This window comes from Pituophis catenifer, unplaced genomic scaffold, assembly GCF_029215685.1.
Source record: "Pituophis catenifer annectens isolate HBS135680 unplaced genomic scaffold, rPitCat1.0.hap2 SCAF_10, whole genome shotgun sequence".
Lineage (NCBI taxonomy): Eukaryota > Metazoa > Chordata > Lepidosauria > Squamata > Colubridae > Pituophis > Pituophis catenifer.
The window spans coordinates 30,424,924-30,555,191 of NW_027256890.1; the positions used below are offsets into that span (position 1 = coordinate 30,424,924).

The 130,268-nt window shown below is 45.3% G+C and overlaps 6 protein-coding genes across 13 annotated transcripts; 4 read left to right on the forward strand and 2 right to left on the reverse strand.

The window, feature by feature from the left end:
* The first annotated feature begins 2,015 nt into the window (after positions 1 to 2,015).
* On the forward strand, positions 2,016 to 23,366 carry DEDD (death effector domain containing). Of its 7 annotated transcripts, none has more exons than XM_070950584.1 (6): positions 2,016 to 2,055; positions 5,887 to 6,179; positions 12,591 to 12,997; positions 16,771 to 16,878; positions 19,602 to 19,748; positions 21,723 to 23,366. In XM_070950584.1, exons 3-6 carry the CDS (start codon positions 12,634 to 12,636, stop codon positions 22,097 to 22,099), a joined length of 996 nt encoding a protein of 331 aa, XP_070806685.1. In that variant the 5' UTR covers positions 2,016 to 2,055; positions 5,887 to 6,179; positions 12,591 to 12,633; the 3' UTR covers positions 22,100 to 23,366. The 7 variants fall into 7 exon arrangements, with proteins under 7 accessions (XP_070806685.1, XP_070806679.1, XP_070806680.1 ...); XM_070950578.1 differs by lacking the exons at positions 2,016 to 2,055; positions 5,887 to 6,179 and adding exons at positions 2,134 to 2,249; positions 4,370 to 4,603; XM_070950582.1 differs by lacking the exon at positions 2,016 to 2,055 and adding an exon at positions 2,165 to 2,249.
* A 4,447-nt stretch (positions 23,367 to 27,813) lies between these two features.
* Positions 27,814 to 37,670, reverse strand: NIT1 (nitrilase 1). Of its 2 annotated transcripts, XM_070950276.1 has the most exons (7): positions 37,592 to 37,670; positions 36,851 to 36,940; positions 35,755 to 36,006; positions 34,696 to 34,799; positions 31,715 to 31,848; positions 29,934 to 30,059; positions 27,814 to 28,430 (listed from the first exon to the last, which is right to left on the reverse strand). In XM_070950276.1, coding segments are annotated over exons 1-7 (987 nt in total). In that variant the 5' UTR covers positions 37,594 to 37,670; the 3' UTR covers positions 27,814 to 28,151. The 2 variants fall into 2 exon arrangements, with proteins under 2 accessions (XP_070806377.1, XP_070806378.1); XM_070950277.1 differs by lacking the exon at positions 29,934 to 30,059.
* Positions 37,671 to 37,985: 315 nt separating this feature from the next.
* PFDN2 (prefoldin subunit 2) lies at positions 37,986 to 43,092 on the forward strand. The gene is made up of 4 exons (XM_070950547.1): positions 37,986 to 38,198; positions 40,626 to 40,714; positions 41,323 to 41,446; positions 42,749 to 43,092. Exons 1-4 carry the CDS (start codon positions 37,986 to 37,988, stop codon positions 42,926 to 42,928), a joined length of 606 nt encoding a protein of 201 aa, XP_070806648.1. The 3' UTR covers positions 42,929 to 43,092.
* Positions 43,093 to 45,016: 1,924 nt separating this feature from the next.
* KLHDC9 (kelch domain containing 9) lies at positions 45,017 to 51,629 on the reverse strand. Its single transcript, XM_070951131.1, has 4 exons — positions 51,121 to 51,629; positions 46,855 to 47,023; positions 45,701 to 45,899; positions 45,017 to 45,183 (listed from the first exon to the last, which is right to left on the reverse strand). Exons 1-4 carry the CDS (start codon positions 51,627 to 51,629, stop codon positions 45,017 to 45,019), a joined length of 1,044 nt encoding a protein of 347 aa, XP_070807232.1.
* Positions 51,630 to 59,158: 7,529 nt separating this feature from the next.
* LOC139321655 (V-type proton ATPase catalytic subunit A-like) lies at positions 59,159 to 75,788 on the forward strand. The gene is made up of 14 exons (XM_070950444.1): positions 59,159 to 59,240; positions 61,679 to 61,807; positions 62,629 to 62,843; positions 63,573 to 63,710; positions 64,732 to 64,883; positions 65,740 to 65,902; positions 67,477 to 67,585; positions 69,240 to 69,362; positions 70,784 to 70,898; positions 71,138 to 71,201; positions 72,564 to 72,767; positions 73,288 to 73,382; positions 74,967 to 75,138; positions 75,696 to 75,788. The coding sequence occupies exons 1-14, from the start codon at positions 59,159 to 59,161 to the stop codon at positions 75,786 to 75,788; spliced, it is 1,854 nt and encodes a 617-aa protein (XP_070806545.1).
* Positions 75,789 to 91,267: 15,479 nt separating this feature from the next.
* On the forward strand, positions 91,268 to 96,316 carry LOC139322191 (lens fiber membrane intrinsic protein-like). The gene is made up of 4 exons (XM_070951202.1): positions 91,268 to 91,442; positions 92,943 to 93,083; positions 94,561 to 94,695; positions 96,249 to 96,316. Exons 1-4 carry the CDS (start codon positions 91,268 to 91,270, stop codon positions 96,314 to 96,316), a joined length of 519 nt encoding a protein of 172 aa, XP_070807303.1.
* The last annotated feature ends 33,952 nt before the right edge of the window (positions 96,317 to 130,268 follow it).

The following is a 130,268-nucleotide window of genomic DNA, read 5'->3' on the forward strand; positions in this document are numbered from 1 at the left end:
TTGTTTCTCTGTGTCATATATACGCAATTTATTTTTTTATTTATCTATCTATCTTGTCATGTTTATGTGGTGTAATATTGGAGGTGGTAGCCCTTTAAGAGCTGTATGCAACGAAATTTCACTTTTAATATATGCCAATTAGTGTACATTCAAAGTGACAATAAAGTTATTCTGTTCTGTTCCCTTCCCTTATTCTAATTCTATTCCATTCCATATTTATTCTCTCTTCTCTTCTTTTCTCTGCCTTCTTCTGAATTGAATACATTGAATTCCAACTCTATTATTCTATTTTCTACTCTGAATCATAAACTCGGCACTGTTTTTCAAAACTTGCCCACTTTAAAATGGACTTCAGTTCCAAGCATGGTGGCTGGGAGATTCTTGGGGGTTGAAGTCCATACATCTTAAATATTGCTAAAGTTAGAAAAACATTGAGGTAGAGGCAAATGACAATAAAGTTTATTTATTTATTTATTTTATTTAAATGGGCTGTGTTGCTGTAATATGATAATCTGCAGATTATCTGCAGATTATTCATTAATCTGAGATTAATGAAAGTTTAGCATTTTCTGACACTGCATCTGCTAACCTTGTACCTGACACAGGTAAAGCTGGTATGTGAATGCAATCTTTGTTTTGATTTATGTTCACATTTCATTGGGAGCAAGCATGAACTAATTAGAATGTGAGAGTATATGGTTAATTGAACACCAACAGATGAGAATATTGGCAGCTCAGGGTTGAGCTGTGAGAACATTACTAGTGTTAGAAGGAAGTGGGCTTTACAAAGGGAGAGGAGGAGGACTGTGGGGTCCTTGATGCTCTCAGAGCTTGATGGTTTTCTTGCAGATATTTCATTACCCAACTAGATAACATGAATGCATACAGGACACCAGAATAAAAATGCGGTTGATTAGTTGGTGCTTTTCAGAAGGCTGTTGAACTCGGCCACTGAAATTTATTTTGCAGTGAATTTTCACTGGACAGAAGTATAAATTCCACACTCTAATTCTTTTTCGGTAGCCTTTAAATATGTCCAACTAAAGACACAGATGATCTTCATTAATCTTGTTACAGGGTTTTTCCCTCCTTTCAGTGGTTAATAGGTCAAGCCTGTGCTTAAAATGGATGAAGGAAGGAAAATGAAGAGGTCAAAGATCACTGCCGAGTGGGAAGGAGTCTAAACAGGAGTGTCCAAATTTGGCCATTTTAAGACTTGCGGACTTCAACTCCTAGAATTTCCCAGCCAGTTTTAAAGTCGCCATTGGGTATCCCTGTTCTAGAGGTTTATTTATATGCAATAGGCTGTATTTTAGTCTTGTAAGGACTTTGGAAATTTACTCTGAAGAGTGTGATATAAATTACTGCAAAAATGTTATTTTATTTAGAAGACACCACAAGACTCTTGAGTTATTTTAATGTTTTTGCATGCAACACCTTGTAAGTATTCCAATAAATTAATCAGCTACCATTAGTGGCACTCTTGCCCTTAAAGCCCCGCCCACTCCTGCAGAAAATAACGTCATCGGCCCCGCCCACTCCGGGAGATTCCAGGAACCCCGGAAGAGTTGCGGGGGCGAGGGGGAGGAGTGGCACGTGGCGCTTGGGCGGGGTTGCTTGTTTTGGGGCTGGTAGTCCAGGATGTTTATTTTACACTCTGTCCACGCCCAGAGGCACCTCTCCCAAAAACGAGGCGGCGCCTCTTGTTTCTTTCCTCCCTCTCCCCACCCACTCACGTGTGGGGGGGGCGACTCTCCCCTCTTGCCCACTTCTCGCCCAAGATGCCCGCCAAGGCATTCCAATAGCCGCGACGCCAAGCACCTGCCCTTTCCCAAGATGGTCGCGGCTCCGAGCTCCATTAGCCGCGCCCAGCGCCCTTCCTGAACATGGCCGCCGCGGCGTTCAATAGCAGCGACGCCCGCCCGTCCTCAACATGGCCGCCGCAGCGTTTAATAGCCGCGACGCCCAACATGGCGTCCACTCGGGCGGCGCCTCTCCGGTTCCAGTCACAAAGATGGCGCTTTCCGCCTCGCCGCGCCCACGGGTTGGAACGGGGTCGGTAGGTCAGGGAGGCCCGGATGTCGCCTCTCTCTCTCTCTCTCTCTCTCTCTCTCTCTCTGGGTAGGAGGCGCCGGTTGCCCGGATGTTCCTGTTGCTGCGGCGGCGGCGGCGCCCGTGGTCGGGTCGTCACCGGGGGGGCGCGGAGCGGCTGGGCCCAATATGGCTTCCCCGGCGGCCCTGAGGAGAAAGTGAGAGGGGGCGAGGCGGCCGAGGCCGGAAAATGGGAGGAGCCAGAGGCCTAATTGGGGAGGGGGCGTCCGAGGAAGGGAGGGGCCGGCCCCGCCCCGTGGCCCTGGGGCAGGCAGGCATTCCTCGGGGGGTGCGGGGAATCGGAGGAGAGGGCCGGACCCCCCCCCAGTGGCTTGAGCTGTTGCGGGTGGGGGGAGGGGGGCTGGAAAGGGTCTGGCACACTCCTAATTGGGAAGGGGGAGGTTCACCCTCCCCCATATTGAAGTTATTCCTTCCTGCAGGGCGGGGCGGTGCTTCTCCGGCTCTCCCCAGGGAGGGGCTGCGGGGTGGTGGTGGTGGTGGAGGAAAACCTCGGGGGGTCTTTGGGCTGGAGGGGAGGGGGCGTATTGCGGGGGGCGTGAGCTTCGCAGGCCTGCCTCTGAGCCCTCCAGGTGGGTCAGGCCAGACTGAATGGGGGAGGGGGGGAGAGGCTGCTGGGTCACGGTGGGCACAAGAGGCCTGGTCTCCACCAGCTGCTCTGCCTTGCCAGCCAGTCCTCTGGGCCCCCAAAGCCAGGAAATGGACTGAATGGGTGGCAGGACCGAATTTGGGGATTCTCAGAGGCGATTTGTTGCTGGGGGAGGGGAGGAAAGCTGGGAGAGGGAGGAAAATAATCACAATATTTTAACCCAGGGGTCTCCAACTTGGGGACTTCATTCCCAGAATTCCCCCATTCAAGCGATAGATAAGTCCTCGACTTAACAGCTACGGTTGAGCTCAACATTTCCATTGCTAAGCCAAACAAGGGTTAAAGTGAGTTTTACCCTGTTGTGTGACCTTCCTTGCCACAGTTGTTAAGTGAGAAACGTTGTTAATGTGAATCTGGCTTCCCCCTTGACTTTGCTGGTTAGAGGGTCGCAAAAGGGGATCGCGTGACCCCAGGACACTGCGACCGTCATAAGCATGTTGTCGAGCATCTGAATTTTAATCACGTGACCATGGGGGATACTCCAGTGGTCATTAAGTGTGAAAAACGGTCATAAGTCACTTTTTTCAGGGCCGTTGTAACTTTGGCCACTAAGTGAATGGTTGTAAATCGAGGACTTCCTCTGTGCTGGCTGGGGAATTCTGAGAATTGAAGTCCACAAGTCTTAAAAGTGGCCAAGGTTGGAAATGTCAGTTTTAGATCATCGATCTCTTAGCCGGTCAAACGGTAGATCAGCTGCCTTGATGAATGCAACCGGGCCCATCGTTTGCAGATCTAGTTTTCTTGGTTGGTTGGTTGGGAAAGGTTTGTTTCAGTGGGTTTCTGTTTTAAACCAATTGGAAATTGTTTCGGGTTTAAAGAAGAGTTCAGCATTTAGAGAGGCATCTTGTGGAAAGGGGAAATAGGGTTTTGTCAACACACAGCCTCTTGCACTGATGATGTTATCTAGTTGGGTCATGAAATGTCTGCAGCAAAGCAAGCAAGTTCAAGAATCCCACAGTCCTCCTCCTCCTCCCCTCTTCTAGCACTGATTGTGTTATTTAATTGGTTAATGTTAGTTGCGGCACCAAGGACTCCACAATTCTTCCTCCTCCCCCTCCTCCCGATAAACCCCCCCCCTCTTCACTGATGATGTTCCCTACTTGGGTCATTAAATGTCTGCAAGAAAACAACTAAGCTCAGAGAACAAGGACCCCCAAAGCTGCACAATTAAGGAGGCTCCTGTAAGCAGGAAAAGTTTTTGAATACCCTTTATGAAATATTCTTTACAGACTGATACATAAGCCAACCGCTACCATATTCTAAATACAGTAGCCTCAATTATCTTCATTCTTACCCTATGATCATCCCTTCAGCTACTTTTGAGTGACTGAAAAATTTAGCCTACATTCAGCCTGGGGAGAGGGACTCTCTTGCCTGTGGTCAGGGGAGAGGAAAGAAAGAATAGAATACCAAAGTAAAAGAATTGGAAGGGACCTCGGAGGTCTTCTAGTCTAACCCCCTGCTCAAGCAGGAGATCCATTCCAACTGTCCAATATCTTCTTAAAAACCTCCTGTGGTGGAGCTCCTGCAACTCCAGGAGGTAAGAAACTCAACTGAAGTTTGCAGATCAATTTGGGGGCTCTTATTCATACCATTTTTTCTTTTTTGCAGCATGAAAGAGAGAGTGAGGACACCTGTTTTGGCTGTGAGGCATGGACTGAAATATAACTCTAGGAGAAATCTTACACTATTAAGAGCCACATATGAAATCTCTTTGCCGGGGCAGGGACTATTCTCTTTAAAAAATGATTTAAAAATTTGTGTGTTCATACCTGATCCTTTGTGCCCTATCACTTATGCAAGACATGGCCAAGCAGGAATCTCAGAGAATAACAAAGACATAAGGTTAGTGTGCCATAGTTCTCATAAACTAAAGTATCTCAAGGGCTGCTATATAACACAAGAGGTCTTCAAACTTGGCAGCTTTAAGACTTGTGAACTTCAATTCCCAGAATTCTCCAGCCAGCTATGCTTTGCTGGACAATTCTGGGAGTCGAAGTCCCCAAGTCTTAAAGCTGCCAAGTTTGAAGACCTCTGATATAACATAACCAGTGATTCATTAACATAAATAGAGCACAATGCTTGCCTTTACCTTCCTGTTGACTGACCTGCCTTTTTAGGTTAGAGACGAATTGAGTTTTCAGGGCTGTGGAGAAGTTAAGTCTCTAACAGGAGATCTCTTTGAGAACTTTTGAGAGAGACTTTTAAAATGACACCTTGATCACCTTAACTGAAACATGTGGAATGCAGTTTGTGGCTTGCTTTTTAGCTTCTTGTGCATATTTGAAGAAAATGATTTGGGTTAAACGGGGGATTCTCGGTACTCTCTGAGCTTGGTTGTTTTCTTGCAGACGTTTCATGACCCAACTACCCTGTTTCCCCCCAAATAAGACATCCCCTGATAATAAGCCCAATCGGGCTTTTGAGTGCATGGCAATAAGGCCAAGTGCTTATTTCAGGGTTCAAAAAAATATAAGGCAGGCTCTTATTTTTGGGGAAACACGGTAGGTAGCTTCATCAATGCTGGAAAGGAGTGGGCAGGGGTGCTATTCAGCAGGTTCTGACAGGTTCTGGAGAACCGGTAGCGGAAATTTTGAGTAGTTCGGAGAACCGGCAAACACCACCTCTGGCTGGCCCCAGAGTGGGGTGGGAATGGGGATTTTGCAGTATCCTTCTCCTGCCACACCTACCAAGCCACGCCCACAGAAGCGGTAGTAAAAAAATTTGAATTCCACCACTGGGAGGGGGAGTTGTGGAGAGGAGGAGTAGGAGTAGGAAGAGGAGAACTGTGGGGTCCTTGGTGCTCCCTGAGCTTGTTTCTTTTCTTGAGGACATTTCATGATCCAACTAGGGAACTTCATCAGTATTAGAAGGGAGTGGGTTTACAGAGTGAAGGAGAAGGGGAGGAGGAAGGAGAAAGGGAGAAGAAGGGAGGAGAGTGGTGGGAGAATGAGGAGGACTGTGTGGTCCTTGATGCTCTCTGACCTTGGTTGTTTTCTTGCAGACGTTTCATGACCCAACTAGGTAACATCATCAGTGCTAGAAGGGAGTAGGGTTTGTGGGGTGGAGGAGGAAAAGGAAGATTGTGAGGTCCTTGCTGTTCTCTGATCTCGGTTGTTTTCTTGCAGGCGTTTCATGACCCAACTAGGTAACATCAGTGTTCAAAGGGAATGGGGTCTCATCTCTGTTTATATACAACTGGCAAGGCAAACGAGTGGAAACATCTGCCAGAAAGCAACTGACCTCAGGGAGCCCCTGCCTATTTGAAGACAGGCCTGTTTGGTGAAATGAGAGTTTTTGGACCCTTCCGTGAACTAGGGACATTGATTGGAAAAACCTCTGCGATTCATTGCAGGGAATTTTAAACTAGGCGTTTTCAAAGGCCAGCTCACCACACAGAAATATTGTGACTTTTTGGCATGTAAGTGTCCTTCCTGCAGTTCTCAGTATGGCCCTGCACGACCCACCTTTTTCTCAGGCGTACCGTAAACCTCGTTTCAAAGAATTGCGAAGATGCACGGTGTCAAAAGGGGAGCCTCCTCTTTGGTGTGCGAACATGTCGGATCCGTTGTCCTTTCTTGCCAGAGAAGTGAATCTGGAACGTTTGTTAAGAGTGGGTAGGAAGGCTGCTTGAAAAAGACTGAACTATTTTGAGTTTAGATATATTATCTCAGTAATCCTGCAGGCAGATTGGCATAATTACCTCTTGCTCGGAGTGAAGGGCCTTAAACTTTAAAGTGTAGGCCATTTATTTTTTAAAATGAAACCATAAAATGAAACCATTTCATAAAATGAAATACATACGTATTTGTTTGTGAAACAGATGGATTATTTGTATTCACCGGTGACTGTTTGGCACTGAAAAAAGTGACTTAGAACCATTTTTCACAGTTACGACGGTTGCAGCATTCCCGTGGTCACATGATCAAAATTCGGCCTCTTGGTGATTGGCTCATATTTATGATGGTTGCAGTCTTCCGGGGTCATGTGATCCCCTTTTGCGACCTCCTGACAAGGCAGATACATTTAACAACTGTGTGACTAACTTAACAACTGCAGTGAGAAAGGTCGTAAAATGGGGCAAAACTCACTTAAGAATCGTCTCGCTTAACAGATGTTTTGGGCTTAATTGTGGTTGTAAGTCGAGGACTACCTATATGTGCTCTTATCTCCTCTAGTAACCCTGTGAGATGCGTTGGTCTTTGAGAAGAGCAGCTGGTCCCAATCTGGATCTCCCCACACTCTTGAGTTCATTAATCACAATGTCACACTTTTGTGGTGGGGGAGGGGGAGAGGTGAGCACACACAGGATACTCCTGGCCCAGTGGTGAAATCCAATTTTTTTTACTACCGGTTCTGTGGCCGTGGCTTGGTGGGCGTGGCAGGGGAAGGATACTGCAAAATCTCTATTCCCACCCCACTCCAAGGGAAGGATATTGCAAAATCTCCATTCCCATCCCACTCTGGGGCCAGCCAGAGGTAGTATTTGCCGGTTCTCTGCTGCTTAAAATTTCCGCTACCAGTTCTCCAGAACCTGCTGGATTTCACCCCTGCTCTGGCCCGTTGAATTATTGTGCAGTGAGTTTTGTATTGTGATACTGTGGTGCCATTCATTGGCTCTAGTTTCTGCGTTTGTGAAAAATGGCTGCTGTTTTTGCTGGTGCAAATTACCTCCAAGGCTAGATTTTTTCAAGAGTGGGAGAATCTGAAAGAAATGTGGGGGGGGGGGGTGTTTTATTTATTTATCAAATTTAGATCCCGCCCATCTCACACTCGGGAGTGACTATGCCCATCATTCAGTCACTCACACCTTTGTTTGTGGTCGTGTTCCACTGTCGTGCCTTGACTAGGTGGCTCAGCGGCTAAGACATTGAGCTTGTCGATCAGAAGGGTTGGCAGTTTGGCGGTTCGAATCCCTAGTACAAGTCTCCTGCGTGAGCAGGGTTGGACTAGATGACCTCCAAGGTCCTTTACAACTCTGTTATTGTTACACTGTTACTGACACCTGCCCTGTATCACCTGGATCTGCTTCCCCCGCTGAGATCTGGAAGCCCCCGAAAGGGAAAGGGGTTTTACCCCCAGGTGCTGGGCCTGCATGTCAAGGTGGACCTAGCATGTCTGAGGTTTGTGTGGTGAATTTGTTGTGGCATGCCTTGGTCACTGTATTACAATTTTTTTTATTCTGGGGAGGTTTTGGGGTTTGTTTACAGTAGTTTTATTATATTGTTTCCTTGTTGATGGTTGTTAGCAATCCCTCTGGCCTTGCCTAAGGTAGCCCACAACTGACAACCATTGATGGGTTGAATCAACGCATCGTGCTAAGTGTAACATGGTTTGTTTTTAGTTCATTGGAATCAGCATGAATCTCTAGGTCTTGTGCAGGTCATCCTTGACTTACGACAATTTCCATTGCTAAGCGAAACGGTTGTTAAGTGGGTCTTGCCCCATTTTACGACCTTTCTTGCCACAGTTGTGAAGTGAATCGTCGCAGTTGTTAAGTTAGTCACATGGTTGCAAAGTGAATCTGGCTTCCCCACTGACTTTATTTGTCAGAGGATCATAAAAGTGAATCACATGACCACGGAACACCCCAACCGTCATAAATATGAACCAGTTATAAATATGAACCAGTTGCCAAGTGTCTGAATTTTGATCATGTGACCATGGGGATGCTGCAGTGGCCGTAAGTGTGAAAAATGGTCATAAGTTACCCCCCCCCCCCAGTGCTGTTGTAACTTCCAGGGGTCACTAAACTCATGGTTGAGAATTACCTGTAGTTGTTTCTTTACTCATTGCATTTTATCCTGCCTTTTCACTCATACATGGAGGTCTCCCCGAATTTTATTCCTCCACAGCAGTCCTGTGAGCTAGTTTGGGGTGACAACATGACTGTCCCAAAATCATTCTGTCATCTTCCATACTTTGGACCGGCCTGGATTTTGCTCCATGTCCGACTCTTCACAAACCCATCGTCTCCGTCCCAGTGTTCTCCACAGCCTTCTGAGTGTGTCCAAATTCACGTTCATTGCTTCAATGATGCTATCTAACCAGTCCTGGTCCCATGTCAGTGCAGTACTTCATTCCCACTAGTCAATTACGGTCAGGTGAAAATTGTGGATCGTTCATCAAACCATGATTAAACATGACATACCACGATGTGTGAATGCATATATGCATATATCTTTTTTTTTTTTAATTTGATTTATATGCCGCCCTTCTCTGGAGACTCAGGGCGGCTTACAGTGCGTTAAGCAATAGCCTTCATACTTTTGTATATTTTATACAAAGTCAGCTTATTGCCCCCACAAACTGGGTCCTCAATTTACCTATTTTAGAAAGGATGGAAGGCTGAGTCAACCTTGAGCCTGGTGAGATTCGAACTTACTTTAATTGCAGACAGCTGGTGTTAAATTACAGTGCTTAGTCCACAGAGCTATCCAGGCTCCCTAATCTAATCTAATGTATGTTGCTATTTACAAGCGGCTTTCTGAGATTCTGGAGAAGTTATAAGGAGTTGAACCTGGGACTTTCTTCGTGAAAAGCTCTGGACCAGTGAAGTTGAGAAATATGGGTGGTCCTCAACTTACAACAGTTCATTTAGTGACCATTTGAAGTTACAACAGCATTGAAAAAGGTGATTTACGACTGTTTTTCACACTTATGACCGTTGCAGCATCCCCAGGGTCATGTTATTTACATTTGGATGCTTGACAGCTGGTTCATATTTATGAAGGTTGCAGTGGCACAGTTTGTGTGTCATTTTGTGACCACCTAAGAAGCAAAGTCAATGGGGAATCTGTATCCACTTAACTGTGTTACTTAACAACTGCAGGGCTTCACTTAACAACTGTGGCAAGAAAAGTTGTAAAATGGGGCAAAACTCACTCAACAGATTTCTCAGAACATAAATTTTGGGTTCAGTTGTGGTTGTAAGACGAGGACTATTTCCTAATGCCTTTGCTGAACTTTGCAATTACTTGATACGGGATCAGACTGTCTTCCTTATTGACAATCTTACTGTTCTCGTCTCGTCTCTTTCCTTCTTTCCTAGTTTGGATCGTTCAGATATTCAGCACCCTTTTTTGCACAGGCAGTCCTTGACTTATGACAGTAATTGAGCCCACAATTATGATCATTGGTTGTTGAGCAGGTTACCACGTGAACGTGACTGATTTTGTGACTTTTCTTGTAATGGTTGTAAAGTGAATCCTGTGGTTGTTAAGTACAGCCATTGTTTGCTTTGGGGCATTTTTTTAAAATGGGAAACGGGAAATAAAAAACCGTTTTCGGCAAACCCCTAAATCATGGTCTTTGCAACCGCAGGACACGGCAGACAGCTTGTTGCCAAGCGCCCAAAATACAGTCACATGACCGCAGGACGAGGGGTGGGGGGGCAACCTTTGGAATTTCAAATTCGGGGCGAAAGTAACTTTTCCAAGGTCTGTCGTAACTTTGAACAGTTGCTAAACCACCGGTTGTAAATCAAGGACTTTTATTGGATTGAAGGCTTCTTGAATTGCAGGGGTTCCTGGGCTCAGTTCAGGTCTTCCTTTAAAGCAGAGGTCTTCAAACTTGGCAGCTTTAAAACTTGTGGACGAGTTGAAGTCCACAAGTCTTAAAGCTGCCAAGTTTGAAGACCTCTGCTTTAAACAATGCTGTTTGCAAATGGCTCTTATATGTGGTGACTTGTCTGGAAGACTGGAGAAGGACCTCCACACGGGCTGTGGGAACGCGACCTGGAGCATTTGCTGATACGGCCGTCACACGTGGGGAACTTATCAGCACAGGGTGCTGTTGGAATCTGCTCCCGGGGTCTCCTCCTTGAGCAAGGTCCCTCCCAGCTCTATTCTGATTCAAATGTGTGTGAAATGGTTGAACCAAGCAGGCAGGTCCCTGGCCCGGAATTCTTGCTTGTATTTTTTCAGTTTAAAAAAAAAAATATCAATTTTGAACAAAAATCTTTATTTTTCTGTTCCTGGCCTCTCTCCTTCCCTCCCCCTCCCCAAAAGTATTTTTAAACTTACTCCTTAAGTGCCTTTGGCACCAAAAGAGCCGTTCCTGTCCAAGAAATATTCTTCAGCATGTCAGTTGGGCCTTGATCCAAGAAAAATGGTAATAAAAGAGTCGTATTTTAATTGCATTCAAAAAACTTTCTAGGGTTGGCCTTTCCCTGCCTTCTCCTTACCAACTTAGAGCCTTGGAGGGTCTTTCTTCCTGCTTTCCCCAGAGTCCTAGAACCCCTGTCCCCAAATGAGGCCGGGGGACAGAAGACAGGAGGTAATTGTGGGGCCCTTGGTGCTCCCTGAGCTGGGCGGTTTTCGTGCAGACGTTTCATGACCCAACTAGATAACAACATCAGTGCTAGAAGGGAGAGGGGTTTGAGGAGGAGGCAGAGGACAACAACTCTGGGATCCTTGAGCCTTTGTTTCCTCGCACACATTTCATTGCCAAACTAGGCAACTTCAATAACGCTTAAACAGAGTGCCAACCTCCCCTCCCTTCTAGCATTGATAATGTTTACTAGTTGGGTCATGAAACGTCTGCAAGAAAATCACCAAGCTCAGAGAGCCCCAAGGACCCCTCAGTCCTCCTCTTCCTCCTCTCTGCAAACTCCGCTCCCTTCTAGCACTGATGGTTTAGGGGCCTCCAACCTTGGCAACTTTAAGACTTGTGGGCTTCACTCCCAGAGTTCCTCAGCCAGCTTTGCTTTGCTGCCTGAGGAATTCTGGGAGTTGAAGTCCACAGGTCTTAAAAGTTGCCAAGGTTGGAGACCTCTGCCCTAGTTGGGTCACAGAACATCTGGAAGAAAACCACCAAGCTCAGTTAGCCACCGAGGACTCCACAGTTTCAACCCCGAGCTACACATTATCCTCTTCTGGAGAGAACTCTGAATAGTTCACGGGCGTCCCTTGCTTCAGAGGAAGTGGAGGAAAATCCGCCAGTTGCACTCCATGCCAATTGGCTCCTGAGTGCAGCCTTTGACAGTGCCATCTGCCATCTGTGAAGGCTTTGCAAGGCTTTGTGATGGCATCAGGTATCAGGCCCACTTTGCTCCAGTTGTTCTTGTCCGTTGAAACGCTGGCTGGGTTGGATTGCCGTTGGTTCTGGCAACGAAGCTGTCCTTTTGGGGGGAGGGGTCTCTACAGGTCTGTTCAGATGTCTGCAAGGAAGCAACCATGCTCAGAGAGCCCCAAGGACCCCATCTTCCTCCTCCTCACAAACCCCACGCGCTTCTAGCACTGATTATATTACTTAGTTGTGCCATGAAACATCTGCAAGAAAACCACCAGGCTTAGAGAGCACCAAGGACCCCACAGCCCTCCTCCCCACTCTGTCTCTCTCTCTCTCTGTCTCTCACTGTTTGACTCTGTCTGTCTGTCTCTCTATCTCTCACTCCCCCTTTGTCTGTCTCTCTGTCTCTGTGTCTCTGTGTCTCTGTCTCTCTGCCTCTCTCTGTTTCTGTCTCTGTCTGTCTGTCTGTCTGTCTCTCTACAAACCCCCCTCCCTTCTAGTTCTGATGATATTACCTAGTTGGATCATGAAGCATCTGCAAGCTCAGAGAGCCCCAAGGACCCCACAGTCGTCCTCCTCCTCCTCTCTGCAAACCCCCCTCCCTTCTAGTTCTGATGATATTATCTGGTTGGGCCATGAAACATCTGCTTGGCTTACCAAGCTCAGAGGGCACCAAGGACCCCACAGATTAAGTCACTACTACGCAAAACAATTCAGGGCAGCCAGTTGGCTCTTCTTACCCCTGTTCAGCCCGAATTGCAGCCTAAGGTGCTACCAGGGGCCCGTGGCTCTGACCCGAACTTGCTTTCCTCTCTTCCAGTGCCCCAGGTGAAGGAAACCCGCCGTCCCCTCAGTTCCCCTGGATGCTGGGCGGCCGGGGCCGGTTCTCACAGTCGCTCAAGATGGCGACCTTGAAACGGAGCCACCAGCAAGCCTGGCCGGAGGAGGAGGGGGACCAGGAGCACGGCCTCTACAGCCTGCACCGCATGTTTGACATCGTGGGCACCCACCTGACTCACCGCGACGTCCGAGTGCTGTCTTTCCTCTTCGTGGATGTCATCGATGACTATGAACGGGGCATGATCCGCAGCGGGCGGGACTTCCTCCTGGCGCTGGAGCGTCAGGGCCGCTGCGACGAAACCAACTTCCGCCAGGTGCTGCAGCTGTTGCGGATCATCACCCGCCACGATCTGTTGCCCTACGTCACGTTGAAGAGGAGGAAGGCTGGTAGGTCGCCTCCCGCTTGGCTTTCTAAGGGTGGGTGTGCGTGTAGACCAGACATGTCGAACACAAGCCCCGCGGGCCAGATCCGGCCCGTGGTGTGTTTAGATCCGGTCCGCAAGCAGTCAAGTAGGAGGAAGTGATTGAGTAATTACCTCCTCTCTTCTTTGGGGGACTTCTCAGTGGCAGCAGCGCCAGGAGAGGATGAGCACTGGGAGCCACTCTAATGCATGGAGCCGTAACCTCAGGGGGGAGGGTTTGGGGGGGCAGGCATGGCTCAAGCGCCCTCCGCCTGAGAGCCAATGACTGGTGAGAGAAAGAAAGAGAAAGGACAGAAGGCGCTCAGGACGTGGGCTTCAGTTCTCGCCCCTCCCTGCCTTGCCGCCTTTCCCTCCTCCTCTTCTTTTGTCTCTGTGGCACTTTCTTTCAAGTAGCCGCTCGCCTTGCAGACTTTTCCCCAAAGATGAGAAGAAACGCAAGACGGGAGTCTGGCACATGGCAGGCCTGGGTCAAAGCTAATCAAGAAACCTGAGCTAATATAGCAATAGCAATAGCAATAGCAATAGCCCTTAGACTTATCTACTGCTTCACGGTGCTTTTACAGCCCTCTCACAGAGCAGAGATATTACATGGGTGTAACAAGGGATGTCTTTAACTCTGCTACTTTGCTTTAGACCAACTGAAGCTGCCAGAGGGTCCTCAAGGGCAGCCCCTCTCTTGCAATAGCAACAGCCCTTAGACTTACCTACCGCTTCACAGTTCTTTTACAGCCCTCTTTAAGCGGTTTAGAGTCAGCCTCTTGCCCCCAACAATCTGAGTCCTCATTTTACCCACCTTGGATGGAAGGATGGAAGGCTGAGTCAACCTGGAGCCTGGTGAGATTCGAACTGCCAAACTGCTGGCAGCCGGCAGTCAGCAGAAGTAGCCTGCAGTACTGCATTCTAACCACTGTGCCACCACGGCTCAATTACACGCAACTGGCCCTTTGAGGGCAACCATAATGCTGATGCGGCCCTCAGTGAAATCGAGTTTGACACCCCGGTGTTAAAAGCAGCTCTGTTCGTTTGTGGATGTCTGCAGGGAGTCCTCCATTTACGACTACAATTGGGAAGGGAAACAGGACGGCTCTTAAGTGAGTCGCTCACCTGATTTGGTGAACTATTTATTTATTTATTTATTTATTTATTTATTTATTTATTTATTTATTTATTTATTTAATTCAATTTGAATCCCGCCCTTTTCCTAGTGAACTCAGGGCAGTGCACAGCCAGAATTAAAACACATACCAATACAAAATTTAAAATTTTTAAAAGAATTATATGACTTTGGCCAAAATTTAAACATTCAAACTAAAACCCATTGACAATTTAAAAAGCTAAAAAAAGGGGGGGGGGTTCACGCAAGCCCTGCTTGATGGAAAAGAAAAGTTTTTAGGGCACGGCGAAAGACCCGGAGATCCGATATCCTTCGTATCTCCAGGGGCAAATCGTTCCAGAGGGCAGGTGCTGCCACAGAGAAGGTCCTCCCCCTGGGGGTCGCCAGCCGAAATTGCCTGGCTGACGGCACCCTGAGGAGTCCCTCTCTGTGGGAGCGTACTGGTCGGTGGGAGGCTATCGGCGGCAGAAGGCGGTCCTGCAAATACCCAGGTCCGATGCCATGGAGCACTTTAAAGGTGGTAACCAACACCTTGAAGTGCACTCGGAAGACCACTGGAAGCCAATGCAGCTCACGCAGGAGAGGTGTCAGATGGGAGCGCCCCCTCGCTCCCATAATCCCCCGTGCGGCCGCATTCTGCACCAGTTGGAGACTCCGGGTGCTCCTCAAGGGGAGCTCCATGTAGAGAGCATTACAATAGTCCAGGCGGGAAGTGACGAGTGCCTGAGTGAGTGTGCGTAAGGAGTCCCGATCCAGAAAGGGACGCAACTGGCGAATCAGACGAAGCTGATAAAAATCCCCCTGGTCACGGCTGTCACATGCTCTTCTAAAGACAGCCGTGAGTCCAGGAGGACACCCAAGTTGCAAGCCCTTTCCGTGGGGGCCAATGATTCGCCCCCAATAGTCAGCGATGGCACCTGCTGACTATATCGGGACGCCGGCAACCACAGCCACTCGGTCTTGGATGGGTTGAGTCTGAGCCTGTTCCTCCCCATCCAGACCCGTACGGCCTCCAGGCACCGGGACATCACTTCAAGGGCATCGTTGGGATGGCCTGGGGTGGAGATGTACAGCTGAGTATCGTCAGCGTACAGATGGAACTCCACCCCAAAGCCACGGATGATCTCACCCAGCGGCTTCACATAAATGTTGAACAGAAGGGGCGAGACAACCGACCCCTGCGGCATGGTTGTTAAGTGAGTGCCTGAAGCTGTTAGGTGACTCATGTGGTCATTAAGCGGATCTGCCTCTCCCCTTGGGCTTTGCTTGTCGGAAGCTGACTGGGAAGGTCAATCACATGACCTTTGAACTCTGTAACCGTCCTAAATACATGCTGGCTGCCAACTCCCCGTATTTTGATTATGTAACTATGAGGACGTTGCGACGGTCACAACGCAAGGACCAGTTGTAAGTAACTTTTTTCTGTGCCGTTATAAGTTTTGAATTACCACCATTGCTAAAGTAATAGTTGTAACTCGAGGGCTACCTGTGCAGCATTGACCAAGCTGGCTGGGGAATTCTGGGAGTTGAAGTCCAGAGAAGTTAAAGTGGCCCAGGTTGGGAACTGTTGCACTGAGCCATTCGTGGAGATTTCTTGCAGGTTTGCCAAGCAGACAAATGGCCGTGTGTAGCCACCCAAAAGGCGTCGGGCAACTTGTGCAGTGACGTTTTTGCGTTATTTCACTGTGTTAGACAACATACTCACCCATCTGATCCTTCAGCTGAATTCCATCCCACTGCTTTTAAGAAACTTCAAAAAAAAAATAATCCTGTGAAGTTTGGTCTATTGCAGGGGTCTCCAACCTTGGCCACTTTAAGACTTGTGGACTTCAACTCCCAGAGCTCCTCAGCCAGCAAAGCAGGGGTCTCAGACAAAGCTGGCTGAGGGACTCTGGGAGTTGAAGTCCACAAGTCTTAAAGTGGGCAAAGTCGGAGAGCCCTGATCTATTGCTTCATCCCAGGTTTATCTGCAGCCCTGGTTCTGCTTAATAGACATTTATTTACTCTGTTTTTGCAGTTTAAAGCTTGGATATAATGAAAAATTCTGCATCTGATTTTTTTTTTTTTTAAGAAGTGTAATTTAAAACTCACTTCTCTTCCTCTTCTGGGGTAGAAACTTCCTATTGGCATTCCAAGAAGGCATCCACATTAAAGCTTCTAGGTATACAGGTAGTCCTCGATTTACAATGGTTCATTTACTGACCAAAGTTGCAATGGCTCTGAAAAAAAGTGACTTATGACCATTTTTCACACTTAACAACCGTTGCAGCATCCTCCATGGTCACCTGAGTTACATTCAGATGCTCGGCAACTGGTTCACATTTATGACGGTTGCAGTGTCCCGGCCTCACGCTTTTGTGACCTTCTAACAAGCAAAGCCAATGGGGAAGCCCGACTTGCTTAACAACCAGCTTACCCACTTTATCGATTGCAGTGATTCACTTAACAACTTTGTCAAGGAAGGTTGTAAAATGGGGCAAAACTCACTTAAGGACTATCTCACTTAGCAATGGAAATGTTGGGCTCAATTGTCATAAGTGAAGGACTACCTGTGTTCAAATTATATTTTTATATTGTTGACAGTTTGTCTTTCACACGTTGTTTTTCCCTTTCTCCCTCTTCAGTATGTCCGGACCTTGTAGATAAATATCTCGAAGAGACTTCGATCCGCTATGTGACACCCCGAGCTCATAGCAATACGGAGCATGTCCCTCTGCACCAACACAAATCTGGTGAGATTTTCATACGTGTCCCCACCTTCCAAAGCTGCGTCTCCGGATGCTGAAATGTTTGTACGCTTTGGTTTGTACATCTTGGCTTAAAAGGTCACCTCTTGCAGTGGTGAGACCAGACTTGGTCATCACAATAAGAAAAAAAAAGATGTGGAGATTCTAAAAAGAGTGCAGAGAAGAGCAGCAAAGATGATTAGGGGGCTGGAGGCTAAAACAGATGAACAGCTGCAGCAGGGGTGAAATCCAGCAGGTTCTGGAGAACCGGTAGCGGAAATTTTGAGCAGTTCGGAGAACCGGCAAATGCCATCTCTGTCTGGCCCCAGAGTGGGGTAGGAATGGAGATTTTGCAGTATCCTTCCCCCAGGAGTGGGGAGGGAATGGGGGTTTTGCAATATCCTTCCCCTGCCACACCCACCAAGCCACGCCCACAGGACCGGTAGTAAAAAAAATGGATTTCACTACTGGGCTGCAGGAATTAGTTTTGGCCAATCTAGAGAAAAGAAGAGTTAGGGGTGACTTGATAGCAGCATTCCAGTACTTGAGGAGCTGCCACAAAGAAGAGAGGGTCAAGCTATTTTCCAAAGCACCAGAAGGCAGGACAAGAAGTAACGGATGGACACTAATCAAGGAGAGAAGCAACCTGGAATTAAGGAGAAACTTCCTAACGGAGGACAATTAACCAGTGGAACAGCTTGCCACCAGAAGTTGTGGATGCTCCAACACTGGAGGCTTTTTAGAAGACATTTGGACAACCACTTATCTGAAATGGTAGTATAGGTTCTCCTCTTCAAGCAAGGAGTTGGACTAGAAGACCTCCAAGGTCCCTTCCAACTCTTATTGTTATTGTCTATTGTCTTTAGTGCCCCTTTAAAAAAAAAATAGTGTCCAAGACACCTGGGCAGAAAAACCATTGCAATGGTATGTGAGAATGGCCCGGGAAGGCTCAGCTTGGAAAACCGGCATGTAAGGGTATTTCAGCCCATAGAATTAAGGGGGTGTGGGGATTGTTTTGGAAGAGACCTAACTTGGTTTTCCAAAGAGTAAAAGGAAAGGAAAAGAGGGCTTTTCAGTCTTGCAAAATTCTGTTAATATAATGCGGTGTTTCTTAACCTTAGCAACTTTAGGATAGGTGGACTTCAACTCCCAGAATTCCCCAGCCAGCAAAGCAAATTCTGGAAGTTGAAGTCCACCCACCTTAAAGTTGAACAAGGTTGAGAAACTTAGTGCTATACTCCTGAACTACACTGGACTACCTCACAGGGCTAACAGGAATGACTATACTATAAAGCCTGGCCCCAAGTCACCCAACCTCTTCAATGCCTTTGGGAGAACTAGAACTCATCCTCTCCCAGTCTGTCTCTCCTCTACAGTAGTGGCCAAAATTGTGGGAACCTTTTGGGAAAAGTGTATTTTCTAAAACTAGCTAAGAACACCACTTTTTTTGTAGTAGTGCCACAAAATTATATATCAATGAAAAGATAATTGAATCATGAATGTAATGCAATAACTTTTATGAAGGATTTTCTAATAGAATAGCAGTTACAATATAAAGAAGAAAAGTGAAATATGTAGAAAAAATGAGATATACAAAAATTATCACGTCAGTTAATCCTTAGTTGGGTAACCTTTAGTATGAATGACGGCCTTACAACGTCTTCCCATGGAGGGAACCAAGTCTTTGAGTTCTGCAGCTGTTACAATATGAAACCAAGATTGAATGATGGCTTCTATTAACTGGGTTTTATTGCTGGGTCGCTTCTGACTAACAAGTTTCTTTAGTAGGCTCCATAGATTTTCAATTGGGTTAAGAAGGTCTGGGCTATTCCCAGGCCATTCTAGCAGTGGAATAGGATTATCTTGAAACTCCAAAAAAAAAAAAAAAAGTGTTATTATCCATCAAACCTCAAAAATACACTTTTCCCAAAAGTTTTCCACAATTTTGGCCACTGCTGTATATCACCTTAACCGCTAAATCAGACAATCCAACTTAATTTCCGTGTCACCCAAAGCAAACCTCGCCTGGCTTTGAACTCTCTTACATTTGTTTTTGTTTGTTTTTTTAAATAAAGTTTTATTACACACATATTAAAACATTGGACACGGTGTAACCGTCCTGGCATTCTTTTTGCCATACATTCTAAAATGAAAAATAATTATCATATATACCTTATTACTTATATACAATTTCTGTTCAGTATTTACATATCTAAAGACATCCTCCTTCTATCTATATTAGTTATACATTTGTTTTATCCATTATCATTCTATTGTAGTTACATAACTTTAATTCTCCATTTTATGAATTCTAGTCAGTTCTTGTTTTTCGACCCTCTTTTCTGTTCCAACCATTGATACATTTTGTTCCATCTCTCATGGTATTCTGACTCGCCTTTATTTTTCAGTTCCAAGGTTAATCTATCCATTTCTGCACATGTCAAAAAAATTTTCATCACTTCATCTTCTAGAGGAGTTTCCTTATTTTTCCAATTTTGGGCAAAACTCATTCTTGCTACTGTTATAATATGTCTTATTAAGTAAGTTACCCCTTTATTGTATTTCCCATTTATGATTCCCAATAGGAATAGTTCTGGTTTATATTCTATTTCATCTCCAATTATTTCCACCAACCATAAATCAATCTTCCGCCAATACTCCTGTGCTTTTTTACATAACTATCATATGTGGTGGTTATGTAAGCTCTTTGACGTTTGTGTGTCCCACAGTGCCTCCCCACCACCCGTTGGTCTGCTGCTCCTCTTCGGGTCCCCAGATCTGCACCAAGAGGTCTGGCCGGGGAAGGGCGCTGCTCAGCAACCAGCGGAAAAGGAGGAAGTCCGTCACGCCGGATCCGAAGGACAAACAGACCTGTGGTGAGGTTCCCGACAACCACACTTTACGCGGGATCCTCAGGGCTGCACACCCATTTGCCACCACATCCATCAGCTTCCTCAAAATGGCGTAGAATCATGGGGCTGGAAGGGACCCTGGTGGTCTTCTAGTCCCAACCCCCTGCAGATGACAGAGCTCAGTATGGGGAAAGGCTAAACATGGCTGCCAACAGGTTGTTGCTACACCTCCCAGCATGTAGGAACCCAGCGTGAAGCAGGAGGAGCCCTTCTTCCCTCTCTCCCTTTCCAGGATTCTCTCTCTTAAAAAAAAAAGACTTTATTAAGTTTCAGCAAAAAAATAAAAGAGAAGAAAATAGCAAAAATGAGAGAGAGAGAAAAGAAAGGCAGGAAAGAAAGAAGGTTAGGAGTGCGAACAAGGAAAAGGAAGGACAACATAGGAGTGACTCCTGATTTTCTTCAGGTGAGGTTCAAATAGCCACTGTAGAAACCTGTTACTTTAAGGGGAACGATGGTACGCCAGTAGTTCCATAATCGTAAACACTTCTAATCGTCAACTCCTGAAATTAAAAGTTTTGTTTCTTTCTGTTTCAAATTTTAAAAAATGGTTTTTTCAAGTAAGATCAAAGCTAGAGAAAGTCTTTAATCAAAATTAAAGAGATTATCCGCCCAGACTAATTTGCTGAGAAGGGTGGCTCTAGAAATGCCAATTTTGCCATCTCTGCTAATTCCATTAACTTTACCATCCATTCTTCCATTGTGAGAATAAGTCCTTCTCTCCCTCCAACAGTTCTGAAAGCAAAATAAAATGCTGGAGAAAAGCACAGAGAAGATTTGATGGCTGGTGTTGTGTTCGTAGCATGGAGTACATACTAGACTAAATTAAAGTATTTTTCAGTAGAGAGCTAGTTTGGTCTAATGGTGAAGGTGCTGGCCTAAAAACAGGGAGATTGTAGTTCTGCTTTAGGCATGGCCCAGTCACTCTCTCTCAGCCCAACCCACCTCACAGGGTTGTTGTGCAGAAAATAGGAGGAAGGAACATGTTCACTGCCCTGAGTTATTTATAAAAACAATACCAGGTAATCCTCGACTTACGACCACAATGGAGCCCCAAATTTCCATTGCTAAATGTGACAGTTGTTAAGTGAGTTTTGCTCCAATTTATGACCTTTCTTGCCACAATTGTTAAATTGTTAAGTAAGTAACATGGTTATTAAGTGAATCTGGCTTCCCCATTGAGACTTGGCTTGCAAGAAGGTCGCAAAGGGGAATCACCTGACGCCGGGAGACACTGCAAACATCATAAATACAAGTCAGTTGCTAAGCATCCGAATTTTGATCACGTGATCATGGGGATGCTGCAAGTGTCGGGTGAAAAATGGCCATAAATCATTTTTTTCAGTGCTGTTGTAACTTTGAGCAGTCACTAAAGAAACCAGGGGTGGGCTTCAAAAATTTTTAGCAAGGGGTTCTCTGCCCAGTTGCTGGGTGGGCGTGGTCATGGTGGGTGTTGCCTAGTCAGCCTGCACCACGACCGGGGGGGGGGGGGGGTTGCCCTCCCGGGCTCCAGAGGCTTTCCTTGAGCCTCCAGGAGGGCGAAAACAGCCTCCCCAGGCTCCGGAGGCCCTCTGGAGGCCAGAAATAGGCCCATTTCCGGCCTTCCCGAACCTCCAGTAGGCCCGTTTTTCCCCTCCCCGAGCCCCTGCACGCACCCAGCACTTACCTGCATCCAAAATAGGCCATGGGACTCCTGGGAGGGGTGGGATGGGCGGGGCCAGCCAGGAGTGGCATTTGGGGGTTCTCCGAACTGCACAGAATCTTAGCTAAAGTTTCTCCCAAACCCCTGCAAACCCGCAGCAGCCCCACCCCTGAAACAAACTGTTGTAAATTGAGTCTAGAAATTAGGAGACTCTGAGTTCTAGTCCCACTTTAGGCTGTTCTTCCCAGCCCGGTTGCCACTTAACGCTCCCCCCGGTGTCTGCCCCCCCCCCCCCGCAGATATCCGCCTCCGAGTCCGGGCCGAATACTGCCAGCACGAGACGGCCCTGGAGGGCAACGTCTTCTCCAACAAGCAGGACCCCCTGGAGCGCCAGTTTGAACGTTTCAGCCAGGCCAACACGATCCTGAAGTCGCGGGATCTGGGCTCCATCATCTGTGACATCAAGTTCTCGGAGCTGACGTACCTGGACGCCTTCTGGCGCGACTACATCAACGGCTCCTTGCTGGAGGCCCTGAAGGGCGTCTTTATCACAGACTCGCTCAAGCAAGCCGTGGGCCACGAGGCCATTAAACTCCTGGTCAACGTGGACGAAGAGGATTACGAGGTGGGCCGGCAGAAACTCCTGAGGAACTTGATGCTGCAGACGGCCCCTTGAACCCCGGCGGTGGATAATTCGTTGTGGATTTTTTTCTCCTTTTTCTTCCTTCCCTGCCTTTCCTCAGGCTCTCGTTGGGAGGAATATTTTTCTTTCTTTCTTTTATTTTCCTTAAAAAAAAGAAGAGAGAGAGGGAGAGGGGGGGAATAATATCTCAGAGGAACGAAATCGGTCACGGATACTGAATAAGTCTTTTCCGTAGGAGGATACACTGTTTTTTCCCTTCTTCCCCCAGGGGGGAACTGGAAACGAGGAGCCGGAGAGGCCTGTCTCGCACCCCTGCCTCGAAGGAGCCCCCTTTTCCTGGGCTCGCTGAGCAATCGGGGGACCCCCGAAAGGTGCTCGGCGGTTCTTTTCTTATCGCCTGCCCTCTTGTGCTGTCCGACTTTTCTGTTGTTTCGGTATTGTTGCCATCGATTCGCTCGCCCGCCGTCGCCCCCTCCCAGTGGATCTCTACACGAAACCCCCGAAGGCAGGCCCTTAATTCCTCCCTTCCTATTAAAGAAGCTGTTCTCGTCATCAGGTCCCCGTTCCTGTCTCTCTGCGAGGGAAGGGGACGGAAAGGGAGGCCTTGGCTCATGGGGAGGGGAGGGGGCTCTGCCTCCCCATCCGTGGTCTTTTGTTTTCTAATTTCCACTCAGCTGCTTCCCCTCTGTAGCAATGGTTTTAAAGCAGGGGGGCTCCGATTTAATCACAGTTTGGCAAGGGGTAGGGCTGGGAACATGTTTCGATGGAGGGGGTCTCATGTGAAGCTCAGCCAAGGTAGGGCAAGCGATATGGGTCCAAAGACGAGGGTGAGCCACGGCTGCTGCTCTGAACCCCACTTCGGTGGGGTGGGAGATTTCCTTGTGGGTCAAATAGGACGGGGCTCTCCAACCTTGGCAGCTTTTAAGACGAGCGGACTTCAACTCCCAGGATTCCCCAACCTTAAAGTTGCCGCGGTTGGAGAGCCCTGAGATCGGGGACCCCCCCTCTGGCTAAGCAGCTCCTCCGAGACCCTCTCTTGGCTCTGCCCTCCATCCTGCCTGTGCCTTTTCCTCTCACTCTGCGGCCTCCAGAGATGAACGAGAAGGGCCTTCCCCCCTCAGCCAGGCAACCTCCGAGGACAGCTGCCCACCTGGGATGGAAAGGAAGACCTCTGCCAGCTAGAGAAGAAGAGGGGGCCGAGCTTAGGAGGGAGGAACACCCCTGTGAGGCCGGGTCCAACTTTTGTGGGATCCTGTTGGTTTAGCTCAGCGGTCTTCAACCTTGGTAACTTTTAAGACTTGTGGACTTCAATTTCCAGAATTCTAGGAGTTGAAGTCCACAAGTCTTAAAGTTACCAAGGTTGAAGATCCCTGGTTTAGCTGACCGGTCTGTTTCTCTGGGGGTTTCTCCCCCCACCCCATCTTGACTTCCCCACCAGTGGGGCAAAATCAAATAGCTCGGAAGACGCTTGGAGTGGGGACAGACATACACCAGCCCTTGCTTCCCATGGTGCTGAGCGCTGGTTACATCTAAATTTTCGCTTTGGGGAGACGGCCAGGTAGTCAGCTGTGGGGGTTACGTTTTTGGTAGCCCCACAGGCCTTGGCAAGGGGTCTCTTCTCCCCCCCACCCCCCAGGCCTGTCTCTCTTTTCCCTATCAGCTGCAGGGAGGCTGGGGATATGCTGGGGCTCCATCAGTCGGGAAAATAGAACAGCCTGGGAGGAAGGAATTGGTTCTTTGGTTCATGCTGGATTTCTTTCTATCGGGTGTTCACCCTTGCCGTGTGTCATTTCTGTTTGCCCCCCTTAAATCATGCGAAAGCTTTGGCAAGCAGCAGCCAAGCCCCCTACTTGCCTCCCTTTTCCCAGTAAGACCCTCTTGGCTGACTTCTTCAAGAGGGTGGAGGGGCCGCTTTTGACACCTTCTGGTTAGGGAAGGAACTGGGAGCCGCCCAGCAAGCGTCCAGTTTATCCAGCCATAAACTCAGGTGGCCCTCGAGCATTTCACGGGGAGGGAACGGACAGGGAAAAAGTGGGTTTCCCATCCTGCAGAGCAGAGAGAGAGGCCATTTAATTCACCCAGACGTTCAATCGCTTACGAGTTTGTGTTAACGATTTGCCTCTTGGCTTCTCTGCATTTGCCGGAAACGGCTTTTTTCACAAAGGTTTGTAACGGCGCTTCGGATTTGATTCGGAAGCGAAGGCCCCTCCTGCTTTGTGCGCAGAAGAGCCAAATGCGATGCCTTCGTGCGACCCAACCAAGCGGGCGCCTCTTGTTTCCAAAATTGCACAGTTGCCAACTCGTCTCAATTTTGCCCCCATTTTTTTCCCCTATAACAATCCGCTTCTTGTCCAAAGCGAGTCCAGGAAAAGTTATGACCCCTGACTCCATTGGCTGCATAAACTGGCGCCAAAACCTGGGAAAACAGAGCAAGTGATCCTTCGCTTGGCTTAAAATGGTCCAGTCGGACTTCGGAGGCTTTTTCTGTTTTCCTTCGGCTGCCTCGCGAAGTACACAAAAGTCTAATCATTGCAAATCCTTGTTGTTTCATGATAATCCTGGCACAAATTTGTGTAAAATCGGTGACTTATTATTATTATTTTTTTTAAGGAAATGCCAGTGTGACTGGGCATGTTCCCTAATGTACCTTTGGGTTTTTTTTTTTCCTGAAATGATGATGATGATGATAATAAAAAAAATCTTCTGCCTTTGTTCGGTGCAGCTGTTGGGGTTGGTGGCTCCCTGGAAGAGCGTGTGCCAACCAACCAAAGTTTTCTCAGAGTCCGTGTAAGTCAGTCGATGCCCTGGAAAAGATTTTTGACAAGAAGAAATAAGTGTTTCCTCCTCAAAGCATAGGTGGGTGAGCGGTCTCCAACCTTGACCACTTCATGACTTGTGGACTACAACTCCCAAAATTCCTCCCTCTGCAACTTTACAACTTATGGACTTCAACTTCCAGAATTCTGCGAGTTGAAGTCCATAAGTCGTAAAGTTGCAGAGTGAAGAATTCTGGGAGTTGTAGCAGGGGTGAAATCTAAAATTTGTTACTACAAATGTTCTGTGGGCGTGGCTTGGTAGGGAGGTAATGTGATGGTGGGCGTGGCCAACTTTTTTTTTTACTTTTAAAAGCAGTTTTTCTACAACCTCTTCGGCTGAAGAGGTTGTAGAAAAAATGCTTTTAAAAGCCTCTGGCGATCCCAGCTGAGCTGCGTGATCATCAGAGGCTTTTCTTTTACCTTTAAAAGTATTTTTTCGGCTGAAAAGGTTGTAGAAAAAATGCTTTTAAAAGTAAAAAAAACAGCCTCTGATGATTGTGCGGCTCAGCTGGGCATAGGGGTGGGGGGAGCACAGAGATTTTTGCTACCGGTTCTCCGAACCACCCGCCTCCATCGCTACTGGATCGGGCAATCTGGTCCGAACTGGGAGCATTTCACCGCTGAGTTGTAGTCCACAAGTCGTAAAGTCGCAGAGTGAAAAATTCTGGGAGTTGAAGTCCGTAAGTCGTAAAGTAGCAGAGTAAGGAATTCTGGGAGTTATTTATTTTATTTTATGCAATTTATATGCCGCCCTATCTCCGAGGACTCAGGGCAGCTCACAACGGTAAAATGCACAATTCCTCATAAAAGCCAGTATAAAATTAAAATCCCAATTTAAACTATTTAAAATTCATTAACCCCCCCCCCCCACATCAGTCCAGGCTGTGGAACAACCAGGTCTTCAACTCACGGCGGAACGAGCAAAGGTCAGGGGCCATCCGGAGCTCCAAAGGAAGCTGGTTCCAGAGGGTGGGTGCGCCCACAAAGTTCTTCCCCTGGGGGTCGCCAGCCGACACTGTCTGGCCGACGGCACCCTGAGGCCGTCTGGAAACGCACCGGGCTGCAGGGGGGCCGACAAATATCCCCGGCGTAGGCCATGCAGGGCTTTATAGGTAATAACCAGCACTTGAACCTCACCCAAAGGGCAACTGGTAACCAATGCAAGTCACGCAGGAGGGGTGTGTGTTGGGATGCTCCCATCACAACCCGCGCGACTGCATTCTGCACCAGCTGAAGCCTTCAAGTGGTTTTCAAGGGCAGCCCTAGGTAGAGAGCGTTGCAGTAGTCAAGATGGGAGGTGACCAGCACATGAGTAACAGTGCGTAGGGCATCTTGGTCCAAATAAGGGCGCAACTGGCGTACAAGGCGAACCTGGGCAAATGCCCACCTGGCCGCAGTCGTTACATGATCTTCCAGAGAACCGTGAATCCAGGACGACACCCAAGTTGCGAGCCATATCCATAGGGGGTAACACCTCACCCCCGATGGTCAACGATGGAAGATCTCGATCGGACCAAGATGCCGGTACCCACAGCCACTCAGTCTTGGCAGGGTTGAGTTCCTGGATGGGGAGCCTGTTCCTCCCCATCCAGCTCCGTACCGCTTCCAGGCAGTGGGACGTCATGTCGAGGGCATCACTGGGCTGGTTTGGGGTGGATATAAAAAGCTGGGTATCATCAGCATACTGATGATACCACACCCCAAAACCACGGATGATCTTCCCAAGCGGCTTCATATAGATGTTGAACAGGAGAGGTGAGAGGATCGACCCCTGGGGCACCCCACAAGTGAGGGGCCTCATAGCCGACCTCTGCCCCCCTGCCAACACCACTTGCGTACGGCCCGAGAGATAGGAGAACCACCGTAGAACAGTGCCTCCCACTCCCAAACCCTTGAGCCGTCGCAGCAAGATACCATGGTTGATGGTATCAAAAGCTGCCAACAGATCCAAGAGGACCAGAATAGAGGAGTATCCCGTCCCGAGCCCTCCAAAGATCATCCACCAGCACGACCAATGCCGTCTCCGTGCTGTATCCCGGCCTGAAACCCGATTGGTATGGATCGAGGTAGTCCAGGGCCAACGGGAGCTGCCGTGCCACCACGCTCTCAACAACCTTTGTAGTTGTAGTCCATAAGTCGTAAAGTTACAGAGTGAAGAATTCTAGGAGTTGTAGTCTTCAAGTCGGCAAGTTTGGAGACCCCTAGATTAGGCTATAGGCTATTAGACCCCTGGTACATCCTGAAATAACTTTATGGTCCTAACCTCTGTGTACAGGTAGTCCTCGACTTACGACCACAATTGGGACCAGGATTTCCACTGCTAAGCAAGGCGTCCATTGAGTTGCGTCCAATTTTATGACCACCTTTGCGTTATTTTGAGGGGACAGGACATTTTACACTGTTATACAAGCTGTAAACCCACTACTTTACATTGTAGACAAGTGTCATTTCTTCAGTGTTGTCACATGAAAAGATAATAGAAGAAAAAATAGAGAACATTAAGATGTACTTAAATACTTACAAAATGTGAGGGGGTGTACATATTGTATATGTATATGTACACCTGCACATCACAAAAAGTGAACATACTTTATTTGGGGGGTGACTCTGCCTAGAGTCCCTCTTTGAGGGAGATGGGGGGGTTCAAAAATGTGAAAAATAAATTTTAAAAAGTAAAAATACATACAAGCTGAATAGAAAATCCTGTTCTGGCAGAGAGAATGTTAACTTCTGAAGGTGATGTACCCCGACCTCTTTATTTTATCAAAACCAGCAGTCTCCCAACTTTAGAAACTTGAAGATCTGTGGACTTCAACTCCCAGAATTCAACTGTGTTGCCTGGGGAATTCTGGGACTTTAAGTCCACAAGTCTTAAAAGTTGCCAAGGTTGGACATCTCTGATCCAACAGAAATAAAAGAGTCTTGAGCTGCTTAGAAAATCTGGATTATTAAAGTGAAGAAAGGAAAGGCGTGTGGCTGAAATACAAATTTATATCAGGAATGGAGGCCCTCTCGAGGAAAAGTGACTGACTGGACCCCATGCCAGTCTGAACCCCAAATGTCTGAGTAGCCAAAACCAAACATCGGATGTTCCCAGGAGGGGGAATTATGTTGAAATGCCTCCCTCCCCATCTCAGAAGTTGTCTGCATTCTATTTCTCTTCTTCCCGTTTTCTCTTGGCCCCTCTGGACAGCAGCTACTGGAGGGCCAGAGCCCCTGCAGAGTCCAGCTGAAGCAGCCAAGCCCTCTCCGTGGGGCAGCTGAGCCCATCAAAGGGGCGCAAAGCCCCATTCAGCAGCTGCCTGGCCATAGAGGCGAGGCTGGCGGTGGGCAAAGATGGGCATCTCCTGGCGGAGGTGGTGCAGGTAGGCCAGGTCGATTTCGGCATAGCAGAGGCTGGGCCCCTCCTGGCACTGGGACACGATGCTGCCCCAAGGGTCCACCACCATGCTGTGGCCGAAGGAGGTGCGGCGTGGGTGGTGCTGGCCGGTCTGGGCCGCAGCCACCACATAGCACTGGGTCTCTACGGCACGGGCTCGCAGCAGGACCTGGGAAATAGAACAGAGTGAATCAGCTGGAAGGGACCTTGGAGGTTTTAATTAGATTAACAGAGTTGGAAGGGACCTTGGAGGTCGTCTAGTCCAATCCCCACCCAAGCAGGAGTCCCTACACCATTTGTGACAAATGGCAGTCTGGTCTCTTCTTGAAAGCTTCCGGTGATGGAGCTCCCACAACTTCCGAAGGCAACTTCTGCTCCATGGGTTGATTGTTCTCACTGTCAGGAAATTCCTTCTTATTTCCAGGTTGAATCTCTTCTTGTTCAGTTTCCATCCATTATTCCTTCTCTGGCCTTCGGGTGCTTTGGAGAATAGCTTGACCCCCCTTCCTCCTCTCTTCCATCATGTCTCCCCTGGTCCTTCTCTTCACTGGACTAGCCATACCCAGTTCCTGCAACCGTTCGTCTGTTTAAGCCTCCAGTCCCCTCATCATCCTGGTTGCCCTTCTCTACACTCTTTTTTATAGTGTGGTGACCAAAGCTGGATGCAGGATTCTAGATGGGGCCTTACTAAGGCTTTATAGAGTGGTAGTAGTACCTCAATACAAGGTCTTCTAGTACAAGCAAGAGAATCTATACATTTCAGATAAGTGACTGTTTGGATCTGTGATGGCGAACCTGTGGCACGCGGAGCCATATCTGTGGGCACGCAAGCGTTGCCCTAGCTCAGCTCCAGCGTGCCCAGTTGATTTTCGTGCCTTCCGGACCCACCAGAAGTCGGGAAACGAGCTGTTTCTGGCCTCCAGAAGGCCTCTGGGTGGGTGGGGAAGGCTGTTTTTGCCCTCCCCAAACTCCAAGAAAGCCTCTGGGACCTGGGGAGGGTGAAAAACGGGCCTACTGGGCCAGTGTGTGCCAAAAGCGGGGGGGGGGGGGCGCAGGGGGTCGCAGGCGCATGCATGGGGGGACGGGGCACGGGGGCAGGGGGTCGCATGCGCATGCATGGGGGGACGGGGCACTGCTTTTGGCACGTGACGGCAAAAAGGTTAACTCTCACTGGTCTAGATTCTTCTTAAAAATATCCAGCGATAGAGTGCTCACAATTTCTGGTGGCAAGCTGTTCCACTGATATAAGAAGGAAGAGAGGGAGAGAAGGAAGCTGTGAATGTAATACAGGCAGTCCTTGACATACGACCACAATTGAGCCCCAAATTTCTGTCATTAAGTGAAACATTCATTAAGTGAATGTCCCATTTGACAACCTTTCTTGACACAGTTATTAAGCAAACTATAGTTGTTAAGTTAGTAACACAATCATTAAGGCGTCCCCTATTGGCATTACTTGTCAGAAAGTCGCAAAAAAGGATCACATGACCCCGGGACATTGCGACCGCCATAAACATGGGTCACTTGCCAAGCGTCTTGAGTTTTGATCATGTGATCCTGGGGAGGCTGCAATGGTCGTAAGTCACTTTTTAAAGTGCTGTTGTAACTTCGAACGGCCACTAAGCGAATTGTTAAGTGGAGGGCCCCCTATAGCAAAGGCCGAGGGACTTACCTCCCAGTGGGCAGCGCCGGTTGTCACAGTGAAGGCTGATGGGTAGGTGAGGATCTCGGCCCCCGCCTGGGCCAGAGCCAGGGACATTTCTGGGAAACGGAGGTCGTAGCAGATGGCCAGCCCCACCTGCAAAGGGGGCAGAACCGGTGAGAAATGTCCAGAACTGAGGAGATGTTAAGTAGCACAGCTAGTCCTCGACTTAGGACCACAATTGGGATTGGAACCCCCGTCCCTAAGTGAATCAGGCCTGATTTTATGACCTTTTTCCCCATGGCCGTTAAGCAAATCCAACTTCCCCCATTGACTCTGCATGTCAGAAAGCCTCAAGGAAAGTTACGAATGGCAATCACAGGATGCGCCAAGCGCTGTAAATAACATGTTAGATACAGATTAATAGAGTTGGAAGGGACCATGTAGGTCATCTAGTCCAACCCCCCGCCTAAGCAGGAGACCCTACACCATTTCTGACAGATGGCAGTCCAGTTCCTTCTTGAAAGCTTCCAGGGATGAAGCTCCCACAACTTCTGAAGGCAACTTCTGTTCCATGGGTTGATTGTTCTGTCAGAAAATTCCTCCTTATTTCCAGGTTCAATCTCTCCTTGTTCCATCCATTCTTCCTTGTCTGGCCTTGGTATCTTGGAAAATAGCTTGACCACCTTCCTCCTCTCTGGGGCAGCCCCTCAAATACTGGAAGATGCTCTCCTGTCTTCCCTGGTCCTTCTCTTCACTAGATTAGACATAACTCAGTTCCTGCAACCGTTCATCGTATGTTTTAGGCTCCAGTCCCCTCATCATCCTGGTTGCTCTTCTCTGCACTCTTTCTAGAGTCTCTTCATCTTTTTCATAGTGTGGATGTGGTATTCTAGGTGTGGCCTTACTAATTAGTTGCCCAGGGTCTGAATTTTGTCCCGTGTTTTTTTATTTTTATTTATTGTTCACATTTTGGAACTGCCCATCTCCCTGAGAGAGGAAATCTGGATGGCGTGCCATCAAACATTAAAATATATAAGAGGATTTAAAAGTTAAAAATTTAGAAATAGTCAAGGATGATTAACCCCCATACAAGGAAATTATAGGTGGTCCTCAATTTACAATGGTTCATTTAGTGACCGTTTGAAATTACTAACAAAAAGTGACTGTGTTGAAATTTACAACCGTTGCAGAGTGGTGAAATTCAAACTTTTTTACTACCGGTTCTGTGGGCATGGCTTGGTGGGCATGGTGTGGCTTGATGGGAGTGGCAGGGGAAGGATTCTGCAAAATCTCCATTCCCACCCCACTCAGGGGCCAGCCAGATATGGTATTTGCCAGTTCTCCAAACTGCTCAAAATTTCCACAACTGGTTCTCCAGAACCTGTCAGAACCTGCTGGATTTCACCCCTGCCATTGCAGCATTCCCATAGTCACGTGATAGAAATTCTGGCAACTGTCTCGTATTTATGACGGACGCAGTGTCCCGGGAGGGTCACTGTGATCCCCTTTGGCGATCTTTCCGACGAGCAAAGTCAAGGGGGAAAGCCTGATTCACTTAACAGCAGTGTTACTAATTTAAGAACTTCACTTAAAAGCGATTCACTTAAAAGCTATGGCAAGAAAGGTCGTAAAATGAGGCAAAACTCACTTAATGAGCGATTGATTTAGTGACGGAAAATTTGGGCTCAATTGCGATCATGAGGACTTACCTGTACATGGAAATTCATTGTAAAGGTGAAAGGAGGGCTAGGTGCTCCTCAGCCCCCACCCCCCGGCGAGGCCGCAGAGCCCCGTTTCGAACCCCGTACCTTTCCAGCCGGGGTGGGCACAGGTGGCACTATCTCTGAGCCGGGGTTGGTGAAGGCGCTTTCTTTCAGAGAGACCCTCCCTTCCAGCTCCACATCAAACAGGTGGATCTTCCGATAAGTAGCCACAACACACCCTGAGACCAGCCTCGCCAAGGAGAAAGGAAGGATCCGGTGGATTAGGAGCAGATAAAGAGACTGGGAATAAAATCTACGAAATTACAACCTCATGTATGTAATATTCATGCCAGCTAAGAGGTGATCCTCGGCTTGTTTAATGACCCTTCAAACAACGTTGCTTAATGCATTGTAAGCCGCCCTGAGTCTCCGGAGAAGGGCGGCATATAAATCAAATAAAAAAAAAAAAAAGTACTAAAAAACCGTTTTCCCCACTTACGACTACACGCTGGTCAGGTGATCAAAATTCAAATGTTTGGCCACTGGCTCTTATTTATGACGGTTGCAATGTCCCGGGGTCATATGATCCCCTTTTGCAACCGTCTGACAAGCAAAGTCAATGGGGAAGCCAGATTCACTTAACAATCGGGTTAGTGATGTAACAACTGCATGATTCACTTAACTGTGGCAAAGAAGGTTGTAAAATGGGGGCAAAACTCATTTACCATATTTTTCATAGTATGAGATGCACTCCCCCCCCTAAAAGAGGGTGAAAATTTGGGCGCATCTTATATACTGAATGTAGCCCCACCCACCCGCCGGCCCCCACCCTTTGGCCTCTGCCTCCCAGCAATTTACCTCCTTGCAGCAAACAGCAAGTTTCAGCTTCGGCATAGCCTGATTAACACAAGCAACTGATTGTCGGTTGAATGGGCCTCCCGACCCTCAGCTGTTTCAGGCTGCAGGGATTGCCATTGCCTATTGCCGCGCGGGCCTCCACTGTTTGCTGCAAGGAGGCAAATTGCCGGGAGGCAGATTTTTTTTTCTTGTGCTAATCAGGCTGTGCTGAAAATGAAACTAAAGCAGCCTGTTTGCTGTTTCCTGCAAGGAGGCAAATTGCTGGGAGGCAGAGGCAGATTTTTTTTTCTTGTTTTCCTCCCCAAAAAAGGTAGGTGCGTCTTATAGTCCGGAGCGTCTTATACTTTGAAAAATACGGTAAGTGACTCTTAGCAATGAACATTTTGGGCTCAATTGTGGTCATGAGTCCAGGGCTCCCTGTATCACATCCTCTGACATTATGCTTTCAGAAAGTAATTACCAATGTCCAATTTTTTATTTTCAGGATATATTTTTTCCTGCCTGCCTATAATTTAAGACCTCCATTTTCCAACCTGGGATGAAGCTCATACCGGTAATGATTTATTGGGATCTTTCCATAAAATAATTTTCCATACTTCAGGAAAAAAAATTGTTAGAATGAATTAAAAGAATATCTTGCCAGTCATTTGGATGACCCAAGATCTGATATTATGAGAATAAAGGGTGACACCTCAGTTTATTTAATTTTCTTAACAGAACTACTAGGGATGATGAGATAGCATCTTCCAATATTTGTGGGGCTGTCATAGGGAAGAGGGAGTCAAATTATTCTCCAAAGCACCAGAAGCCAGAACGAGAAGCAATGGATGGAAACTCATCAAAGAGAGAAGCAACCTGGAATTAAGGAGAAACTTCCTAACAGTGAGAACAATTAACCACTAGAACAGAAGTTGCCTTCAGAAATCGTGGGTGCTCCATCACTGGAGGTTTTTGAAGAAGAGATTGGACAGCCACTTGTCTGAAATGGTATATGGTCTCCTGCTTGAGCAGGGGGTTGGAATAGAAGACTTCCATGGTCCCTTCCAACTCTCTTATTCTGTTAATACATGGCTTTCTATATTCGTGGAGTCCTTGGTGCTCTGTGAGCTTGGTTGTTTTCTTGTAGCACTGATGATGTTACCCAACTGGACCGTGAAACGTCTAGGAAAAAACAACCACGCTCAGAGACCACAAAAAAACAAAACCACCATGCTCAGAGACCACCAAGAACTCCACAGTTCTACCCTGACCTACAAATCTTCTCTTTTTCAGAAATATATTTCACAAACTCTTGCCTTTTCTGGTACGGTTTCTTTCTTACCTCTACACAGCCTTTCTTTCACCATGTAATTTCAGCAATGTACCTAAGATTCCAAGTTTAATTTAACCTTAGATTTATCCAAAGGCTTTTCTGTATGGCATACAGCTTTAAACAGCTGCTTTTCCTCGCCCTGAGTCCTAAACCAGTGTTTACAGATTACAATGTCTTTGTCCCACAAAAAAAACAACCACCTGTTGGTTGAACATAACAGTGTAAATTCAGCCATCCTGGGTGCTTTGTGTTGACTTAAGAAGTTGTGTAAACACAGCCACTGTACTTCATCAACAGGCTTTATATCTTAATTTGATGTGTGAAGTTGAATGTTTCCAACTATCACCACTGCAAAGTAGAATTTTTTAAGGAAACATGGACAATCCAGATACAGACACAGATTAACAGAGTTGGAAGGGACCTTGTAGGTCATCTAGTCCAACCCCCCGCCCAAGCAGGAGACCCTATACCATTTCTGACAGATGGCAGCCCAGTCTCTTCTTGAAAGCTTCCAGGGATGAAGCTCCCACAACTTCTGAAGGCAACTTCTGTTCCATGGGTTGGTTGATCTCACTGTCAGAAAATTTCTCCTTATTTCTAGGTTGAATCTCTCCTTCTTCAGTTTACATCCATTAAGTTTACATCCATTATTCCTTGTCTGGCCTTCAGGTGCCTTGGAGAATAGCTTGACCCCCTTCCTCCTCTCTGTGGCAGCCCCTCAAATATTGGAAGATGCTCTCCTGTCTCCCCTGGTTCTTCTCTTCACAAGACCAGCCATGCCCAGTTCCTGCAACCGTTCTTCGTATGTTTTAGTCCAATCTGACTCGGCACCTGTGTGACTGTACTCTCTTGGTGCAGGAATATTGGAGGAAGGGCGCAAAAATTTAAGGCACCTAATTTAAGGACATTTCGTTACCTTTGGGATCCACAAGAAGGTGGCAGTTGTAGATCCGTTGCGTGCTTTCCCAGTCTTTGCCCCTCTCGTGGAAACCTCCAAGGGACAGCCACACTGCACACTCCCTGTCCGGAGAGAAGCAAAGGTTTGTTTCCACCTGGGTGGGCCTGGCTGAGGTTCTCCTCCCCATTTGGTGGTACCTACAGAAGATGGAGCCGTTCTCTGCATCTACTACAAGAACGAAGATCTTTTATTTTATTTGTTCCGCCAGACCGGGCTATCAACATAATAATTTTAAATTGGGGTATTTTAAATTTTCGGGGTTTTAAACCGGGCCAAATCTATTTATTTTAATTTTTAATCATTGTTTTGTCTTGTGTTTTTAAATTGGCTGTACACCGCCCTGAGTCCTTCGGGAGAAGGGCGGTATAGAAATAAAATTATTATTATTATTATTATTATTATTATTATTATTATTATTATTATTATTATTATTATTTCTGAAAGAATCTTAGGCTAGGGTTTCTCAGAAACTTTAAGAGGTGTGGACCAACTCCCAGAATTCCCCAGCCATTCATACTGGGGCTGGGGAATTCTGGGAGCTGAAGTCTGCATGTTTTAAAGTTGCTAAAGTTGAGAAACTTCATCTTAAGAGATGAACGCATTTTTTAAAGATGTTTTATCTTGCCTTTATGATTTTTATAAATAACTCTAGAAGGCAAACACACCTAACAGACCTTCCTTCTTCTATTTTCCCTACAATAACAACCCAGTGAGTGGGTTTAGCTGAGAGAAAGTGAATGGCCTAAACCAGGTTTTTCACCCAACCAGGTTTCATGCCTAAAGCAGGACTAGAACTCACCATCTCCTGGCGATTGGCCCAAAGTCACCCAGCTGTCTTTCATGGCTAAGGCAGGACTTGAACTCACAACCTCCTGGTTTCTAGCCTGGTGCCTTAACCCTAGACCAAACTGATTTGTTCTGTGGCCATTTTTATTATTCATCTTAGCTGTATGTTGATAGGCCCCCATAAGGATCCAAATTCGTTGAGAAGCCATTCTGGCACCCTGCACGTCCCACCTGGCCAGGCTGACATAGCGCTGAAGATAATCCCCCTCCAAGGGCTCCGCCAAGCTGAGGGTCTCTTCCATGCAGCTGCCAATGAAGTCAAAGGCTTCCGGGAGGAAGACAACGCAAGCATCCCTCCGAGTTGCCTCTCGGACCAGCTGTGAACAAGTCGTCCAGTTGTGTTCTCGATCCGGCGTCGAAGTCACCTGGCAGACAGCAATGAGAGGCTTTGAGCCTCTGGAACCCGTTGACATGGCTGGGAATCTGGAGAGAAAATATGGAGAAAGGATCAGAGGAAATCTATGCAGAAATCATCAACCCCCGAGATGAGAAACAGAAAATTTACTTAGCGTTTAACTTCTCGGTTTAGGTTTAGATTTTTGGGTTGCTGGGGAAGAAAACGTTTGTTTTCTATCCCTGCATTAACCTGAAAGTGGAAGGTAACAACTGAGTTTTTTGAAAATCCCTACATTTCAACTAGATATAAAATGGCAGACCTCCTATTTTAAAATTATTAATCGGCATTCTTAACGCCCAGAGTGTTGAATAGCAATCAATAGACAGAAGATTGCATCCACAGCAAACGCCGAATCGCAAACTAGCGCACCATATTTTAGCCTACTGTGTTTTGTGTACTCAATATACTGGATGGATGGTTGATCTCTCTGTTATGCAAATCTCCAAAAATGGACTCAGTTGTGCAAACCATGGATTAACATGGTGCAAAATTCTAGGAGTAAACAGAACCCAATTCTGGGCCAGGATACCTACAGAGTTGCAATGAAAATAAACAAGGGAAGGCCACATACCAAGTTGTAAAAAGCACCAGAAATCAGTGTTTTTAATAGATTAACAGAGTTGGAAGGGACCTTGTAGGTCATCTAGTCCAACCTTACACCATTTCTGACAGATGGCAGTCCAGTCTCTTCTTGAAAGTTTCCGGTGATGAAGCTCCCGCAACTTCTGAAGGCAAAAGTTATCCTTCAGATATGGCTGAACTGTAATTCGCAGTTCAGAATGCTGGAGCTTCACATCAACTTTTTCCATTTTCCTACCCTGTCTTATTGCTCTGAGGGTGTGGTGCAAAAGCGGCCCTGAGGTGAGTTACCTGTGGCCAGTTCCCTGGCTCTGGATCCTTCTAAACTGTTTCCCAGCACCACACAGGATTTGCAAGGTCTTCTGGACAAGCCCTCTCAACCTGGAATAGTCAAAAGGATGAAAAGTCTTTTGTTTCTAAGCTTCCAAACCATGGAGGAGGTTCATGGCTTTAATAGAAGAGAATATTTGTAGCTCAGAGGTGAACAGTGAAGTCCTTGGTGATCTCTGAGCTTGCTTGATCTCTTTGGTACTTGGACAAATCAACAGTCACGTAGAGATAAACCATCTACCTGTATTTTATTGTCACCTCTTCTCCACCAGTCCCTGCCCTGCCACATCGATTAACTCTTTTCCTACACTGTGATTCATTGGCACCTTCATACGACTCTTTGAACCCAGCTGAAGAACTAATACTGTGTTTTTTCAAGCTTGGCCACTTGATGATGGGTGGACTGCCAACTCCCAGAATTCCTCAGCCAATAATGTTTTTAAGACGGGTGGACTTAAACTCCCAGAATTCTTTGCTGGCTGGGGAATCCTGGGAGTTGAAGTCCACCGCTCTTAAAGGGGCCAAGCCTGAAAAGCCTTGCATTTGCATTTGCATTTGCACAACTTGCTGCAACCGGGTTACTGACACCCCATGCCCAGACCCCGCCCCCCATGAAAATGAGCTAATTGGGGGGTGGGGCCCGTGCCTCCAACCTCCCAGCCAGCCTCCCTCCCTCCCAGCCCTGCAGCTGCAGCGCCCCACATTCCGCTCCTGCCTCCGGCCCACGCGCGCCCCGAGGAGCTTCCACGCCAGCGACAGGCAGCTGCATCCCGGAAGTCCACTGAGCCCCTAACAAAGATGGCGGCTCCGACGCTCAACAGCCCGCCCCATTTCCGCTTCCGCTTGCCTGATTTGAATAACGTTCGTCCTTTCGCCGTTTTTCCCTCGCGGGCCGGTCACGTGGTGGCGGCGAGCAGCCCCCTGAGAGGTGTCAGCCGCGCCCTTAACAAAGATGGACACCTCAGGATGTTACCAGGCTGAAATAAACCGCCCGAGCTCGACTTATGTTCACGTCCCCTTCACTCTCTGTGGCAGAACTTTGGTTTTCAATGTGGCTGCTGTTATATTTCCCGGAGAAAGAGGCGAGGAGGGGACGATGCCCGTCTCAAAGATGGCGGACGAAACGGCGCCAACGGCCGCTTCCGGTCCCCGTTCGAAGAACCCGGCAACCCGGAAGTCGTCTTTCTCCCAGCCCGGAGGGAGGAGGGCGAAGATGGCGGAGGAGAGCAAGAGCAAGAGCGGTCCGGCGGCGACTCCGGCGGGTCCTGCCGGCGGTGGCGGGGCGGCGAAGCCCTTGACTCCCGAGCAGGTACCGCGGGGGGCGGGCCGGGAGCGAGTCGAGCGGCGGGCTTCTGGGCATGTGCAGAGCGCCCCGCCGAGCAGAAGGATGCGGTTGCCACGGGCGACGGTGCCGCTTCTCTCCCCGGAGCATGTGCAGAGCGCCCTGAGCCCGTTTCCTCGGTCCCCACCAGGCCCATCACGAGGTTCTTAGGAGACCTTCCTCATTTCTTTTATTCCTTTTTCATTTTTACTTTTTATTCACTATTAATTTTCTGTAGCTGCCCCTCCCGGTCGGTGACTCTGGGCGGTTTAGGATTCGAATCCTGATCTGGGCCTGGAAGGTTCCTGAATCCACAGGGGGGAAGGGCGGGGGGAGAGTGTCATAGAAATACAGGTAGTCCTCGACTTACAACCATTCGCTTAGTGACCGTTCCAAGTTACAACGGCACTGAAAAAAGGGGCTTATGATCATTTTTCACACTTAACGGCCGTTGCAGCGCCCCCCTTCCCAGTGGTCAGGTGATCAAAATTTGGCCATTTGGCAACTGTCTCATATTTATGACGGTCTCCCCAGGTCACGTGATCCCCTTTTGTGACCACCTGACAAGCAAAGCCAATGGGGGGAGCCAGATTAGTTTAACAGCCGCCTGACTAACTTTAACAACGGCAACGATTCGCTTAAAAACTATGGCAAGGAAGGTGTTGAAATGGGGCCAAATTCACTTAACGACATGTCTCGCTTAGCAACATAAATGTTGGGCTCGTTTGTGGTCGTAAATTGAGGACTACCTGTATAAGAAAACTTGAGGGCAGAAAAGACCTAGTCATCTATTGAGTCTGCTCTTTGAGGGGTTTTTTGGTCTTACTTTTAATTTATTATCTTTAATTTAATTTAATTTTAAAATGTCGAATGGTGGACATGTGCTTATCCCAAGAACATTTAAACTCAGTAACTGATGACTGACCTGCTGCCTCCGCTGGAAGTTGGGGTCAATCAGAGGTAAAACAAAGCGTGCGAATGCAGACCTGGGTCTGGGCTCAATTTCACGTTCAGGAGGTGTGTTTCCCTCCTGAATTATACTGAGTTTGCAAGTGACTAGAGCTCAAATCTTTGCACAGACCTTGTTTCTGGCTGGTTTGAACTGATTCTTAGAGAATCCACATTCCACATGGAGAAGATGATGTTAATTCAAAGGAATAGAATAGAATTCAATTCAATTCAATTCAATTCTTTATTGGCCAAGTGTGATTGGACACACAAGGAATTTGTCTTGGTGCATACGTTCTCAGTGTACATAAAAGAAAAGATACATTTGTCAAGAATCATAAGGTACAACACTTAATGATAGTCATAGGGTACAAATAAGCAATCAGGAAACAATATGAATATAAATCGTAAGGATACAAGCAACAAAGTCATGCAATGCAGTCATAAGTGTCATTAAGAATCATTAATCAAAGACATTCCTAAAACATTACACAAAGACACTCCCCCCCTCCTACTCGCAACAGGGGCTTCTGATCAAAGTGGCCATACTAAGCCATCCAGATTCATTCTGGAAAGTGACACAGATGGCATATACATTTAATATGTGGTGGTTACCTTCCCTCCTGTCATCAGGAGGAAGGGAGGGTGGGAAGGGAGGGGAACAAGGGGGGAACAAACGGTCAGGTTGCTGTATACTTTTTTGATGGGAAATTGGGAGGGGGGAATTGACAGGTGACGAAAAACAGAAGGCAGGCAGGAGGCAATTGGACTTTCTTTTTTCTTTTGAAAACGTTTCACTTCTCATCCAGGAGGCTTCTTCAGCTCTGATAGGATAGTGGGGAATGGAAGGATTTATATTCCTTGCAAACCCTAAAAGGATGCAAAGGACCAGCTCTCTGCAAGGAATATAAACCCTTCCATTCCCCTCCATCCTAGTCAGAGCTGAAGAAGCTTCTTGGATAAGAAGCAAAACGTCTTCAAAGAAAAAACAAGAAAGTCCAGTTGCCTCCTGAAAAAAGCACCTTTGGGACAACCAGGACCTGGATGATGACTGAGAATCTCGACAGACATACACAGGCAGAAGTGATATTCAGCCGGTTTGTACTGGTTCAGGCAAACCGGTAGCGGAGATCGCGGGTGGGCCTGCCCACTCACTCGCCTCAACTCTATGCCGTCCTATTTAGGCACAGTTTTGAGGCCAGGCGCATGCGCGGAAGACACATGCATAAGCAAAGCACATGTGCATGCGTGTGGCAAACCGGTACCAACAAAATGTGAAACCCACCTCTGTACACAGGGATGGTTGTCACAAATCCTCAGTGCACTCCACTAGTTGAGGAAAGCAAAGATGGTGGCTGTTTACCATCTCAAATTTATTCACAAAAGACAGGATGGGGGGGGGGGGCTAGAAAGAAGAAATAAGAGGGGTTCTCCTTTATCAACGTAAGATGTCATTTTCCCTTCCAGGTGGTAGCAGGATTCAACCGCCTCCGCCAGGAGCAGAGAGGTCTGGCTTCAAAGGCGGCTGAGCTGGAGATGGAACTGAACGAGCACAAGTATGTCGTGGCCACAGATGGAAAGCGGGGACTCTTGGCAGAGAAAAAAGCCTGCTGTTTTTTCTGCTTTGATTGCAATTCCATTAGGGTAGCCCAGATCCACCTACTACAGGTAGTCCTTGACTTACGACTACAAATTGAGACCCAAATTTCTGTTGCTAAGCGTGACCATTAAGTGAGCTTTGCCCCATTTATGACCTTTCTTGCCCCGGCTGTTAAGTGAATCACTGCACTTGTTAGCTTAGCAACATGGTTGTTAAGTGAATTTGACTTCGAAATGAACCTTGCTTGTTGCAAAAGGGAAGCCCTTGACCTGTCATAAATATGAGTCAAAATTGCCCAGCGTCTCAATTTTGATCACTGACCAGGGGGATGCTGCAACGGTCATAAGTATGAAAAACAGTCAAGGCACTTTTTTCCAGTAACTTCAAATGGTCACTAAATGAACAGTTATAAGTCAAGGACTACCTGCGTTCAAAATATGACGCCACTGGGCAGCAACGAGGCTTGAAGTCTTGCCAACCAATTTACGGGTTCCTTGATTTCTAGATTCTTTCCTTGTGTTGCCTGATGCTGAACCAAGCTTGCAATTTTCATCCCCTCTGCAGGTTGGTTATTGAGACCCTCCGAGAGGTCGACCCGACCCGGAAGTGTTTCCGCATGGTAGGGGGGGTGTTGGTGGAGCGCACAGTCAAGGAAGTCCTCCCAGCCCTGGAAAACAACAAGGAGCAGGTAAGACAGAGTCGCTTGACGGGAAGATGGATGGCAGATGGCAGGGAAAAAAAAAACATACATAAATAAATAAGGCTGTTCGGACATTGCGTAGCCTCTCCAACTCTCAGTGAGGTCTCTTTGGCACTTTTAACGAAGACTTAGACTTAGAATAGCTTTATTGTCACTTTGAATGTCCACTAATCGGCATACATTAAAATGAAATTTCATTGCATAACAGCTCTCCAAGTCTCACCCCCTCCAATATACACTACACAACCATGACAAAATAAATAAATGGAGCCCCAAATTTCCATTGCTAAGCAAGGCGGTTGTTAAGTGAGCCATGTCCCATTTTACGATGTGTTTTTGCCACAGTTGTTACGCAAGTCGCTCTGGAGCAGGAGTCTCCAACCTTGGCAACTTTAAGCCTGGAGAACTTCAACTCCCAGAATTCCCGCAGCCAACTGCCAAGGTTGGAGACCCCTGCTCTAGTGAGTTGTGCTCAATTTCATGATAATTTTTTGCGTACATTCCTTACATTCCTGTAAGGAAAAAATAATCCCCACTCCACCACTTTAACATGACTTCTTATGCCCCCTGTTGGAGGAGGGATTCTCGAGTTGGACAGGGCTGCCGCAGTTCTTCCAGTTCCCAGGCTTCTCCGAGGCACAGAAAGTCACTGCAATTTGGGAAGAAGCAAACCCAAATATAACACTGCCATTTGACACCGGTTCTCTCCCAGCCTTGTCAGTTTTTCACTGCCAGCCTGTTATGGCACGAATAACAGATCCTAGCCTCCCAGTTCAGTTCAGGTTGGACATAATTCCATGTTAACTACAGGGAGTTATTTTTCTGAGCCTAGATCCGCCCAAATAGACATCCCTGCCTCTTCAACGAAGGTGAAAAGAGAGCCTTCCTTCCTTCCTTCCTTCCTTCCTTCCTCCCTTCCTTTCTTTCTCCCTCCCTCCCTCCCACCCCTCCCCTCCTTTCCCTCTTTCTCTCTTTCCTTCTATTCTTTTCTTTACTCTCCTTCCTTCATTCCCTTTTCCTCCCTCCTCCTTCCTTCCTTCCTTCCTTCCTTCCTTCCTTCCTTCCTTCCTTCCTTCCTTCCTTCCTAACAAATTACCCAAGGCGGCAAACATACCTAATCCCCATCCTATTTTCCCTACAGTAACAACAACCCTGTGAGGTTAGCTGGGCTGAGAGAGAATGACTGGCCCCAGGTCATCCAGCCAGATTTTGTGGCTAAGGCGGGACCTGAACTTCCAGCCGCCCCATTGGCTAACTCTTGCCACCTCTTCCTTCTTTGCCCCCCTGCAGATCAACAAGATCATTGAGACCCTGAGCCAACAGCTGCAGACCAAAGGCCGGGAACTGAACGAGTTCCGCGAGAAGCACAACATTCGCCTGATGGGCGAGGAAGAGCAGAAGCCACCAGCCAAAGACAGCCCGGAGGGGGCGGCTGCCAAATCCAGTTCAACTGGGGTCCTGGTTTCTTAAAAAGAAGAGTGGACTTGTATGGAAGGACTTGACCCCACCCTCCCTCAGCCCACAGTTGCAGTTTGGATCTCAAGAGACCCCCACCGTTATCACTATGGATGTTACAGGGTCATATCCTCTGTGTTTTGTTAAATAAATGTTGGTTTGTTGTGAAATTTAGACAAGCGTGCAAGTGTCGGGTTATCTTTATGGCATGGGAGTAGGGTGTGTCTGTGTCTGGGGCAGTGTTTCTGAACTTTAAGATAAGTGGATTTCCAACTCTCAGAATTCCCCAGCCAGCAATTCCCTGGTGATTCCTAAGACATTCCTTTTGATGTCTGTCCCCACTGAATACCTGCTTGCTCTCTTGGGATCCCTTTCTCTGCAATCTCTCCATTGTAAGGATTGAGCGACAGAAAATGGGCATGGCTGGCAGGGGAATTCTGGGACTTGAAGTCCACTCATCTTTAAAGCAGCCTAGGTTGAGAAATATTTGAGGCCACTCCAGCTAAAACACATTTTGGTTCCTTGACTTATTTAACAATGGAGAAAGGAGGACAATTGCTAAGGTGAAATTCTGGACAGTGTCTGTGGAGCTTCATTTTCTCAACGCTGGCAAAATACGCATGGCAATTGCTGTCCTGTAAATGTGGGTATTGGTTTGGGAAAGCTGTGCCCCAGATCATCTCTAAGACAAATCCCACCCGAGAATGAATTGTAAGAAATACTGTAATTTTGAATTAATGGGCGGCATTGATTCAGTTCTTTATGAAAAATGAAAAAAAACATGCTTGGTTTCTCAGGTAACACATTTTTAACGTGAGCAAAGTGACTATTTGAACTCTAGTAGCACTTCAGAAATGTGTTTCTCCTCTTGTCACAACTGGGGAAGTTGAACAGAACTTCCCACCCTCCCCCAAAATGCAGCAGGAACATGGTCTGATTTTTTAAAAAGATGAGAATCTGAATCTGGAAGAAATCTTTTCATTCCCTCTCTTAAAAACCCCTTTTCTACAAAACTTATATTCATGTGAAAATATATTTGCTTTAATTCATACATTAAAAGCCACGGCAGGCAGTCCTTGACTTATGACAATTATTGAGTCCAAAACTTCCATTTAGCCCCATTTTATAAGCTTCCTTGCCACAGTTGTTACTGTTAATTGTTACGTTAGCAACACAGCTGTGAAATGAATCTAGCTTCTCCCCCCCCCCCCCCCCGACTTTGCTTGTCAGAAGATTGCAAAATGGGATCACGGGACACTGGGACCGTCATAAACATGAGTCGGTTGCCAAGCATCCGAATTTTGATCCCGTGACTACAGGAATGCTACAAGTGTGAAAAACTGTCTTTAAGTCACTTTTCTCAGGGCCGTTGTAACTGAATGGTCACTAAAGGAATGGTTGTAAGTCAAGGACTACCTGTATGTGGCTGATCTTGATCAAACCTTTAATGGGACCAGAACCATTAAAAAATAAGTTGAAGATTCCACTTTTTGCAATAGTGGCAGGTATCTGTAGCTTGGATGTACACTTGGTTGACACTCTTGAGCTTGTAGGTTGGTTTCCAAAATGTTTCGTTACCAGGCGAGGTAATGGACATCCCCTAAACTCCACTGAAGACATTACCTCGCCTGGTTAACCAAATGTTCGGAAACCAACTCTAAACCTCAGAGAACGGACCTCCACCCTCATTTTACTTTTATTTTATTTTTAGATTTTGCTTTACAACGGGGGTCTCCAACCTTGGCAACTTTAAGCCTGGTGGACTTCAACTCCCAGAATTCCAAGGTTGGAGACCCCTGCTTTAAAAAATCAGATCAAAACCAGACTTTGGAAAGGTTACAACAAAAGGGGAAATCAACTTTTATTTGTAAATTGGGCAAAACTTTATTCATAAACGGGGAACACATCTCAAGGAGGTAACTTCATGCTGGCATTTTCGGTTTAAGTCAGATATTTGTATGCACAAAGAGACGTATTTCTGACATGCTCGGGTGCATTTACTGCATCATAGCAGGCCAACTCTCGGCAGCCAAAAAGAAACATCCTTCAGGAGTGATGGAAGAAGCATTTGGCGGTCCCAGCTGGCGAGCAAGATCCTCTGTTTCATGGTGAGATCCTTAAGCTGCAGATCTCTGGGCAAGGGGTCTTCCCATCGGCTCCAAACCCACCCACCAGGTAAAGCGTGTCGTTCCAGAAGCATGTTCGGTGGCCGCATCTCTTCTGTGCATGGGTCGAAGAAGGAAAGTGGAACCAGTTGGCTGGCGACGCCCCTGCAAGAACGAAACAGACACGCCTAAATCCTTGACTTAACGACCGTTCGCTTAGCAAATTGTTCAAAATTACAACAGCCCAGAAAAAAAGGGACTTAGGCCAGCCGGCCTTCACGCTTAGCAACTGTTGCATTGTTCCCCCGCACTGACACGATTGCAAATCAAGAACTTGTCAACTATTGTGCATTTATCATAAATCGAGGACTACCTGCAGGTTCCAATCTCGGATGGCCAGGCTGCTAATTGCAATTTTCCTGAGTTGAAGTGGGCTCTTTGGAATCCCAATTTTCTTGTGACCGGGACTGGTAAGGGTTGAGTGGACAGGACAAGTTGTGTGACAGAAAACTGAGAAGGATCTATTTGTGTTCTGTCAGTTGCACAGTTGCCACCTTAAGACTTGTGGATTTCAACTCCCAGGATTCCCCTGCCTGCATTTAAGTTTACAAGTCTTAAAGTGACCCAAGTTTGGAGGCCCCTGGGTTAGAGGAAGAGAAAATATTTTTTTAAGAACTCTTACTGGCGTCGTAGATGTAAAGATCATTGCAGATGGCATCTCGGCCCCTCGCTAGGGTCTCTCCCCCAAAGATGACCGCAAAGGGCCCAACCACCGTGCAGGAATGGTGCCTTAGGCCTTTGGGGGCCTGCGGGGACCCCTTTTCAGTGGCCACTAAGTGAGAGAGCTGCTCGGTCAGCTCTGGGGCTTGGGCAGACTCTACCTGCAAAAGAAAAGGCAGAGACGGATTGGCTTGGACCTGACCTCAAGAATGCTGCACCTTTTGATTGACTTCCTTTGAACTAATGTAATCTTATGCATACATGCAGCTGTGAACCCTGCTGGCTAGGGAATCCTGGGAATTGAAGTCCATCTTCTGATGGCCAAGATTGAGACACACCGCCCCTAGAGCCAGGGTTAGCATGCTAAAAATATTGTTGACCATCCTTGATTTCAGATTAATTTTGGAGGAGCCCTATGGATTTCCTCCTTGCTAGCAAGATTTTTATTGGGGGGGGGTCATATGGCCAGCAGGTCCCCTGTTTCATACCCCTCTCATAATTTAGCCCATCTTCCCATCAAGCAGCTCAGGGCACCCCCTCTCGCTTTCTGAATTACTGTGTAATTTTGGGAAAAGGTGGCAAGGGACAGAAAGGACCCCTTCAAACCTTCAAACTCAAAGAGCCATTTGGACCCGTTTCCCACAGAAAAAGAAAACACCAGGAGCCACCAAACCCTTCCCGTGCCTGACTATTTCTTGAGCGGCCACAAAACAAGCCTATGTAATGGAATTAAACATTCTGTTTTCTTCTTAAACTTTTCTTTTCTTGGATTTATCCATGGTTGGCCTACCAGGGGTTGAAAAGCTCAATAAATCATGTGCCAGTGGATGTCACACGTTGGCGGTGGTGACATATATTTTGAGTGACGGAGGGGTGAAAGAGCCACATGCGGCTCCAGAGCCACAGGTTGCAGAACCCTGGCCTAGGCTGACCCTAAGGGGTGGGAACCATTTCCACCGGGGTCTTGGCTTTCCCAGTCTTTGTCCAGAATGACATAAGAGTCTTCTGCTTGAGCAGGGGGTTGGACTAGAAGACCTCCAAGGTCCCTTCCAACTCTGTTATTCTGTGTTCTTTTGAGCTACCAGACTGTAGTCCACGGATTGGCATCTGACTCACATGGAGCTTTCCTTTGCTCCAATGTCCAGCCACATCGCAGTCTGCAGAATCACGCCCTCCAAAGACCAAGAGTTTGTAGCCACTGCTCTTTCCAAGTGGGCCATAATCCTGTAGCAGCATGGCAGAGTGTCCGGCTCGGGAGGCTGTCCGTGATTCCTCTTCTTTGTACCTTGGAGGAGGAGGAGGAGAAGGAGGAAGAAGAAGAGAAAGAGAAACAGGGAGGAGGAGAAGGAGCAAGAGAAAGAAAAGAAGGAAAAAGGAAGAAGAGGAAGAGGAGGGAAAGAAGGAAGAAGAGAAAAAGAACAGGGAGAGAAGAAGGAGGAGGAAGAGAAGGGAAAAGGAGGAGGAAGAGAAGAAGAGAAGAGAAAGAAGGAGGAAAAGGAGAAGAGGAGGAGGAGAAGAAAAAAGAGAAGGCAAAGATTTTGATTTTCAATGGATCAGATTTTTCTGCCTGCTTTTAAAATATCATTTTTGGTTCTGCTGAGAATAAGCTTTGACATAAACTGTGTCATTTAAACAATGCAAAATGCAAATGTATCGTCTACAATTGTATAATCGCATTTGCATTTTGTATTCCTTATCTACCTGTACACTTAGCTTGTGCTCAATCTTGGTTTACAAAACAAACAATTCTTTACAGGTGCATTGGATGCAGTGGCTTGCTTTGGTTTACCACATCTGTGGAGAGCTTCCCACAGGTCCTGGTTGTCCCAAAGATGTTTTTTCAAAAAGCAATTTGGCTTTCTTGGTTTTTCCTTGAAGACGTTTCACTTCTCATCCAAGAAGCTTCTTCAGTTTTGAAGTGAAGCTGAAGAAGTAAAAGAACTGGAAGGAGCCTGGATAGCTCAACAGACAGAGCACTATAATTTAACACCAGCTCTCTGCAATTAAAGTAAGATCAAATCTCGCCAGGCTCAAGGTTGACTCAGCCTTCCATCCTTTCTAAGGTAGGTGACATCCTCATTTCCTCAACCCAGTTTGTGGGGGCAATAAGCTGACTTTGTATAAAATATACAAAAGTATGAAGGCTATTGCTTAACGCACTGTAAGCCGCCCTGAGTCTCCGGAGAAGGGCGGCATATAAATCAAATAAAAAAAAAAAACTGAAGAAGCTTCTCGGATGAGAAGCGAAACATCTTCAAGGAAAAACCAAGAAAGTCCAGTTGCCTTTTGATAAAGCACCTTTAGGAATATTTGGTTTAATCCTGATTGTTTTTCTAACTCTTCTATTTGTTTTGATGTTAAATTTTTAGTTAATATTTTAGTCTTATCCTTATTGACTTTTAAACTTGCCACCTTACCAAATTTCTCTATTTCTTCTGTTAATTTTAATTCTGTTTCTAATGGATCCTCTATGAAAAATACAAGGTCGTCAGCAAACGCTTGGACCTTGTATTTTTCTCCTTTAACCTTGAGTCCTTTTATATTTTTGTTGAGTCTGATTCTTCTAAGTAGATTTTCTAATGTTAGAATAAAAAGTAGTGGTGAAAGTGGGCACCCTTGTCGTACTCCTCTACCTATTTCAAAAAAATTTGTTAGTTCCTCATTGACTAATATCCTTGCTCTCTGTTTTGTGTATATTGAAACTATCATCTTTTTGAATTTCTCCCCGAATTTCATATTCTTTATTTGTTGTGTCATGAATCTCTAGTTGACCCGATCAAATGCCTTTTGTGCATCCAGGAAAATCAGGGCTACCTGTTTCTCTGGATGCACCTCACAGTATTCTATTACATTGATCACTGTCCTTATGTTGTTTTTAATTTGTCTTGCCGGCAGGAATCCGTTCTGGTCCGAATGTATTCTATGTGGATAAAATATTTAGATATTAATCTGACAACTAGGAATGTGGCCATAAAAGATAATAATTACGGAGAATTAGTACAACAAATTAAAAATGATTTAGAAAGATGGGGGAAACTAAAGTTATAATTGCTGGAAGAATTGGGGCGATAAAGATGAATATACTCCCGAGGCTCCTCTACTTATTTCAAACTATCCCAGTTAAATTAGAGAAAAACTTTTTTATAAATTTGAATAAAATAACATCAAAATTCGTATGGGAGGGAAAAAAACCAAGAATAAATTTAAACATATTACAGGATGATAGATCTAGAGGGGGTTTTGGCCTACCAGCGTGGGAAAAATATTATAAGGCAGCGAGTTTAACATGGGTTAAGGAGTGGGTCAATTTGGACAATTACAGACTATTAAAACTGGAAAGCCACGATCTATTAAAGGGGTGGCATGCCTACTTGTGGAATGCCGGGAACAAAACCTATAAACATTTTAAAAACCACATAATAAGAAATTCACTGATTGGCACTTGGTTTGAAATTAAAAATAAACATTATACTGGATCCCCAAGGAAGATTAAAAACACGGCAGGAACTCAGGGAACAAGGTTTAGAAATAGATTGGTGGCCCTACCTACAAATACAAACTAGATACAATAAAGATAATGAGGAAGGAGGAATCGAAATAAATCCCAACCGACTAGACAAATTATTAGGAGCTAAAGATGGAAATTTGATTTCAAAGATATACAAACACTTATTAGAATTCGACCTAGCAGAAAATCTAGTCAAAGGACAAATGATAGCTTGGGCAAGGAATATTGGCAAAAATATACAATTGGAAGAATGGGAAAGGGTATGGGAAACCAACTATAGAATAACAAAATCCGTAGCATATAAAGAGAACCACTACAAGATGTGGTACAGATGGTATCTAGCCCCTGTGAGATTGGCGAGGATGTATGCAAATCTTAATCCAACGTGTTGGAAATATAAGCAAGCACAGGGAACCTTCTTTCATGTCTGGTGGCTTTGCCCAAAAATTAAGAAATATTGGATAAAAATCAAAATTTGGATATCAAAAATAATTGCGGAGGATATTGAGTTAGAACCAGAAATTTTTTTGTTAGGAATGCTTAAACAAAACATTAGAAAGTAAAAAAAAGTACCTAATATTACATATAATCACGGCAGCTAGGTTAGCCCTAGCACAAGTCTGGAAAACAGATCAATTGCCAACGGAGCAGCAAATAATTCAAAAAATTTACACATGCGCAGAAATGGATAGACTAACGTTGAAATTGAAAGATAAGGAAGACTCACAGTATTTTAAGATATGGGACAGTTGGTATGAGTGGATAAACCAATGGAAAAGAAGGTAAAGTCAAAATTTAGTAAGAAATTAAAAGTAATAATTATACACCGTCATTAAGTGAAAAAAAAAGGAAAATAAGTTTTTGTATATATGTGTATTTATATACATTATATATACTTTGTTGTTTGTTGATACTGTTGATTGTAGTTTAAGGCTGTGAGTGTTTTATACAATTTTATCTTTTTTTAAAATCTAAGTTTGTTTTTTAAAATGAAAAAAAAAAGGAATATTTGGTTTAGCATGTTAGGGAAACATTGATATGGTGGTTTGTTAACCATGATACTCTAACTAGCACACTACTGCAATTCCTGGGGATTCTGGGAGTTGTAGTCAACACATCTTTAACTGGCTATGGTTGAGAAACACTGTCATAGATCAGGGTGTCAAACTCAAGGCCCATGGGCCAAATCCAGCCTGTGGGGTGCTTAGATCTGGCCCGGGGGGCCCCCTGGAAACAGCAAAGATCAGCCCATGGTGCCTCTGCCAGCGCACGCCCCACCCCCCTTCCTGGGCTCGGTTTTCACTAGCAGAGGGCTAGCAAAACAAACTAAAAACAAAACAAAAGGAGAAATGTTTCCCCTTTTGCATTTGAGCATGCAAGAAAAGACAGGAAAGGAGAAAGGAAAAGAGGAAAGAAAAAGAAAAAGAAAAAGAAGGGAAGAGAGCAAGGAGGAAAAATAAGGAAAGAGGGGAAGGAAGAACAAAGGAGAAGGAAGAGGTAAGGAAAAAGAAGAAAGGGAAGGGAAGGGAAGGGAAGGGAAGGGAAGGGAAGGGAAGGGAAGGGAAGGGAAGGAAGGAAGGAAGGAAGGAAGGAAGGAAGGAAGGAAGGAAGGAAGGAAGGAAGGAAGGAAGGAAGGAGGGAGATTATAATGAGAGTGAGCGAGGGTCCCAGGGAAGTCCTGCCTTACCACTTGGTACCATAGGTGCCCCCGACACAAGTGACGTTGAGCTGGCCACATCCACCCTGCCCCCCCCCCCCAAGGTCAAGCATAACCCTGATGCGACCCTCAATGAAATCGAGTTTGACACCCCTGTCATAGATGAACCCAGCCCTATGTCTCCATTGGCCATGCCAGGCACTAAGTGGGACCTTACCAGTAGGTCTTGCTGCTAGGCTGCAGGTGCAACGTGAAGATGCTGGCATAACGCCGCTGGGTGCGCAAGCCACCCTCCCGGCCCACCACCAGCAATTCATGCTCCGTCAGCTTGGTGCAAGTATGGCTGCTCAGCCCCACGGGGGTCTCAGATGTCCTGGCTGCCCAGCCTTCCCACTGCTTCTTCTCCGCATCGAAACTGCAGACATCGGAGACCCTACGGGATCCATCCCACCCACCCACCACACACAGCAAGTGGTCACCCAGGACCACTGCCTCGTGGTGACTGCGACGGTAGCCGTGTTCTGAAGCAAGCGTACGGACGGTCTGGACAGCTGGGTCAAAGGCCACCACATCTCCCAAGGGGGGCTCCTGAGAGTCCTGTGTCTTTAGCCCCCCAAAAATCAGGAACTTTCCTTGCACCACATTGCAGGAATGGAAGGCCCGAGCCAAGAGGTCGCTGCAGACCACCGGCTCCCATTCCCAGCGGCTTCCACCCGAGGTGGACATTCTGGTCTTCAGGCGTTGGGACAGTCACAGGCCAGATGAAGGCTGAAGAGGATGACATGGAAAATGGGTGTCACCATATTGGAACACAACAGCAAACTTCATTAGAAGAGTAGCAAGCTTTGGGTTAGAACACAGAATAATAGAGTTGGAAGAGATCTTGGAGGTCTTCTAGTCCAACCCCGTGCCCAAGCAGGAGATCTGCCCAACCTCCTGCCCGAGCCTGGTGGGAAACATTCACACCGAAATGTTTTCAACCCTGGATAAAGAGCGAAAGTATGGAGGATTAACACGGCAGGAGAACTTCTAACAAATTCTAATGAAAGAGCCGTTTTAAGCCATGGTTTGTGAACCAAATTGTAATTGGCTGAATTCTCATATCCTGGTTAGGTTGACCAGTATCCTTTGTTATAAAGGACAGCCTTTTTTTTCACAAAGCTGTTCTTTAGGTTGATTTCTTTTTCAAAAAAGGAACTTTTATCCCTTATTTTGCTCATTCAATTTTTACGGTGCAGATACTGTACAACGCAGAATCTTTCACAATATAAATTTTACATTGTAAAATTTCACAATTTTTCAATATCCTCTTAAATTCCCCTGCACTTCTCAATTTCAGATATTTTTATTCGAATTCACCTTTCTGTAAAGTTTTTCTTTTTTTTTAAAAAAAAAGATTTGTATTCAATTTCAAAGAATAAAAAAAAGGTTAAAATACACAAAGATTTTCTCATGATGGAATTTTCCTTTACAAACCCATTTGTAAACATCCACAATATATATATTTTTAATCCTTATGAACCTCTTTCAGATTTGCTCCTTTTTTTCAAAATCAGTGCTTTTATTTTTTTCCCCAAAAATAGGCTCACCATATCCATACTAAACCAACAGCATAATTTTAACAAATGATAGCTTAATTAACACAAGGGATGCAATAGCTAATTTGCAGAACTGCCAAGCCAAAATAAAGCCATTGCTGTGTTTTGCGAATATTGCCAGGAAAAAAAATCCAACCTATTGATCGCAACAATCATGTTTTCTAGCTAAACATAAAGGAAAAAAACCAGCCATCCGCTATAGAGAAATATTGCATCAGAGAGGTGGGGAAAACAGTGCAAAAATAAATTCTTGCTCAGGGCAAACGGGATGCCTCTTGCCAGCTGGGCTGGGTCTGCCCCAGTGACAAGTGTGCAAAAGCCCCATGTGCACGCACGCTTCCTGTTTTGCACACTCAGCCTGCCTCATCTCTCCCCCCACCCCTCAACCCCCCATGCAGGAGGCAGCGTCCCTGGAAGTGTGTATGTGGGTCTGGCGGCTTCCCCACCTTTGCAAGCTGCCCTGGGGCCTACCTTGCCATAGGGATTCCTGCTGTGGTGCAGAGCCTGGTTGCTAGGCAACCGCAGCCAGCCCAGACAAGGAGGAGGCAGGCAATGGAGGCCTGGCTTGGGTGGGGCAGACTGCAATGATTGGAAGGGGTAGGGAGTCCCGCTTTCCGCCCCAAATCTTTGCTTTCAGGGGTGTGGATTTCAGTCCCCTCTCCCAGGCGCAGGAGCTGGGGAGCATGGGAGTTGTAGTGCAAGGGGCACGACTGCATTAATGCCACTGCAGATCACTGGCAAAAGTGGCCATGCAGGGAGACAAGTTGATGGAGTAAAATGGAGGTGTGGGTGGGTGATAATGATAATCTGGGAGTCTCTGGGCATATGCAGAGAGGCTTTTCAGACTGGAGCCCTCCAAGGCAGCACAGCATTGCCCTGTTTTTGCAGGCCTCCTGTTTTTATTATTATTATTTTCCAGGAAGTGCCAAAGGCTGATTTTGAGCCCTTCTCTCTTTTTGTTTGCCATGGAAAACAGGCCCTGCTCAGTTAGCTAGGGAGCCTCCATGCAAAATGTGTTGGTGTTCCAGTTGTGGGTGTAATGTAGGTAGGTAAATGCGGGTCCAGCTGGATGATCACTGAAGGACCCTCTTTAAGAAAGGAAATGTGCTTGTTTGAGGGAAGCCAATTATCTCCAGTTGAAAGGAGAGAATTCCTTTGAAGTAGAAACATTCTCCCTCAGTTGTCAGAGATAAGAGACATTTGGTGATATACAGTATGAAGGTTAAAGAGATCAAGTATGACCACATGTAATATTAACAAGAGATAATTTGAATCTATGCTTCAGTAATTGGCAAAAAGAATTATGACTGTTGGCAAAGAATAAAATGAAACGGTAATTGGGAAGTGTCAATTAAATATGACAAATGTATATGATCACATAAACTGCTGAGTTAACAGAATCCTTTGTCTAGAAGGGTATAAAAACCATTGTACCTAATTTCTGTCTTTGTTCAACGCTTCATGTACAGAGCTTTGAACCTATTGCGCAATATACATTGTCTCTGATTAACCCAGAAAAGTTGTGTTGGTCTTATTAAATCCACAACAGGTGTGCAGAAGCGGAGAGGGGGGACTGTCCTGCGTCTCTGAGCATGTGGGGAGGTCCCTCAATCACTGTGAGGGAGTGGTTGGATTGTATTCCCCTTGAACTGTGTCGACTTGGCAAGAGACTTTGTCCACTGTTGTGAGAGGACAGTTGCCTTGGACCTTAGACTTTGGATGCCCCCATCTTATTTGCTCCCCCCTGGACTTTTTTATTTACCATCTGGACCCTTGGGACTTGGTCACTTCATCCTTTTGTAGCAAAATGTATTCGGCAGCTGAGCTTCTTGTTCTGCGAGACTCCCCCCTCTCGCAGGTTTGGCCCTCCACTCTATCGAGGGCCTACCTCGATAGATAAAAGTGGCAAAATCTAACCATTTTTCCGCTCTTATCGCATCTGCAGAGAACTGCCCAGCCGCCCTGTTTAGGGTAACCCACTCCCTTCTTCGGGGGGGGGGGGAGTGCGGGAAGATCCCTTGCAGGGTCGTGCTGAGGATTTTGTGCAATTCCTGCATGATAAAGTCACTCGGATTCGGGAGGGCTTGGACTCCGATTGGATGTGTCCAGGGGAGGAGACGAGGGCAGGTCTTGAGAATGTTATCTGGGAGGAGTTTGATCCTGTGGCTCCCGAGGATGTGGACAGGGTTCTGGGTAAGATTAGTGCCGCCACGTGTTTATTGGACCCGTGTCCCTCCTGGTTGGTACTGGCCTCCCGGGAGGTTACATGAGGCTGGCTCCAGGGAATTATAAGTGCTTCTCTGAGAGAGGGTGCCTTTCCTGCCGCCTTGAAAGAGGCGGTAGTGAGGCCCCTCCTCAAGAAGCCTTCCCTGGACCCGGCTGAATTAGCTAACTACCGTCCAGTCTCCAACCTTCGTTTTGTGGCGAAGGTTGTTGAGAGCGTGGTGGCACGACAGCTTCCCCAGCACCTGGATGAAGCTATTTATCTGGACCCGTACCAGTCGGGCTTCAGGCAGGGGTACAGCACCGAAACGGCATTGGTCGCGTTGGTGGACGATCTCTGGCGGGCTCGGGACAGGGGCTGCTCCTCTGTCCTAGTCCTATTAGATCTCTCAGCGGCTTTTGATGCCATCGACCATGGTATCATGCTGCAGCGGTTGACAGGGTTAGAAATAGGGGGCACTGTTCTGTGGTGGTTCTCCTCCTTCCTCTCCGACCGCTCGCAGTTCGTGTTGACAGGGGGGCAGAAGTCGACCTCGAGGCACCTCGCATGGGGAGTGCCGCAAGGGTCGGTCCTCTCGCCCCTTCTGTTCAACATTTATGTGAAGCCGCTGGGTGAGATCATCCGTGGTTTTGGGGTGAAGTGTCATCTGTACGCTGATGATACTCAGCTGTACATCTCCACCCCTGACCACCCCATCATTGAAGTGATGTCTCGCTGCCTGGAAGCCATGCGGGTCTGGATGGGGAGGAACAGGCTCAGACTCAACCCTTCCAAGACCGAGTGGCTGTGGCTCCCGGCGTCCCGATATAGTCAGCAGGTGCCATCGCTGACTATTGGGAGTGAATCCCTGCCCCCCACAGAGAGGGCTTGCAATCTGGGTGTCCTCCTGGACGCACGGCTGTCTTTAGAAGAGCATATGACAGCCGTGGCCAGGGGGGCCTTTTATCAGGTTCGCCTGATTCGCCAGTTGCAGCCCTTTCTGGACCGGGACGCCTTGCGCACGGTCACTCACGCCCTTGTCACCTCCCAACTGGACTACTGTAATGCTCTCTACATGGGGCTCCCCCTGAAGAGCACTCAGAAGCTCCAGCTGGTCCAGAATGCGGGCCGCGCGGGTGGTTATGGGCGCAACTCGTTGCGCCCACGTGATACCCCTCCTGCGCGAGCTGCACTGGCTCCCAGTGCTCTTCCGGGTGCGATTCAAGGTGCTGGTCACCACTTTTAAAGCGCTCCATGGCATAGGACCCGGGTACCTCTGAGACCGTCTTCTGCCACCAATAGCCTCCCACCGGCCAGTTCGCTCCCACAGAGAGGGCCTCCTCAGGGTGCCATTGGCCAAGTTATGTCGGCTGGCGACACCCAGGGGGAGAGCCTTCTCTGTGGGTGCCCCAGCCCTGTGGAATGAACTGTCCCCGGAAATACGTAAGATCTCCGACCTCCAGGTATTTTGTTGCGCACTCAAGACCCTGTTGTTCCGCCAGGCCGGGCTATCAACATAACAATTTTAAATTGGGTTTTAAAATTCTGGGGTTTTAAAATTCAGGCGAATTTATTTAATAATTTTAAACTATTTTAACTGATGTTGTTTTGTGTTTTTAATAGGCTGTACACCACCCTGAGTCCTTCAGGAAGAAGGGCGGTATAGAAATATTATTATTATTATTATTATTATTATTATTATTATTATTATTATTATTATTATTATTATTATTATTATTATTATTTTCCCCCTCATATTTTTGCTTTGAGACGCAAATGACAGCAGTGTTTTTCAGCTTCAGCAGTTTTAAGACCGGTGGACTTCAACTCTCAGAATTCCCCATCTGACATGGTCAGCTGGGGAATTCTGGGAGCTGAAATCCATACAATTAAATCATGCTGACTGGGGAATTCTGGGAATTGAACTCCATACAATTAAATCATGCTGACTAGGGAATTTTGGGAGCTGAAGTCCACCCATCTTAAAGCAAGTTGGTTGGGGAATTCTGGGAGCTGAAATCCATACAATTAAATCATGCTGACTAGGGAATTATGGGAGTTGAAGTCCACCCATCTTAGAATGGCCAAGCTTTGAAACACTGAAAATAAAGCAGAAGTGGGAAACTATTGTTGACCGATGGGTTTTGGTGTGATCCTCTTGGTAGATTTACATTAAACAAATCATAAAGGTGTCAGAATGCTAAATATTAAAACTTCCTCTCCTTGTCTCTTCTGGATGATGAAATGCCATTAGAATCCTGCGTTGTTGCAAAGCGAGAATCTCATTTCTCCCCCTGGTTTGTACCCTAATCTGCTGCTCCTCATTTGTTATTTTTCCATGCTTTTACAAAATAGGCAAAAATGCACAAATATGCAAAGCCGCCCAAGGCTCAGAAACCAGCTTCTTTTCTTTCCTCCTGTGGCTAAAATGGCTTCAGGACAGATGCCAGCTGAATCACAAAAAATAAAATAAAATAATATGCCATTTGTTAGAAAAAACTGGATTTTTGTTTGTTTGCTCTAATACAGTCTCCATAAACAGTGTAGGTTTAAGAGTCACCTTGAACAGACATTCTCTGCCAAATTTGACATTCTCCTGCCTTACAATACCAGAAAAAGCTGCCTCTGGCTGAAATCATCCCTTAGGGTTACTTTCCGCCTCCCCCACCCCATGTTTTATTAAAGTGTGTTGTAGAATAAAATACAAATACAAACAGAACTTCAGCAAATTAAAAGAGAACAAGAAAGGTGCAAAGAGAGATAAAAAGAATGAAAAAAAAATGTGGCTTCTGATTCTTTTTTCAGTGCAGTAGAATAAAAAAAAGAATGAGACCCTAAACCTTTTGCTCTACATTTCTAAATATTTCAAGCCATTTAGATTCACTGAATCCTAGAAGTGGAAAGGACCTTGGAGGTCATTTAATCCAACCCCTTCCCAAGGAAGGAGATCTCATACAAACCTGGTCAAATGATTGTCTAGGCTATTTTTGAAAACCACCAGTGATTTCTATAACAACAAAACCATCCTAATCTTAAAGAGAAGAATTTATTTAGTTTTGTATGCAGCTGGACTTTTTCCTTGAAACTGAAAAAAATATATGAAATTTTCATCTTAGTTTTTGAAGATTAGAAGGATTAACCCTGATCAGGACACCTTCATCATGTCATGACAATCCAGTTGGTTATTAGATTACAGTTCAGGATTTTGTGCGAGCCCCAAAATAAATTAATTATTTTAACTGGGTTCAGCAAGCTGAGAGGAAGAGATTTGACAGCCATTTGTCCAGAAAGATCTAGAATTCTCCTGCTCTACATGGGGGTTGGACTAGGAGACCTCCAAGGTCCCTTTTAACTCTGTTATTTTGTATTCTGCATAACCTATCCTCTCCTTTGCTTGAAATACCTGCATGCAGAAATGTTATTTCTCTTTCACAAACAGGTGTAGGAAAAGGTTCCCTTAATGGGGAAGATTTGAAGGTCAGGGTTTCTGCTGTGGTGAAGTATGTCATAGGAGGCCAGGTTGTTGACACTACACACACAGGGAGTGGTTTTCTGTTGCCGAGAAAGCTTGGTTGTGTCTCTCTCTTCCAGTGCCCTCCAGCCCCTTCCAGATCCTGGGTGCCTACTCAGGTCAGAACTGGCTTGGAGGGATCGGCAAGTCCCTTACTCCTCCATCAGAACCCCTCTGCTTCCTGCTGAAGACAGAGCAGGCATCTCACCTTACTTAACTGCCGGAGGAAAGGAAAGCACATACCGAGCAGGTGGTGCCAACTCCTAGAAAAATTTCCACCTTCCCAATGGTAAGATGAGCTTGACTTAAGAAGGCAAAGCAAGGCTGGAGGAAAATCAGACTTTAATGGGCATTATTTCCTATAATTCCATTTCTTATGCATTCACTCAGGATGATATACTGTGTCCAATTTGGTTACCACGATATAAAAAAGATGTTGAGACTCTAGAAAGAATTGGGTATGTCTAGTTTAATGAAAAGAAGGATTAGGGGTGTCATGATTGCAATCTTCCAGTATTTAAGGGGCTGCCACAAACAAGAGGGGGTCAAATTATTCTCCAAAGCACCTGGAGGCTGGACAAGAAGTAACGGGTGAAAATTAATCAAGGAGAGAAGCAACCATAGAATTAAGGAGAAATTTACTGGACAACCATTTGAATTGAATGGTATAAGTTCTCCTGCCATGAGCAAAGGGTTGGGCTAGAAGGCCTCTGATGTTCCTGACCCTCTGAGACTCAGAAGCTCCAAAATTTGGCCACCCAAATCACAAACTAGGAGTCCTTGGGGGGGGGGGGTTGGTCCCTTCACTGAAAGAAGAGTAAGAAAGTTTTTTTTAAAATCCTCCTGTTTTCATTGCCTTATTTTATGTCTGCTGGTTTTTGCTACAGATCTTGCGGTCGTCGTAGAACTGGGATCCGGCTGCCTTAATTGACCCACGGGAGCGATGGATTTCTCTGAGCTTCCCAAGATTGGGGATGCAGAAAAGGAGAATGAATTGGGGTTTGTCCATGGCGTCTCTGGGCCTGGTAGGTTGGCTGAGAACCTAAGAAACCTTTTAACTATCTGCAGTGGAAAAATGGTGAATGAGAACGAGGAGTGAGTAGGACTAGGGGTGACATGATAGCTGTTTTCCAGTGCTTGAGGGGCTGTCACAGAGAAAAGAGGTTGACCAATTATGAAAAGCACCTGAGGGCAGGACCAGAAGCAGTGGAAGGAAACTTGAGGGGTCCTTGGTGCTCTCTGAGCTTGGCTATTTTCTTGCAGATGTTTCATGTCCCAACTAGGTAACATCATCAGTGCTAGAAGGGAGTGTGGCAGGAGGAGTAGGACTGATGCTCTCTGAGTATGGTGGTTTTCTTGCAGACCAAGTAACATCATCAGTTAGGCTAGTCAATTATGTTATCTAGTTTGGATAATAACATGTCTGCAAGAAAGCCATCAACACTGAACTACAAATATCCTGTGTTATTGGACAAAAAATTATCAAGGAGAGATCCAACATGGAATGAAGGAGAAATTTCCTGACAGTGAGAACAATTAACCAGTGAAATGTCTTCCCTCCAGAAGTTGTGGGTGCTCCCTCACAGGAGGCTTTTAAGAAGAAGTTGGACAGCCATTTGTTCAGAATGCAGTGAGGTCTCCTTCATGAGCAGGAGGTTGGACTAGAAGACCTCTGAGGTCCCTTCCAACCCTGTGAGTCTATGTTTGATGTTCTCATTTTTCATTACCTGCTTATTTCATTTCTTATCCTGCCTTTCAACGCTGCAGCAGGGTCAAAAGTGTTAAACTGACCTTAAATCACATTCTCATAAAAATTGCAATGAGGCTGTTTCATCCCATCTCTGGCATGAGTTATAACATCCTATCAGCTAGCTGGAATTTTCTCAAAGGTTTTCCTAATCCAGGACAGATATATTACATCCCCCCCCCCCCCCACACACACTTTGCAAGGATTAGAAATCTTTTCAGCTAGTTTTAAATTCGTTTTTGGTTGAAAACCCACTGGGATTAGAGGCTGATTACATAGAATATATAGTAAGGGAAAAGGGATTTTTGGAGACCCCAGTACCAAATCATAATCTATTGATTAAAGGCAGCTGCCTAGATTTTACCTAAACAGTAACAGTAACAGAGTTGGAAGGGACCTTGGAGGTCATCTAGTCCAGCCCCCTGCTCAAGCAGGAGACCTTATACCATTTCAGACAAGTGGCTGCCCAGTCTCTTCTTAAAAGCTTCCAGTGATGGACCGCCCACAATTTCTGGTGGCAAGCTGTTCCACTGGTTTATTGTTCTCACTGTTAGGAAGTTTCTCCTTAGTTCCAGGTTGCTTCTCCCCTTGATTAGTTTCCATTCATTGCTTCTTATTCTGACTTCAGGTGCTTTGGAGAATAGGTTGACCCCTCTTCTTTGGGGCAGCCCCTGGCTGGAATGCTGCTATCATGTTAGCAGCATTATTAACCTAATTCTTTTTTTCTCTAGACTGGCCCAACCCAAATCCTGCAAGTGTTCTTCAAATGTTTTACTCTCCAGACCCTTAACCATCTTAGTTGCTCTTCTTTCCACTTTTTCTAGTCTCAACCTCTTTGATGCAAGCAGCAAGCAGATGCAAGCAGAAGTCAATTTTGTGTGTCATTTTGCATTATTATTAAGCTGCTTCCCTCCCACACTTTTTACTAGCATTTCTAAACTGCAAAGAGTGCAAATTTAACGTAGAGACTGGGTAAGAATTGGCTACCAAAGACTTGAAAATTTTCTTAATTTTTATTTCTTTAAAATAAAAGAACAGAGGCTCCTGAGTGCCATCTAGTGGCCTTTGAATCTTCCCTGTTTGTTTGGGTGCTGGGTTTAAACCCTCAGTTTATTTACAAAAATCAAATCTAAAATCCAAAAAAACTATATATAAGAATACCATACTAGAGGATTTTGGAGAAATTAAGATGAGATATAAATCTAACGGACAGTCCAGGGGGATAAACAGAGATTCCATACAAGAAGGAGAATAGTCTGAGAATAGTTGAGATTCTTTAAGTAGTTTTAAAGAAAATTAAGGATGTCACTACCCCTTGGACCTTGAAACTGTTTAAAATAAAATCTTGGACACAATTTCTCAAGCATGGTTGGGATAGTCTAAGAGCGACTGCTAATTTATTGCTGGGTTTTGAATGTTGGTTAGAAGTCAGCCTGATGAAGGTGGAGGCTGAAATGTAGATAATCCCTATTTAGATGTTGGCTAATGTCTGTGTTTCTCAACCTTGGCTACTTGAAGATGGGTGGACTTCAACTCCCAGGATTCCCCAGCCAGCTGGCTGGGAAATTCTGGGAGTTGAAGTCCACCTATCTTCAAGTGGCTGAGAAGCACTGGTAAGTTTATCCTGTCTCCAATAGATTATTTTCTCTTCTGCAGCATATTCAAGTATCTTATTTTGTCTGCTAAAAATACCTATTTTAAAAAATTTCCCAACAGTCGTGATTGCCTGCAAGATGGCCGGTGCTGCGATGTATGAGTTGGTCCGTGTTGGCCACTTCGAATTGGTGGGTGAGATAATCCGGCTGGACGGAGACCTGGCCACCATCCAAGTGTATGAGGAGACATGTATCCTTCTGGGGAAATCTCGTTTTCCTTGTCCAATTTTGCTAACTCTTCATTTCCAGGGTCTCCCTTTCTTGCAGTAGGTAGAGTTGTAGGTGCTCCATAGATTAGAATAGAATAACAGAGTTGGAAGGGACCCTGGAGGTCTTCTAGTCCAACCCTCTGTTTAGGCAGGAAACCCTATAGCATTTCAGAAAAATAGTTATTCAATCTCTTCTTAAAAATTTCTAGTGTTGGAGCATTTACAACTTCTGGAGGCAAGTTGTTCCACTGATTAATTGTTCTAACTGTCAGGAAACTTCTCTTCAGTTCCATCCTTGGAGGTTTTCAAGAGTTCATTTGTTACATGCCTGGAAACGAGATTGAAATCCTCTTTTTAAAAGAGAGTTTTATTAACGTTTATTACAAGATAAAATACAAAGAGAAGCAGAAGTCAAGAAAGATGGATGATAACAAAGGGTAAAGGTGCAAAGATTAAAAAAAAAAGAATAAGTCTAATTTTTTTCCCATGCAATAGAAGGCAAGGAAAGTTGCAACCTTTTGGCTTTAAATTTCTAGCAAATTCAAACCATTTCTCTAACAGCCAAGTCAATCTAATTGTCAAAACCTCAAGAAAGACGGAAAACCTCAGGGGTCTCAGCTTTCTGCTCTTGCATGACAAGACAATCTCTGTAGACAGGGTTTAAGCCAGGATTAAACCAGGATTAAGCCAGGATGTGGCCTTCCCCTCCCCAAAATGTCTCGTTTCCCTACCAGAGACTCTACCATCCTTCTCCTTTTTTCCCCTGCCGTGCACCCCTCTTTTTCCTGAGCCGTCCCTGTAGCGGGGGTCTGCGTGGGGGACCCTGTGCTGCGAACGGGGAAGCCGCTCTCCGTGGTTCTTGGGCCTGGAATCATGGGCTCCATCTTTGATGGGATCCAGCGTCCTCTGAAGGACATCACCGACCTTACCAAGAGCATCTACATTCCCCGAGGGATCAACATCTCCGCTTTATCCCAAGACCTGAAGTGGGACTTTAAGCCGAGTTCCAACATCCGGGTATGAGACAAACAGCCGTGCAGGGAAGGGGCATTTGGGATCCTCCATCCATGTTGGCTTCAGATCTACTTCAGGGAAAGCAAACTGCTCAAGCCAGTACAGGTCCTCAACTTACAACAGTTCATTTAGTGAAGTTAGTTCGAAGTTACAGCAGCACTGAAAAAAACGCCATAGAATACATATTCAATACGATCGTTGCAAGAATCCCCATGGTCAAAATTCAGACACTTGACCCGTATTTATGACAGTTGCAGTGTCCCGGGGTCATGTGATCCCCCTTTTTGCGACCTTCCAACAAGCAAAGACAGTGGGGAAGCCAGTTTCACTTAACAACCATGTTACTACAGTGATTTGCTTAACAACTGTGGCAAGAAAGGTCGTAAAATGGGGTCAAATCACTTAACAACAGGAATTTTGGGATCAAATTGTGGTTGTAAGTCAAGGACCAGCTGTCATTGGCTTCTTAGAACCTGGGAAAAGGGATGGAAATTTGCAAAAAAAATAAAATCACAAATGGAGAAGTGCTTTCTTTCATCCGTAGAAAAATGGTTAGCTGCTTCTCCAGAGCAGGGGTCTCCAACCTTGGCAACTTTAAAACTTGTGGACTTCGACTTCCAGAATTCCTCAGCCAGCTTTGCCACAAGTCCACAAGTCTTAAAGTTGCCAAGGTTGGAGACCCCTGCTCCAGAGCATCAAAAGTGTTTAAAGCAGCGTTCCTTTTCTTTTTAGGTTGGGAGCCATTTAACTGGAGGGGACATTTATGGGATGGTGCATGAAAATTCCCTCATCAAGCATCTAATCATGGTGCCACCCCGAAGCCGTGGCACCGTCACTCACGTTGCCCCGGCTGGGAACTATGACATTTCGGTAAGTGGTGTCTCTGCAGAGTGATGGTTCAGCCCCAGGTGGAGAGAACAGGATGAAAACAGATTAACAGAGTTGGAAGGAACCTTGTAGGTCATGTAGTCCAACTTTCCACCCAAGTAGTAGAACCTACACCATTTCTTGCAGATGGCAGCCCTGTCTCTTCTTGAAAGTTTCCAGCAATCTCCAGGAAGGGATCTGAATTGCCAGCAAACAGGGCCCTGATAGGATCGCTTTATGCTGCACTGGTCAGATCACACTTAGAATACTGTGTCCAGTTCTGGTCACCATGATACAAAATAGATACTGAGACTCTAGAAAGAGTGCAAAGAAGAGCAAGAAGGGGGCTGGAGGCTAAAACATATGAAGAACGGTTGCAGGAATTGGGTATATTTAGTTTAATAAAAAGAAGAATTGGGGGGGACATGGCAGTGGTCTTCCAGTATTTGAGGGGCTGCCCCAGAGAAAGGGGGGGGTTTCAAAGTATTATCTTGAGCACCAGAAGGCAAGACTAGAAACAATGAATGGAAGGATATTAAAGAGAGATTCAACCTGGAAATAAGGAGAAATTTCCTGACAGTGAAAACAATCAACCAGTGGAACAGAAGTTGCCTTCAAAAGTTATGGGTTCTTCTCCATCACTGGAGGTTTTTAAGAAGAGACTGGACAGCCACTTTTTTGGAATGTATAAGGTGTTCTGCTTGACCAAGGGGTTGGAGTAGAAGACCACCAAGATCCCTTCCAACTATATGATTCTATGTTCTATAAAGTGATTTCACCCATCTCCCTGGGAGAACGCTATCTCAGACTCTGAAAATACGTGGACTTCAGCTCCCGGAATTCTGGCCATTGAAGTCCGCCTATCTTCTACTTGCCAAGGCTGAAAAACTAAGGACAAAATTAGATTTGGTCAAGGAAAGCTGTCTTTTTCAGGGAGTTGAGTCAGAACAAGATCTGAACCCTTGGCAAACACTTCCTGCCCATAACCCCTTGTTCTTCTCATCTGGGTCTTCCTCCCCAAAAGGACATAGTGTTGGAGCTTGACTTCGAGGGTGTCAAGGAGAAACTGACCATGATGCAAGTCTGGCCCGTCCGGCAGATCCGTCCGGTGTCCGAGAAGCTCCCGGCCAATCATCCACTGCTTACTGGCCAGAGAGTTCTGGATGCGCTCTTTCCGTAAGCCATCATTTTTGTGAAAAAGGGAAGGTTCGGCATGGGTGGGCTACTCTGACCCCTTTATGACCTGTGGACTTCAACTCTGCTTCAACTCTGAGCTCTGCTGGCTCAGGAATGCTGGGAGTTAAAGTCCAGAGTCATCAAAGGACCATAGCTGCCCATCCCTGTTTTTCAAGATCCTTGAAATGAAGGAGGACTTCAAATCGAACTCCGATTGCTAAATTTGCAAGAGATTCTAAAGTTATGCAGGGAGTCCTCAACTTACGAGCAAAATTGGGACTGGAATTTTGGTCGCTTAGCGATGCATTCACTAAGTGAGTAATTGCTGACCAGATCAAATTTTCTGCTCCGTTTCACCGGGGTTGTTTAACCCAAGTCATGTCGTTGTTAGATGAATCAGACAGTCATTAAAGCAAATCTGACTGCTTGTCTGAAGGTCGCAAAAGGGGATCACATGACCTTGGGACAATGGAACCGTCATAAATGTGAATCAGTAGCCAAGCGTTTGAATTTTGATCATGTGACCATGGAGATGCTGCAACAGTTGTCAGTGTGAAAAATGGCCATAAATTGTCACTTTGAACGGTCACTAAATGAATGAATTTAAGTCAAGGACAACCTTTGCCATAGGAAGTACATAGAAATTCAGCCACTCTCTCAGAAGGGCCCATTGGTTGAGTTAACCATGGTTTAACCAATAAATCCTAGTTGCAGGAGAAACTGGATTCCTTTGTCCAAGGGTGTGGTTGGTTCTTTATGGTTCAGTGGTTGGATGAATCCAGTCGTTGGCTGAACACCCTCCCAGGATCTCATTAAAAGCTGAATAAGGGGTCCCTCCTTCTGCCCTCCTCTTCAGGTGTGTCCAAGGTGGCACCACAGCCATCCCAGGTGCCTTTGGATGTGGGAAGACGGTCATCTCCCAGTCTCTGTCCAAATACTCCAACAGTGATGTCATCATCTATGTGGGCTGCGGAGAGCGTGGGAACGAGATGTCTGAGGTGCTCAGGGACTTTCCCGAGGTGAGGATGGCAGGGACACCAGCAAGAAACTGTCAAGGTTCCAACTGATGAATCTAACCCAACAAGCGCTGACGAGACAATCTGATCTCTTAATGAAAAGCTTTATTGAATACATGATTACATAAGCACAGCATGAAAAGAAAACCAGCTCTGGCTAATTCCCGGGCAATTCAATATAATTAAAGTATAGAATCATCCCTCCCACCATTAGTGCAGGTCACATTGTCCAATTAGGCGTCCAGGAATTGTTATTGGAAAACCTCCACCACTCTGGCAGATACCTGCTGGAACGTCCTTGGTTCCCATTAGACAGTTCCTTGTTATCGTCTGGAATGAACATTGCAATCTCTCTCTCCCTAATCCCCCAAGCTTGACAGAACCACTGTTGTTCTTCATCTGGGTGCAGGACTCCCTTTTCCTTGGTGGAAATGGTGGATCATGGGCTGGAAGGACAGGGGGAGGCTTCGGAGGAAAACAATTCTGCTCTTCTATCAGTTCTCATGGATCAGCTTAAAAAATCATATAGGATCAAGATCATGTGAATTGTTAATACCACTCTATAATGCCTTAGTAAGGCCACATCTGGAATCCTGCACCCAGTTTTGGTCACCACACTATAAAAAAGATGTTGAGACTCTGGAAAAAGTACAGAGAAGAGCAACCAGGATGATGAGGGGACTGGAGGCTCAAACATAGGATGAATGGTTTCAGGAACTGGGTCTGGCTAGTCTAGAGAAAAGAAGGATTGGGCCGGGGTGACATGATAGCAGTTTTTCAGTATTTGAGGGGTTGTTACAAAGAACCTATTCTCCAAAGCACCGAGGAATAATGGATGGAAACTGAACAAGGAGAGATTCAACCTGAAAATAAGGAGAAATTTCCTGACAGTGAGAACAATTAACCAGTGGAACCACTTGCCACCAGAAGTTGTAGGTGCTCTGACACTGGAGGTCTTCAAGAAGAAAATTGGACAGCCATTTGTCTGAAATGGTATAGGGTTTTGCCAGAGCGGGGGGGTGGGGGTGGGGTGGACCAAGGTTCCTTCCAACGCTGTTATTCTGTTATAATTATTTTTGTCTTTAAGAAAGATATGCAAAGTATTTGGAGATCAAAATGTCATCATCCAAATTTTTATTTGTGATCATCCTAGGTTTTTGGGTTTTAGGGATAGCATATAATGTTTTATATAAGAATATTAGATATCAATGTTTCTCAAATTGTTGTCATTTTAAGATGGGTGGACTTCAACTCTCAAAATTCCTCAGCCAGCATAGATGGACTTCAACTCCCAGAATATCCCCTTTCAATTTTGGAAAGCTAGCTCAGTGTTTCTCAACCTCTGCATCTGTAAATGGGTGGACTTCAGCTCCCAGAGTTCCCTTCAACTTCCCAGAGTTGCAGAGTATGCTGGCTGGGGAATTCTGGGAGTTGAAGTCCACATGCCTTAAAATGGCTATAGCTGAAAAATACCGCTGTAAGCCATGGCTTTTCTTTGGCCTTACCTCCCTTGACTTCCTCCTCACCCGCCCCCATCTCTCCCCCCATTTCCCATTATTCTGCTCTCATCCTCCTAGCTCACCATGGAAGTAGATGGGAAGACGGAGACCATCATGAAAAGGACCTCGCTGGTGGCCAATACCTCCAATATGCCCGTGGCTGCTCGGGAAGCCTCTATTTACACGGGTGAGGGGCTTTTTCAAGCCACCCCCATTTCCCCCCCCTCCCCACCTGAGAACCACAACCATGGGAAGGGCTTCCAAAGCAATTTTTAAAACTTAAAAACTTCATGAATTAAAAATTGTCCTGTTTTTTGCTAAAAGATTCTCTTTGGATCAAAGTTGGTGCCCCACTGCTAAATCCTAAAAACCAGATTAAGAAAGAGAAATGGTTGGATCTACAACTTGTTAAGACAGTTTAAGGCTGAATTCCCACAGTGTATTTTCAATGGTCCTCGACTTACATTTATTTGTTCAGTGACCATTCCAAGTTACAATGGCCCTGGAAAAAATGATTTACTTATGACCACAGTTGGGGCCAGAATTTCTGGTTGTTAAGCAAGGGAGTGGTTAAGTAGGTCATGGCCAATTTTACAACCTTTTTTCCTCATAGTCATTAAGCAAATCACTGCAGCTGTTAAGCAAACCCCCAATTTACTTTGCTTGTTGGCTGGGAAGGTTGTAAGTGGCCATCACGTGAACCTGGGACCTTACAGCTCTCCTAAAGATATGGCTGAATTTTGATCATGTAACCACAGGAGTGCTGTGACGGCCATAGGTGCGAGGACCAGTCGTAAGTGATATTTTTCAGTGCTGTTGTAACTGGGAATGGTCTTTCAATGAACATTTTGTAAGTCAAGGACCATTCATATCCCTCTTGAAACTTTCAGGGGATTAATATTCCTGCCCAAATATTAATAGATTTTTCAAGATCAGCCAAGGAAAGCCAGGGGCTGCTATCTTAAGATGGCCAATGTCACAAAGTGAGAAAATTGTCTCCCTTTCCAGGATTCGCACATACTTTTGATAAAAATCACAGCATACAAAGCTGGGGTGAAATGCTCCCGGTTTGGACCGGATCGCTCGATCTGGTAGCAATGGAGGCGGGTGATTCGGAGAACCAGTAGCAAAAATCCCTGCCCCCTCCCCCCATGCCCAGCTGAGCCACACGATCATCAGAGACTTTTTTTTTACTTTTAAAAGCATTTTTTCTACAACCAGAGGCTGTAGGAAAAAAATGCTTTTAAAAGCCTCTGACGATCCCAGCTGAGTTGCCTGATCGTCAGAGGCTTTTAAAAGCATTTTTCTCTGCAACCTCTTAAGGTTGTAGGAAAAATGTTTTAAAAGTAAAAAAAAAAGTTGGCCACGCCCACCCAGTCACATTACCCCCCCAAGCCATGCCCACAGAACCAGTAGTAATAAATTTTACATTTCACCATTGATACAAAGGTAGGAAGGGACTAGCAAAGATTCTTTACTGTATTTTTCGGACTATAAGACGCATCGGAGTATAAGACGCACCAAGATTTCCAAGAGGTAAACAAGAAAAAAAATTTTTTTGCCCTCCCCAGCCCCCAGGAGTACTCTGCAGGCCTCCCAAACCCTTTGCGCGCCCCGCTTTTGTGAAAAACAGGCTTGTTTTTCGCACGGGGCAGGGTTTTGGGAGGCCAAAAATGGCTGTATTTGGTGTATAAGACACACCAACATTTCCACCCTCTTTTAGGGGGGAAAAAGTGCATCTGATACTCTGAAAAATACGGTAATTTGTTTTAGAATCTTCCTGTAATTTGTTTTGGAATCTTCCCTTTCTTCCCCATTCCCCATCCTTTTTCTCTCCCCAGGAATCACCCTCTCGGAATATTTCCGGGACATGGGATACCATGTCAGCATGATGGCCGATTCCACCTCCCGCTGGGCGGAAGCCCTTCGCGAGATTTCTGGACGTTTGGCTGAAATGCCTGCAGGTTGGTTTTTTCATACATTTCTTGGACTTCTTAACCAGCGTTTCTCAGCCATGGCCATTTGGAAGATACATGGACAGAATAACGAACCTGGAAGAGACCTTGGAGGTCATCTAGTCCAAACCCTTGCTGAAGTAGGAGACCCTGTACCATCACAGACAAATGGTTGTCCAATTTCTTCTTAAAAATGTCCAGTGGTGGAGCACCCACAACTTCTGGAGGCAAGTTGTTCCACTGATTAATTGTTCTAATTGTCAGGAAATTTCTCCTTAGTTCTAGGCTTCTCTTCTTGATTATCTTCTTGTCCTGCCTTCTGGTGCTTTGAGGAATAGATTGACCTCCTCTTCTTTGTGGCAGCCCCTCAAATATTGGAACCCTGCTATCATATCACTCCTAATCCTTCTTTTCAACAGGCTAGACTAGGGGTCTCCAAACCTGGCAACTTTAATTCCCCATGCTGGCTGGGGAATCCTGAGAGTTGAAGTCCACAAGCCTTAAAGTTGCCAAGGTTGGAGACCCCTGAACTAGATAAATCCAGTTCCTGGCCTTCCCATTGAACACAGGGTTGATACTGGGAGTGTCAAGATTGAACCGCTTTGCCTCTTTCAACACTAAATGCTTTTCAATTTGCCAATGAACTGGGGTGGGGGGGAGGGAAGGGGGAAATCGAATGCTGAGAATGTGTGTGTGTGTATGTGTATTCTTGCAGGCAGGCAGTTCGATTCTCTCCTCAGGAAGGGCAGTATCAACAGCGATCAGCCTTTCAAGGTCAATTTTAGGGTCGCCAGGGCAGCCCTCAGAGGCGTTCCTTCTGTGGGACTGGTGGTCGCCAGTTCCGCAAGCAACACTGACACATCAGCTGCCCCTATAGGAGGTTGCTTGAGCCTCTTTGTAGACCAGTGGGAGAAAACAACCCTGAGAGCCTGTGCAACCATCAAGGTCACCGCTGTAGGTGCTTGAGAAAGAGACGGACTGTTCCCATAACAAAAAGACGTCTCATAATTGGACAATGTGACCACTCAGGGGTGGGGAGAAAGGGAAGCTATTGTTTAATTAAGAGAGCATTTGTGCAGGAAAAACTAGAGCTGGTTTTGATTCTTCAGTACCAAAATTGTGTACCCAATAAAGTTTTACTTTCGGGAATTCAACGTTCCTGAGAATGTTTCCTTATTTTGGGTTCACTAGTTGGACAGTTGACAGAGAATTGAAGTCCACATATCTTAAAGATGCTGAGCTCAAGAAGCATTGATCTAACTTTCCAAGATGCAGTGGGGGATTCTGAGAATCAAAGTTCGACGTCAAAGCTGTCCAGGTTGAGAACCACATTCAGAAGAAACAGATCTTCCTGCGTCTTCATTCCCATTTCAACTTTCACAGACTTTTTCCAAGCCACGAGAGATGAAAACTCTCTTTTTCCTTTGCAGACAGTGGGTACCCAGCCTACCTGGGCGCCCGCTTGGCATCCTTCTATGAACGGGCTGGGCGTGTCAAGTGCCTGGGCAGTCCCGAGCGAGAGGGGAGCGTCAGCATCGTTGGAGCGTAAGTTGCCAGATTCTTTTTCTTGTTTCTTGCTAGAGATCTTGAAGATCAGTGGATCTCTTCATTTTTGCAAGCCAATCATGGGTTGTGTTGAAATCTGCCAATGTTCTCATCAAGACCTTGAACGCAGCTGACGGGAAAGCTTTGTAAACAAACTTCAGCCGTTCGTAGGAGGGAGAAATCATCAGATATTTGGGATTTCTGCCTTTGACCAACCTTCCCGTGCCTGTTTCTCATAGGGTGTCCCCTCCTGGTGGGGATTTCTCAGATCCGGTGACCTCTGCAACCCTGGGGATTGTCCAGGTGAGTCAGGTTTACTGCTTCCATGCCCTTAAGCGCTCCTAGGAACATCCAACCCTTTCCTGGACTAACCATCCCATGGCAAACAAATCCACGCCCTAGTCACCTCCCGTCTTGACTATGGCAATGTAGTCTACATGGGGCAGCCCTTGGAAAGCATCCAAAAGCTCTATAGTCAGTTCAAAATGTGGCATCCCACATGTTTATGCGCAAGCCTAGATTTGCACATGTGTCACTTCTCTTGCGGGAGCTGCCCTGGCTGCTGATTTGCTTCCGGGTCCAATTCAAGGTACCAGTTGTTGCCTCCATGGCTTATTTGAAAGACCTTCTTTTCCCAGTCACCCACCAGAGTGGGGAGGCGGGGGATGTTATGTTATCCTCCTGGTAGGATCCAGAAGAATGGCCTTCTCTGTGGTGGCTCCCTCCCCATGGAACATCATAGAGATAAGACTGGCCCCCATCTTGTTAGTCTTTTGAAAAGCCCTAAAAACATGGTTCTACCAGCAGGCCTGGGAGCCAGCAGGAAACGGAGCCCATCCAGGGGCTGGTTTGATAGTTGTCCTTAGACAGCCCTCTCTAAGCGGCTTACAGAGTCAGCCCCTTTCCCCTAACAATCGGAGTCCTCATTTTACTGATTTCGGAAGGCCAGAAGGCTGAGTCAACCTTCAGCCGGTCAGGATCAAACTCCTGGCAGTGGGCAGAATTAGCCTGCAATCCTGCACTTTAATTGTTGCACTACCTGGGCTCCTATATACATTTTCAAAAAATAAAATAAAATAAAATAAAATAAAATAAAATAAAATAAAATAAAATAAAATAAAATAAAATAAAATAAAATATTGAATTAAAAAATTAAAAGAAATAAAATAATAAAATAAAATAAATAATAAAATAAAATAAATAAATAAAAACAATAATAAATAATAATAATATAATATAATAATTGATAATTTATTCATAATTCATAATAATAAATTAATATTTTTAAAATTAAATTTATTAAATTAAATTTATTATTTAATAACAATAAATTAATAATAAAAAGTGATACCCATTGTCATCGGGGCACTTGGCACCATGTCCAAGAATTTTGCAAAATACATCAATAAATTGCCTCTTCCTGCAATAACACCAGCAGAACTGCAAAAAGTGGCGCTACTTGGAACATGGTACATCTTAAGAAGGTACTTGGTTGATACCTAGGATGCTGGCAGCAACCCCTATTAACTATCACCACCAGTCAATGGTATTTGTGATGCATCTTTGAATGTTCAGTTGACTGAGTTTCATATTTAATGAATAAAGTATACAATAATATTAATAAATTAAACCCATGTGAGACTTCCTTTTCTGCTCCCCATCCAGGTCTTCTGGGGCCTGGACAAGAAGCTGGCTCAGCGGAAGCATTTCCCGTCTGTCAACTGGCTGATCAGCTACAGCAAATACACGCGGGCGCTGGATGAGCACTATGAGAGGCTCTACCCAGAGTTCATCTCCCTGCGAACCAAGGCCAAGGAGATCCTGCAGGAGGAGGAGGACCTGGCCGAGATTGTCCAGCTGGTGGGAAAGGTAGGATGTCCGAATCACAGGGTTGGACCTTAGAGGTCTTCTAGTCCATCCCCTACTTAAGCTGGAGACAAAGAAACACGAAACCATACTGTAATCCAGGAACCTCCAAGGAGAAAACCACACCCCACCAACACCGATGGAGGAAGCGGCTGTATGTGAACAGGGAGCATGTAGCACTGATGATATTACCTAGCTGGGTCATGAAACATCTGAAGAAAATCACCAAGCTCAGAGAGCACTAAGGATTCCACGGTCCTCCTCCTCCTCTCTACAAACCCCCTTCCCCTTCCAGCACTGACGATGTTTTCTAGTTGGGTCATGAGATGTCTGCAAGAAAGTCACCAAGCTCAGAGAGCACCGAGGACTCCACAGTTTAACCCCGAGCTACAAATTTTCTAAAGGTGACCCTTCCTGAGACAGAGCAGGGAGCCCACATTCATTGCCTCCCCTTGTGCCTTCCTTTCTTCTGCTGCTATGTCCACATACACACCACCCTCTCTTCTTCCTTTTTGTTGTCCAGGCATCTCTTGCTGAAAGCGACAAGATCACCCTGGAGGTAGCCAAGCTGATCAAAGACGACTTTTTGCAGCAAAATGGTTACTCTTCCTACGACAGGTAATTTGAGGGCTCCTTACAACCTCTCAGCCCAGCCTTTACCCCAGGGCAGATCTCCTCAAGGACACCCATTGAGTCTGCAGGGCATTCTTTGCGTTTCAACAGTGAGCCACAAAATGTGTGGCTGTATGTTATTGTTAGTACAGTTGTCCCCTCAACTTAGGACCAAATTTCTGTTGCTAAGCGAGAGGTTTATGAAATGAATTTTGCCCCATTTTGTAACCTTTCTTGCCACATTTATTAAGTAAGTCACTGTAGTTGTTAAGTGAATAACATGGTTGTTAAGTGAATCCGGGCTTCCCCACTGACTTTGCTTGTCAGAAGGTTGCAAAAGGGGATCACATGACCCTGGGAGACTTTGCGACCGTCATATATAGGAGCCAGTTGCCAAGCCTCCAAATTTTGATCACGTGACCCCGGGGAATGCTGCAATGGTCATAAGTGTGAAAAATGATCATAATTCCCTTTTTTCCACTGCTGTGTAACTTGGAAAGGTCACTAAACGAACTGCCATTGTAAGTGGAGGACTACCTGTATGTAGTTATGAAACAAATGTATTTGGCGACTTCATTTCCATTCAGGGTCCCCAGGAAACCAAATTGACCAAACCCCATATTTAGGGCCTTTCACCACCTCCAGGGGAATGATGTTCCACAGAGAAGGGGCCATCACCGAGAAGGCCCTTTTTGGTGGTCCCACCAGAAGCACATCCCCGATTGAGGGGACCCGTAACATGCCCTGACTTTCTGTCCTAGGGGCAGTGGTGGGATCCAAATAATTTAACAACCGATTTTCTGCCCTAATAACTGGCTTGGTGGGTGTGGCCATGGTGGGCCTGGCCAGGGGGTGTGACAGGCAGCATATGGCCTCCTGCACCCTCCTGGGAGCAAAAATGGGCCGCAGGTGGGGAGAAACACCCCCCCCCCCGGTTTTGGGCCTAGTAGGCCTCCCTGCAGCCTCCTGGGAGCAAAAACCGGCTGTGGGGTGGGGCACCCTGCGGCCTATTTTGGGCCTAGGAGGCCTCCCTGCACTTACATGGGAGCCAAAATGGGGCGCATACAGACTCCTGGAAGGGGCAGGGCAGAGAGGGGTGGGGCCAGCCAGCAATTTAACTACTGGTTTGCTCGAACTGGCCCGAACTGGCTGAATCCTACCACTGCCTGGAGGGCCAGGTAGATGTAATAGGGGAGAGGCCCTCCTTCAAGTAACCTGGCCCAAAGCCAGATAGGGCTTTAAAGGTGATAACCAGCACCTTTTTGGGAACAAACCTCTTGATCCTAGAAAGAAGGGTTGGTGTCCATATTCAGTTCCTGAAGTGCTGCTAGAAATGGAATGGACCTATTTAATTATTTTATTGTGTATAAAATCTGTCATGTTTAGATAATCCTTGACAAATTGGGAGGTTCTATCTACTCCCCATCTCCCTTGGAATTTTTCTTCGCCTTCTCGTTTCTGAGGAAAAGCAATACAAACAAGAGAAAAGCCTGGGCTGAAGGTCTGGGGGCGGTGGCTGTCCCGAAGCCCCCCCGGGGAGGACCAGGTGGGCTGAGTGAGTTAGGATCTGTTGGCTCTTTGCTGCTTCAGGTTCTGCCCTTTCTACAAGACGGTGGGCATGCTGCAGAACATGATCACTTTTTACGAGCTGGCTCGCCACGCCGTGGAGTCGACAGCCCAATCGGAGCACAAGATCACCTGGGCCATCATACGGGAGAACCTGGGTGACATCATGTACAAGCTCAGCTCCATGAAGTTCCAGGTGAGTTGAAGGGAGGGTTCAACTCAGAACTAAGGAAGAATTTCCTAGCAGAAGAATTAATTACGATGATATTTGAATAACACACCAGAAAGACCTTTTTTATTTCCAAAGCAAGAGGATTGACTCCAGAAGTGCCTCCAGAAGTTGTAGATGCTCCATCACTGGAGGTTTTCAGGAAGAGATTTGACAGCCACTTGTCTGGAATGGTAGAGGGTCAGAGGGCTGGGCTTGAAGACCTCCAAGGATAGATAGATAGATAAATGATAGATAAATAGAAAGATAGATAGATAGATAGATAGATAGATAGATAGATAGATAGATAGATAGACAGACACAGATAGATAGAAGAGAGAGAGAGGGAGATAAAGGGATAGATGATATCAGCTTTCTTCCTGGAGTTGTGGCTGCTCCATTACTGGAGGTTTTCAAAACGAGACTGGACAGCCATTTGACCGAGATGATTTAGGCTCTAGGCCTAGGGTCTCCTGCTTGGGCAGGAGGTTGGACTAGAAGACCTCAAGGCTCCTTCCAAGTCTGTTATTCCGTATTCTGTACAGGATCCAGGAAAGGATGGTGAGGCCAAGATAAAAGCCAGCTACGCTCAGCTGAATGAGGAGATGCAGAACGCCTTCCGTAACTTGGAGGACTGAATCTGGAGGCTGGGAAGGGACGAAGCCTGCAAAAAGGGTTCCCGTCAGTCCTGGTTTAGAGCTGCTTTTCCTGTGCTGGATCTTTCTGGAGAGGGCTGACCGCCTCCTGCAACGTTTGGGAGTTTGCACACTGCTAGCCAAAGTCTCCAAGGCAAATTGTTCTATTTTCCGGATGTAGAATTCCAGGATTAGTGTCTCTTGAATAAATTGTTTGACTTGTTTATTGTTCTTTATTTTTGTGTAATAACATGAGAATGCCAGGGGAGGTCCCTTCCTTCCTTCCTTCCTTCCTTCCTTCCTTCCTTCCTTCCTTCCTTCCTTCCTTCCTTCCTTCCTTCCTCCCTCCCTCCCTCCCTCCCTTCTTCCTTCCTTCCTCCTTTTCTTTCTTTCTCTTTCTTTCTTTCTTCCTTCCTTCTTCCTTCCTTCCTTCCTCCCTTTCTTTCTTTCTTTCTTCCTTTCCTTTCCTTTCCTTTCCTTTCCTTTCCTTTCCTTTCCTTTCCTTTCCTTTCCTTTCCTTTCCTTTCCTTTCCTTTCCTTCTTCCCTTCCCTTCCCTTCTTCCCTTCCCTTCCCTTCCCTTCCCTTCCCTTCCCTTCCCTTCCCTTCCCTCCCTCCCTCCCTCCCTTCCTTCCTTCCTCTCTTCTCCCTCCTTCCTTTCCTTTCCTCCCTCCCTCCTTCCCTCCCTTCTCAGTGCTTACTTAAATACTGGTATACCATGTGCTATTTAAGTTCCAGCAGGGTGGCACATTGCCCTGCTAATATTTCTATGGACAGAACATTTAAAACAGCTCCCCCCCCCCCCGATCTCCAACTGCTGAGGAAGAGAAACAGCCATTCCAGCAGAATTCCAAGTTGGACTAAAATGACGAGGAGTGTTTTCACCATTAGTCCTGATTTGTGTTGTGGGGGTGGAGGGAATAGAAAGAAACAGATATTTCTTCCTCAAATGAAAGATCCATCAACGTCATAACTCAACCAATGGTGAGTTGGACTCAGAAAAGCAGCAGGGATTCTGCTGGGGCTGCTCTGGAAGTTGTTTTTATACAGAGAGAAAGAGAGAGGCGCACACAAACTTTATTTATTTATTCAATTTATATGCATATACACTTCATCAATAAATACAGGTAGTTCTCGACTTACAACAGTTCATTTAGTGACCATTTAGAGTTACAACGGCACTGATGTGACTTATGACCGTTTTTCACACTTATAACCATTGCAGCATCCCCATCAATGGTGGGTTTCTACTAGTTCACCCCAGTTTGGGTGAACCAGCAGTGGCGGTGGTGGGAGGCTCCACCCACCCACCCAGACATCATCACGGACGCGCTGTGCATGTGCAGAAGTGCTGCGGGCGAGCGAAGCGAGCACGCGCATGCATGCACTCACAGTTCTGAACCAGTAGCGAAGATAAGTGGAACCCACTACTGATCCCCATGGTCATATGATCAGAATCCAGATGCTTGGCAACTGGCTCATATTTATGAGTTTGGGTCAGGTGATTCCCTTTTGCGACCCTCTGATGAGCAAAGTCAATGGGGAAGCCAAATTCACTTAACAACCGTCTTACTAGAGATGTGCAGAGGTTAGAATGCATACTGCAGGCTAATTCACGGCCTATTGCGAGCAGTTCGATCCTGACCGGCTCCAGGTTGACTCAGACTTCCGTCCTTCCAAGGTTGGTAAAATGAGGACCTAGATTGTTTGGGGGCAAGAGGCTCTGTAAACTGCTTAGAGGGGGCTATAAAGCACTGTGAAGTGGTATATAAGTCTAAGGGGTATTGCTATTGCCCTTCCTTCCTTCCTTCCTTCCTTCCTTCCTTCCTTCCTTCCTTCCTTCCTTCCTTCCTTCCTTCCTTCCTTCCTTCCTCTCATTCATCCACCCATCTTCCTTCCTTCCTTCCTTCCTTCCTTCCTTCCTTCCTTCCTTCCTTCCTTCCTTCCTCTCATTCATTCACTCATGGATCCATCCATCTTCCTTCCTTCCTTCCTTCCTTCCTTCCTTCCTTCCTTCCTTCCTTCCTTCCTTCCTTCCTTCCTTCTTCCTTCCTTCTTTCCTTCCTTCCTCTCATTCATCCACCCATCTTCCTTCCTTCCTTCCTTCCTTCCTTCCTTCCTTCCTTCCTTTACTTAAAATGCAGCATTGCAGACGAAGACTGCCCACAGTCAGGTGTTCAATCCTGACTAGCTCAAGCTTGACTCATCCATCCTTCCGTGGTGGGTAAAATGAGGACCCAGATTGCTGGGGGCAAGAGGCTGACTCTGTAAACTGCTTAGAGAGGGCTGTGAAGCACTGTAAAGTGCTATATAAGTAAGTGCTATTGCTACAAATTTAAGAACTGCAGTCATTCATTTAACAAACGTGGTGTCGAGTAGCAAATCTCCTCGACACACACGTGATGAACCTGATGGCAAGAACCTTACCCATGCAGGGAAGGGGTGTTCAAGAATACATCCGGATTCAGCAACAGAGCACGGTGGAGGGGTGTGTGTGTATAGGAAACACATTGACGGTGATAGGTGGTGGACGGTATAGGAAAGAGGAAACCAAGGGGGGGGGGGAACCCAGGCAATCTGAAGCAAAAGCGGTGATGACAGCTGATGACATCATTCACCGGCATTCTCAGTCTTCAAATGGGAGGGGCGGGAGCTGGCGGTATATTCAAAGATGCTACAGCTGTAAACTCATTTACAATGCCTATAAAACCGCAGCGACTGAGCAGCCAGCTAACTCCGTCTTTGAGCTGAAGTCACGGCGCCAGCGTTTTTTGTAAGACCGTCGTGTTAACCGAGATTAAACTCTGGGTTGTATTAGCCAATTCCGTGTGTGTGTTGTGCTTTACCCAACTTCGGACAGACGGTTCCTGAAGCACTGAGAGAAAGACGGAGTTCCTTGTGATTTCTTTGCTCTCCGTTGGGGCGGAACGACGGCAGGCAGCTGATAGTAGTGATGGCAGAAGGGGCAACGGACGGAGTGTCTATGCCAGATTTGGAGGTGCTGGAGGGGGCTGAGAAGACAGAGGAAGGTGCGGAAGGGACGGTGGAGGTGTGAATTGCCGGTAGTTCCCCCCTAAACAGCGAGTGGCTCAAGCAGAAGAGAAGAAAGGGGCCCAGGACTCTTTGGGAGGAGAAAACGCTCCCACCTCTTCTGGACATTGGTGAGGGAGGCGGTTACCATTCTGGACCAGCTCGATTACCAACCCAGATGGAAGCTGCAGAGGAAGAAGAGGAGGCACAAGACCCTATGGTATGTGCTCCCATATGTCCTTTCATAATTCTGATGACGTTAAAAAATACCCAAACAGGTAAGGAGGTACAACAGGGAGCATTAATAGACACCGGGTGTACATGTTGTTTGTTAAGGTGGTTGATAGCGGATAACCTGGGTCTTCGTATTGTTCAGTTGCGAAAGCCCATAGTGTTTGAACAAATGGATGGCTCAGTACTAGGAGGACAACCAGCCACCCATGTCACTGAACCAGTACGACTTGAATTCGGACAACATTGGGAATTAATACGGTTTGTAGAGGTTGGGGCCATGATTGAACCCCTCATTTTGGGACTCTCCTGGCTGGATAAATGGAAACCCACTATTTGGTGGGAGGATGGGTATCATAAAGTAAGGATTGCAGTGGGTCCTGAACCCTTAGAGAGTACTCATGGAGCGGTTGGGAAGGAAATGCCTCTGCCACTTCCAATAGGGGTTCCAGATATATTCAAGGATTTGGTGCGAGTATTCAGTGAAAAGGAGTGTGAGTCCCTTCCACCTCATCGCAACACTGACTGTGCCATAGAATTAAAACCGGGTGCCAGGCTTCCAAAGCCACGGATGTATTCGATGGCCCCTCATGAACTGACAGAGTTAAGAAGCTATATTGATAAAAACCTCGCCAGAGGGTTTATTAAACCCAGTACGTCTCATATGGCGGCACCAGTATTATTCAAGGAAAATAAAGATGGTGGGTTGCAATTATGCGTTGATTTTAGAGGATTGAATGCTGTTTGCATGGAGCCGCTATATCTGTTACCACTCATGACCGATTTGATGGTGGCCTTAGCAACTGGTAAGATTTTTACCTAGACCTGAGAGAGGCATATTACAGGGTCTGTATCCGTGAAGGTGATGAATGGAAGACGACCTTTAACTGTCCTCTTGGCAGTTATATGTTTCAGGTGATGCCGTTCGGTCTGCAGGGCACCCCTGCTGTTTTTATGCAGTTTATCAATGAAATGCTCCATGACCATTTGTATCAGGGCGTTCTTGTTTATTTAAATGATATCTTAATTTATTCTAATACGATGGAGGAACACGTACACCTAGTAAGACAAGTCCTGACTAAATTATTGAGGGCTCGACTGTTTGTGAAACTGTCAAAATGTGAGTTTCACAAAACAGAAATCGATTATTTGGGCTTTAGGATTACAGGTAAAGGTATAGAAGTGGATCCCAACAAGGTTAGAGCAGTGTTGGAGTGGCAGGCACCGAGAACCCGGAAGCAGTTACAAAGCTTTCTGGGTTTTGCCAATTTTTACAGGCAATTTATTCCATCTTTTGCCCAAATAGCTTTACCTCTGACTGATCTTTTGCGAACCAAACATTCCAAACCAGGAAAACCAAACCCAAAGCAGATCATAGAATGGACACAGGCCTATCAAATAGCATTTGAACAGTTAAAATCCTTATTCGCCCGAGAACCTATCCTGAAACATCCTGACACGTCACAGCCGTTCGTGTTGCAGGCCGATGCCAGTGACGTAGTGGTAGGAGCAGTATTATTACAGAAAGATAACCAAGGGGTGCTTCACCCCTGTGCGTATACCTCCCGAAAATTAACAACCACAGAACGGAATTGGACTGTATGGGAAAAGGAGGCTTATGCCATCAAATGGGCACTCCAGACCTGGAGACATCTTCTAGAGGGCACTAACATACAGTCCGAAGTCTGGACTGATCATAAAAACTTGGAAGCCCTCCATACTCCCCGTAGATTGTCACCAAAACAAATCAGATGGGCACAGTATTTTCGTCGTTTTACATTTAGGTTGAAGGTAGTGTCAGGGGGAAAGAATTATTTGGCTGATTCCCTCTCCCATATGCCTCAATACGAGAGTAAAAGAGATAATACAACACAAGCTCTAATACCCCACCCCCGACAAATTGGACATCAGTTAAGAGATTGTGGTCTTGGGAGGTCTCCATGGATAGATGAATTAAAGCAAGAATTGTCAACCGATAGCTGGCTTACAAATCATCAAACATTAATAACACATAGGGGAGGACTCGCCTGGAGAGGAGATAAATTATATATCCCTTCTGCTCTAAGGGATAAAGTGCTAAAGCAGTGTCACGATGTAAAAACTGCAGGGCACTTTGGCTTTGGTAAAAACATTGCATCTGGCACGTTGGCAGTTTTGGTGGCCAAAGATACGGTCTCAAATAGAAGCCCATATGTATGGGGTTGTCCCATTTGTGCACAAACTAAATCGGCCCCAGGTAAACCCTTCGGTCTTCTCCAAAAGGTAGCAGATCCACAGCATCCATGGGATGAGGTAGCAATGGACTTTATCGTCGAACTACCAAAGAGTGATGGGTGTACGGTTATATGGACCATACTTGATCTGTTTTCAAAACAGGCACATTTTGTACCATGTTAAGGCTTACCTTCAGCGAGGCGTCTAGCAAAACTATTTGTACAACATGTGTACCACAAACATGGTGCACCCAAAAGAATCATATCAGATAGGGGACCCCAATTCACCGCTCGCTTTTGGAGAGCATTTTTGCAGCGGATAGGTACCAATCAGGGACTTAGTTCAGCCTTTCACCTGAGCACTAATGGGGTAGTCGAACGGACCAATGCTATGATAGAAAGATATTTACGATCATACGTCTCATACCAGCAAAACGATTGGGTCGACCTTCTTCCGTTTGTGGAAGCAGCATACAATAACACTATATGCAGTAGTACAGGGTACACACCTTTCCAAGTAGTATCGGGTAAAGAATTTCCTGCCATTCCCGAACTAGATGCCAAGTACCGAACCAATACAAACCCCCTGATTGGATAGAAAAAATAAACAGAAACTGGCCACACATAAAAATTGCTTTAACCAAGGCATCCAAAGAATATAAAAAATATGCTGATAAAAGGAGACATGATACCCCACCCTTCCGGGTGGGAGATGGAGTATATTTGTCCACCAAATATATTAAACTGCGAATACCAAGTAGGAAAATGGGTCCGAAGTATATAGGCCCTTTCACTATTATTAAAATAATAAACTCAGTAACAGTACAGTTAAAACTACCACCTTTGTTAAGTCGAATACACCCCGTATTCCATAGTAGCCTCCTTAAACCAGCAAATAACATACGGATAACAGCTAATTGTCCAGGACCTATAACAGGTAACACGTATGAGGTGGAAACTATACTTGATTCAAAAATAAGACATGGAACACTTATCTATTTAGTGAGATGGAAAGGATATCCTGATACAGATGCGTCATGGGTATGTAGCGAGGACCTAAACGCTCCACGATTGTTAAAACAATTTCATAGAAAGCACGCAGACAAACCAGGAAATGCGGCAGGTAACAGATAATCAATGTCTTTGTTCTCACCCCTGCAGGAGGAAACCTGGTGGGGGGGGGCAGCATGTCGAGTAACAAATCTCCTCGACACACACGTGATGAACCTGATGGCAAGAACCCTTCCCATGCAGGGAAGGGGTGTTCAAGAATACATCCGGATTCAGCAACAGAGCACGGTGGAGGGGTGTGTGTGTATAGGAAACACATTGACGGTGATAGGTGGTGGACGGTATAGGAAAGAGGAAACCAAGGGGGTGGAAAACCCAGGCAATCTGAAGCAAAAGCGGCGACGACAGCTGATGACATCATTCACCCGCATTCTCAGCCTTCGAATGGGAGGGGCGGGAGCTGGCGGTATATTCAAAGATGCTACAGCTGTAAACTCATTTACAACACCTATAAAACCACAGCGACTGAGCAGCCAGCTAACTCCGTCTTTGAGCTGAAGTCACGGCGCCAGCGTTTTCTGTAAGACCGTCGTGTTAATCGAGATTAAACCCTGGGTTGTATTAGCCAATTCCGTGTGTGTGTTGTGCTTTACCCAGCTTCGGACAGACGGTTCCTGGACTGCTGAGACGTGGCAAGAAAAGTTGTAAAATGGCGCAAAACTCAGTTAACAAATTTTTCATCCAGCAACATAAATTTTGGACTCCATTGTGGATGTAAGGATGAGGACAACCTGTACACACACACACACACACCCCTATATAATTGAAGAAAAGCTACAGAAAAATGAAAAAAGTTATAGAAAAAAGATATAAAAAGAAAAGATAGGAAGAAAAAATGAATGACAGTCCCAGTCAAGAAAAGACAAAGAAACAGAAACATTCAAAGAAGCAATCTCCCCCCCCCCAACAATCTGGGTCCTCATTTTAGCGACTTGGGAAGGACGGGAGGCTGAGTCAACCTTGAGCTGGTCAAGATCGAACTGCTGGCAGTGAACCGTGAGTTAGCCTGCAGGGCTGCATTCTAAGCACTGTGCCACCTTGACTTAAATGTTTAAACATCTTATTAGGCTACAGAATAAAGTACAAAATACATAAGTAAATAGGAAGACAGTAGCGGGGGGGGGAGGGGAGAGGGGAAAGAGAAGTGAGGAGGGGCTGGGGAAAAGTTAGCCTGTAAAATAAAGCATTAACATCAAACCACAACATTTGCTTTTCCATAATAATATAAACTAGCAGTTTTTATAAACACATATCAATCTAATCGGTAAAACCCAAAATCAAAGTTTATTTTTTTTTCCACCTCAAGCACAAAGTTCAGGAGCGCTCTTCATGTGGCAACAAAAGTACTTATATTCTTTTCTTTAGTCGAAACAGTCAATTTAGCCATTTCTGCCAACTCCATCAGCTTCTGCAGCCATTTGTGCCCCCATTTTATTTATTTATTTATTTATTTATTATATTTCTATACCGCCTTTCTCCCGTAGGACTCAAGGCGGTGTACAGTCAAGAAAAATATAGACACACAAACATCATAAAATTGCTAATTAAAATTATTACTTAGTTTGGTCAATCAAATAAAACCCAGAATTAGATAACATTTAAAAAATCATTCACATGTTCATATGTTTAGCCCCGCCTGTTGGAACATCAGGGTCTTGAGGGCACGGCGGAAAGCACGGAGATCAGGGATATTCCGTATCTCCGGGGGCAGTTCATTCCAAAGGGTTGGAGCCCCCACAGAGAAGGCCCTCCCCCTGGGAGTCGCCAGTCGACATAATTTGACTGACGGTACCCTGAGTAGTCCCTCCCTGTGAGAACGAACTGGTCGGTGGGAGGCTATTAGTGGCAAAAGACTGTCTCGTAGGTACCCAGGTCCTAAGCCATGGAGCGCTTTAAAGGTGATAACTAACACCTTGAATCGCACCCGGAAGACCACCGGGAGCCAGTGCAGCTTGCGTAGGAGAGGTGTTACATGGGCGTAATGAGCTGCGCCCATAATCACCCACGCGGCTACGTTCTGGACCAGTTGGAGCCTCCGGGTGCTTTTCAAGGGGAGCCCCATGTAAAGAGCATTACAGTAGTCCATACGGGAGGTAACTAGGGCATGAGTGACCGTGCGCAAGGCGTCCCGATCCAGAAAGCGACGCAACTGGCGGATCAGGCGAACCTGATAAAAGGCACCCCTGGCCACGGCCGTCAAATGATCTTCTAAAGATAACCGTGAATCCAGGAGGACACCCAAGTTGCGGGCCTTCTCTGTGGGGAGCAAGATCTCATCCCCTATTGTCAGTGATGGTACTAGCTGACTATACCGGGACGCCAGAAGCCACAGCCACTCGATCTTGGATGGGTTGAGTCTGAGCTTGTTTCTCCCCATCCAGATCCGCACGGCCTCCAGGCAACGGGACATCACAGCAAGGGCATCATTGGGGTGGTCTGGGGTGGAGATGTATAGCTGTGTGTCATCAGCATACTGATGAACACTCACCCCAAAACGACAGATGATCTCGCCTAGCGGTTTTACATAAATGTTGAACAGAAGGGGTGAGAGGACTGACCCTTGCGGCACCCCACAAATAAGGTGCCTCGAGGTTGACCTCTGCCCCCCTGCCAACACAAACTGCGAACGGTCAGAGAGGAAGGAGGAGAACCACCGAAGCACGGTGCCCCCTATTCCTAACCCCTCCAGCCGGTGCAGTAAGATACCATGGTCGATGGTATCAAAAGCCGCTGAGAGATCTAATAGGACCAGGATAGAGGAGCAACCTCTGTCCCGAGCCCTCCAGAGATCATCCACCAATGCGACCAATGCCGTTTCCGTGCTGTATCGTGACCTGAAGCCCGACTGGAACGGATCCAGATAGACAACTTCATCCAGGTATCGGGGTAGTTGTCGCGCCACCCCCACTCTCAACAACCTTCGCAACAAAGCGAAGATTGGAGACTGGACGATAATTTGATAATATAGCCGGGTCCAGGGAAGGCTTCTTGAGGAGGGGCTTCACAACCGCCTCTTTCAAGACGGCGGGAAAGACACCCTCACTCAGAGAAGCATTTATAATCCCCTGGAGCCAGCCTCGTGTAACCTCCCGGGAGGCCAGTACCAACCAGGAGGGACATGGGTCCAATAAACATGTGGCAGCGTTAAGCTTGCCCAGAATCCTGTCCACGTCCTCAGGAGCCACAGAGTCAAACTCTTCCCAGATAACGCTCTCAAGACCTGCCCCCGTCTCCTCCCCTGGATCTACCCAATCGGAGTCCAGGCCTTCCCGAATCTGAGCGACTTTATCATGCAGGAATTGTACAAAATCCTCAGTTCGACCCTTTAAGGGATCTTCCCGTACCCCCACCTGAAGTAGGGAGCGGGTCACCCTAAACAGTGCAACTGGGCGGTTCTCTGCAGATGCAATAAGAGCGGAAAAGTAGCTAGACTTCGCCGCTCTTATCGCCACTAGGTAGGTCTTAATATAAGATCTCACCTGTGTTCGGTCAGATTCAGATCGGCTTGTCCTCCAATCGCTCTCCAGGCGTCTTTTCTGACGCTTCATCTCTCTCAGCTCCTCAGAAAACCAAGGAGCTAGACGAGATCGGCATCGGGTCAGAGGCTGCAAAGGCACAACGCAGTCCAAGGCCCCAGTAGCCGCTCTGTCCCAGGCGACCACCAGGTCCTCAGTCAAGTTGTGAGCCAGAGTCTCAGGAAATGGCCCAAGCTCCATCAGGAACCTTTCGGGGTCCATCAGGCGCCTGGGACGGAACCATTTGGTTGGTTCCATCTCCCTGCGGTGGGTGGAAGTGACTTGAAAGTCCATGTGAAGGAGAGAATGATCAGACCATGACAAGGGATTGATGTCTATATCCCCTATTCTTAGATCATTCAGCCACTGATCAGAGACAAAAATCAAGTCCAGAGTGTGATTCCACAAGTGGGCGGGGCCTTGAACTACCTGGGTCAGGTCCATGGCCGTCATGGAAGCCATAAACTCCTGAGCCATCTCCAACATCTCACCAGCGGATGGCAGGTTAAAATCCCCCATAACAATAAGTCTGGGGGTTTCCACCGCCACCCCGGCTATAATGTCGAGCAGCTCAGGCAGGACCGCTGTTACGTGGCAGGGAGCCAGGTACGCAATCAGTAGGCCCATCTGAATCTCCCGACCCCACTTCACAAGGAGGGACTCACATCCGGCTATCTGAGGAACAGTGGCCTCCCTCAGGCAAAGACTTTCTCTAATGATTGCTGCCACTCCCCCACCCCTTCCCTGAGCCCTTGGCTGATGGAATGCACGGAAACCTGGCGGGCACAAGGGGAACTCCTCCCTCCTGGCCTAACCAGGTCTCCGTAATCCCTGCCAGGTCAGTACCCCCCTCTGAAATAAGATCATGAATGAGGGGGGCTTTATTTACCACTGACCTGGCATTACATAACATAGACCCAGGGTCTGAGACTCTGAACAACCTTTTTTTTTTTTTTTTTTTTTTGGCTTAGCAGGCTGCAAAAGGGGATCATGTGAGCTTCGGACACAGCGACTGTCCTAAGTTGCCAAACTTAGGTAAGAAAAGCCCAAAGTGTACATACAGACTGGGTGAAACCAGGCTTCATAGCAGTGACTGTGAGAGGGATCTTGGAGTCTTAGTGGACAACCAGCTAAATAGGAGCCAGCAGTGTGTGGCAGTAGCCAAAAAAGCCAATGCAAGCCTAAGCTGCATTAATAGAGGGATACAATTAAGATCAAGGGAGGTCCTAATACCACTCTATAAAGCCTCAGTAAGGCCACACCTAGAATCCTGCATCCAGTTTTTGGTCACCACACTATAAAAAAGATGTTGAGACTCTAGAAAGAGTGCAGAGAAGAGCAATAAAGAGGATTCGGGGACTGGAAGCTAAAACATATGAAGAACGGTTGCAGGAACTGGGCATGGCTGGTCTAGTGAAGAGAAGGACCAGGGGAGACATGACAGCAGTCTTCCAATATCTGTGGGGCTGCCCCAGAGAGGAGGAAGGGGGTCAAGCTATTCTCCAAAGCACCTGAAGGCCAGACAAGGAATAATGGATGGAAACTGAACAAGGAGAGCTTCAACCTGGAAATAAGGAGGAATTTTCTGACTGTGAGAACAATCAACCCATGGAACAGAAGCTGCTTTCGGAAGTTGTGGGAGCTTCATCCCTGGAAGCTTTCAAGAAGAGACTGTCAGAAATGATGTAGAGTCTGCTGCTCAGGCAGGTGGTTGGACTAGATGACCTACAAGGTCCCTTCCAACTCTGTTAATCTGTAATCTTTAAACATCTGAAATTTTATCATGTGACTGCAAAGGTTGCAATTGTGAAAAACGGACGTAAGTCACTTTTTTTGTTGCCGTTGTAACTTTGAATGTTCACTTCATGAACTGTTGTAAGACGAGGACGACATGCATTTCCAGGGCTGGATTTTAGAGCCATGGGGGTGGGGGTTGGGGAAATGGCAGCTCTCAGCCCAGGGATGGGACCTGCAGCCCCAAAACAATGCAATCCGTGATCTCAGAGGATTTGCTGGCTCCATTGACCCTTGCCGCAATTCCATTTACTGGGCCTCCTGCATCAGCAAAAACCCCGGCAGGGGGGGGTTGATGCTTGGCAACCGGTGGGTGCGAGATGCTTCTACCCCATTGTCAGCCTTATCACCTGGTAGACAATGTGCTGCGCTGAGGGCTCTATAAAAGTTGAGTCGTCTCAGCATTTTTGGCTGATGTTGCGTGCTGCTTGCGGCGGCTGTGGTGGGTGACAGGCGCATGGAAGAGCAAGCCAAAGGCATCGGGGGGGAATCAAGCAGCACTTGCCACGGGCTTCTCCCTCGGATCATGGTGGGTCCCTGGACCAACTGCTGAAGGTAAGTGAGAGAAAGAGTTTCACAGATTGAGTTGGAAGGGACCTTGCAGGTCAACTAGTCCAATCCCTGCCCAAGCTGGAGACCCTACACATGACAGTCCAATCTCCCCTTGAAAGCCTCCAGTGATGAAGCTCCCACAACTTCCGAAGGCAGCTTCTGTTCCATGGGTTGATTGTTCTCACTGTCAGGAAATTCCTCCTTATTTCCAGGTTGAATCTCTCCTTGGTCAGTTTCCATCCATTATTCCTTGTCTGGCCTTCAGGTGCTTTGGAGAATAGCTTGACCCCCCTCCTCTCTGCAAAAGCCCCTCAAATATTGGAAGAGGCTCTCCTGTCTCCCCTGGTCCTTCTCTTCACTAGACCAGCCAGGCCCAGTTCCTGCAACCGTTCATCGTATGTTTGAGCCTCCAGTCCCCTTATCATCCTGGTTGCTCTTCTCTGCACTTTTTCTAGAGTCTCAACATCTTTTTTTATAGTGTGGTGACCAAAAGGCTTACTAAGACATGTGGAGTTGGGTTGAAGTCATGAAGGCTTAGTTCACACCAAAGTCACTTCATATGGCTTGAAGCCATCGTTGTGTTATCAACTGCAACACTCTAAGCCAGGGTTCTCCAAACTTGGCACTTTAAGACCTGTGAACTTCAACTCCCAGAATTCCCCAGCCAGCTTGGAGGTTGGAGACCCTTGCTCTAAGGCTAAGCTAAAACCGAGCAAGCCACTTTCTGCCTTGGATCAGGGTTTCCCAAACCATTTCCTTTGTTATCCCAAACCGCTGATCAGAAAGTCCTCATTTTAAATGTCCAGGTTCTGACTGAGTTGGTATAATTAACCAAAAAACCTCAACTTTCGTCCAATTTTATCCAAGTTTGGGAAGCACAGGCTTAGAGTGATATGTGAGGCTGGTTTTTTAGCAGTCTGAATAAGGAAGTTTCTTAAGACAGTGAGAAGCTCAGAACAGGAACGTATCCCTAGAAGAGAATATTCGTAAATCAGGGTTGAATTGTGGGGTCCTTGGTGCTCTCTGAGCTTGGGGGGTTTCTTACTTTTAGACCTCTGATTCCCAACCTTGGTGGCTTGAAGATGTGTGGACTTTAACTCCCTGAATTCTTTGCTGGCTGGGGAATTCTGGGAGTTGAAGTCCACCAATCTTCAAGTCGCCAAAATTGAGAAACTCTATTTTAGACGATGGTGCTTTTCAAATTTGAAAGCTTGTCCAGTAAATTCTTCTGCATTAATTAGATTTTACATTTTATTTGGGTGGTTTTTATGACCACAGCAGGACAGCTGGGCGCATAAACACTTAAATTAAATTAAATGAATCCATTGTTTAAATCAGCACCACATGTTCAACCATCAACTACCCCAAATGACTATCGTTGTGCGTTATGTTAAAGCTCAAAAATCTCATCAAAGCAAACCAACCGTAACATCTTGTCTGAAAGCAACATAACAGGTAGTCCTTGACTTACAACAGCTTGTTTAGTGACTTTTCAAAGTTACGGCACTGAAAAAAGTGACTTTTGACCATTTTACACACTTACTGGTACGACCGTTGCAGCATCCCCATAGTCACATGATCAAAATTCATATGTTTGGCAACTGGCATGTACTTATGACAGTTGCAGGGTCATGTGATTCCCCTTTTGCAACCTTCTGACAAGCAAAGTTAATGACCGTGTTACTAAATGAACAACTGCAGTGATTCACTTAACAACGGTGGCAAGAAAGGTCGTAAAATAAGGGAAAATGCCCTTAACCAATGTTTCATTTAGCAACAGAAATGTTGGGCTCAATTGTGGTCGTATGTCGAGGACTACATGCACTCTGTTTTTAAGAATGGGACCATTGGAGACAATGACATAGCTTGGTATTTCTCTCCTTGCCAGGACAGAGCATCTGTGACTGGGATACTGCATTAATTCGGAAAATACAGTTCTCCCAAAGGTGAGGAAAAATGTGATTAAGTATGATGAGCGTGCAACAGTGTGCAACAGTGTGAGAATCACTAATGTAGGGTCTGGTGATCTTTTTGCAAAAATTTGTTCTAGCAAAGGACAAAGGAAGAATTTCCCCCCATGACCAGTAATCATTTGGATTGGGGATTGGGTGATATGTAGATTAAAATTATTGTTAAGCAGGGAGTGGTTATGCAGGGGCTAAAGGAGTATTGGTCCATCTACCTCTATAACTTTAGAACAGGTAAACTTCAAGTCCCAGAATTAGCCAGCATTCTCCGCAACTCTGGGTAGTTAAAGAGAACTCTGGGAGTTGAAAAGTGTACATATCTTACTGAGGTTGAGAAACACTGAGCTAGCTGTCCAGATCAAACGGGGTATTCTGGGAGTTGAAGTCCACCCATTTTAATGCTGAGGTTGAGAAACACTGACTTAGCTGGCCAAGATCAAAGGAGGGAATTCTGGGAATTGAAGTCCATACATCACTTAAAGTTTCAGAGGTGAAGAAAAATGGAGCTAGCTGTCCAGATCAAACAGGGGATTCTGGGAGTTGAGGCCAGCCATGAGGGGAGAATTCTGGGAGTTGAAGTCCACCCATCTTAAAGAGACTAAGGTTGAGGAACACTGAGCTAATTTGCCAGGACGTAAGGGGGGATTCTGGGAATTGAAGTCCATGCATGGAGAACTGAACCACTCTTGCCTAGCTTTTTATGAGCAGCAAAACCAAATAACAATGGTTGCCCCCATTTCACCAGGGGTGAAATGCTCCCGGATCGGACCGGATCACTCGATGGTAGCGATTTTTCCCTGTGGTTCGGCGATCCGGTAGTGATCGCCGCCCAGGTGTCATTACTTCCTGGTTTTAAAGAAGGTTTTTCTGCACACCTTCTGTGCATGCAGAAGATGTGCACGTGCATGTAATGCATGCAGCATATGTGCTTCCAAACCGGTAAGGAAGGTAAGTAGATTTCACCCCTGCCCCCACCCCATCAAAAGTCAAGAGGAGAAAAAAATATATGCCTCGATTAGGCTGATTTTCCAGTTTGCAGAATTCTCCCCCAGCTCTTTCTTCTTCCAAAGGAGATCCGGCTGGAGCATCTTCAACACCACCAGGGTCCACGATGTTCGGTTGGATGGGAGGGGCCCTGATGTGTGCCGTTTCTGGGCTGGTCCTCCTCATTGTTGCCACAGCGACAGACTTTTGGATGCAATACCGATACTCCGGCAGCCTCAGCAATCAAGGGCTCTGGCGCTTCTGTGTGGGGAACAAATGTCACCCGCACACCATTACCCTCGGTGAGGACCCCACGGTTGGGAGTTGGAAGAGGGGGCTGTTTTCAATGCATTGTCCTAAGAGTCCCTCTGGCTGGTTTAGTGCAGGGGTGTCCAACCATGGCAACTATAAGACCTGTGGACTTCAACTCCCAGAATTCCCCAGCCAGCATGTCTTAAAGCATGGCTGACTAGGGAATTCTGGGAGTTGAAGTCCACAGGTCTTGAATTGAATGGAATGGAATAGAATGGAATGGAGACTAGAATAGGATAGGATGGGATGGGATAGAGAATAGAATGGGATAGAGAATAGAATAGAATAGAATAGAATAGAATAGAATAGAATAGAATAGAATAGAATAGAATAGAATTTGGAAGGGACTTTGGAGAAGGTTCAGACCTTGGAGATCTAGTCCAGCCCACTCCCCAACCAGGATAACCTATACCACTTCAGTTGCCAAGGTTGGACATCCTCTGAGCATCTATACAGGTAGTCTTCAACTTACGACCATTCATTTAGTGACTGTTCAAAGTTATAACGGTGCTGAAAAAAGTGACTTATGACTAGTCCTTGCACCTACAACTATGGCACAGTTCCATGGTCATGTGGTCAAAATTTGGGCACCTGTCACTCACCATGTATTAATTTTTTTTTTTAATTGATTTATATGCCGCCCTTCTCGGGAGACTCAGGGCGGCTTACAATGCGTTAAGCAATAGCCTTCATACTTTTGTATATTATACAAAGTCAGCTTATTGCCCCCACAAACTGGGTCCTCATTTAACTTACCTTAGAAAGGATGGAAGGCTGAGTCAACCTTGAGCCTGGTAAGATTCGAACCTGCAGAAATTGCAGGCAGCTGTGTTAATAACAGGGTGCATTAAACCACTGTACTACCAAGACTCTAATTAATTAATTAATTAATTAATTAATTAATTAATTAATTAATTAATTTAATTTGTATATCCCACCTTTATTACATTTGCAATTACTCAAGGCGGTGAACATATCTAACACACCTTCCTCCTCCTATTTTCCCAATAACAACAGCCCTGTGAGGTGGGTTCAGCTGAGAGTGGGGGCCCAAAGTGGCTTTTGTGGCTAAGGCGGGACTAGAACTCACCAGTTCCTGGTGATTGGCCCAAAGTCACCCAGCCGGCTTTCATGCCTAAGGCGGGACTAGAACTCACTGTCTAGCCTAGTGTCTTCTCCACATAGTTGCAATGTCCTAGGATGACATTTGCAATCTTTCAAGCTGGCTTCCCACAAGTACAGTCAATGAGGGAGGGCAAATTTGCCCAATGACTGCACTTAATTCACTTAACAACGGCAGCGATTCATTTAGCAAGAAAGATGGTGACTATCAGAACTCTGGGTTGTAAGTAATTCTGGGAAGGACCGTCCTGACTTTGAATGGTCATTTAAAGTGACTGGTCGTTAAATGAGGACTAATTGTACTGACTTTCTTAACTTGAAGCTAAGCATTCAAGTTAAAGAACCAATGGCTCTTGCTCCCCACACAGCTTTCTGGGATGCCACGAGAGCCTTCATGCTCATTTCCATCCTCTCCTCCTTTGCTGGGATCATCCTGGAACTGATGACCTACTCTGGCACCAACCGGTTCTCCCGCAGTCGCTCTGCAGGGGTCACTCTCTTGATTGCAGGTAAGTGAGGTTGGCTGGGGGATTCAGAGAGATGAAGTCCACCTATCTTCAAGCTGCCAAGCCTGACAAACCACCACTCTATCCAGATAAGCAGTGTAGCTTTGAGCACCTAGAAATAAACAAGGGGATTGCATTAACCAAAGGATACAATCAAGATCAAGGGAGATACTATTACCACTCTCTAAAGCCTTAGTAAGACCACACCTAGAGTACTGCATCCAGTTTTGGTCACCACACTATGAAAAAGATGTTGAGATTCTAGAAAGAGTGCAGAGAAGACCTTGGGCAGGGGATTTGACTAGATGACCTACAAGGTACCTTCCAACTCAGTTAATCTGTATCTATCTGTATCTGATTACTAGAAGCCAGCGTGAGTTTGTCAAAAACAGATCATGCCAAACAAATCTTGTTTCATTCTTCGACAAAGTGACTAACTTAGTGGATCAGCGAAATGCCGTGGACATAATATACTTGGACTTCAATAAGGCATTTGACAAAGTAGACCACAATCTACTTCTTGGTAAGCTAGAAAAATGTGGGATAGACAGCATCACCACCAGATGGATTTGTAACTGGCTGACAAATCACACTCAACATGTAGTCTTTAATGGAGGTACATCTACATGGAGGGAAGTAAGCAGTGGGGTACCACAAGGTTCTGTCTCAGGCCTAGGACTCTCCAACATCTTCATGAACAATTTAGATGAGAGGATAGAAGGGGAACCCATCAAACTTGCAGAGGATAGCAAGATGGTAGGAATAGGCAACATTTTAGAAGATAGGCTCAAGATCCAGAATGATTTTGACAGACTAGAACATGGGCAAGACAAGAAGCAACAGATGGAAACTAACCAAGGGGAGAAGCAACCTAGAACTAAGGAAAAATTTCCTGACAGTGAGAGCAATCAACCAACGGAACAGAAGTTTCCGCCAGAAGTTGTGGCTGCTCCATCACTGGAGGTGTTTAAGAAGAGATTGGATATGTGTCCAGAATGATGTAAGGTCCCCTGCTTGACTAAAGGGTTGGGCTAGAAAACCTCCAAGGTCCCTTCAAACCCTCCTATTCTATGTTCTATGTCAGGGGTGTCAAACTCAAGGCCCCGGGGCTGGATCTGGCCCATGGGGTGGTTATATCTGGCCCTCAGGGGCAAAGGACCGGCCCGCAGTGCCAGCAAAAATGGAGCTTGGGAGGGCTGTGTGTGGCCCTCCCGAGCTCCGTTTTCGCAGGCAGAGGGTTGCAGGAGGCCATCCCAGCCGAAAACGGAACTCGGCAGCCTGTTTTTGCTGGCAGAACTGTGGCCACCACAGGTGCCCCTGACACGAGTGACGTTGAGCTGGCCACACACCCCCTTGGCCCCCCCAAGGTCAAACACAATTTTGATGTAGCCCTCAGTGAAATCAAGTTTGACACCCCTGTTCTATGTTCTAAGCCTAGTTTGATATTTCCCCTTCAATAAAATCATCGTTTTGTTCCCAGGACTCTTCGCCTTGCTGGGCCTCTCCGTCTACACTGGCGTGACTGTGAATTTCTATGGCAAGCGTTACGCTGATTGGCGTTTCTCCTGGTCGTACATTCTGGGATGGATCGCGGTTCTCCTGACCTTCTCAGCAGGTATTGGTGCTCTGTGAGGTGCAGTGAGGTCCCCCTTGTCTTCCAGATCCTGAGACCTGCAATGGGGCTGAGGGTCTCTCAATGCTGAATTCCTGAGTCCTCGTCCTATTGTACAGGTCTCAATTTACAACCACAATGGAGCCCAAAATTTCCATTGCTAAGCAAGACAGTTGTTAAGTGAGTTTTGCCATCATTCTATGACATTTCTTAGCCATTGTTGTTAAATGAGTCACTGCAGTTGTTAAGTTCGTAACATGGTTGTTAAGCAACTCTGGCTCCCCCACTGATTTGGCTTGTCAGAAGGTCATAAAAACAGATGCCATGACCCCGGGACACTGTGACTATCACAAATATGAGTCAGTTGACAAGCGTCCAAATTTCAATCATGTGACTATAAGGCTGCTTGCCATAATCATAAGGGTGAAAAACGGTCCCGTTGCAACGTCAAACGGTCACTAAACGAATTGTTGTAAGTCGTGGACTACCTCTGCTGTGTGTTTGTGTTGCCTACAGATTGTGTCCTTGGGAACTCCACTGGTCACCCAGTAGAATAGAATAGAAGGAAGGGAAGGGACCAGCGAAGGGACCTTGGAGGCCTTCTAGTCCAGCCCCTGCCCAAGCAGGAGAACCTGTATACCATTTCAGAGTTAAGATGTTAACCAGTTAAGATGCACAAACTTCAACTCCCAGAATGAGAAACACTGGGAAATTTCTCCATAAAGCCAAATAAAGTGATGGCAATTCTGGTGAAGGATAAGCAGGAAAAAGAAGGCATCAACCAACAGCTGGAACAGACCTATTGGTATAGTTTCAGGGGTATCACACTCAATTTCATTGAGGGTCACATCAGGGTTGTGTTTGACCTCGGGGGGGGGCAGGGATGGGCAGGGCCATGATTGACATGGTCAGCTTGACGTCATTCGTGTTAGGGGGCACCTGTGGTGGCCAAGTGGTAAGGCAAGACTTCTCTGAGAGCCTCTCTCAATCTCATTATAATCTCCTCCCTCCCTCCCTTTTCTTCTTTTTCCTTCCCTCTTCTTTCTCCTTTCTTCTTCCTTCCCCTCTTTCCTTCTTCTTCCTTCCTTCCCCTCTTCCTTTCCTTTTCTTTGTCTTTCCTCTTTCCCTTTCTCCTTTCCTGTCCCTTCTTGCTGAAATACAAAAAGGGAAGAAACATTTCTCCTTTTGCTTTTTTTTTAGTTTGTTTTGCTAACCCTCTGCCAGTGAAAACCGAGCCGGAGGGGTCCGTGCTGGCAGGGGCACCGTAGGCTGGTCCTTTGCTGTTTCCAGGGTGGCCCCACGGGTCAGATCTAAGGACCCCATGGGCCAAATCTGGCCTGCTGGCCTTGAGTTTGACATCCTGGTATAGTTGTTTACCAATAATGCCAATAATTGGGTTAATTCCTCTAATAATTTCTATTTCCTCTACCTTGGAAAAATAGTGAGAAATTTGGGCTAAGTTCAAATTACAAGCAAAATGCCCCAAACAGCCACGCCTGGACAGGAGTAAAGGTGGGATATAACTGACCCTAACCCTCTCCCCTTTCTCTCCCCAGCTCTGTTCCACTTCTGTGCTGTCCGTAGAAATTTGTCTACTGGTGGATCCGGTGGGACGAGTGGTTGACTCCCCTTTGTGGCACCCTCTTGGCTCAAGTCCATCCCAGCCGGACGCCAACGATCCCCCCTTGTGCAGCCACGTGGCCCCCTCATCTGTGTTCTTCCTCCTCTGCCAGGTGCCCCCAGTGGGCTGGCTAATGCCGAGAGGCCACTAGGGCTAGTCCTTGACTTACGAACAGAATTGAGCCTGCAGTTTCCGTAGCTAAGTGAAACATCTGTTGTGTTTTTTTGCCTCATTTTACGACCTTTCTTGCCACTGTTAAGTGAATTACTGCGGTTGTTAAACGAATCATGCCATTGTGAAGTGAATCTGGGCTTCCCCATCAACTTTACTTGTCACACAAGTCACAAAAGGGGAATCCCCTGACCCCGGTGACACTTGCATCCGTCGTAAATATGAGCTAGTTGCCATGCGTCTGAATCTTGATCCTGTGACCATAAGGATGCTGCCAATGGTCATAAGTGTGAAAGTCACTTTTCTCAACTTTAAACGGTCACCAAGCAAACTGTTGTAAGTCGAGGACTACCAGTAGAAAGACTAAGGAAATGCAACACAATTTTTTCACTTTCACTTAATGCACAAAATCACAATCTCCAGTCCACGAAGTACGATGGTTAGGTTCACATAGCAATTCAGGCAGGGGGAAACATCTGGATTCACCCATCTTCTGGGGCTGCTCAGCAGGTTGAACCATGAAGGAAGAGACCGGGTGGGTGGTGCTCACAGAAGACCCACAAAATGTTAACTCAGTTTAGAATATTGTATCCACCGGATGAAGTACGTTGTGAGAATCCAACTGTGGGGCTGTGCCAATTCCCTGCCCTTCCTCCTAAAACTCTCTGTTCTTTTGGTCACTCTTTGCGTGTCCAAAGTTCCTCTTCCTTCTCCCTCACTCTGGAGAAGATGCTTTGTGTGTGTAATGACGGGAAGGCAATAAATGAGTTCGATCCAGTAGATCACGCTTGTGTGTGTCAGCAGTATTTTTCCCTTTGCTTAAAAAGGGTGGCCAGATGCATAAGAGAGGAGAACGGTTGCAGGAGTTGGATGTGTCTAGTCTAATGAAAAGAAAGACATGGGGGGGACATGACAGCCATGTTCCAGTATTTGAGGGGCTGCTACAAAGAAAAAAAAAAAGGGGGGGGTTGTCAACCTGTCTTCCAAAGCCCCTGAAGTCAGGAGAAGAAACAATGGAGGGAAACTAATCAAGGAGAGAAGCAACCTGGAATTAAGGAGAAATTTCTTGATGGTGGAAACAGCTTCCCTCCAGAAGTCCTCCAAGGTCCCTTCTAGCCCTATGATTCTATGAGCTTGGGTGGGGTGTGTGTGGACTAGAAGACCTCCAAGGTCCCTTCAAGCCCTATGATTCTATGACTTTGGGTAAGGGGATGGAGTAGAAGACCTCCAAGCTCCCCTCCAGCCCTATGATTCTGTGATTGTGTGAGCTTGGGCATAGGGGGATGGAGCAGAAGTCCTCCAAGGCCCCTTCCAGCCCTATGATTCTATGACCCCCAAGGTCCCTTCAAGCCCTATGATTCTATGACTTTGGGCAAGGGGATGGAGTAGAAGACCTCCAAGCTCCCTTCCAGCCCTATGATTCTATGATTGTGTGAGTTTGGGCATAGGGGGATGGAGTAGAAGACCTCCAAGCTCCCTTCCAGCCCTATGATTCTATGATTGTGTGAGCTTGGGCATAGGGGGATGGAGTAGAAGACCTCCAAGGCCCCTTCCAGTCCTATGATTCTATGACCTCCAAGGTCCCTTCAAGCCCTATGATTCTATGACTTTGGGCAAGGGGATGGAGTAGAAGACCTCCAAGCTCCCTTCCAGCCCTATGATTCTATGATTGTGTGAGTTTGGGCATAGGGGGATGGAGTAGAAGACCTCCAAGCTCCCTTCCAGCCCTATGATTCTATGATTTTGGGCAGTGGGGGAAGTGGACTAGGAGACCAATGAGCCCGCAATGTGCGGCAGCATCCAAAAAAGCGAATACAATCCTTGGTGGTATAAACAGAGGCATAGAATCCAAATCACATGAAGTCTTAGTAATGTGGTAAAGTAACAAATAAAGTGGTAAATAAAGTAATAAATAAAGTAAAAGCGGGTCCAGCTAGATGATCACTGAAGGGCCTTCTGTTCATAGTATTGTAGAAGAGAAATTGTGCTTGCACAATTATTTCCAGTTGAAATAAAAGGCAGACACAATTTATTTCCAGTTGAAATAAAAGGCAGACACATTCCTTCTTTGATGTAGAATCAGCGAGGAGAGGCCCCTCAGTTGCCCCTCAGTTGTCACAGATAAAGACAGTCTGGTGATTTACATTTTTAAGGTCAGAGAGAGGAGATGTCCATATTATTGTTTCAACAAGAGATAATTTGAATCTATGCTTCAGTAACTTCTAAGAAGAATTATAACTGTTTGGCAAAGATAGTAATTAAGGTATGTCATTTTGTGTAACAAATGTCTTGTGATAATAAGAAAATGCTGACTTCACAGAATCCTTTGTTTGAAACTGTATAAATGCTTTGAGCTGAAAATCATAGGTTGTTCAGACCTCCTTTTTGGTAGCGATACCAGATATGATCCTTTATTGCAATAAATAAATAAACTGATTCTGTCTGCCCTAAAGGGATGTTTCTTTAATTCCTTATTCCACAACATTAGTACTGCTATATAAAGCCTTGGTAAGACCACACTTGGAATACTGCATCCACTTTTTGTCCCTACGTTTTAGAAAAAGATCTTGAGACTTCAGAAAAGGTTCAGGAAAAAGCAACTAAGATGATTAAAGGCCTGGAATAAAAAACATATGAAGAAGGGTTTCAGGAATTGGATTTGGCTAGTCTAGAGAAAAGAAGGACTAGAGGTGACAGGATAGCAGTGTTCCAATATTTGAGGGGTTTCCCCAAAGAAGAGAGGGAGTCAAGCTATTCTCCAAAGCACCTGAAGACTGAATAAGAAGCAATGGATGGAAACTCATCAAGAGAGAAGCAACCTGGAACTAAGGAGAAATTTCCTGACAGTAAGAACAATTAACCAATGGAACAGCTTCCCTCCAGAAGTTGTGGGGGCTCCATCACTGGAAGCTTTCAAGAAAAGACTGGACAGTCACTTGTCTGAAATGGTATAGGATCTCCTGCTTGAGGAAGGGATTGAACTAGAAGACCCCCTCCCAAGATCCCTTCCAGCTCTGTTCTGATTTGTTGGACTAGAAAACCTCCAAGATCACTTCCAGCTCTATGATTCTATGAGCTTGGGTCATAGGGTGGACTAGAAGAGGGTGGACTAGAAGACCTCCAAGGTCCCTTGCAGCCCTATATTCTATAATTCTAACCAGGGGTGGGCTTCAAAAATTTTAGCAAGAGGTTCTCTGCCCGGTTGCTGGCGGGGGGGGGGGGGGCTTTTTGCCCTCCCTTGCCTCTGGAGGCTTTCTTTGAGCCTCCGGGAGGGTGAAAATGGCCTCCCCAGGCTCTGGAATCCATCTCGAACTTCCGGTAGGCCTGTTTTTCGCTCTTCCCGAGCCTCCGCGTGCACCCTGCACTTACCTGCTTGCAAAACAGGCCGTGTGTGGACTCCTGGGAGGGGAAGGGTGGGGTGGGCATGGCCAGTCAGGAGTGGGATTTGGGGGTTCTCCGAACTGCACACAATCTTAACAAAAAAAAATCAGCCTTGATTCTAACTCACTGGTTTAAGAATTAGTTCTGATTGAGCTTCTTCTCCAGGTCTGAGAGACTGAGGAGAAAGGAGATCCTTTCACACAGGCAATCCTCAATTTACGACCATTTATGTAACAACTGTTCACAGTTATGTCAGCACTAAAAAAACCCAGACCTTATAACCAATATTGCACTTTTTTGAATTCATTCTCCCTCCCTCCTTCTTTCTTCTTTCTTTCTTTCCTATTTTTTTGTCAATCTGTGCTTATTTTAATGCAAAATTCTGTTATTTTTTTAAGAGACACTCACTGACAAACTCTATGCTAGGTTGAAGCTGGATGGCTGCACTTCCCTTTCCTTGGGGCTGCCTGTAAGGATGGCCTCTCCTTCCAACTTAAGAAAGTGAGAACTCTTGAAACGTAGTTGTTCAAAAGGATCCTTTTATTAAGCAGAAGTGACAACCACCCAGTTAAAGCAAGAGTTGAATACCCTTAGGCAAGACAAGTAGGATTAAACTAGTAGAGACCCCTCCCTTTAAATCAGAATGCAGATTTTAACTAATACACAAGTGTAAAGATGCTTTCTTTCCCAGTTTCCCTGAGAACCCAAACAACCATGCATTCACACAGTTATCCTTTAAAGTGAAACAACCCACATGGCTATCATAAACATTCCTCCACATAAAGAGGATCTCAGGCTCTTTGGCGCCAGGATATAGGTTGTCAAATATCTGTTGACACAGGCAATGCTAGTAAATTGAATCTAGGTCTCCCCCTTCTCCCAATTGAATGGCAGTATCACTTTTAGGGATCTGACATGCTACCCTCCTTAGAAAACGAAAGGGTCCACCTGTAAAAAAACCAAATATACACAAGATTTCATTATCCTTGTTTGTTAGGGTATTGGGAGTGAAATTTTCTCAGTAAGATTGGAGCCCTAACATGGTGTTTAGCGACTCATTCATTGTATGCTGATGGTAAATGTTTCCAAGCAACTAAGTATTGGATTTTCCCTCTGTGGATCCTAGAATCAAGGATTTCCTTGATTTCAAAGTGTTGTTCACCTTCAGTCATGATAGGCACAGGTGGTGTAGATGCAGGTAGTCTGAGGGATGTGATTACTTCTCACTTGAGTAAACAGATAGGGAATACTGGGTGGACTTGCCTGAGTGTCTTTGGAAGGAGTAGTTCAACTGCTACTGGATTGATGACCCTAGTGATGGGGAAAGGTCCAATGAACTTTGGCCCTAGTTTCTTTGATGGTTGTAATGATTTCAGGAATTTTGTAGATAAGTATACTCTGTCTCCAATATGAAAAGGTTTGGGTTCCATCCAGTGGTGGGATTCAATTTTTTTAACAACCGGTTCTGTGGGCGTGGCTTAGTTGGGGGTGTGGCTTGGTGGTCATGTGACTGGGTGGGCATGGCTAGCTGGTCATGTGACCGGGTGGCCATGGTTATGTGCATAGGGACTACTCAAAGGACTGAAAAAAGTCATTTCTGACTGGTCCTCACACTTATGACCATCCTCACATTTATGCCCATTGCGGCATTCTTAACAACAGTGTCAGTCATTTTACCACTACTTCTCTTCACCACGGTGACAAGATAGGGCGTAAAACGTAAAATGTGAGGACAGTCGTAAGTTCAAGGACTGGTCAAAAGTGCGAGGACCAGTCAAAAATAACTTTTTCAGCCCTCTGAGTAGTCCATACGCACAAAAGGACCACCCAGAGGGCTGAAAAAAGTGATTTCTGACAGGTCTTTGCACTTTTGACCGGTCCTCACCCTTATGACTGGTCATCATTTATGCCCATTGTAGCATTCTTAACAAGCGTGTCACTCATTTCACAACTGCTTCTCGTCACCATGGTGACAAGATAGGGCGAAAAACGTAAAATGTGAGGACAGTTGTAAGTTCGAGGAGTGGTCAAAAGTGCGAGGACCAGTCAAAAATAACTTTTTCAGCCCTCTGAGTAATCCATATGCACAAAAGGATACAGCAATAGAGAGGGATGAAGGAAGGAGAAGAGAGATGGAAGAAGGAAGGAGAGAGAGGGAAGGAAGAGAAGAGAGGAAGGAAGGGAAGGGAAATTAGAGTAGGAGGGAGGGTAAGAGAGGGAGGAAGAGAGGAGGAGAAGGAGAAAGGAAGAGGGAGTAGGGAGGAGAAGAAGCGGGGGGGAAGAAAGTAAGAAGGAAAGAAAAGAGAGAGGTGGTAGGTTTGAAGAGAAAGATTGCTGTACAGTAAAAAAGATGAAATGGAAGAAAGGCAACCCCAAACAAATATAAAGATATTAAGATAAAGAATGAATTGTTAAGCTTTAAAGAATAAAAGAGAACAAATATTGCTGAGCACATTGTAAGCCGCCCTTAGTCTCCGGAGAAGGGCGGCATATAAATTAAAAAAAAAAAAAAGAATAAATAGCAATAATTAGAAACATACATACAAACGTACAATTTATTTTCTTTGAACAGAGTATTTGGCCGGTTCACAAATTTAAACAGTGTTTAGTCATTTCAATTAAATTTACAATTTCTATATTTCCTTTTTGCCATATTTATTCCTTATCTATTTTTTTAAAAAACCAATATTACCTTTCATCCTCATCTCTAATCTTAATAAAATTCAATTTTCCCTTCTATTCTATATTATACCCCTTCCCATTGTCATCTATTTTTATATCCATCCTCACATTGGTTAATTATGTAATATTACAGTTGTTTAATATAAATTCAACATTTTAATATAAATCAATTAATTATACAACTATCTTTTTTGTATATTAATCAATATGAACATGAATATTCCAATTATTTCCATGCAATCCAATTTCTTACAAATCCATTAATTATATTTACCAATAATAATAAACCAAATAATTTCCCCCATATATTCCTCCAAACCACAACTTAACCATTTCTGCTTTCAACACAATATGCAATTAATAGTATCTCAATTATTACAATTCCCTAGTTAAATAGAACTTTTTTTCTTTTGTGTTTTAAATTCTTGAACTCTCCTCTTTTTCCCTAAATTTTCCATTGTTTGCACCTACCTTTTTGGTGAGGAAAAAGAAAACAAATCTGCCTGCCTAATTTTCTAAGGTTGCAGCAACAGCAAAGTCAACAGCCTGCTTTACTTTCAGTTTCGTTTTTCAGCATAGCTAGGGGAAAAAAAATCAGTTCAGCACTCTTTGCAAGCAAGCAGCAGAGCCCTCCGCAAAACAGCTGAGAGTAAATCAGCTGAGAGTCAGGAGCCGATCTAATCAAGGGCTAATTAGCCTATGCTGAAGCTCCGCGGGCCATTTATTGGCAATAAATAGTGGTGCGAAGGGGCGGGGCAAGCCAGCAATTTAACAAACGGTTCGGCCGAACCACCTAGAACCGGCAGAATCCCACCACTGGTTCCATCCTTTTCTTGTCATCTTGAATTTTAAAAGCTTCTCTAGCTTCCTTTAAGGCTAATCTAACCACTGGCCATGTGTTTTGCAAATTATCCATCCACTCCTTAAGTGAGGGGATGGTGGGTTCTTCTGTGGGTAGTTCAGGCATGGGGCTGAAATCCTGGTCTGTCGCTACTCTAAAAGGGATAAAACCAGTGCTAGAGTGTACAGCATTATTAAATGCAACTTCAGCAAAAGGCAAAAGTTCGGTCCAGTTATCCTGTTGAAAATTAATGAAACATCTTAAATATTGTTTTAGGACCGAGTTCAAAATTTCAGAATTGCCATTAGTAGTTGGATGATGGGAAGAGCTCAACCCCTAGCCAGTACCAAGTAAGTCCAAAAATGCCCTCCAAAATTTGGAGGTGAATTGAACCCCTCTGTCGGAGATGATCCTTTGTGGAGCTCCATGAAGTCGATAAATGTGTATTAGGAATAATTTGGCTAAACTTTTAGCAGTTGGGATCTTTTGGCAGGGTATAAAATGTGCCTGTTTTGAAAACAGGTCTGTCACGACCCAAATAACAGTATTTCCCCACTGTTTGGCAATTCCACAATGAAATCCATAGCAATCTCTCTCCAAGGCGCTGAAGGTTCAGCTACCTTCTGCAATAGACCTGGCGGTTTTCCCCTGACGTCTTTTTGCTGCTGCACAAATGGGGCAGCTAGCTACGTAGCTTTCTATGTCCTTTTTCAGCGATGGCCACCAAAATTGTCTTTTAATCAGGTGTAAAGTTTTCACAAACCCAAAATGTCCAGCTAATTTGGAGTCGTGGCACCTTACCATTAAGCATAGTCTTTGGCTGGCAGGAACATACAACTTCCCCCCCCACCCAAGCCAAGTCTTCTTTCATTAGACAGTTGGATTTATGGTTCAAAAACCATTCATTTCAAGGCCAATGCTTGTTTAAAAGTTTTGGTGGTGTAATTGTTTGTCAATGTTTCTTGTTTTGCCTGGGATCTGGTGTCTACTTTAGCGGCTAGTTGATTGTTTTCTACTATGGGTTTGATTACGTCTGACTTTGCACTATTGTATTGCGGTTTTCTGGATAGCACATCCGCCAGAAAGTTTTTTCCCCCCGGGAGGTATTTTAGAGTAAAATCAAACCGTTTAAAGTACTGAGCCCATCGTACTTGTTTTGGGGAGAGTTTCCTTGGGGTCTTTAGGGCTTTTAGATTTTTATGATCAGTCCAGACTTCAAAAGGAGTCTTACTGCCTTCTAGGAAATGCCTCCAGGTTAACAATGCCCAATGAACTACATAAGCCTCTTTTTCCCAAATGGCCCACCTTTGCTCAGTCTCTTTCAACTTTTTGGATGTGTAAGTGCAGGGTTGTAGTTGGTCTTGCTCATTTTTCTGAAGCAGGACCTCTCCTATTGCCACATCGCTGGCATCTGCTTGTATGACAAATGGTTTCTCCCTGTCTGGGTGTTTTAGAATTGGTTCTGCCGAGAACCGCCGATTAAGTTTTTCTTTTTTCTTTTTTTTAAAACAAACTTTATTAAACATAAAAAGATAAAATTCCATATCGAGTATATACAGAATACATTTATAAATCCAAACATCATTACTTACTCACAACAAAAATAGCAAAAGAAAACCAAACAAAAAAGGAAAAAAAATGTAGAAAGTGACTTTGTCACTTTATCACATCCTTTATCTTGTTGAGGGTGCCTGTTTGTTAATTTTATTGTCTTACAAAATTTTACATTTACTCTCCTTTCTTTTGAATTATCCAATCGTACCATCTATTCCATGCCGTGTAATGTTTTGAGTCTACCTTATCTTTTAATTCAAATGTTAATTTATCCATTTCCGCATAATTGTAAATTTTTTGGATTATTAGTTGATCTGTTGGCAATTGATCCGTTTCCCAATATTGAGCTAGTGCCAGCTTGGCTGCCGTAATTATATGTAATATTAAATATTTTGTTTTTTTCCTATGGCTTTCTTTGATCATGCCTAGTAGAAAAATTTCTGGTTTAAACTCTTTCCTCTGCTGTTAGATCTGTTAGCCAAGTTTTTATTTTTTCCCAGTATTTCCTAATTTTTGGGCAAAGCCGCCAGAGATGAAAGAAAGTGCCCTGTGCCTGTTTGCATTTCCAGCAAGTTGGGTTTAAATTCGGATACATCTTCACTAATCTCGAAGGGGCCAGATACCATCTATACTACATTTTATACTGATTCTCTTTATAAACTGCTGATTTTGTCATGGTATAATTAGTTTCCCACACTCTTTCCCAGTCCTCTAATTGTATGTTATGTCCAATATTTCTTGCCCCATGCTATCATTTGTCCTTTTACTAATTCTTCTGCTAAGTTGAATTCCAATAAGTATTTATAAATTTTTGAAATTAATTTTTCTTCCTTGGCTTCTAAAAGATTATCTAATCGGTTCGGTTTTAGTTCAATTCCTCCTTCCTCTTGATCCTTTTTGTATCTTGTTTTTATCTGTAAGTAGGGCCACCAGTCTATCTGTATTCCTTGTTCTCTAAGTTGTTCTTGTGTTTTTAATATTCAATTTTTTTAACAACAGGTTCTGTGGGCGTGGCTTAGTTGGGGGTGTGGCTTGGCAATCATGTGACTGGGTGGGCGTGGCTAGCTGGTCACGTGACTGTGTTGGCGTGGCTAGCTCGTCATGTGAGCAGGTGGGCGTGGCTATGTGCATAGGGACTACTCAGAGGGCTGAAAAAAGTCATTTCTGACTGGGCCTCGCACTTTTGACCGGTCCTCGCACTTACGACCAACCTCACATTTATGTCCGTGCAGCTTTCTTAACAACCATGTCACTCATTTCACAACTGCTTCTCTTCACCGTGGTGACAAGATAGGGCAAAAACGTAAAATGTGAGGACAGTCGTAAGTTCGAGGACTGGTCAAAAGTGTGAGGACCAGTCAGAAATAACTTTTTCAGCCCTCTGAGTAGTCCATATGCATAAAAGAATACAGCAATAAAGAGGGAAGAAGGAAGGGAAGGGAAATTAGAGTAGGAGGGAGGGTAAGAGAGGGAGGAAGAGAGGAGGAGAAGGAGAAAGGAAGTGGAAGTAGGGAGGAGAAGAAGAGGGGGAGGAAGAGAAAGTAAGAAGGAAAGAAAAGAGAGAGGTTTGAGGAGAAAGATTGCTGTACAATAAAAAAGATGAAAGGGAAGAAAGCCAACCCCAAACAAATATAAAGATATTAAGATAAAGAATGAATTGTTAAATTTTAAAGAATAAAAGAGAACAAATATGAATAAATAACAATAATTAGAAACACACATACAAACATACAATGTATTTTCTTTGAACAGAGTATTTGGCCGGTTCACAAATTTAAACAGTGTTTAGTCATTTCAATTAAATTTACAATTTCTATATTTCCTTTTTGCCATATTTATTCCTCACCTATTTTTGTAAAAAACCAATATTATCCTTCATCCTCATCTCTAATCTTAATCAAATTCAATTTTTCCCTTCTATTCTATATTATACCCCTTCCCATTGTCATCTATTTTTATATCCATCCTCACATTGGTTAATTATGTAATATTAGTTGTTTAATATAAATTCAACATTTTAATATAAGTCAATTAGTTATATAACTACCTTTTTTGTATATTAATCAATATGAACATGAATATTCCAATTATTTCCATGCAATCCAATTTCTTACAAATCAATTAATTATATTTACCAATAATAATAAACCAAATAATTTCCCCCATATATTCCTCCAAACCACAACTTAACCATTTCTGCTTTCAGAAATATACAATTAATAGTATCTCAATTATTACAATTCCCTAGTTAAATAGAGCTTTTTTTCTTTTGTGTTTTAAAATCCTGAACTCTCCTCTTTTTCCCTAAATTTCCCATTGTTTGCACCTACCTTTTTTGGTAAGGAAAAAGAAAAGAATTCTGCCTGCCTAATTTTCCAACCTTGCAGCAACAGCAAAGCAGTTTCAGTTTCGTGTTTCAGCATAGCTAGGGGAAAAAAAATTGCTCCAGGACTCTTTGCAAGGAAGCAGTAGAGCCCTAAGCAAAACAGCTGAGACAAATCAGCTGAGAGCCGGGAGGCCAATTAGCCTATGCTGAAGCTCCGTGGGCCAATAAAATTACAAAAAAACACTGAACCATTTGTTAAATTGCTGACTCGCCCACCCCTCGCCCACCACTATTTATTGGCAATAAATAGTGGTGCGGAGGGGCGGGGCAAGCCAGCAATTTAACAAAGGGTTCGGCTGCACCACTGGCTATAGGGCGGCCCTTTGAAGCCCCGCGGCAAGAATTTGAAGTTTTTTTGACTCTGGAGGCAGCAATAGATTGGGAGTGGGCGGGGTAAGGGAACGGCCAGCGATCCAACAGAGCAGAGAGTGAGGGTGAGTGAAGGCGTGGAAGCTGCTTTCTCCATCCTGCTCTCTTGCGTCCGGAGCCACTGGGGAACCACGTGGCAGCCCACGTGGATCCCAGGCAGCGGAACTCAGGCTAGGGAAGGGGTGGGCAATTGTGGCTCTTTTACAACCTGTGGCCTTCAACTCCCAGAATTCCTGAGACAGCCAAGCTGTTTCAGGAATTCTGGAAGTTGAAGTCCACAGGTTGTAAAAGAGCCACAATTGCCTACCCCTGGCTAGGGTAGGCTGGCACCGCGCGGGTGGGAGGAGGGGCGGGTGAGCCAGCAATTTAACAAAGGGTTCGGCCGAACCCCCTAGAACCCCCAGAATCCCACCACTGAGTCTATTAGTATATGATTACTAAAGTCTCTTAGTATTTGAGTCTCTTAGTATATGATTACTAAAATATTTATATGTTTTCTTCCCGGTGTTCCATAAGAAGGCGTGCCACCCCATCCTTGTAATTTTAATAGTCTTTGATTTTTCAAGCTCACCCATTCTCTAATCCATGTCAGACTTGTTGCTTTATAGTATGTTTCCGATGCTGGCAATCCAAATCCACCTCTGGTTCTATCGTCTTGTAAAATACTTAATTTGATTCTTGGCTTTTTCCCTTCCCGCACAAATTTTGTAGTTATTTTATTCAAATAATTGGAAAAAAAAATTATCCAATTTTACTGGAATTGTTTGAAATAAATAAAGGAGTCTCAGCAGTACATTCGTCTTTATCGCTGCAATCCTCCCTAATAGTGATAATTTCAATTTCCCCCATTTTTCTAAATCTTCTTTTATTTGTTGGACTAAGGTTCCATAATTGTTCTCCTTTATGGTTGCACATCTAGCCGTCAAATTTATACCTAAATATTTCACCTTTTTTACTACCTGTAATCCTAATTCGTTAACTAATTCTTCTATTTGTTTCCTGTTATATTTTTTGTTAACATTTTAGTCTTATCTTTATTGATTTTTAAATCCGCTACTTTTCCAAATTCCTCTTTCTCTTTTATTAATATTGGTCCTGTTTTTAATGGTTCTTCTAAGAAGAATACAAGGTCATCCGCAAGTGCTTGGACCTTGTATTCTTCTCGTTTTACATTTAGTCCTTTTATTTCTTTATTTGATCTAATTCTTATAAATAAATTTTCCAATGTTAAAATAAAAAGTAAAGGTGAAAGTGGACATCTCTGCCATACTCCTTTATTTATTTCAAAGAATTTAGTAGAGTCTCCATTTACTAATATACTTGCTTTTTGTTTCGTATATATAGAGGCTATAATTTTTTCAAATCTCTCCCCAAATTTCATCTTTTTTATTTGCGGAATCATAAATTGCCAATTGACCTGATCAAAAGCTTTTTGTGCATCCAGAAACACCAGTGCTACCTGCCTCTCTGGATGCACCTCATAATATTCTAATACATTAATTACTGTTCTTATGTTGTTTTTTATTTGCCTCATTGGTAAAAACCCATTTTGATCTGAGTGTATTCTATAATTCAATAATTTTTTCATCCTATTTGCCATTATTGAATCTGCCCTCGCGCATGCCCAAGATGGCAACTCCCGATGGAGCTCCGGTTTTGCGGGGGTAATGTCCTGGTGGTTAGGTGGTCCTTAGGGCCAAATGTCCACCTATGGCCCATGGCGTGGTGAGAGGGCTAATTCGCCGATCCGATGGGAGCATTTTCAGCTCCGGAAGACCTTTTGGGAGAGCAGTTCATGGCTTCGCTCTCCGGAACAGCTTGTACTGAGATGGGCGGTGATGGCGGGATATAAGACGGTGAGACAGGCCAGGAGCTTCGTGACAGCCGACCCTGCATTCATCGGAGGCTGCCGGAGGGATGGCGGTGTGCGGCTGCGATGGCCATCTGGCACCCTGGGCAAGACTCCGTTGGTCCCTGGCGAGGACAGGAATTGCCTGCGGAGGCCAGTGGTGGGCGGAGTCGGCGTGGAGGAGGCCGATGGTGATGGCGGCAGTGATGACGGCGCCCAAAATGGCGCCCAAAATGGCGGTTACAGGCGGCGGTTACAGGCGGTGGTAATCGGAACAATGGAGACCAAAGAGGCCACAAACAGGAGAGTAGGGACCTGCCTAACTATTTTCAACCGAAACTCCTGGGTGACGGAGGGATGCCGACCCTTTCATTGTCAGGCCAGCCCTGGATCGCATCCCAGAGGCCTCCCCCTCTCTTTCTATGGGGGGGGGGTTAAACCTTTATGCATGGAAGACCTGAAGGAGGCTAAGGAGATTAGAAGAGGATTGTTGTGTCTATCATGGGGGCTTTGCTTCTGCAAAGTGACTGCCTTATTCCATCTCCCCCCTCCTATATTTTTATCTCCCGTGCCCCTTTTGTGGCCGGTTATTCGGCTTTTTGTGATCATTTGCTATCCAGGTTTGTTGTTTCCTGTATGTCAGGATGAGAGTTTCCCTACTTTTATGTCATCTGAGTCTCCCTGGATTTTCGCCTACTATATATTTCCCACAGACTATCTTGTCTCTGAATATATATGGCTAGTCCATCTGTGCCTAGGTACAACATTGAAAGAACAGGACTATAGCTGCTGTTTTTCTCCCTTATATCTGGTTGCCGTGAGAGGGTGATCGATGTTTACATCTGAGTTCAAAATGGCTTAAATGGTTTTTTCTACCACTGATGTGAGAGATCAGTGGGACTAAAATGACGTGTACCTCTGATTGATACTCTCTCCACAGGACCCTGGATAACTAGGACATGCCTACCAGCTATGGACTATCTAGCTACAAAATGTACTCATTGGGAGAACTCCTCAAACTGCGAGATGCCCCCCTCTCACAGGTCTGGCCCTCTTCTTTATCGAGGGCCTATCTCGATGACGGACTTTGGAGTCCGGAGAGATGGCATACAGCAAAAAGAGGGTTATGGGGTTTTTTAGGGAAATTTTTTAATAAGATTTTAAGGGATTCTGGGAGGGGGGTAGGTTGCGTGGGTTCGGGGGAAGACCTGCGGGGGAGGGTATCTGGGCCTGCCAAGGGGCGTGGCATGGGAGGTGCGGACTCGGGGGTCAAGGAGAGGATTAGAGCTTACAATACAGATGGCCATAACATCGATACTGTAGGTGGGAGAGGCAGATATGGTGGGAGCAGGGGGCCACATCATCTTGCGGGAGTGCATCCTCGCTGGTTGCAAGTGGTGGCACGCTCCGGCCCTCAAAGCTCTTCTCATTCCCCAGGTTGTACGGAACCTCAGGCCCCAGGCCTTCGGCTGATGCTGTGCAACGCCAGGTCCGTGGTAAATAAAGCCCCCCTCATTTGTGACCTTATTCAGGAGGGGGGTGCGGACCTGGCGGGTATTACGGAGACCTGGTTGGGCCAGGAGGGGGGAGCCCCCCTTGTTGATATGTGCCCACCAGGTTTCCATGCTTTCCATCACCCAAGGTCACAGGGGAGGGGCGGAGGGGTGGTGGTTGTTATTAACGAAGGTCTTGGACCAAGGGAGGCCACTGTTCCTCAGACGGCTGTCAGCGTTCCAAATTAGGCTGACAATGGCTGGATGTGAGTCCCTCCTTGTGAAGTGGGGTCATAGGGTGCAGTTGGGCTTGCTAGTCACGTACCTGGCTCCCTGCCACGTGGCAGCAGCCCTGCCTGAGCTGCTTGACGTTATAGCCGTGGTGGCAGTTGACACCTCCAGGCTTATGGTCATGGGGGATTTTAACCTGTCATCAGTCGGCAAGACATCTGAAGTGGCTCGGGAGTTCATGGCTTCCATGACGGCCATGGACCTGACCCAGTTAATTTATGGCTCTACTCACATGGGGGGACACACACCGGACCTGATTTTTGTCTCTGGACAGTGGTCGAGTGATCTCGAGATAGGGGATATAGTGATTGAACCCTTGTCATGGTCAGATCACTCCCTCCTTCGCCTGGACCTCCGAACCGCCACACCCCCGCCGCAGGGAGGCAGAACCGACCAGGTGGTTCCGCCCCAGGCGCCTGATGGATCCTGATAGATTCCAGATGGAGCTTGGGCCATTTCCTGAGGTTCTGGCACACGACTCGGCTAAGGATTTAGTGGCTTGGGATAGGGCGGCGGCTGGGGCTTTGGACCGAGTCGTGCCTGTGCGGCCTCTGACCCGACGCCGGTCTCACCTGGCTCCTTGGTATACTGAGGAGCTGAGGGAGATGAAGCGCCAGAAAAGATGCCTAGAGAGCAGTTGGAGGGCTAGTCGTTCTGAATCCAACCGGACACTGGTAAGATCTCATTTTAAGAATTACCTAGTGGCGATAAGAGTAGAGAAGAGTAACTACTTTTCTGCTCTTATTGCGTCATCAGATAATCGCCCAGCTGCCCTGTTTAGGGTGACCCGCTCCCTGCTCCACCAAGGGGCGCGGGAAGACCCCTTGGAGGGTAGAGCTGAGGATTTTGTACAATATCTGTATGACAAAATCGCTCAGATTCAGGAACAGCTGGACTCTGACTGGGTAGATCCAGGGGAGATGACAAGGGCAGGTCCTGAGAATATTATTTGGGAAGAGTTTGAGCCTGTGACTCCCGAAAGAGTGGACAGGATACTGAACAGACTGAATGCGACCACATGTTTATTGGACCCGTGTCCCTCCTGGTTGGTACTGGCCTCCCGGGAGGTGACGCGAGGCTGGCTCCAGGAGATTATAAATGCTTCTTTGAGTGAGGGTGTCTTTCCCGCTGCCTTGAAAGAGGCGGTGGTGAGGCCCCTCCTCAAGAAGCCCTCCCTGGACCCAGCTGTGTTAGCAAATTATCGTCCTGTCTCCAAACGTCGCTTTGTTGCGAAGGTTGTTAAGAGTATGGTTGCACGACAACTGCCTCAGTACCTGGATGAATCGAATTATCTAGATCCGTTCCAGTCGGGCTTCAGGCCCGGATACAGAACAGAGACGGCATTGGTCGCATTGGTTGATGATCACTGGAGGGCTCGGGACAGGGGTAGCTCCTCTGTCCTGGTCCTATTAGACCTTTCAGCGGCTTTTGATTCAGCCAGAAAAGTTAACTTTTGACACAGAGCTCAGATTTGCAGAAGAAACACATATTCATGTTCCTCACCGTCTGAAAAGCACAAAAACGCCTTCAATATTCAAGTAAGAACTTTCCCTGAGGAGTTAGACCAAAGTGCATCTCAGAATTGGCAGTAGGGCTCAATTCAGCCAGAAAACGTAACTTTTGACACAGAGCTCAGATTTGCAGAAGAAACATATTCATGCTCCTCATGGTCTGAAAAGCACAAAAACGCCTTCAATTTTCAAGTACGAGCTTTCCCTGAGGAGTTAGACCAAAGTGCATCTCAGAAATGGCAGTAGGGTTCAATTCAGCCAGAAAATGAAACTTTTGACCCAGAGCTCAGATTTGCAGAAGAAACACATATTCATGCTGTCACTGTCTGAAAAGCACAAAAACGCTTTCTATTTTCAAGTACGAGCTTTCCCTGAGGAGTTAGACCAAAGTGCATCTCAGAAATGGCAGTAGGGCTCAATTCAGCCAGAAAACGAAACTTTTGACCCAGAGCTCACATTTGCAGAAGAAACACATATTCATTCTCCTCACCGTCTGAAAAGCACAAAAACGCCTTCAATTTTCAAGTACGAGGTTTCCCTGAGGAATTAGAACAAAGTGCATCTCAGAATTGGCAGTAGGGTTCAATTCAGCCAGAAAATGAAACTTTTGACCAAGAGCTCAGATTTGCAGAAGAAACACATATTCATGCTCCTCATGGTCTGAAAAGCAAAAAACAGATTCAACTTTGAAGTACGAGCTTTCCCTGAGGAGTTAGACCAAAGTGCATCTCAAAAATGGCAGTAGGGCTCAATTCAGCCAGAAAACGAAACTTTTGACCCAGAGCTCAGATTTGCAGAAGAAACACATATTCATTCTCCTCACCGTCTGAAAAGCACATAAACGCCTTCAATTTTCAAGTACGAGGTTTCCCTGAGGAATTAGACCAAAGTGCATCTGAGAATGGGCAGTAGGGCTCAATTCAGCCAGAAAACGAAACTTTTGACGCAGAGCTCAGATTTGCAGAAGAAACACATATTCATGCTCCTCACTGTCTGAAAAGCACAAAAACAGATTGAACTTTCAAGTACGAGCTCTCCCTGAGGAGTTAGACCAAAGTGCTTCTCAGAATGGGCAGTAGGGTTCAATTCAGCCAGAAAACGTTACTTTTGACACAGAACTCAGATTTGCAGAAGAAACACATATTCATGCTCCTCACGGTCTGAAAAGCACAAAAACGCTTTCTATTTTCAAGCAACAGCTTTCCCTGAGGAGTTAGACCAAAGTGCATCTCAGAATTGGCAGTAGGGCTCAATTCAGCCAGAAAACGTAACTTTTGACACAGAGCTCAGATTTGCAGAAGAAACACATATTCATGCTCCTCACCGTCTGACAAGCACAAAAACGCCTTCAATTTTCAAGTACGAGCTTTCCCTGAGGAGTTAGACCAAAGTCCATCTCAGAAATGGCAGTAGGGCTCAATTCAGCCAGAAAACGAAACTTTTGACCCAGAGCTCAGATTTGCAGAAGAAACACATATTCATTCTCCTCACTGTCTGAAAAGCACAACAACGCCTTCAATTTTCAAGTACGAGCTTTCCCTGAGGAGTTAGACCAAAGTGCATCTCAGAAATGGCAGTAGGGCTCAATTCAGCCAGAAAACGAAACTTTTGACCCAGAGATCAGATTTGCAGAAGAAACACATATTCATTCTCCTCACCGTCTGAAAAGCACAAAAACGCCTTCAATTTTCAAATACGAGGTTTCCCTGAGGAATTAGACCAAAGTGCATCTCAGAATTAGCAGTAGGGCTCAATTCAGCCAGAAAATGATACTTTTGACACAGAGCTCAGATTTGCAGAAGAAACACATATTCATGCTCCTCACGGTCTGAAAAGCACAAAAACAGATTCAACTTTCAAGTACGACCTTTCCCTGAGGAGTTAGACCAAAGTGCATCTCAGAATTGGCAGTAGGGCTCAATTCAGCCAGAAAAGGTAACTTTTGACACAGAGCTCAGATTTGCAGAAGAAACACATATTCATGCTGTCACTGTCTGAAAAGCACAAAAACAGATTCAACTTTCAAGTACGAGCTTTCCCTGAGGAGTTAGACCAAAGTGCATCTCAGAATTGGCAGTAGGGCTCAATTCAGCCAGAAAACGTAACTTTTGACCCAGAGCTCAGATTTGCAGAAGAAACACATATTCATGCTCCTCACAGTCTGAAAAGCACAAAAACGCTTTCAATTTTCAAGTACGAGCTTTCCCTGAGGAGTTAGACCAAAGTGCATCTCAGAAATGGCAGTAGGGCTCAATTCAGCCAGAAAAGGTAACTTTTGACCCAGAGCTCAGATTTGCAGAAGAAACACATATTCATTCTCCTCACCGTCTGAAAAGCACAAAAATGCCTTCAATTTTCAAATACGAGGTTTCCCTGAGGAATTAGACCAAAGTGCATCTCAGAATTGGCAGTAGGGTTCAATTCAGCCAGAAAATGAAACTTTTGACCCAGAGTTCAGATTTGCAGAAGAAACACATATTCATGCTGTCACTGTCTGAAAATCACAAAAACAGATTCAACTTTCAAGTACGAGCTTTCCCTGAGGAGTTAGACCAAAGTGCATCTCAGAAATGGCAGTAGGGCTCAATTCAGACAGAAAACGAAACTTTTGACCCAGAGCTCACATTTGCAGAAAAAACACATATTCATTCTCCTCACCGTCTGAAAAGCACAAAAACGCCTTCAATTTTCAAGTACGAGGTTTCCCTGAGGAATTAGAACAAAGTGCATCTCAGAATTGGCAGTAGGGTTAAATTCAGCCAGAAAATGAACCTTTTGACCAAGAGCTCAGATTTGCAGAAGAAACACATATTCATGCTCCTCACGGTCTGAAAAGCACAAAAACAGATTCAACTTTCAGGTACGACCTTTCCCTGAGGAGTTAGACCAAAGTGCATCTCAGAATTGGCAGTAGGGCTCAATTCAGCCAGAAAAGGTAACTTTTGACACAGAGCTCAGATTTGCAGAAGAAACATATTCATGCTCCTCACGGTCTGAAAAGCACAAAAACGCCTTCAATTTTCAAGTACGAGGTTTCCCTGAGTAGTTAGACCAAAGTGCATCTCAGAAATGGCAGTAGGGCTCAATTCAGCCAGAAAACGAAACTTTTGACCCAGAGCTCAGATTTGCAGAAGAAACACATATTCATTCTCCTCACCGTCTGAAAAGCACAAAAACGCCTTCAATTTTCAAATACGAGGTTTCCCTGAGGAATTAGAACAAAGTGCATCTCAGAATTGGCAGTAGGGTTCAATTCAGCCAGAAAACGAAACTTTTGACACAGAGCTCAGATTTGCAGAAGAAACACATATTCATGCTCCTCACGGTCTGAAAAGCACAAAAACAGATTCAACTTTAAAGTACGAGCTCTCCCTGAGGAGTTAGACCAAAGTGCTTCTCAGAATGGGCAGTAGGGTTCAATTCAGCCAGAAAACGTTACTTTTGACACAGAACTGACATTTGCAGAAGAAACACATATTCATACTCCTCACTGTCTGAAAAGCAGAAAAACGCCTTCAATTTTCAAGTACGAGCTTTCCCTAAGGAGTAGGAACCAAAGTGCATCTCAGAAATGGTAGTAGGGCTCAATTCAGCCAGAAAACGTAACTTTTGACCCAGAGCTCAGATTTGCAGAAGAAACACATATTCATTCTCCTCACCGTCTGAAAAGCACAAAAACGCCTTCAATTTTCAAATACGAGGTTTCCCTGAGGAATTAGACCAAAGTGCATCTCAGAATTGGCAGTAGGGTTCAATTCAGCCAGAAAATGAAACTTTTGACCAAGAGCTCAGATTTTCAGAAGAAACACATACTCATGCTCCTCACGGTCTGAAAAGCACAAAAACAGATTCAACTTTCAAGTACGACCTTTCCCTGAGGAGTTAGACCAAAGTGCATCTCAGAATTGGCAGTAGGGCTCAATTCAGCCAGAAAAGGTAACTTTTGACACAGAGCTCAGATTTGCAGAAGAAACACATATTCATGCTGTCACTGTCTGAAAAGCACAAAAACAGATTCAACTTTCAAGTACGAGCTTTCCCTGAGGAGTTAGACCAAAGTGCATCTCAGAAGTGGCAGTAGGGTTCAATTCAGCCAGAAAATGAAACTTTTGACCCAGAGTTCAGATTTGCAGAAGAAACACATATTCATGCTGTCACTGTCTGAAAAGCACAAAAACAGATTCAACTTTCAAGTACGAGCTTTCCCTGAGGAGTTAGACCAAAGTGCATCTCAGAAATGGCAGTAGGGCTCAATTCAGCCAGAAAACGAAACTTTTGATCCAGAGCTCAGATTTGCAGAAGAAACACATATTCATGCTCCTCACTGTCTGAAAAGCACAAAAACGCTTTCTATTTTCAAGTACGGGCTTTCCCTGAGGAGTTAGACCAAAGTGCATCTCAGAAATGGCAGTAGGGCTCAATTCAGCCAGAAAATGAAACTTTTGACCAAGAGCTCAGATTTACAGAAGAAACACATATTCATGCTGTCACTGTCTGAAAAGCACAAAAACAGATTCAACTTTCAAGTACGAGCTTTCCCTGAGGAGTTAGACCAAAGTGCATCTCAGAATTGGCAGTAGGGTTCAATTCAGCCAGAAAATGAAACTTTTGACCCAGAGTTCAGATTTGCAGAAGAAACACATATTCATGCTGTCACTGTCTGAAAAGCACAAAAACAGATTCAACTTTCAAGTACGAGCTTTCCCTGAGGAGTTAGACCAAAGTGCATCTCAGAAATGGCAGTAGGGCTCAATTCACCCAGAAAACGAAACTTTTGATCCAGAGCTCAGATTTGCAGAAGAAACACATATTCATGCTCCTCACTGTCTGAAAAGCACAAAAACGCTTTATATTTTCAAGTACGGGCTTTCCCTGAGGAGTTAGACCAAAGTGCATCTCAGAAATGGCAGTAGGGCTCAATTCAGCCAGAAAACGAAACTTTTGACCCAGAGCTCACATTTGCAGAAAAAACACATATTCATTCTCCTCACCGTCTGAAAAGCACAAAAACGCCTTCAATTTTCAAGTACGAGGTTTCCCTGAGGAATTAGAACAAAGTGCATCTCAGAATTGGCAGTAGGGTTCAATTCAGCCAGAAAATGAACCTTTTGACCAAGAGCTCAGATTTGCAGAAGAAACACATATTCATGCTCCTCACGGTCTGAAAAGCACAAAAACAGATTCAACTTTCAGGTACGACCTTTCCCTGAGGAGTTAGACCAAAGTGCATCTCAGAATTGGCAGTAGGGCTCAATTCAGCCAGAAAAGGTAACTTTTGACACAGAGCTCAGATTTGCAGAAGAAACATATTCATGCTCCTCACGGTCTGAAAAGCACAAAAACGCCTTCAATTTTCAAGTACGAGGTTTCCCTGAGTAGTTAGACCAAAGTGCATCTCAGAAATGGCAGTAGGGCTCAATTCAGCCAGAAAACGAAACTTTTGACCCAGAGCTCAGATTTGCAGAAGAAACACATATTCATTCTCCTCACCGTCTGAAAAGCACAAAAACGCCTTCAATTTTCAAATACGAGGTTTCCCTGAGGAATTAGAACAAAGTGCATCTCAGAATTGGCAGTAGGGTTCAATTCAGCCAGAAAACGAAACTTTTGACACAGAGCTCAGATTTGCAGAAGAAACACATATTCATGTTCCTCACGGTCTGAAAAGCACAAAATCAGATTCAACTTTAAAGTACGAGCTCTCCCTGAGGAGTTAGACCAAAGTGCTTCTCAGAATGGGCAGTAGGGTTCAATTCAGCCAGAAAACGTTACTTTTGACACAGAACTGACATTTGCAGAAGAAACACATATTCATACTCCTCACTGTCTGAAAAGCAGAAAAACGCCTTCAATTTTCAAGTACGAGCTTTCCCTAAGGAGTAGGAACCAAAGTGCATCTCAGAAATGGTAGTAGGGCTCACTTCAGCCAGAAAACGTAACTTTTGACCCAGAGCTCAGATTTGCAGAAGAAACACATATTCATTCTCCTCACCGTCTGAAAAGCACAAAAACGCCTTCAATGTTCAAATACGAGGTTTCCCTGAGGAATTAGACCAAAGTGCATCTCAGAATTGGCAGTAGGGCTCAATTCAGCCAGAAAATGATACTTTTGACACAGAGCTCAGATTTGCAGAAGAAACACATATTCATGCTCCTCACCGTCTGAAAAGCAGAAAAACGCCTTCAATTTTCAAGTACGAGCTTTCCCTGAGAAGTTAGACCAAAGTGCATCTCAGAATGAGCAGTAGGGCGCAATTCAGCGAGAAAAGTTAACGTTTGACGCAGAGCTCAGATTTGCAGAAGAAACACATATTCATGCTTCTCTCCGTCTGACAAGCACAAAAACGCCTTCAATTTTCAAGTACGAGCTTTCCCTGAGGAGTTAGACCAAAGTCCATCTCAGAAATGGCAGTAGGGCTCAATTCAGCCAGAAAACGAAACTTTTGACCAAGAGTTCAGATTTGCAGAAGAAACACATATTCATGCTCCTCACGGTCTGAAAAGCACAAAAACGCTTTCTATTTTCAAGCAACAGCTTTCCCTGAGGAGTTAGACCAAAGTGCATCTCAGAATTGGCAGTAGGGCTCAATTCAGCCAGAAAACGTAACTTTTGACACAGAGCTCAGATTTGCAGAAGAAACACATATTCATGCTCCTCACAGTCTGAAAAGCACAAAAACGCTTTCAATTTTCAAGTACGAGCTTTCCCTGAGGTGTTAGACCAAAGTGCATCTCAGAAATGGCAGTAGGGCTCAATTCAGCCAGAAAAGGTAACTTTTGTCCCAGAGCTCAGATTTGCAGAAGAAACACATATTCATTCTCCTCACCGTCTGAAAAGCACAAAAATGCCTTCAATTTTCAAATACGAGGTTTCCCTGAGGAATTAGACCAAAGTGCATCTCAGAATTGGCAGTAGGGTTCAATTCAGCCAGAAAATGAAACTTTTGACCCAGAGCTCAGATTTGCAGAAGAAACACATATTCATGCTGTCACTGTCTGAAAAGCACAAAAACAGATTCAACTTTCAAGTACGAGCTTTCCCTGAGGAGTTAGACCAAAATGCATCTCAGAAATGGCAGTAGGGCTCAATTCAGCCAGAAAACGAAACTTTTGACCCAGAGCTCACATTTGCAGAAGAAACACATATTCATTCTCCTCACCGTCTGAAAAGCACAAAAACGCCTTCAATTTTCAAGTACGAGGTTTCCCTGAGGAATTAGAACAAAGTGCATCTCAGAATTGGCGGTAGGGTTCAATTCAGCCAGAAAATGAAACTTTTGACGCAGAGCTCAGATTTGCAGAAGAATCACATATTCATGCTCCTCACGGTCTGAAAAGCACAAAAACAGATTCAACTTTCAAGTACGACCTTTCCCTGAGGAGTTAGACCAAAGTGCATCTCAGAATTGGCAGTAGGGCTCAATTCAGCCAGAAAAGGTAACTTTTGACACAGAGCTCAGATTTGCAGAAGAAACATATTCATGCTCCACACGGTCTGAAAAGCACAAAAACGCCTTCAATTTTCAAGTACGAGCTTTCCCTGAGTAGTTAGACCAAAGTGCATCTCAGAAATGGCAGTAGGGCTCAATTCAGCCAGAAAACGAAACTTTTGACCCAGAGCTCAGATTTGCAGAAGAAACACATATTCATTCTCCTCACCGTCTGAAAAGCACATAAACGCCTTCAATTTTCAAGTACGAGGTTTCCCTGAGGAATTAGACCAAAGTGCATCTCAGAATGGGCAGTAGGGCTCAATTCAGCCAGAAAACGAAACTTTTGACCCAGAGCTCAGATTTGCAGAAGAAACACATATTCATGCTCCTCACTGTCTGAAAAGCACAAAAACAGATTCAACTTTTAAGTACGAGCTCATCCTGAGGAGTTAGACCAAAGTGCTTCTCAGAATGGGCAATAGGGTTCAATTCAGCCAGAAAATGTTACTTTTGACACAGAGCTGACATTTGCAGAAGAAACACATATTCATACTCCTCACCGTCTGAAAAGCAGAAAAACGCCTTCAATTTTCAAGTACGAGCTTTCCCTAAGGAGTAGGAACCAAAGTGCATCTCAGAAATGGCAGTAGGGATCAATTCAGCCAGAAAATGAAACTTTTGACCCAGAGCTCAGATTTGCAGAAGAAACACATATTCATGCTGTCACTGTCTGAAAAGCACAAAAACAGATTCAACTTTCAAGTACGAGCTTTCCCTGAGGAGTTAGACCAAAATGCATCTCAGAAATGGCAGTAGGGCTCAATTCAGCCAGAAAACGAAACTTTTGACCCAGAGCTCACATTTGCAGAAGAAACACATATTCATTCTCCTCACCGTCTGAAAAGCACAAAAACGCCTTCAATTTTCAAATACGAGGTTTCCCTGAGGAATTAGACCAAAGTGCATCTCAGAATTGGCAGTAGGGTTCAATTCAGCCAGAAAATGAAACTTTTGACCCAGAGCTCAGATTTGCAGAAGAAACACATATTCATGCTGTCACTGTCTGAAAAGCACAAAAACAGATTCAACTTTCAAGTACGAGCTTTCCCTGAGGAGTTAGACCAAAATGCATCTCAGAAATGGCAGTAGGGCTCAATTCAGCCAGAAAACGAAACTTTTGACCCAGAGCTCACATTTGCAGAAGAAACACATATTCATTCTCCTCACCGTCTGAAAAGCACAAAAACGCCTTCAATTTTCAAGTACGAGGTTTCCCTGAGGAATTAGAACAAAGTGCATCTCAGAATTGGCGGTAGGGTTCAATTCAGCCAGAAAATGAAACTTTTGACGCAGAGCTCAGATTTGCAGAAGAATCACATATTCATGCTCCTCACGGTCTGAAAAGCACAAAAACAGATTCAACTTTCAAGTACGACCTTTCCCTGAGGAGTTAGACCAAAGTGCATCTCAGAATTGGCAGTAGGGCTCAATTCAGCCAGAAAAGGTAACTTTTGACACAGAGCTCAGATTTGCAGAAGAAACATATTCATGCTCCTCACGGTCTGAAAAGCACAAAAACGCCTTCAATTTTCAAGTACGAGCTTTCCCTGAGTAGTTAGACCAAAGTGCATCTCAGAAATGGCAGTAGGGCTCAATTCAGCCAGAAAACGAAACTTTTGACCCAGAGCTCAGATTTGCAGAAGAAACACATATTCATTCTCCTCACCGTCTGAAAAGCACATAAACGCCTTCAATTTTCAAGTACGAGGTTTCCCTGAGGAATTAGACCAAAGTGCATCTCAGAATGGGCAGTAGGGCTCAATTCAGCCAGAAAACGAAACTTTTGACCCAGAGCTCAGATTTGCAGAAGAAACACATATTCATGCTCCTCACTGTCTGAAAAGCACAAAAACAGATTCAACTTTTAAGTACGAGCTCATCCTGAGGAGTTAGACCAAAGTGCTTCTCAGAATGGGCAATAGGGTTCAATTCAGCCAGAAAATGTTACTTTTGACACAGAGCTGACATTTGCAGAAGAAACACATATTCATACTCCTCACCGTCTGAAAAGCAGAAAAACGCCTTCAATTTTCAAGTACGAGCTTTCCCTAAGGAGTAGGAACCAAAGTGCATCTCAGAAATGGCAGTAGGGATCAATTCAGCCAGAAAATGAAACTTTTGACCCAGAGCTCAGATTTGCAGAAGAAACACATATTCATGCTGTCACTGTCTGAAAAGCACAAAAACAGATTCAACTTTCAAGTACGAGCTTTCCCTGAGGAGTTAGACCAAAATGCATCTCAGAAATGGCAGTAGGGCTCAATTCAGCCAGAAAACGAAACTTTTGACCCAGAGCTCACATTTGCAGAAGAAACACATATTCATTCTCCTCACCGTCTGAAAAGCACAAAAACGCCTTCAATTTTCAAGTACGAGGTTTCCCTGAGGAATTAGAACAAAGTGCATCTCAGAATTGGCGGTAGGGTTCAATTCAGCCAGAAAATGAAACTTTTGACACAGAGCTCACATTTGCAGAAGAAACACATATTCATACTCCTCACGGTCTGAAAAGCACAAAAACGTCTATAATTTTCAAGTACGAGCTTTCCCTGAGGAGTTAGACCAAAGTGCATCTCAGAATTGGCAGTAGGGCTCAATTCCGGCAGAAAACGAAACTTCTGACCCAGAGCTCACATTTGCAGAAGAAACACATATTCATACTCCTCACGGTCTGAAAAGCACAAAAACGCCTTCAATTTTCAAGTACGAGCTTTCCCTGAGGAGTTAGACCAAAGTGCATTTCAGAATCGGCAGTAGGGCTCAATTCAGCCAAAAATGTAACTTTTGACCCAGAGCTCAGATTTGCAGAAGAAACACATATTCATGTTCCTCACTGTCTGAAAAGCACAAAAACAGATTCAACTTTCAAGTACGAGCTCTCCCTGAGGAGTTAGACCAAAGTGGTTCTCAGAATGGGCAGTAGGGCTCAATTCAGCCAGAAAACGTAACTTTTGACACAGAGCTCACATTTACAGAAGAAACACATATTAATACTCCTCACGGTCTGAAAAGCACAAAAACGCCTTCAATTTTCAAGTACGAGCTTTCCCTGAGGAGTTAGACCAAAGTCCATCTTAGAATTGGCAGTAGGGCTCAATTCAGCCAGAAAACGGAGCTTTTGACACAGAGCTCACAATTGCAGAAGAAACTCATATTCATGCTCCTCACTGTCTGAAAAGCACAAAAACAGATTCAACTTTCAAGTACGATCTTTCCCTGAGGAGTTAGACCAAAGTGCTTCTCAGAATTGGCAGTAGGGCTCACTTCAGCCAGAAAACGGAGCTTTTGAAAGAGAGCTCAGATTTGCAGAAGAAACACATATTCATTCTCCTCACCGTATGAAAAGCACAAAAACGCCTTCAATTTTCAAGTACGAGGTTTCCCTGAGGAATTAGAACAAAGTGCATCTCAGAATTGGCAGTAGGGTTCAATTCAGCCAGAAAACGAAACTTTTGACACAGAGCTCAGATTTGCAGAAGAAACACATATTCATGCTCCTCACGGTCTCAAAAGCACAAAAACAGATTCAACTTTCAAGTACGAGCTTTCCCTGAGGAGTTAGACCAAAGTGCATCTCAGAATTGGCAGTAGGGCTCAGTTCAGCCAGAAAACGAAAGTTCTGACCCAGAGCTCACATTTGCAGAAGAAACACATATTCATACTCCTCACCGTCTGAAAAGCACAAAAACGCCTTCAATTTTCAAGTACGAGCTATCCCTGAGGAGTTAGACCAAAGTGCATCTCAGAAATGGCAGTAGGGCTCAATTCAGCCAGAAAACGAAGCTTTTGACCCAGAGCTCAGATTTGCAGAAGAAACACATATTCATTCTCCTCACGGTCTGAAAAGCACAAAAACGCCTTCAATTTTCAAGTACGAGGTTTCCCTGAGGAATTAGACCAAAGTGCATCTCAGAATTGGCAGTAGGGCTCAATTCAGCCAGAAAACGTAACTTTTGACACAGAGCTCAGATTTGCAGAAGAAACACATATTCATGCTCCTCACGGTCTGAAAAGCACAAAAACGCTTTCAATTTTCAAGTACGAGCTTTCCCTGAGGAGTTAGACCAAAGTGCATCTCAAAAATGGCAGTAGGGCTCAATTCAGCCAGAAAAAGGAACTTTTGACCCAGAGCTCAGATTTGCAGAAGAAACACATATTCATACTCCTCACGGTCTGAAAAGCACAAAAACGCCTTCAATTTTCAAGTACGAGCTTTCCCTGAGGAGTTAGACCAAAGTGCTTCTCAGAATTGGCAGTAGGGCTCAATTCAGCCAGAAAACGGAGCTTTTGAAACAGAGCTCACATTTGCAGAAGAAACACATATTCATACTCCTCACGGTCAGAAAAGCACATAAACGCTTTCTATTTTCAAGCAAGAGCTTTCCCTTAGGAGTTAGACAAAAGTGCATCTCAGAATTGGCAGTAGGGCTCAATTCAGCCAGAAAACGAAACGTTTGACCCAGAGCTCAGATTTGCAGAAGAAACACATATTCATGCTCCTCACCGTCTGAAAAGCACAAAAACGCCTTCAATTTTCAACTACGAGCTTCCCCGGAGGAGTTAGACCAAAGTGCATCTCAGAATTGGCAGTAGGGCTCAATTCAGCCAGAAAACAAAACTTTTGACACAGAGCTGACATTTGCAGAAGAAACACATATTCATACTCCTCACGGTCTGAAAAGCACAAAAACATCTATAATTTTCAAGTACGAGCTTTCCCTGAGGAGTTAGACCAAAGTGCATCTCAGAATTGGCAGTAGGGCTCAATTCAGGCAGAAAACGAAACTTTTGACCCAGAGCTCAGATTTGCAGAAGAAACACATATTCATGCTCCTCACCGTCTGAAAAGCACAAAAACGCCTTCAATTTTCAACTACGAGCTTCCCCGGAGGAGTTAGACCAAAGTGCATCTCAGAATTGGCAGTAGGGCTCAATTCAGCCAGAAAACAAAACTTTTGACACAGAGCTCACATTTGCAGAAGAAACACATATTCATACTCCTCACGGTCTGAAAAGCACAAAAACATCTATAATTTTCAAGTACGAGCTTTCCCTGAGTAGTTAGACCAAAGTGCATCTCAGAATCGGCAGTAGGGCTCAATTCAGCCAAAAATGTAACTTTTGACCCAGAGCTCAGATTTGCAGAAGAAACACATATTCATGTTCCTCACTGTCTGAAAAGCACAAAAACAGATTCAACTTTCAAGTACGAGCTCTCCCTGAGGAGTTAGACCAAAGTGGTTCTCAGAATGGGCAGTAGGGCTCAATTCAGCCAGAAAACGTAACTTTTGACACAGAGCTCACATTTACAGAAGAAACAAATATTCATACTCCTCACGGTCTGAAAAGCACAAAAACGCCTTCAATTTTCAAGTACGAGCTTTCCCTGAGGAGTTAGACCAAAGTGCATCTTAGAATTGGCAGTAGGGCTCAATTCAGCGAGAAAACGGAGCTTTTGACACAGAGCTCACAATTGCAGAAGAAACTCATATTCATGCTCCTCACTGTCTGAAAAGCACAAAAACAGATTCAACGTTCAAGTACGATCTCTCCCTGAGGAGTTAGACCAAAGTGCTTCTCAGAATTGGCAGTAGGGCTCAATTCAGCCAGAAAACAAAACTTTTGACACAGAGCTCACATTTGCAGAAGAAACACATATTCATACTCCTCACGGTCTGAAAAGCACAAAAACATCTAAAATTTTCAAGTACGAGCTTTCCCTGAGGAGTTAGACCAAAGTGCATCTCAGAATTGGCAGTAGGGCTCAATTCAGCCAGAAAACGAAACTTTTGACCCAGAGCTCACATTTGCAGAAGAAACATATATTCATGCTCCTCACGGTCTGAAAAGCACAAAAACAGATTCAACTTTCAAGTACGAGCTCTCCCTGAGGAGTTAGACCAAAGTGGTTCTCAGAATGGGCAGTAGGGCTTAATTCAGCCAGAAAACGTAACTTTTGACACAGAGCTCACATTTACAGAAGAAACAAATATTCATACTCCTCACGGTCTGAAAAGCACAAAAACGCCTTCAATTTTCAAGTACGAGCTTTCCCTGAGGAGTTAGACCAAAGTGCAGCTTAGAATTGGCAGTAGGGCTCAATTCAGCGAGAAAACTGAGCTTTTGACACAGAGCTCACAATTGCAGAAGAAACTCATATTCATGCTCCTCACTGTCTGAAAAGCAGAAAAACGCCTTCAATTTTCAAGTACGAGCTTTCCCTAAGGAGTAGGAACCAAAGTGCATCTCAGAAATGGCAGTAGGGATCAATTCAGCCAGAAAATGAAACTTTTGACCCAGAGCTCAGATTTGCAGAAGAAACACATATTCATGCTGTCACTGTCTGAAAAGCACAAAAACAGATTCAACTTTCAAGTACGAGCTTTCCCTGAGGAGTTAGACCAAAATGCATCTCAGAAATGGCAGTAGGGCTCAATTCAGCCAGAAAACGAAACTTTTGACCCAGAGCTCACATTTGCAGAAGAAACACATATTCATTCTCCTCACCGTCTGAAAAGCACAAAAAACGCCTTCAATTTTCAAATACGAGGTTTCCCTGAGGAATTAGACCAAAGTGCATCTCAGAATTGGCAGTAGGGTTCAATTCAGCCAGAAAATGAAACTTTTGACCCAGAGCTCAGATTTGCAGAAGAAACACATATTCATGCTGTCACTGTCTGAAAAGCACAAAAACAGATTCAACTTTCAAGTACGAGCTTTCCCTGAGGAGTTAGACCAAAATGCATCTCAGAAATGGCAGTAGGGCTCAATTCAGCCAGAAAACGAAACTTTTGACCCAGAGCTCACATTTGCAGAAGAAACACATATTCATTCTCCTCACCGTCTGAAAAGCACAAAAACGCCTTCAATTTTCAAGTACGAGGTTTCCCTGAGGAATTAGAACAAAGTGCATCTCAGAATTGGCGGTAGGGTTCAATTCAGCCAGAAAATGAAACTTTTGACGCAGAGCTCAGATTTGCAGAAGAATCACATATTCATGCTCCTCACGGTCTGAAAAGCACAAAAACAGATTCAACTTTCAAGTACGACCTTTCCCTGAGGAGTTAGACCAAAGTGCATCTCAGAATTGGCAGTAGGGCTCAATTCAGCCAGAAAAGGTAACTTTTGACACAGAGCTCAGATTTGCAGAAGAAACATATTCATGCTCCTCACGGTCTGAAAAGCACAAAAACGCCTTCAATTTTCAAGTACGAGCTTTCCCTGAGTAGTTAGACCAAAGTGCATCTCAGAAATGGCAGTAGGGCTCAATTCAGCCAGAAAACGAAACTTTTGACCCAGAGCTCAGATTTGCAGAAGAAACACATATTCATTCTCCTCACCGTCTGAAAAGCACATAAACGCCTTCAATTTTCAAGTACGAGGTTTCCCTGAGGAATTAGACCAAAGTGCATCTCAGAATGGGCAGTAGGGCTCAATTCAGCCAGAAAACGAAACTTTTGACCCAGAGCTCAGATTTGCAGAAGAAACACATATTCATGCTCCTCACTGTCTGAAAAGCACAAAAACAGATTCAACTTTTAAGTACGAGCTCATCCTGAGGAGTTAGACCAAAGTGCTTCTCAGAATGGGCAATAGGGTTCAATTCAGCCAGAAAATGTTACTTTTGACACAGAGCTGACATTTGCAGAAGAAACACATATTCATACTCCTCACCGTCTGAAAAGCAGAAAAACGCCTTCAATTTTCAAGTACGAGCTTTCCCTAAGGAGTAGGAACCAAAGTGCATCTCAGAAATGGCAGTAGGGATCAATTCAGCCAGAAAATGAAACTTTTGACCCAGAGCTCAGATTTGCAGAAGAAACACATATTCATGCTGTCACTGTCTGAAAAGCACAAAAACAGATTCAACTTTCAAGTACGAGCTTTCCCTGAGGAGTTAGACCAAAATGCATCTCAGAAATGGCAGTAGGGCTCAATTCAGCCAGAAAACGAAACTTTTGACCCAGAGCTCACATTTGCAGAAGAAACACATATTCATTCTCCTCACCGTCTGAAAAGCACAAAAACGCCTTCAATTTTCAAGTACGAGGTTTCCCTGAGGAATTAGAACAAAGTGCATCTCAGAATTGGCGGTAGGGTTCAATTCAGCCAGAAAATGAAACTTTTGACACAGAGCTCACATTTGCAGAAGAAACACATATTCATACTCCTCACGGTCTGAAAAGCACAAAAACGTCTATAATTTTCAAGTACGAGCTTTCCCTGAGGAGTTAGACCAAAGTGCATCTCAGAATTGGCAGTAGGGCTCAATTCCGGCAGAAAACGAAACTTCTGACCCAGAGCTCACATTTGCAGAAGAAACACATATTCATACTCCTCACGGTCTGAAAAGCACAAAAACGCCTTCAATTTTCAAGTACGAGCTTTCCCTGAGGAGTTAGACCAAAGTGCATTTCAGAATCGGCAGTAGGGCTCAATTCAGCCAAAAATGTAACTTTTGACCCAGAGCTCAGATTTGCAGAAGAAACACATATTCATGTTCCTCACTGTCTGAAAAGCACAAAAACAGATTCAACTTTCAAGTACGAGCTCTCCCTGAGGAGTTAGACCAAAGTGGTTCTCAGAATGGGCAGTAGGGCTCAATTCAGCCAGAAAACGTAACTTTTGACACAGAGCTCACATTTACAGAAGAAACACATATTAATACTCCTCACGGTCTGAAAAGCACAAAAACGCCTTCAATTTTCAAGTACGAGCTTTCCCTGAGGAGTTAGACCAAAGTCCATCTTAGAATTGGCAGTAGGGCTCAATTCAGCCAGAAAACGGAGCTTTTGACACAGAGCTCACAATTGCAGAAGAAACTCATATTCATGCTCCTCACTGTCTGAAAAGCACAAAAACAGATTCAACTTTCAAGTACGATCTTTCCCTGAGGAGTTAGACCAAAGTGCTTCTCAGAATTGGCAGTAGGGCTCACTTCAGCCAGAAAACGGAGCTTTTGAAAGAGAGCTCAGATTTGCAGAAGAAACACATATTCATTCTCCTCACCGTATGAAAAGCACAAAAACGCCTTCAATTTTCAAGTACGAGGTTTCCCTGAGGAATTAGAACAAAGTGCATCTCAGAATTGGCAGTAGGGTTCAATTCAGCCAGAAAACGAAACTTTTGACACAGAGCTCAGATTTGCAGAAGAAACACATATTCATGCTCCTCACGGTCTCAAAAGCACAAAAACAGATTCAACTTTCAAGTACGAGCTTTCCCTGAGGAGTTAGACCAAAGTGCATCTCAGAATTGGCAGTAGGGCTCAGTTCAGCCAGAAAACGAAAGTTCTGACCCAGAGCTCACATTTGCAGAAGAAACACATATTCATACTCCTCACCGTCTGAAAAGCACAAAAACGCCTTCAATTTTCAAGTACGAGCTATCCCTGAGGAGTTAGACCAAAGTGCATCTCAGAAATGGCAGTAGGGCTCAATTCAGCCAGAAAACGAAGCTTTTGACCCAGAGCTCAGATTTGCAGAAGAAACACATATTCATTCTCCTCACGGTCTGAAAAGCACAAAAACGCCTTCAATTTTCAAGTACGAGGTTTCCCTGAGGAATTAGACCAAAGTGCATCTCAGAATTGGCAGTAGGGCTCAATTCAGCCAGAAAACGTAACTTTTGACACAGAGCTCAGATTTGCAGAAGAAACACATATTCATGCTCCTCACGGTCTGAAAAGCAGAAAAACGCTTTCAATTTTCAAGTACGAGCTTTCCCTGAGGAGTTAGACCAAAGTGCATCTCAAAAATGGCAGTAGGGCTCAATTCAGCCAGAAAAAGGAACTTTTGACCCAGAGCTCAGATTTGCAGAAGAAACACATATTCATACTCCTCACGGTCTGAAAAGCACAAAAACGCCTTCAATTTTCAAGTACGAGCTTTCCCTGAGGAGTTAGACCAAAGTGCTTCTCAGAATTGGCAGTAGG

Bases quoted from the DNA above. Each gene is read 5' to 3' on its own strand.
- DEDD (XM_070950578.1), top strand. From the start codon at position 2,221: ATGGCTTCCCCGGCGGCCCTGAGGAGAAA. The intron at 4,604-12,590 runs GTTAGTGTGCCA...CCTCTCTTCCAG, and splicing joins GAGAATAACAAAGACATAAG to TGCCCCAGGTGAAGGAAACC. The intron at 16,879-19,601 runs GTGAGATTTTCA...TGTGTCCCACAG, and splicing joins TCTGCACCAACACAAATCTG to TGCCTCCCCACCACCCGTTG.
- NIT1 (XM_070950276.1), bottom strand. The intron at 36,007-36,850 runs GTAACTCACCTC...TTTTCTCTCCAG, and splicing joins AGCCAGGGAACTGGCCACAG to ATTCCCAGCCATGTCAACGG. The intron at 34,800-35,754 runs GTGGGACGTGCA...CTCTCCGGACAG, and splicing joins CGCTATGTCAGCCTGGCCAG to GGAGTGTGCAGTGTGGCTGT.
- PFDN2 (XM_070950547.1), top strand. From the start codon at position 37,986: ATGCCCGTCTCAAAGATGGCGGACGAAACGGCGCCAACGGCCGCTTCC. The intron at 38,199-40,625 runs GTACCGCGGGGG...TTTCCCTTCCAG, and splicing joins AGCCCTTGACTCCCGAGCAG to GTGGTAGCAGGATTCAACCG. The intron at 41,447-42,748 runs GTAAGACAGAGT...GCCCCCCTGCAG, and splicing joins TGGAAAACAACAAGGAGCAG to ATCAACAAGATCATTGAGAC.
- KLHDC9 (XM_070951131.1), bottom strand. From the start codon at position 51,629: ATGTCCACCTCGGGTGGAAGCCGCTGGGAATGGGAGCCGGTGGTCTGC. The intron at 47,024-51,120 runs GTAAGGTCCCAC...TCCTCCTCCAAG, and splicing joins CCTAGCAGCAAGACCTACTG to GTACAAAGAAGAGGAATCAC. The intron at 45,184-45,700 runs GTAAGAGTTCTT...TCGTTCTTGCAG, and splicing joins TCTTTACATCTACGACGCCA to GGGCGTCGCCAGCCAACTGG.
- LOC139321655 (XM_070950444.1), top strand. From the start codon at position 59,159: ATGGATTTCTCTGAGCTTCCCAAGATTGGGGATGCAGAAAAGGAGAAT. The intron at 69,363-70,783 runs GTTGGTTTTTTC...TTTCCTTTGCAG, and splicing joins TTTGGCTGAAATGCCTGCAG to ACAGTGGGTACCCAGCCTAC. The intron at 72,768-73,287 runs GTAGGATGTCCG...TTTGTTGTCCAG, and splicing joins TTGTCCAGCTGGTGGGAAAG to GCATCTCTTGCTGAAAGCGA.
- LOC139322191 (XM_070951202.1), top strand. From the start codon at position 91,268: ATGTTCGGTTGGATGGGAGGGGCCCTGATGTGTGCCGTTTCTGGGCTG. The intron at 91,443-92,942 runs GTGAGGACCCCA...CTCCCCACACAG, and splicing joins CCCGCACACCATTACCCTCG to CTTTCTGGGATGCCACGAGA. The intron at 94,696-96,248 runs GTATTGGTGCTC...TTCTCTCCCCAG, and splicing joins TCTCCTGACCTTCTCAGCAG to CTCTGTTCCACTTCTGTGCT.